This window comes from Ammodytes marinus, assembly GCF_949987685.1.
Source record: "Ammodytes marinus genome assembly, chromosome: 8".
Classification (NCBI taxonomy): domain Eukaryota; kingdom Metazoa; phylum Chordata; class Actinopteri; order Uranoscopiformes; family Ammodytidae; genus Ammodytes; species Ammodytes marinus.
The window spans coordinates 22,708,516-22,825,838 of record NC_137212.1 but is presented as its reverse complement, the minus strand read 5'-3'; the positions used below and the strand labels follow the sequence as shown (position 1 = coordinate 22,825,838).

The 117,323-nt window shown below is 42.0% G+C and overlaps 6 protein-coding genes across 12 annotated transcripts in view; all 6 read left to right on the top strand.

Annotated features, from left to right (window-relative positions):
* pias4a (protein inhibitor of activated STAT, 4a) overlaps positions 1 to 9,086 on the top strand; it is a 16,828-nt gene extending 7,742 nt beyond the window's left edge. The window contains exons 6-11 of the mRNA XM_080032972.1: positions 1,645 to 1,773; positions 2,104 to 2,209; positions 2,413 to 2,486; positions 2,653 to 2,813; positions 4,867 to 5,018; positions 5,548 to 9,086. Of these exons, the coding sequence (XP_079889098.1) occupies positions 1,645 to 1,773; positions 2,104 to 2,209; positions 2,413 to 2,486; positions 2,653 to 2,813; positions 4,867 to 5,018; positions 5,548 to 5,819 (894 nt within the window). The 3' untranslated portion in view covers positions 5,820 to 9,086. The remainder of the gene's footprint in view (positions 1 to 1,644; positions 1,774 to 2,103; positions 2,210 to 2,412; positions 2,487 to 2,652; positions 2,814 to 4,866; positions 5,019 to 5,547) is intronic.
* Positions 9,087 to 12,003: 2,917 nt separating this feature from the next.
* map2k2a (mitogen-activated protein kinase kinase 2a) lies at positions 12,004 to 21,284 on the top strand. Its single transcript, XM_080033135.1, has 11 exons — positions 12,004 to 12,700; positions 12,899 to 13,109; positions 15,736 to 15,882; positions 16,043 to 16,120; positions 16,515 to 16,566; positions 17,789 to 17,913; positions 18,555 to 18,768; positions 18,898 to 18,962; positions 19,095 to 19,156; positions 19,470 to 19,515; positions 19,611 to 21,284. Exons 1-11 carry the CDS (start codon positions 12,609 to 12,611, stop codon positions 19,719 to 19,721), a joined length of 1,203 nt encoding a protein of 400 aa, XP_079889261.1. The 5' UTR covers positions 12,004 to 12,608; the 3' UTR covers positions 19,722 to 21,284.
* A 2,290-nt stretch (positions 21,285 to 23,574) lies between these two features.
* Positions 23,575 to 41,990, top strand: zbtb7a (zinc finger and BTB domain containing 7a). The gene is made up of 4 exons (XM_080033217.1): positions 23,575 to 23,652; positions 34,896 to 35,489; positions 37,232 to 38,112; positions 39,918 to 41,990. The coding sequence occupies exons 2-4, from the start codon at positions 34,974 to 34,976 to the stop codon at positions 40,351 to 40,353; spliced, it is 1,833 nt and encodes a 610-aa protein (XP_079889343.1). The 5' UTR covers positions 23,575 to 23,652; positions 34,896 to 34,973; the 3' UTR covers positions 40,354 to 41,990.
* Positions 41,991 to 57,795: 15,805 nt separating this feature from the next.
* tcf3b (transcription factor 3b) lies at positions 57,796 to 89,899 on the top strand. 6 transcript variants are annotated; one of them, XM_080032898.1, is made up of 21 exons: positions 57,796 to 58,220; positions 61,205 to 61,301; positions 64,048 to 64,120; positions 71,282 to 71,355; positions 72,057 to 72,129; positions 72,629 to 72,669; positions 72,914 to 73,046; positions 73,589 to 73,635; positions 79,461 to 79,560; positions 79,658 to 79,755; positions 80,108 to 80,201; positions 80,339 to 80,397; positions 80,843 to 80,918; positions 82,833 to 82,894; positions 83,058 to 83,255; positions 83,678 to 83,789; positions 84,047 to 84,197; positions 84,449 to 84,511; positions 85,101 to 85,336; positions 85,462 to 85,613; positions 86,336 to 89,899. In XM_080032898.1, the coding sequence occupies exons 2-20, from the start codon at positions 61,227 to 61,229 to the stop codon at positions 85,605 to 85,607; spliced, it is 1,911 nt and encodes a 636-aa protein (XP_079889024.1). In that variant the 5' UTR covers positions 57,796 to 58,220; positions 61,205 to 61,226; the 3' UTR covers positions 85,608 to 85,613; positions 86,336 to 89,899. The 6 variants fall into 6 exon arrangements, with proteins under 6 accessions (XP_079889024.1, XP_079889025.1, XP_079889023.1 ...); XM_080032899.1 differs by having other exon boundaries at positions 79,655 to 79,755; positions 83,061 to 83,255; XM_080032897.1 differs by having other exon boundaries at positions 79,655 to 79,755; positions 83,681 to 83,789.
* Positions 89,900 to 93,150: 3,251 nt separating this feature from the next.
* On the top strand, positions 93,151 to 99,739 carry mbd3b (methyl-CpG binding domain protein 3b). Of its 2 annotated transcripts, none has more exons than XM_080032331.1 (7): positions 93,151 to 93,205; positions 95,832 to 95,991; positions 96,360 to 96,497; positions 96,704 to 96,794; positions 96,968 to 97,145; positions 98,075 to 98,227; positions 98,342 to 99,739. In XM_080032331.1, the coding sequence occupies exons 1-6, from the start codon at positions 93,192 to 93,194 to the stop codon at positions 98,220 to 98,222; spliced, it is 729 nt and encodes a 242-aa protein (XP_079888457.1). In that variant the 5' UTR covers positions 93,151 to 93,191; the 3' UTR covers positions 98,223 to 98,227; positions 98,342 to 99,739. The 2 variants fall into 2 exon arrangements, with proteins under 2 accessions (XP_079888457.1, XP_079888456.1); XM_080032330.1 differs by lacking the exon at positions 93,151 to 93,205 and adding an exon at positions 94,496 to 94,767.
* A 374-nt stretch (positions 99,740 to 100,113) lies between these two features.
* LOC307253854 (unconventional myosin-Va) lies at positions 100,114 to 116,421 on the top strand (the record flags this gene model as incomplete). Its single annotated transcript, XM_080032050.1, has 35 exons — positions 100,114 to 100,140; positions 100,782 to 100,892; positions 101,050 to 101,218; positions 101,834 to 101,978; positions 102,157 to 102,313; positions 102,424 to 102,567; positions 102,662 to 102,743; positions 102,891 to 102,998; positions 103,195 to 103,307; positions 103,402 to 103,670; positions 103,848 to 103,929; positions 104,071 to 104,211; positions 104,900 to 105,031; positions 105,178 to 105,261; positions 105,467 to 105,583; positions 105,695 to 105,792; positions 105,908 to 105,994; positions 106,562 to 106,882; positions 107,234 to 107,390; positions 107,993 to 108,232; positions 108,355 to 108,564; positions 108,745 to 108,838; positions 108,962 to 109,110; positions 109,224 to 109,427; positions 110,372 to 110,472; positions 110,604 to 110,718; positions 111,372 to 111,477; positions 111,889 to 112,014; positions 112,883 to 113,034; positions 113,363 to 113,452; positions 113,743 to 113,875; positions 114,541 to 114,823; positions 115,392 to 115,566; positions 115,730 to 115,810; positions 116,260 to 116,421. The coding sequence occupies 35 exons, from the start codon at positions 100,114 to 100,116 to the stop codon at positions 116,419 to 116,421; spliced, it is 4,965 nt and encodes a 1,654-aa protein (XP_079888176.1).
* Positions 116,422 to 117,323: the final 902 nt, after the last annotated feature.

Sequence of the window (117,323 nt, the reverse complement as noted above, 5' to 3'; positions counted from 1 at the left end):
CCTACATTGTTGCACCCACTAAATCAATAATGCACAGACACTGCGGAGAATAAAGTAAGATGTCATCCTACCTTTCATGCGTATTTGCCCGAAGCATCCCATAAACCGTCCATAGAGCCCTCGGCCCCGCCCTTTCCCCTGCTTCTCTCTTTACTTTTCTCCCTTTCACACGTGCGGGCTGTGTATGCAAGCTACAGTGCAGCTTGGTGCAGCTGTGCACCACTTTTGCACCGGGTCAAAGGGCATTATAGAAGTGCGATTAATCTGCGTTCATTTTTTTAATCGCGTTAATTTTTCTGTGATTAATTAATCGAAATTAACGCGTTAATTTGACAGCCCTAGTTATATTATACATACATTTACAGTAGAATTTAACATAACAAAAACAATATAGGCGGGGGTAATTGAACATCATTGTGCAAATTGCTCTGTAATCTTCCTTCAGGTTTACTCTGGAGATTGAGCTGCTCTTCCCATTTTAACTATTTGCCAGCCTCGAAGTTAAGAGTGACTGCACCACTGTCACAGCCCAACAACTAAAAAAGTCTTTTAACCCATTGATGACTATGGCAATCTAGGATGCATGTCCTTAATGCCTGAGGGTTTTCTGAAAAAATAGTATGAATTGTAAAGTCTACCAAAACCTTAATATCTAAGCCTGTGTAGCACATAGAAACATGAAATAAAATACATTTAAAAGTTAAGGTTCACAGGTTTTATTTAAACATGCTCCCTTAGCGCTTACAAACCAACACATTTTTCTAAAAATCGTCAAAATTAGATGGGGGAGAAAAAAAAAGAATAAATAATATAAAATATTTAAAAATAATGTGCTAAACGAGGTTATAATCCTGCTTCCTTTTAGCATGGATAGTAGTGACTGAGTGTGCAGTGGAGGGATAAAGATAGACAGATATAGGAAGGAGAAGATAGCTTTATTTTATTATTTAGTTCAGTTATCACTGGCACCATAAATCTGATTTCCCAGTACAACTGGAACGCAGACTGACTCCTGCTGTCGGGAGCCGATCAGCTGGTCCAAACGGCTGTATACCACGGAGATGAAAACGAAACTGAAACTTAACTATCGCCTGGCTGGGCTGAATTTGAGTTGGAGCAGCAAAATATAGCCTAAATTCATAAATATTGTTAATAAATAGATGCAATGTGTTGTGTGATTTTCGTCAGTAGCCTATAGTAGACCTTGATTCTGCGCTCCGAACGCCACTAACTGTTCTGTAATACACTATCGCTGACACAGCTGGCGTATTTTTATTATTATTATTTATTTATTATTTTTTTGATTGGCGTGATTTTCGGCAAACCACACATTTTTTGGGTGGTCACGTGGTCTTAAAAAATCAACAAAACCCACCTCATGTTTATTTGAACCAATGACGGTGCATTCTATGTTGCGCACGCCATGAACATTAGATAAAGTAACAATGCTGCATGATGCAGCATCAGGCAGGAGATACAATGTGGCATCGTGCAGCAGCCGTCATCAATGGGTTAAATCGTATCCAAGCCCTTCAGGGCAAATGTTGATGCTTGTCATTATAACAAATCACTCGGATACAATTTTATTTGAATACTGTATTTGGTCATTTCCCTCATTGCTGGCTTGTTTTTTGTTTGTTCCAGGGCTATTACCCCTCTAATAAGCCTGGTGTGGAGCCCCGTCGGCCCTGTCGTCCTGTAAACATCACTCCCTGGTTGCATCTCTCCAATGTCACCAACAGAGTCACAGTCACCTGGGGAAACTTTGGCAAGGTCGGAGTCTGATGCTCATCTCATACTGTGGTTTAGCTCAGGGCCATGGGGTTGTCTTTCACCCGGCATATCTGTCCAGCTCTAAATTCCCCTGTGTACCAATGCAAGCTGGAGCATGTAGTTCTTTGATTGTTTCATGAGTCCCCTCAGTTGTGCATGGTATACTGTAACGTAATGCTTTTTGCATGTAGTTTCCCTTGTTTGTTAATATTTTTTCTCTATCCCTGAGTTTTGGGAAAGTCCCAGTCACAATGTGGAACCGGGTCTGTGTTTTAGATTGTTAGCCTATTGAAATAAGTACTCACAACCTGTCAATGTGTGTATTTTCAGCGGTACTCTGTGGCAGTGTATCTAGTGAGGGTTTACGATGCAGCAGACCTCTTCGGCCAACTCAAACTGTGCTCTGTTGAGAGTGCAGACCGCTGTCGTGAGCGCAGTAAGTGTTACTTTTATGCTTTTGACTTTGAAGATTTGCATTAGGAAGCAAAACTCCACACAATGACTTCAATTTGGCCCCTAATAAGTAAATGACTTAAACATTCTGTTTATGCTGTTTTAGAAGGACTAGATTGTGTTTAGTTTCACATATTACAATGTATTATGACACTACATTATATTTTGTCTTCCATATATCTTTAGTCCAAGACAAACTACGTTTTGACCCGGAGAGTGAAATTGCGACCACAGGCCTGCGGGTTTCTCTTATCTGTCCAGTGAGTATACCTGTCATATATAGATGTGGCTAAATCTTGTACTTTCCCACACATTTTCTATTTCAGTTGTTCTGCAGTATCAAAGCCAGGGTTCATAAATGTTTGTCCTACTTTTAACATTGATTGTTGTAACATGCTTCTTTCTCTTCCTCTCTCAATTGTCCAGCTGGTGAAGATGCGGCTGGGTGTGCCGTGTCGAGTTTTAACTTGTGCCCATCTTCAGTGTTTCGACGCAGTCTTCTTCCTCCAGATGAATGAGAAGAAGCCCACATGGACTTGCCCGGTCTGTGATAAGCCCGCTCCCTTTGAGCTGCTCACTATTGATGGGTAAGGAGACAGAAGCGTGCTCTGACTTGTCTCACCCCTGCAGCCCTCACCCTCTTTTTTTTTTTAAATATATATATTCTGGATTTGTACACTTTAGACTTCTTTATGCCTTTGGAGAGCAATTAATGCTTTGTTGAGAAGCATAGAAATGACAGTTTTACCAATGATTCTATGCATGTTGGTTTAAAGTTTGTATTGTGTGAGAAAATGCTTCTGCAGTCAAATAATATTCTTTGTAAAATGCTTTTTTGGGCGTGTAGTGTCCTGCCAATTCTGAGTACCTTTCACAGGCCCTCCCTTATTTTTCACAAAGACTGAAAGCATTGTATTACAGTTTGACTTTGAGGGATATTTGCATTCCTAAAATTAAGCTTGTGTGAAATTCCCTTCTTCGACTGATCAATCTTAAGTTTCGGTTTATCCAACCTAATTACCAAATGTCAAGTTTATAGACTGGTGATTTAAGGCAGTGGAATTGACTTAATGAATGCAATTTTTTTTTGATTTTTGAAGGAACTGTCAAGGATTCAACCTTATGTTGTTGTTTTGCTGAAATAATATCTTGCTTCTTAAAGGTCACATATTATGCTAAATGCACTTTTTAAATGTGTTCCAACATATCCATGGGGCCACGGTGTGCCTAGAGACTGCCAAAATATCCAAAAAAATAACAATCTCTCCTTTTCTCACTCTCCCCCTTTCTGAAACCCCCACCCTCCCCCCCCAATATACTCCGTTCAGATTTCTCGCGGTTTATGACGTCATAAACTGCACAGCCACATCCCCATATTTTCTTTATATGTCCATGCTTCCCCCCCACATTAGCAGTAGTCTATGATAACCCCACCCCCCCCCATTTCTTATTGGTCCACGGCCCGAGATCCTCTGGAAAATTTTCCGAGCGACAGCCATGTTGCTTTCCCCGCTAAGCGACAAGATGCCCATAGTACAGCCTGAATGTTACATACACCAACACAGAATGCTTTTGCTCATACTCCACTAATTTATCTTAAACACAGCAGTCTATTAATGCCTCGTTTTTAATAACACAACGGATAGGAAGCTACCTGTGCTTTTTTTTTTAAACGGTGAAACTAAAATAATAGTTTTTATTGTAGTTTTGCGTGACTGGTGTAGCTATTAGCTTTGGGACAAGCAACCAGCTTTTGCTCATAACACGCTGTTTATATTCCCCACAGCAGTCTGAAAATGACTCGTTTTTAACATGACAAAGGATGGGAAGATATTCCTGTAGAAATCACACTTTGAAGCTACTGTTTTCACTGGTTTAAATCGTCTGAGTCTTATTTTTAGCGTTAGCGCCCATGTAGCTTCGGTTGTAGCACCAAGTTTTGCTCCTAATACACTAACTTTGCTTTCCCCTTGCAGTCTAATAATGACTCGTTTTTAACATGACAAAGGATGGGAAGATATTCATGTAGAAATCAAACTTTGAAGCTACTGTTTTCACTGGTTTTAATCATGTCAGGTCATGTCAAATTGTTAAAAGTATGGCTTAGCTCCGGGTAAACACTGTGTTCGCAGTCACGCAGTGTCTCTCTAGTATCGCGAGAGCACGGCAGAGACGGTGGGAGAGCCCCATGGACATATAAAGAAAGCCCGGCAGAGAGGTGGGAGGGGCCAGCCAGATCGCACAAATATAGGTCATCCTGAGACCAGTGGACAATCGGGGTATAGAGGCTTGCTACAATAAATGATCTGAACGGGTTTTTCAGCAAACATCTAAAAAAATAAGTATTAGGGACTACTTAGACCATATAAAATTGACAGCAAAGTGCATAAAATGTGAGCTTTAATAAAAACAGCCAGGATTATAGAGTCGTGGTCAAAATGTGGCAAGCTAATTTGTGGATGCCGAATTAGATGCAGGAAGAACTGAGAAAAATTACAAAAAAACTAAGCAGATTAACCCATGCAGATGACTGATAGGCTCCTGAAATTGATTTGAGTTTCAGTTGAGATTTCTGTATTATACTTTTCTGGTGTGAAGGCTGCTTTGCGAGGAGACTCTAACCGGCACTGTGTATTTCAGGCAGCTTACTGAGATCCTAAAAGAGACCAGTGAGGACATCGAGGAGATTGAGTACCTAACCGACGGCTCCTGGCGACCCATCAGTGATGAGAAGGAGAGGGACAGGGAAAGAGAACGCAGCAACACACCAGAGTATCCCGTTGTTGATATATGTGAGTGTCAACTTCACCTTTCATTAAAGCCCCTGCAAAACCAAATCCTTCTCACTATGTCATCTGGGGAGTTAGTTGCACAATAGTAAGCCTCTGAAAAGAGTCAGGCATATTTATCAAACCAAATTTAAGATCTGGACAATATTGTCATTTAAGTTAAATACATTTAACTGAAATTCGGTTTCGATGAGGCGGGCTATGCTCTGGTTCTTATGACACAATAGTATTTTGAATCAATCATGTCAGTTTTCTGCCAGGACATTCTAATAAAACAGTAACTGTTGGCACAGAGACTGTTTGACAGTCCTGTCAAAAGGTCTACGCTTATTCTAAGTTTTATATTATTCATGAACATTTATTTTCAAATCAGATTTTTGTAAAAGTTTATTAAGAAACTATTTTGGACCAGGATTCCAGAGGCTTAAATACCTGTGTGTGTATATATTTATTTAATTTCCCATGCCTTAGTTTACTCGGGGTTAATCTATTATGCCATCCATTTCACAAATGGCCTCAATTTGTTCTGCAGGCATTCCTGAGGCAAACGGTCATTCACCAGCCCACAGCAGCACCAGCCAGACGGGTAAATCTGGAAGCAGTTCGGTCGGAGGGACGGGAGGGTCGTCCTTGGCGCCGGGCGGGGGCGCGGTGGTAGATCTGACTCTAGACTCCTCCTCTGAGGAGGAAGAAGGAGGCGGGGGGGCCGTAGGAGACAGCGAGGACACTGAGGACAGCTCCGACAGCCCGGACCCCAAGAGAGGCAGATACAACTACGACAAGGACCTGGTCACTGCCTACTGACCCCACAGCTCTGTCCCCTCATAGACTTACACTCACACACACAGAGACAGAGAGGCAGGGGGCTAAAAGCTTGAGGACCGGAACACAGTAATCCACTAGATGCAACCAACCAACCAACCAACCAACCAACCCTCCCTTATGCCCCCAAAAAGCCAGAGCCTTTTAGCAGCTCTGGTTCGTACCCACCAGACAAAACAAAACACTCAAACATGCACTGTTAAAAGAATCTTCAATCTAAGAGTGATTTTAAGATTCCACTTTGTACTGAACACCACTGGAAGCAACTCTTTAACTCTTTCTGGCCAACCGTCACCTCCGCAGTGAATTCTCTACACAGTCCTGCCTCTGCTTAAGAGACCGAATGGATTGAGCACCCCACCACCACCCCACTCCTCCTTCTTCCTCTCTCTCCAGACGATTCCCTCTCCTCAACCGCATCTCTTTGTATTTGACTTGGAAATACAGGCTCTTTTAGCCATGGGCGTTCAATGTTTGCGTCTCTTGATTTCTGCCAGATTTGTGATGACCAGGCAAGTTGAAAATGAAGGCGCCTCAGTAGTTTTTAGTAAAAAAAAAAATATATAAAAACAAAACAAAAAGTTAAAAGAGCATGAATTATTAAGGGGAGGACATGGCTGAGATACCTGGAGTGTGATGCAAATTTAAACCTCTCCCATTGTGTTATTAATTCTTTGTTTTAGAGAACTAATTCAAAGCTTGAAGGTTTTTCTTTTTTTCAGGAATTTTTCTTTTAATTATGAAAGGGCAGAACACAGTACTGGCCTCTGTGTGATGCTTTCTATTTTTTTATTTTGTCCTTTAGATAAAGAGAACCTACCTCAGTCACAACAAGTTAGCAGACTGACCAGAGACCTTTAGAAAGAAGCGGAGGACAGAAGAATTGATGAGTCTCTCTGAAGCCAATTTTACACTGGAGATTTTGTTTTCCTACATATTTTGTTTCTTTGCTTTTTATTTTTTATTAGTTCCATCGTTTCATACAGCCCTGTTCCCTCTGCAGCATCAAAGTCTTGGTTGAGGGGTTGATTTAATATTTGTGGATAACCAGGCTATATGTAGATGACAGTGATGCAAAAAGCTGTGGGTGGAACTGTGCCACTGTAAAGAAACAAACAAATGTAAAACTCTATCGGCAGTGCATATGGGAGTAACTCGACACAAAGACCGTGTGGCAACTGTAAGAAAGCATATGTTGAGAATTCGTTGACTGGATTTGGTTACAAGATTTTGGTGCCTTTTTTTTTTTTTTTTTGAGGTGATGGTTAGAGCCCGTTGTTTTAAGGCTAGCTGAGCTGGCGTTTTATTTCATGTAGGGGTTTTCTTAGATGTTTCTCCAGTAGGAGAAATGGACAGAGAAGCAGAAACAACCTCTGTGGTAATGGACAGTTATGGAATAGTTTCAGAAGTGCTGTCATCCATTTTTCCCCACACTTTGGTGTCGTCCTCTGAAAGTATCGTATTTATTGAATCGCTTCTCATTCCCTTAACAGTTGTTTGTAATAAATCTCCATAATATCTGGCCATAGTTCTGTACAGATGGGATTTATTAGTTGCAGTAAGCAGCAGTACACCTCTGCTGCTTTGGTTTTGAGTGAGTTCTAATTGGTCTGGGCTCATAGCTGCACTGTTGATGAACACTCCTTTTCTCTTTTCCTTCTGAAATAAATCCAACCTGGGTCAAGGCACCATTCAGAGTACTTTGCAAGGATGGGCTCAACACATCTTGTTGACACCACAAAACTTAATGAAGTGTCAATAAGTGCAACCCCACCAAGCTTAAAGTCATTGATTGGATAACAAATGGTCCTGTCTGGAACAAGTGGAGCTGCTCCAATCAACAATCCCCTTTGGCCTCCTTTCAACGTAGATAAGGTCACATCTATTTGCTGGAATAGAATTGGACTGTAATTGCTAAATGCTGTAGGCTTTAACTAATATTGCTCTGCACCTGCACTAGTATTGTCAGTATGTGACGGCTACTCATCGGGTAAGGATGGTCAGGCTGCGAGTGCAGACTCCGGGTTTTTTCCGCAGGGGCGGCCGTCAGCGTTTGCTTGAGGTTGAGAAATGGTGTCGCTGTGTTGCTAGAGATGTTTGCACTTTCATCTGATTACTTCCCAAGTTTTCTGGCTTATTTATTTTAAAGCAGCCATCATGTAGTAAGTATTAATCAAGGATCCCTGACCATTGTGATCAGTTCTGCTCAACCATGGTGTGCATGGGAATCACACAATGTGAAACAAAAGAGCGCCAGTCCCACTCCACTGTGAGACATTTTGGTGGGGGATGACTCTGCATTGTACGTTTCCCCCTCTCATCGTCCCCTTTTGATGCGGTTTGATCAGGACAGAATCTGGTTTCCTTTTTCGTTGCTCAAATGCACATAAAAAAAATGATATTCAGACATTGATCCAGGGGCCTCACTCAAGTGCATCATCTTGATCTGAAGTCAAATCTGGTCTTCCATTTCTCTCCTCCTCTTGACGTAATTTACAAACTCAATAAATGGATGGAAATGTTTGATAATCCACGCGAAGTTGATTGATGGCACTTTGCCTGCGATACATCAGATCTCCTGTACGAGCTGTTTGAAGTAAAATAATGTAAAGAACTCTAATACCTGTCTGGAACTCGGGAATATGTATTTGTAAGTAACTGCTCTTATACATAATAAATGCCATTTGTTGATAGGTATAGAAGGTCATTATTTGAATGGATCTCCTAAACTTTTCTTTGCCTTACGGTTAAAGATGGGAGGGAGGCAGTGTGTGTTGCTTCTGTGGAACTGAGCCAGATAAGTTAGCAGGTTGTTGGGGATAGAGAGCGAGAGAGAGCTGTGGGTCTGGTCGTTTTGTAGTGGCATCTCTTCTTATAATAATGCATAAGGTAGCATGGGCAGAGGCTTACAATCCATGATGTAAATTGTTTTTTTGTGTGTTTTTTTTATATGTTCATATTAAAAGACAATAAAAATTTAAATAATATTTTATTAAGCCTGGAATCGCCTCCAATTGTTCCTATCGGCAAACAGACAATAAGAAGCTGTTGAGGGCAGCAGCACCTGAAGCTGATGCCACAGAGGATTGGTCAAGGTGGAGATTGTTAATGTCTTGTACCAAATGCTCACATCTGGGGAACATTTTTGAATATGCCTGTTGAGGATAAAACTGTAAAAATTAAAATGATCGTATTCTAACAGCTGTTATTGACGTGTGGAATTAATTAAAGTCAGTTCTTAAAAACCTGTCTGCCTTCACTTTTATTTTGAAATTTCTACAGGGGTAGGCTGCTCTGCCTGCTGTGGCTAAGCAGGTAGAGAGGCCGTCCACTTTTCGCAGGGTTGCTGGTTCAATCCCTGCCACATGTCAAAGTGTGGGCAAAACACTGAACCCCAAATGGTTAGCTTGCACCCTGTGTGGTAGCTGCTGGCCTCTGTGTATGAATGGGTGAATGAGAGGCAAACAATGTAATGCGCTAGGTACAGTCAGTTTAAATATTCAGCCAAACAGCCACTTTTAATGACAGGAGGACCCACAAGGGAAAATGCCCCACATTTTACTTCCGGCACTGATGTCTGCAGGTGCTCCTATAGAAAAACAATCAACTTCAGGTGAAAGGCGCAATCAAGTCTGCCTTGTAGAAATGTTGTCTTCTGTGAAATCAAGTTTTTACACTAAGGTTTTGCTGGGGACATAGTTACATTAAGGCAGTTTTGGGACGTTTATGCCCTTAACTGAGGGGAGGAAAAGATGATTTACATGGAAGCATGGTCCCTTGCTGTAGGGATGCTGCAGGCCTGCGACTGCACTCCTTTGCCACCATATGTTAGCCCTTAATTGTGTTTTTTTTATGTAAAAAGAAAGAAAAATGTGCAGAAGATTCCTCAGTCCAAATGATTCTGGTTCTGGAAGATTCAGCCTCTCCTCTCTTGTCTCTTAGTCTCTCTGTCTGATGAATGGTGTGCTTTACCTATGACTTGTGTATTTGACGCCTTCCTTATCCATATTCTTTATGTTTACAAGTATACATTTGTCATCCTAAATTTCCGGAATGTAATTTTACTAATGTTGATACATCCTGTGCGCACAATGATCTATTCTCTGTTTGTCTATCATGGGATAGGGATCCCTGCTATCTTGCCCTTCCTTAGGTCTCTTGTATTTTTGACCAATTAATTAGGTTCTTAGGTGAATTTTACTAAGACATTTTCAGGCTGTTGAACACTGTACAAATTGTAGGTCCCCTCCGATTCAATTTGTGATTTGTTGTCTGTTTGTAGTACATTTTCTTTAACTTAAAGTGGCAATGCCCCATGGACAAATTAAATATTTAAAGACATTAAAAGTGACTATTTTCTTGCTGGTCGTTGCACATTCAAACTGTCCATTATATTAATGCAAAAAATATGGACAAATAATAATAATGTAAGGTTGATAAGTATTTTTAGTAGTAGTAGTACATACTATATAGTAGAAAGTATGCGATTCGGAACGCAACCTTAGTTTAACCAAATAATAATTTATTTAAACCAAGTTTAAAGTAATCTACTAAATGGTGCGTGAATGTCAGTAATCAGTAATCAGTAATGGGTGCGGTGTCTGTGTGAGTGAAGAGTGTAATGAATGTGCAAAGCAGCACTAACTAAACCAAACCAAAATAAACCATACATCAAGGAAGGGAGGCCTCAAGTGGCATATAGTCCTACAGTTTATATAGCTGAGGAGATCAGCCAGCATGGGTGTTTGTGATTAGTAATCATCTCCTGGAAGCCCACCAATCTGGAGGTGCCAGGAGCTGTCACACTGGACCACATTAGAACTGGTCCTGATTGAAAACCACTGCACCTAGACTCTTCAAATCTGGACTAGATTATCACAGTGAGGCTATACATTATAGAAAACATAGTTTCTGATTTGTGAAACTTTTTTTCTATTTGTGAAAATGCAAAGAATGCACATTTTAATGGTTTTTAGGGGTACAGACCGCATTAGAACTGGTCCTGATTGAAAACCACTGCACCTAGACTCTTCAAATCTGGACTAGAATATCACAGTGAGGCTATAGACAATGGAATACATAGTTTTTGATTTGTGAAACTTTTTTTCTATTTGTGAAAATGAAATAAAGGCACATGTCAACGCTTTTTTGGGGTCCAGACCGCATTAGAACTGGTCCTGATTGAAAACCACTGCACCTAGACTCTTCAAATCTGGACTAGAATATCACAGAGAGGCTATACATTATATAAAACATAGTTTCTGATTTGTGAAACTTTTATTCTATTTGTGAAAATGCAAAGAATGCACATTTTAATGTTTTTTTGTGGTACAGACCGCATTAGAACTGGCCCTGATTGAAAACCACTGCACCTAGACTCTTCAAATCTGGACTAGAATATCACAGTGAGGTTATAGATTGTAGAAAACATAGTTTCTGATTTGTGAAACTTTTTTTCTATTTGTAAAAAAGCAAAGAATGCACATTTTAATGGTTTTTAGGGGTCTAGGCCGCATTAGAACTGGTCCTGATTGAAAACCACTGCACCTAGACTCTTCAAATTGGGACTAGAATATCACAGTGAGGCTATAGATGATAGAAAACATAGTTTCTGATTTGTGAAACTTTTACCCTATCTGTGAAAATGCAATAAAGGCACATGTCAACGCTTTTTTGGGGTCCAGACCGCATTAGAACTGGTCCTGATTGAAAACCACGGCACCTAGACTCTTCAAATCTGGACTAGAATATCACAGTGAGGCGATAGATTATAGAAAACATAGTTTCGGACCCCCAAAAAAACCTTGAAATGTATCTTTATTATAAGAATCCCTTAACTGCCGAATCGGCAGCTGCGAATCAGCTGCCAACTTCAGCGTCGTTCTGTGATCTAGGCCTGTTCAGTTCAGTTCCTTCTTGTGACCACTGGATGCCAGTAATGTACTTCGCACCTCGTTTACGTATTCCCATTAAACACATAAGAAATAAATGGTGAGTGGATAAGATGTGGTTAAACGGGGCTTTTAAAACATTTATTAACTCATCAAAATAATCACAAACTGCAAATGTCATATAACCTCTCTCATGAGATTTCTACACGCCTCTTATGAACTTGTCACACGGCCTCTCCCTGTGGGTGCCACACAGGTTTGATGCTGCTACGGCTGCTGCTGCTTCCTGTATTGAAGCAGCAGCAGACACAGCCGAAGAGCCGTTTCGCTTGAGAGCTCCACACCCCGACAACTGAAACGCGGAAGAGACGGCTGCTCGGACGCTGCCAGAAGGAAGACAACCGAGTCGGTCTCCCGGTGTAGCTGTCGGTTATACCCGTCACTGCCTGTCGTCTTGCGAGAGCTGAGAAGCGAGGAGGTTCACCTTAGGACTGCATGACGGAGGGCACGATTTTTATGGTGCTAGCTAGCAGTGGCTAGGCGGCTAGCTAGTATCAGCAGCAGGTAGACAGCACAGAATAATCAGAATATTAGAAATGCTTTCACTCCGAAGGACATAGCTGCACAGGAAAACCACCTGCCTTTTTAAAAGAGCGCTTCGGCGTGATACGGTTTACCGAAATAACTGACTGACATGCTACCGAAGATTGACTAACTTTGCTAACGTTAGCTAGCGAACTTACTAGTCGTCTAAAGGCTGGTCCTGTTGCTTTTTTCACCCAGACTGAGTTTGGAACCAGGAACAGGCTAACATAGCAGCTTCTCAGCTCACTGCAGGTTAGTGCGTTATTTGAAGAAGTGGTTCGGGGTTGTTATTGAAATGGCTCTCAAAAGAAGACCCGTGCCCCTGAACATAACACCCATTGGGGAGGGACAGGCCATCTCCACACACACCATTGAGGCTGCATCTGAGTGAGTAATGTTAGCCTAATTGTGAGTTCAAACGAACTGTGGATGGTTTGAAAAAACATGTCTATAACTGTGTGTATACTATAGCACCATTTATGAACACCATATAATAACATAAGTCCCATTCACCACTGTTCAAATAGATCTGCTAAATGTTCCTGTCTGATCATGTCTGTGTTCCTCTGTGTCTCCTCCTCACAGAGCCAACCTTGAGGCCTTGCAGAAGAAACTTGGTGAGCTGGACCTAGATGAACAACAGAGGAAGCGACTGGAAGCCTTCCTTACCCAGAAAGCTCAGGTCGGGGAGCTGAAGGATGAGGATTTTGACCCCATATGTGAGTTGGGCGCAGGAAACGGAGGAGTGGTCAACAAGGTCCGCCACAAACCCTTGGGTTTGGTCATGGCTCGGAAGGTGAAAATGAACATTTGTTTGATATTGTCTTGTTTTGCAGGATAAGTGAGACAATTGGAGGGATCTAAAATAACACAGGTGTCACAGGTGTTTTGTTCCTTCTGTATAGAAATTCAAATGCAGTTTAGGTTTTGCCATCGCACCCTGCAGCTAGTTCTGCATGCAGCCACATCAACTTTCTGTGTGGATAAAAAGCATACCATGCACCAGGATTTGAATTAATCGGTGAGGTCTTCTTAACATTATGAATTTGAAGAGCTGGCCGTATGCTAGGATATTTCTCATAATCTACAGTATATCCTTATGGACTGGTGGCAGCAATATACAGTTTGGATAAAACATACACCTTCAAAGTGAGCTTCAAATGGTTTGTTGACTATAACACCAACGGAAAAGAGAATCATTAAATAAAGCCTTCAGCCTATATACGCTTATCACAGATAGCATTAAAAAGTTTATTTTGTGACTTAGTTTTATTTAGTGTCTGGTACAGTCCATATCTGGGTTACTTTAAAAAAAAGTCCTTGATGGATTCTTTTTTTAAATTTTCAAGAAAGATGTGTATCTACCTCAAATAGTGCACTAAAACGTATGCTTGTATTGCAGGGTTCAACATAACTTTTTTTTCCTACTGGCCCGTCGGGCCAGTGGATCCGAGTTTTACTGGCCCCTTGTATATTTTCACTGGCCCTGCACACACTTTTTTTTTCTTCATAATTTAGTGTCAATAATTATAATACCTGTATTAGAAAAATAAAGAAAGATAACCAGATCTAAAGGGAATATCTATTCTGTAACAGTATAGATATTCCCTTTAGATTTGGTTATTTTTCTTTTAGTTAATTATATGAAATGTTGATATTGCTCATACACATAATATAAAACCAGGCAAACATATTGAATTAGAAGCCTACAACTAAAAGTATGTTGATAGAGTGGGCCAGTATTTTAAAGTCCAGTAGTTTGATGGTTGTTTTTATTCTTGAATTTGGGCAGTTTAATGAATAGTTCACTTGCAGAAGTCATGATCAAACATAAAAAAAAAAATAAGAGATGAAGGTCTGATCATTCTTTGTGGTGTGGTAGGCTGTTTTTATTACTTTCTCTATATGCATTAGGGATGTGAATGTGTCGACCGAATGACCGGTTTTCCACTTGCGCTCAAGTTGACTTTAAAAATAGAATAGAAATCCGAAAATCAGTGGGTTATGCCGTTTTTTTAATGGGAGATTTCACCGTGTATGTGAGTTCACGTCTGGTCGTGAGCGCGCTGCAGGAGTGTCACTTCTCCATGAAGTGTCAGCTTCACATAAGAGTCCGGTGTGGGACCATTTTTTCAAACTATTGATAAAAAACAATGCAGTGCAAAATATGCAGCATAAGTTAAACGCTCGTCTAGACTATGACGTTAAATCACCTTAGAAACACACAATGCCTTCGTCCGATCACAGCAGCGTTTCACCTTGTGATCTCGCCAGCGAGTGAGCCGCCGCGCAGATGAACTGTGGTTTGTGGCTAAAATAATAACCGGGGATATTCTCCCCGTTAGCGATTTCAATGGGAAAGACTTCCGCGATCTGATTGAATGTCTCGAGCCTGAAAACACAGTGCCAAACTGCGCGACTATACTGTACAGTGAGCGGAGTCCCTCCGTTCGTTTCTGTCTACAACCGACACAATCACCGGAGACGCATTCACAGCGTTTAAATAACGCCTCTCATTTGTATTACCATTGGGGCTTGGATGCAAATACTGTAACATTACGGCGGCAGATAAAGGAAAAGCGCAGTTATCATTTTCTGCACCTCAACCTCTGCTGTGGGAAGAAAGAAAGGGGGCAAAGCAAGTCGATTGATTTGTCGACTCGCAGGCGGACAGAAGGCAGCTCTGCCAACGGAGCGGGAGTGCACCCGCTTGTTGCCCCGCCTGTCAAAACACCCACGCATCGGTGTCCACTGGCCTTTCATTAAAAAATATATTTTATATTAGGTTTATTATATTGAGTCTTAAATAAACACTGCTTTCATTCCGACTCTCAACGCGCAATTCAATGAACCATGATGTAGTCTACAAAAAGATACTGAACTGTGATTGGCCAGTCACTGGCCCGGGCGGGACAGTGACTGGCCAATCAACTTGCCCTGCATATGATTTTACTGGCCCCGGGCCATCGGGCTATACGTTATGTCGAACCCTGTATTGTGTTGTATACTTACAGACAGTTGGTTAACCTATCTCCCCATATTTTGATCATAACTTGAGGTGTACAGTTTAGGAGAGAGAAAGATGTACAGATACATACTGCAGCTGCAGCGTCAACTCAAGGAGGCACAAGTAGGCTGTCAAGCTTTTAAGTGTGCGTTTTGCCTATTCAATTTCCCCCATAAAGTTTTACAAATCATGAAACAATTATACGGAAGTTTAGGAAATTGATTTAGTTATTGTTATCACAGTTTCAAAATGTACATTCTGAGACATTTTGGATGTTAGTATACTCAATACTCACAAAACTGGATAGTGTTATTGTTATGTCAGCCACCCCATCTGACATTCTGCTAATAGGTTGACACATTTTTTTTTTTTGTGTCAAAACAGCAGTTTATAGTCTTGTCCTTTACCTCCTCAGTTGATCCACCTGGAAATCAAGCCTGCCATCAGAAACCAGATCATCAGAGAGCTGCAGGTGCTGCATGAATGCAACTCTCCCTACATTGTGGGCTTCTATGGGGCCTTTTACAGCGATGGGGAAATCAGCATCTGTATGGAGCATATGGTGAGTAACAAAATCTGTTAATATAAGATTGATGTGATTGGACAGTAGTAGCTAATGAGTATTTTATTCCTGTGCAAAATACGTGTTCCGACACGCATTTTTATTTTTATTTTTTTTAAATGGTATGTCAGATTTTGAATCGTGCAACTTGTCTCTACAGGACGGTGGATCCTTGGACCAAGTCCTAAAGGAAGCCAGAAGAATCCCAGAAGAAATCTTGGGAAAAGTTAGCATAGCTGTATGTATTTGACCAATTCTGTTGCATTTAAAAATATAGTTCCTTCCCTTTTTTAGGTGATATAAAGCGCCTCACCGCTCGCTTGTTGCTAAATATGTATTTGCATATACACTGCTAATTGTGGGTGTGTTCCTTTTGTGGTGTTGTTTAAACTAGATTTGTGTTTTCCAGTATTGCATTAGTCACACAAAACAAGGCCCACACTTTTTTACTCCACTTAAATCGTGCATCAAGTCGTAATCATAACCACGTGTAAAACAGGAATATGTTTTTGAAATGATTATCTACACAGGTAAATGTTATTTGTATGTATGTGTGTGTAGACTCTTGTCTGAGACTTGACTTTTTGTATATTTGGGTTTTATGCTAAATATTGTCCCCTGTTTTTTTCCAGGTTTTGAGGGGATTAGCCTACCTGCGGGAGAAGCACCAAATCATGCACAGAGGTAAGGGTGTGCTCTAGTCACAAGAACAAATTACATTGCACTCATAATTATTGGCTTTTTTCCTGTGACTTGCTTTCAGAATGATTTCTAATAAAAACCTACTGCTAGTTTCAACCTCAAGAGCTTTGGGCTTCAGATATCGTTTTAAACGCTTATTCATATTTTTGATAGGACATTGAAGTTTCTTGACCACAATCTATTATGTATTTGTGCTTTTTTTCCTTCTGGCAACATCCATAACATAGATAGAAATGTTGTTTGGGTAATCCATTTAGGGGTAATATGATTCCCATTCCTTGGACACTAGATATGGCAAAAATGTATCACACCAACGGATTGTTTGGAAATAAGATAATAGACATTTGTAGCATGAAGCAAAAAGGGCTTTTCACTCGAGTACAATCACGAGTCACACCATAGCAACGTTTTCCACAGCACACAGTTCTAGTGAAGGCAGCAGGCAGACCCGTATAGTGAAGTCTTGCAGTGCTACAGGGTCGGTGGTACTCCAGGACAGTTGTCTCTGAGCTCAGGCGGTAATTACAGCCTCTGTACAGATGTGATTATACAGCTGCCGCGCCTTGTTGACCCCTCCCTCTGTGTCTCCCTTCATCCTTCTTCCGCTCTTTCATGCCTCCTCTTCTTCAGTTCCTCCTCACGTGTCCAATAGTCAGTTGGAGGGTGCCACACAGCACAGAGGACAGATTTCACTTACCCCATTATTTTGCAGAATGTTGTCCAGGGATGAGCAGGAAATGTGGAGGACTAGGATGGTTTATTACAGGGGCTCAGATTGAGTTATAGCTATTTTTGCACTTGCTCTGAGAATGCGGCAATACAGACAAAGCTGGGGGGGTGTTGTGCATGTCCCCTGTAGTCCCGGTCTGAATAATTCTTGCAAATGTTTGTTACAAAAATTATATTTTCTGTCAATGGGAAGCAAGGCTTGGGTTATTAGTTAGATGTATAGTTTTAACTGTCCCAGGAGGGGGAAATTCCTTTCCAAAGCCTGAATATGTTAATGTCTCACCAAAAGAAAAAAACATGATATATGCAGGACATATATTGTACTTGCATACACACACACACACACTGGTGTAGCAGTGCACTTATTAGCTTAGTTTAGTTATGATTTACTACTATGAGTACTCTCTTCTTCTCCTGATGTCTACAATTAAACCTTAATGTACATTTGTTTGCTTTTATCCCCTCTGCCACATAGATGTCAAGCCCTCCAACATCCTGGTCAACTCTCGCGGGGAGATCAAGCTGTGCGACTTCGGTGTGAGCGGCCAGCTCATAGATTCCATGGCCAACTCCTTTGTTGGAACACGCTCCTACATGTCGGTGAGTCAGCTCTGCACGCCTGCGCCCCCACCCCTTTTCCTCTGGCCCTATCCCCACTTTCCTTCTCCTCTTTTCTCACATTGCTCTTGTTCACTGGCCTCGCCCTCCGCCTTCTCTCCCTCCCTCCCCTGCCAAGAAGCGAGGGCTGTGCCCAGGAAAGGGCTCTTTGGCAAAAAGGCAAGGCAACTGTGCTCACTCTTTCTCGTCCTCTATTCCCCTTACTCTTGGACACCTGGTGGGTGGCGGTGCAGTGCCGAAAGCTGCTTGTCTGTCCCATCCTATTCCTATCCCTTACCCACAAAGCACCAGTGTTGTGAAGCCACTCGCCCCTTTCATCATAATTCCCAACACACACACACACACACCTTTCCTTGCTCACCCATTCTAACTAAAACAGTCCAAAGCTACTGCTAGTTGCTTCCTGCCAAACCCTCCCATCCTCTGTCCTCTTGCCTTCACCACACCCCAACTCTCCTTTCCATAACACCCCCTTCCTCCTCTCCTCTCCCCCTCCCATCATCCTCTCCTCCGCTTCCTGTTGCCGAACCCACCCAGCCCACTGCCCAACCCTTTCTCTCCTGCCTGCTCGGCTTGGCTCTCTACCTGCTCTCTTCTGACGTAGATTGTGTGTTTGTCAACAGCCGGAGAGACTGCAGGGCACCCACTACTCTGTTCAGTCTGACGTGTGGAGCATGGGTCTGTCCCTGGTGGAGCTGGCCATCGGCCGCTATCCCATCCCCCCACCAGACACCAGAGAGCTGGAGGCCATCTTCGGACGGGCTGTGAAGGACGGGGCCGAAGGAGAACATCACGCCAACATGCCAAGGCCCAGACCCCCCGGCAGACCTGTGAGCGGTGAGGAAACAAAACACATTGAAGATGTACATTAGCATAAACTTTTTAACATTCAAGTTTTTAATATGAGTGAATAATATAACTTATGATATTATCTAAATGAATATATCCTGGATTTTGTCCTTACAGGACATACGATGGACAGTAGACCTGCCATGGCCATCTTTGAACTTTTGGACTACATTGTGAATGAGGTCTGAGAATTATTTGTACACCACCATATTTTCTTAAACCCCACACATTACTGTCTTTCTACACACACATACACAGTGTGTGTTTGCATTAATTGTTCTGTTTTTGACCTGTGTTTCTTGGTTCCCCCTCAGCCGCCTCCTAAACTGCCACTAGGGGTCTTCACCAATGACTTCCAGGACTTTGTGACAAAATGGTGAGCATTGCCAACGATATCTTTTAGAGTGAGCTATCAAGCAAAAGGGCTCCGCTCTTATCTGATTTCATGCAATGAGTCATTATGGAGATAATAGTAGAATACTTTTCTTTAAATGTCTACACTTGCCTTGTGTATTTAATGTGATGTGACATGAAGCAGTTGTGGTTGACTGAAATGCATGAGTTGTGTTGTACATGAAGTTATGGCAGGCTGTTTAGAAAAATAAAATCCAACTTAATCCTTTACTGACACAAGCAGTTTTTTTACTTCCTCGTTTGAGTAATCCTTCTGGTGTCATTTGTGTCTGTAGTTTGATCAAAAATCCAGCTGAGAGGGCAGATCTGAAGATGCTGACGGTGGGTACCTGAATTGCATTACATTGTGGTTATTTTTTTATTTGTTAATTATGCTAGAAGTATTAATAGTGTTTGTGGTGTTTTTTCCCCCCCAGAATCACACATTCATCAAACGATCGGAAGTGGAGGAAGTGGACTTTGCCGGCTGGATGTGCAAAACCATGGGCCTCAACCAGCCCAGCACTCCCACCCGTGGCACTGAGTGAACAGGCCCCTGCTTCCCTGACACCCCTCTGGGTCTTGCTTGCATTCACATAAATATACTGCACACACACACTTGTACACAAGCCATCACACACACACTTTGGCACTTTTTTCATCTTGCTCTTGGGTAAACCGGTTTTGTCCTCCTCTACCCCTCTAATTCCTCACCAGCAGCAGGGCCCCGTTGTGTCATTGTACTGTAAGACAACAGCTTCACCATGCCAGTGTCAAGAGTAGCCACAGCTAATTTTTCCACACTGCTACAGAGGATGTAAAGCACTTAAGGGCTGCAAGTGTGTCATCTGAATTTGCATTGATTGATCAATCAATTATTTTTTATCGTTGAATATTCTGTATTAATCTTTTGTATGGCAAAAGATGAGGGCTTAAGGGACTGTGTTTAAAAAAAAAAAGAAGGTTCCAAACACATCATCTACGTGCAAATTCTAAATAGTTTTTTATGAAGGTGAATTTAGCCATTTTGATTTAAAACATCCTTTAAACTTATTAATGCTAAAATGTTCTTTGCAGAGACCTTGCAATTACCTCGACTAGTATGTTCAAATTTGTGAGTAGAGAGAGCAGGTAAATGAGCGCATAAGGGAGTCATTCTTACATGTTGTTAACTGAGCGATCACGCTAAAGATCACTTTGTGAACAATGTCACAAACCAAAGAGGGTACTCATGATTACTTTAGTTTTTGTATGCACATCCATGAACAGTATATCAAAGTCCTTTTTGAATGTTTAGAGTTTTTGTTTTTTTAAATTTTTATTCAGTGATATACTGCACACTCGATTATGTTGACATCTTTCCTCAACATACATTTCATATCCCATCCTACTCTCTCACACCCGAGGAGTCCATGATCAAAATGTATTCATGGGATGATATAGCATGGTTTATTATCTTTTTAATACTGTATAGGTATTTTATTTCCCAAGATCATGATGGGGATGATGACCTGGTGTTTTTATCAAAAGCTTGAATCTCTGCAATCTCTGTCCAAATGGAATTTCAATCTTTTTCTTGTTGGTCTGTATGGTTATGTTCTCACCGTACTGCTACGTGTGGTGCTCCAAGCTTTCTCTTTGTACACACCCAGCCCAGTGGTGTGTTTTTGGAGTTGAAATACAATTGAAAATATTTCCCTTAACTCAATTAATTTTGGTAAGAGTACCAATCAACTTGTGGTCGGTCAGTGTTGGTCACATAGTGGGGATACCTACTAGCCTGCCTTCTTGCTAGAGTTCTTGTATTCCCTCTGCTTATGGCTGCCCTTTCTTATTTCCTCTTAAAATGTGCATTCATTCAAGAGCAAAATTTGTGCGTTGTCACTTTATGTGTACAAAGCTATATTAATTACAGGAGTACTATTTTGCAGTCTTAATATACAAATTTTTGATTTATGTAAATGACAAAGGGAGAAGAGTCATTTTATTATAATATAAAAATGTGTTGAATATGGTTATAATGTATAAAACAATTCAAATAAAACTTATTTGTGAATGTACAGTACGTTGTTATTGGTGTATGAGACAGCCATTAAAATCGATGTATCACACATCTGTGCCCTTTTATATGCTCTTTAGCCTACATACTAAATCTGGAAGAACACATTTACCAGACATTTTACCATGTTGTAGGCTACATTTATTTATCTCCTATAAAAAAAACACCGGGCATGATTTGATTCATGATTGATTATAGTTAGGCTATATGGTTGTTGTCAGCATAGACATAAAATATGTTTTATTATGTCTATGGTTGTCAGGGCCTAGACACAGGGATGCTCGTTTCTGATTGGCTAGCAGATCTGCGTAAAATCCTGATAGTTCTAGGCATCAGTGCGCAACGTGCATGTCACCATGGCAACAAAATATTGCTAATTGTACCAGCTAATTTTCAAAAAACTGACTGTTTTTTCTGACAAACCACAGTTTGGCAGATGGATGAGCTGAGTGCTTTTTCTAACTTTGAAATGGTAAGTGTTTTTTTTCATTGCATATAATCGGTTTTCACATATCAGCAGCGCTATATGTGTAACCGCTCAATTTCTTCATAGGTCCATTCTTATAATAGGTCCGTGCGCTTCATTAGCTTATTTTCTGGTGATGAGGAAAGAGACTCCGCGGGGTGACACGGTCTGTGCCTCAGCAATAAAATTAAGACGACTTCGGCATAACTGAAACTTAAACTTGACGTAGGCGCCAAATCTAAATTAGGCCTAGCTAAGGCCTACTTTAGAAGTTACAATTAGCCAAACAGTTTCCTACTGACCCCAGGACCTAATAGACTTACACCAGCAGAATTTTCTTTAGAGGCCTACTAACTTGTCTGTAGCCTAGGTCAAGTGGCGATGTGCAGGCTCTCTGGGTATTTTTGTTAACTAGCTAGCATACCTCCTCCTCTTGTTAGATTTAACTTAAACCATTATTCAGACAGTAATGACAAACACAGATGTTATGTGGGGTGTCTGGAGTTGAAGAGGACCAGTTATATTGGACCGAAAGGCGACATTGCCATAAAAATGTCTGACATCATCTCAGACGGGCTGAGAACGTCTACATCTGACTGTGGGTCATCAGAGCAAAACGGAATAGAAGGCAAATTATGTAGCCTAAATATGACGTATTTATATGAAAATGTAAACCCTCATCTTCTCGCTCAGGCTGCAACTTTCCCACCTGCATCCACTTGGCATTGCAAATTATGGCAAGTGATGATGACACTAAACACCCAACTAGCCTACTGGGTTCCACGTGTCTCAGCAGTTTGTAAACTGTGTTGTTTATCCAGAGATAATGCTGAACAGTGCCCTCTATAGCAGAGGGTGCATCACTACCGCTACCTGCCAAATAGCCCTTCGATTCCCCAGGATGGTCTTTGCAGTACCAAAACAAGAATCAAGCCCTGCCACACTGTGGGACACATAGGCCTACCCAGAGGTATGTAGGCCTTACCTGCAGCAAAATTGTAAAAAGTAAAGTCCCCTCAAGCGTGTGCATGAAATATACCTATATGTGGTTTCAGACAGAGGTGTGTTAGGATTGTTTGTGGGGCAACAGAATCATCGAATACATCTTGTGCACGCTCTGGCACAATGGCTGGCTTGCACTCACCGAGGGGGTGTGTGGGAGGGCGGTTGGAAGTGGCGCAACATCAAGTGCAATAGCTGTAGATTTACTCATGGGAACATGCCATTCCCCGTCGTGGATGAGGCACTTTTCGACTTAACAGCATTGTCTTCTTTGATGCCTCACCTGTTGGAGCTTGGCAGGTATTATGTACAGAGACCCGGCAGAGCCAGAAAGTGTATCAAGGCTGGGGGTTGCTGGCAGCCCCTACTGTATGTGCCGGAATGTGCCATGGCTTGCTTTTGGGGTGGGACACTGTGACCTCAGGCAATAGGATGGGTGGGTGCGACTCGCCTTGCATAGAAAAGGAAAGAAGTATTAAGAGATGAGGCGGGTGAGAATTGACAAGACTTACAACTGACATACCCCCATGCTAAACATTGTGAGTGTCCATAGATGGAAACAGTGGCCGACATCCAATGTGAAAGCACGCAGTGGGAAGGCATGGGTTAATGATTTGTGTCATCTCTGATGGGTTTGTGACTTTGTCAACTGTTCACTTTTCAGCGCATAACAAAATTAACACTTTACTTTTGTTCGCAGAGTAGAGGAGACGGAGGGGGAATGCTGTTTCTTTAAGAGAGAGGGAGAGAGTGTGAGAGAGAGAGAAAGAGCGAGAGAGAGAGAGAAAGGGAGGGACCTCTTTGCCCTCCAGAAACCAGGAAGGGAATTGAGTTGATCTGCTGCTGCTTGGTTAGCGCATACGGGGCTTTAAGCTGCACAACAGTGAGAGGGAGAGGAGGAGAGGAGAGGGCTGAGCTAACCCCACAACAAGCTTCACCACGGCCATCGCAGGTGAGCTAAAGGCAACCTGCCACCCACCCTCCCCTACCCCCCCGATACTGTCTGCCCTGGGCCTGTCGACCACAGGGGAGCAGAGCAGAGGAGGAGAGGAGAGAGGGAGGAATGAGGGAGGGGGGGACAGAAAGGAGAGCAGGGTGGGGGGGTTGGCCGGAGAGGAGAGGTGGGTCGCAGGCAGCAGCAGTAGTCCCTATAGTCAAGGTTCCTCTTTTTTATTTATTTTTTAATCCTCCTAAAGTACTTCCTCTGTACTGCTATTTACCTCTGGGGAATCTTGAGATAAAGTTTATGGGATGTGTTCAAGGCATTAACTTTTCAGGCAGGTGGAAGCACTTAGAGAAAGGAGGAGGAGGAGGGGGGGGTCTCGAGGGGGGGGGGCAGGGGGAGGGGGTTTTGTTGGAGTGGAAGGAGGAACCAAAAATAATACTATTGGACAAGGTATAAGTAATATAGCGACAACTTTTTCAGGACAGTGGCGTTTGCAGTGCTCAGTGCGGAGCAAGTTATGTGATGTGTGCACAGTGGACGTTGTGGTGGCGTTGTGGACAGTTTGGAAGAGGAATAAGTCATAATTTAGGTCAGGAGTTTTTCACTGTGTCTGAAATGTCACCAGTTTTAGTTGAGTAAATAATCTACCTCTGGTTGTTTGGCTTCTGCTCTGACAGTTGAGGCTGAAATTAATATTATTATTATTTTATTTTTCATATGAAGCTCGGCCCTGTTTGATGGCTGGTCTGTACTTTAATACCTGGCAGCCTGCTAGCAACATACTGTAGTGTATAATTCAGCCCTGAGTGCTTACGTTTGAGCAGGCTTGGAGATAGTGGGGGTGGTGAGAGCAGAGATTGCTGGGACTCGTAGTCCACGGCAGGGGCTGCAAAGCAGGTCAAATGGGGTCTCGGAACTCTATGTCCCAGAGTGCCTTGCCCTTGGCCATCCAGGAAAGGGAACAGCCGCCAGCCTATCCCGACTAGGAGGTGTGGTGAGTGAGCAGCTGTCGAGCCAATGAGTGCCGGGGATGCAGAGCCGAGTTGTGGGCTGAAAACAGAGGGTGGAGGGTGGTGGTTCAGGGGGGTAGGTGTCTGTTTGTGTGGGATCAGGCAAGGGCTTGCCTGTATGACTAGGGCCACTCGCAAGTTTCCTGTCTGGTAAAGCTCTAGCCCTGCCCAGAGACGGAGGCAGAGGAGCTGGCCGGCAGGCAGATAGGGTCCGGGAAACAATTTCTGCCTATTTGGTAAGCACTCCAAAGACATACACACACACACACACACACACACACACACACACACACACACACACACACTGACACTGTGTGTTTAGACTGTGACTGAGAGGGGAAGAGAGGCGAGCAGAGGAAATAAATACCATAGCATGTTGTGCATGAAGGAGAGTGAGAGAGATGGGGCTGGGTAGAGTTCAGAGTTCTTGACCCACTTGCAGATAAAAGAGGTAATGGCAAATAGGTCAGTGCTGGGTGTAAGGTGCTGCATAGAACACTGCTCAGAGACATAGTTCTTGTCATACAGTTTTCAGTCGCATAACTTTTTTAATGATTGGCATACAAGCGTATTGTGCATCGGTGTTTTCATCTTTTTAAGGCGTAATATTTTTTTTAATGGTTTTATCTACTGTTGTGATTAAATGACACTGCTTCTATTATTAGTAGAGTGAAACGATGAAGACAGTTGCACATCCTGTACTGCTGCTTCTTTAGGTGTGTTAAAGTCATTCCACTACAACCGCCCATTGGCAGAGCAACCATGTTGACAGCTGACAGAGTGCAGGTGGGGCGATGGATAATAGTTTATTTGAGAAACCTTTAGTGACATCTGTTCTTCTTGCAGAGAATATGTGATACATCTTGTGACAACTGGATTTCAGTGGTGGGGCAAGCTAGTACCCCAGCCAAGTCCATGCAATATTAAAGTCAAACTTTAGCTCTGGTAACTTTGTGGTCTACTATGCTGGAGAACTGGTACACTTGCTAATTCAGCTATTCACACCCTTGGTCAATCTCATGGTGACATGTTTTTCTCCCAATCCACTCAACCCCCTTTCTTACCAGCATCTTGTCAAAAGAAGATTCTAATCTTGCCTGTCATGTCCTGCTGCTTGCCTGTGGCTGGCTGGTGGTTTAAAGACTAAACAGGAACTCTGACTGCCTTGCTCGATAACCAGATGCATATTTTTTGGCTTTGCATACCCGTTGAACCCGTTTTTTAAACGTGTGGGCACGGAGAGGGTAAAAGAGGAGCTCAGTTCACGAAGACGCCCAAATGCTGGGAAAGTGTTTGGAATGCTTCTTAGTAGACAGCAACGGACAAGATTGATGACATTTTTTTAGTCAGTTCAAAGACACATAAGATATTATTTACAGTAAATATTGTCCTGATGCTACCCTACATGCCGCTGCCTTGCTACCACTACGGAAGAAAAGTATACTTACTTTAAGTAAATTCCAGCAAGAGGTTAAACTAGGACGCCATATGTCTGTGTGTGCTTGTGTGCACATGCGTGTGTGTCTGTGTTACCAACAATAGACTCAAGGGGAATTGCAGGGGACTTCAGTGGCTGTGGGCAGGTCCAAGACACCACCCATCAATTTGGCGGTGAGGCTGAATACAGTTTGATATTCCTGTATGTTTGTGCCTACACCACTATGGCCCGAAACTAGCAGGTTCATACAGACTGAGAGGACAGGTTGCATGATGTCGCCGTGGCAGTTAGAGGCTTTATTTTAGAGTGAAATGTTGGCTGTTATACAGCGTACTACATGTTACGGTCATTAAGTTTGTTCAAAGTTTTGTTTATGGGGTCAAATGATGAATTGTGTGGCCCATATGTTTTTTATGTAGCAAACAGCACAGCATTTATGTACACTACTCTATCTCCATACATATGAACACCTTTTTTCAAAACTTAGAGGATACTTTCCTCTGCCTCTTCCTTGGTAAATGTGGCTTCACTTCCCCCTAATGTTTGGTTCCCCTCGTCAGCTGCTCAGTATACCATCGCTTGCAGCCTGGCAAGGCAGATATACAGACCCCTCTCTGTTGTTTTTCTGTTGTTGTCCAGGGGGAGAAAAGGGGTTTCTTCTGTTCTCTTCTGGGACATTTATTACAGAGAGGCCAAGACAACCTGATCAAATTAGAGTGGGAGAGGCAGCAGTGTTTTTCAGGGTGGGGGTAAAGCTATGCTTAGATTTTCACACTTTGACGATGTCATTTAGTAATACGTTAATTGAGTATTTTTTTCGCATTTAAAATTTACTTTTTGACTGAACTGAAGACTTTTGTCAACATTAATGTAGTGTTACATGATATTAAACACTTTATTACAGATCTGCCAGTACAGATGTACCACACAACATCCTTTTAATTAAGCAGAGAGGCCAGCTGATCAGCAGGGGGATATGTGACCAATGTGACACCGGATGTTGATTTACTGTATATTGGTTTGGGATGAAACGAGGATAGAAGATGGGTGGGTTGCATGAAAGGACGGCGAGACACAGGACGGTGGGTGGGACCGCGTTTTGCTTTGCCTCCTCAGCAAGTGGAAAGGGGAAGTGGGTGATGTGGTGGGCAATGTGCATTGCAGAGTCTGAGACAGAGATGGAGCAATGATGAGATGAGAGCGACAGATGAGAGGAAGAGAGAGAGAGAGAGAGGGAGGGAGGGAGAGGGTCAGACAGTAGGGACAGAGAGAACGAGCAAGCAGAGAGCTGGTCATCTGATAACAGAGCGTGTTCTGTTACACGCCTGCCACAGACTCACAGGAAGTCCTCTTTTCCCCGTTGGGCTTGCGCATGCACAAAGTGGCGTAGCCAGGGTACGTCGGGCCTGCAGACTGACCAGCGGGGCATGCTTGAGTTCTGCTGTGTCTCAGGGTGTAGTGCTGTTTCTGGAGCCATGCGTTAGACTTCGTAACACTTCCTGGTTGGCAGCATGGCAGTGTCAGGGCATGTTACTCAGTGTAAAAGGAACTGAGACCGTGGATGTGGTTTTATTACACTGCAGTTTGAGCAAGGCTACTGTCCTTACTAGTGTGACATTTAACAATGTAATCGACCAAAATACAAAAGCGTTAGACTTTTGTTTATAGTTTTTTGATGGTATTTAAGTAAATATAGCAGAAACTAACATGAAATGAATGAATGTTTGAATGAAGTATGCTGATTCTCTATACAGAGTAATTACAACAATATAAAAACTTAAACAATTCTGTAAAAGAAAAGTCATATATGAAACAATACTTTTTATTTAAAATCTGCTTTTGTTGACAAAACTACTTTAGCTGTTTTTATGTTGTCTCAACTCTATTGTAGCGTAAATGCTTTGCTTTTCAGTGGAGTGGCATTGAACTGAATTGTATTATCATTCGTTTGTTTGGCTACTTACATGTGGACCACCGTTAGTGATGTAATAAAATCACAACAAACTACACACTCAAATGTAAACTTAGAAAAGTTGTTTATTTTATTTAGCATTTTGTTTTTGTGTTCTCTTTTTTGTGTGTGTGTGAACTTAGAATTGTATCACTGACTATATATGTATTATTATTTAAAACAAATAAGAGTGATTCACAGCTGTTGCACTGTATTGAACTACCCTGTGGTTTCTTTTATTCTTCTTGGCACTCTTTGTAGCTATACGTTGAGCTTGACGGATACAAACGGATCAAGAAAACATAATACAGACACACTTAGAACAGTCTGGGAGCTTATATAAGTAGTAAGCAGCAGCTATGCATTTCTATTTTCCAGGTCCTTTGCTATCTGGCACCAAACTTTAACCTTTATGAGGACACCATAAACCCCCCTGCTAGCTTCCTCATATTCAACTTTGCCCAACTTGTGTGTGGCTGGCTCTCCCCTTATTGAAGCAGGTTACACCAGGTAACCGTATGAGATCCGAGTTTATCATTGACATCTGAGCCGGATTCCTAGGCCACCTTACGCTCAGGAGTTATGAGTGAGCTTTTGAGTTTAACGCCCTGCCTCGCCCACTACCTTTTCACTGGCTTTGTGTCTGTGTCTTGGCAGCGCTTCCTGGTTAGTTTCTAGTAAAAGCTGCCAGGCCTAGACCAGCCCTAGCAACTGCACTTTTATCAGTCGCTTACCCTCTTCCTGCTTCGTTCCCAAATATGACCAATGGGGTTCGCTTCCACTGCTGGTGGCAGTGAGTCATTTGGTTGTGGCACATGCTCAAAATCCACTTTTCCTAGGAACTGTCGCCGCCCCCTCCCCATTCGCTAACCCTAACCTTTGTAATATCTATGAGTGTGGGTGATTCCCTTGCAGCAGGATGGGCTTGGCAGGGTTATTGCCATAAAGGCCAGTTGAAATTGTCAGTGAAATGAGGGACAGGGGAGAAAAAGAGAAATGATAAAGAAAGGATCAAGAAAGCATAGACCAGAGCAAAGGGCTAACCAAATGCTCTGTTATTATCAAGATTTATCAATTTTTCCAAACTAGCCCTTCTGTTGTATTTCTGTTGTGCTCTAATCTTGAAGACACTTGGTGGTGGAAACATAAGAATTATTCTGATGCTACCAAATGCATAAAGACTTGGGTAGCGCCGAGTAAAATGGGGAATGACCCCCCCCCCCCCCCCCCCCCGCTCAATAGAATAAAATCTTCCAAAAGCAGTAAGTCAATATAACAGTTCATAAGGTGTTTGTTAAAAAACTTAACAACTGCTCTGTATGTCAGTACTAAAAGGTGTCCCCTCTGTGCTCCATTAACATTTATGGTTTAAGGGATCAATGATTCAGTTATATTTGCTCTGATTGCTCCCTCTCAAAGTTCGGCGGCTCATTCTTTTTGAGTTGTGCATAATTTTGATGATGAGCTAATCACTTTTTGCATTGCCAACATTAAGGAAATTAGTAACCGATAGTTTTAAATAAAGGGGGACAAGAGCTTTGAATTATATAGAGTCAAACCAATAGGTTGTATAACATGGAAATATGAAGTGCAGTATCCTTTGTTTATTGATATTCTATTGATAATTATAATATTCTAATTCTAATTAGCCTTTGTAAATTCTTTCCCCCGAGGTCAGTAAAACTTTTTTTTTTACAGTAAGTAAGTAAGGTATTTATCTCCTTGTATATCTAAGAAACATCTGAGGTTGCACGGGGTTAACAGTTTGTTCCTTTTGTGTTTAGGAATGACTGGTATGTGTCAGCCAAAGACAGAGATACTCTGAGAATGGAAATTCTGCAGTCTTTTCATAGATCATCCGCATTAGGCGAAGTAAAACCACTTTTACTCACTGCTGCAACCGCAGTTTGATGTCACCGTGTTTGTCAGTGAATGACAGGCCAATTGGGTGTGACCACCTTGGCATGGATATTAGGAACACCTACGCATAGCATGATCAACTGAAGTCATAGAAACTGCCATACAGGAGAGCGTTGTTGGCCCAGTTTTTAAATCTGTCAAGCGTTATTTTGACGTGTGTGTGTGTGTGTGTGTGTGTGTGTGTGTGTGTGTGTGTGTGTGTGTGTGTGTGTGTGTGTGTGTGTGTGTGTGTGTGTGTGTGTGTGTGTGTGTGTGTGTGTGTGTGTGTGTGTGTGTGTGTGTGTGTGTGTGTGTGTGTGTGTGTGTGTGTGTGTGTGTGTGTGTGTGTGTGTGTGTGTGTGTGTGTGTGTGTGTGTGTGTGTGTGGACATATAAGAAGAGTTAGAGAAGGATGATACGGATGAGATGGAGGTGCTGAGGGCGGGGAATGGGATGGGTTGGGTCCTGTGTTAAGGGTGGTTTGTTTGACTTGCAAAGCAGGCCTGGGCGCTCACTTTTCTATGCATTGAGAGAAGGCCCGTCTTCTTCCCTGGAAGTGGAACGGCCCAGGGGACACACACGGACAGAGTTGCTGTGCTGCTTTGTGCTGGGCCGCGTCACCCCGCAGCTATGAATTAGTGATAAGGAATGTTTGAAGCCATGAGGAGGTGTCAGGATCAGGTTTGTTGCCTCTTTCTTAGTTCACTTCCACGGGTTATTCGGGGACAGGTGGCTCCTGCATGCAGAGTAGTCCCTTCATGCTCCATTGGCACGGGATTGAGATTGTGTGCGTGTGTGTGTGTGTGTGTGTGTTTTATCTCCTCTCAGCTCAGCGTCTTTACCCTATAAAGCCGTGACACGGGGTGAACTGTGCATGTAAGGGGGATAACGGGCTATAGAAAAGCCTTGTCCAGTATGCTGTGTGAGAAAGAAAAGCAGGTTAGGGGTAGGGGTCTGGATGGGCTCACAGAGATCTATTTCCACCTGTGAAGGACGTGACCGGTAGCCAAGAGGTTGCCCTCTCTGCATCTCACTCTGCTCTCCCTCTTTCTCCCTCCCTCCCTCCCTCCTGTGCCATCTCTTTTTGACTTTGCAATGCCTCCCTCCACTCATTTAACATATTCAGATGAGGAGTTATGTAATACTTGCATTTTCTCGTGCCATGTCTGACAGTCCTTATTCATCAGTGCTACAAGGAACTTTTAATTGTTCATGAAACAGTCAAATTTTTCCTCCAATGATTATAAATGACCTGTAACAGCAACCGAGACCATCAGCTCGTTGGTTGCTGGTGTTGCAAAAACACTACCACTTCTATCCAAAGGTGCCGCTAGAATGAACAGAAACTGAAAGTTCCTCGTAGCTACTTTAAGGGAGATGCACATTAAAGCTATTGTAACTTCTGTTGCCTCATAAGGAATTCTAAGTAATTACGACAAATCTGTCGGTGCATTTACATTAGGTATGCCTCTGGTGGTAAGGGGGCGCCCTTAGCTCAGTTGGTAGGGCGTCCCCCCCGGGCCGGGCCCAGCAGCAGACCCGGGTTCGATTCCCGCCCGCAGCCGTTCTCTGCATGTCACTCCCCTCTCTGCCCCATTTCACCGCTGTCTCTCTGCACCATCAATAAAGCATAAAAATGCCCCAAAAATATCTTAAAAAAAAATATCTTAAAAAAAGGTATGCCTCTGGTGATTGCGCATTGATTTTATACATTCTGCTGTACGTCCAGGGTTTTTCTTAGCCGTAGAATCAACAACTTAAACCTTTCTTGGGTGCCTGGTGAGCTCCTGAGCCAGTGTCAGGAGCGACACCAGTTTGTAAACGCTGCCATATGAGAATACAGAGAGTTTTGTGGAGCTGATAGGCTTAATCAACTTTGGGTCAACTCAGTTAGCAATGGCTTGAATGTAACCGATATTCATTTATATGAAAAAGTTACACACTATAGCTTTTAGAATAAAAAAATGATAAAACTCAGCCGTAGCCGTCAAATGATATCATCATTTAAACAAAACAATACCAATGAAATGTTTGTGTTATTTAAACGTAAACCTTTATTTGAGGGTTCATCAATGTATCCAGAGAGGTCTTATTTTTTCTTCTACTTCTTTTACTTAACTGACCTAAGAGCTGAGTTGATATGTTGCCAGATCTAAAGGTGTGGAGACAGATAGGCGTTTGCTCTTCACTGGGTAGAACAGAACATGGCATAGGAGAGGAACGGGGAGGCGAGCTGCAGGTTGGAAAGAGGAGAGGCATCCAGGTTAGGCAGGTTTGATAGTGGGGTGTAGCATACAAACATACCAGGAGCAGGAGGGCTCGTCTGAAGGAATGTTATTTGAATGCCTCGGTCTGGTAGAGAGCAACAAACTCAACGCATCCTCTATCCCCTCCCCGCCCTCGGCCTCACCCCCTGCTGGGTCTCCCTGGCAGATGGAGAGGGGGGGAGGAGGGGCTAGAGAGGTTGGATGCCCTATATGTGTATTTATTTGCGTGTGTGTTTTGTGCGGCGTTATTGACGTCTCTGTGATGTTACTGTACTTGCTTCCGTGTGTGTGTGTGTTTGTGTGTGTGTAATACAGAAATCGAGAATGGCTTGTTCTGCCGAACCCGCCCCCCCCTCCCTCCCACTGTGCAGGCTTCAGTCGATCATTTTAATCTCCCCCCACACGTAAGCGAGGGGACAGCCTTTCCTGAAACTTGGCACACAGTACAGGGTGGGGTAACCAGCTCAGACCGGATTGACAACCTCCCTTTTTAATACGTTTCCCTCGCAGCTTGTTGCTTGTGCTCTTCCTCCTCCTGTCCTGTGCAGTGTTTTCCACAGGGTCTGCTCTGGCTGGCCCCCCACCCCTCCTCCCTCCTTTTCCTCCGTCTCCCTCGCTCTCTCCTTCCAAGCTCTCGACTGGCACAGAGTGCCCAAGCTGCGCAGCCCAGCTCCCAGCATGCACTCTGATCCCCACTGCCCTCTGCCTATCTGTCCTCCGCGACCTCTTACTGGGTTTCTTGCATGAGTGCATGCGTGCACTCCCGTAGATAAATGTAACAAGGAAACAGGCACCCAGCCACCTGCACACATACAGTATATCACTTCAACATCTTCACTCTGTCATGTGATAGCAGGCAAATGCATTCAAAACTGTTGTGAGCGCCTGTTCGTTTAACTAATTCACGTGACATACAGTATTATATTTATTTTTGAAATGGATTTCCTTGAGGTACATTTTTGTGATTTCTTCCTTCAAAAAAAGTGCATCTTTAGTATTCAACTTGTGGAAAATGTTAAACTATTCGCTGTGAAGTCAAGTTTCATAAAGTGACTCTAAGTACCGTAGTAAATTTGGGTAAAAAACAAAACACTTAATGATATGGCAAGCTTCCGAAATATGTGTTTATGAAAAAAAAAAAAAAAATCCATAGCTTAGTTTTTGCATTGCCAAGATGTGAATGAATGAAGATCATAGAGGAACAGTTTCTAGGATAGAGACGAATGATATTATGTTATGGATAAACTGTGTACACATTTATACTACTATTGATACCTTGGTATCCTCATGGGTCTTAAAGTAGGGCAATTATCGTACCTTCACCTCCAATAGGCCTTCTTTGTATATCCTATCAGAGTGGCTCCGTGTTTAGATCCTCCAGTCCGACTTAATAAGGATAAGAGGAGAAGGATACTAAGACTAAAATGGACTGCATTTTCATATACTGTTCTGCTTCCTGTCCGGGACAATACAATCTGGAAAAGTGGATTCACTGTTCTTTGTCTTATAATAAGCATAATCACAATAGTACTACATTTTACAGGTTCACCAATTTTTTAATGGGTCAAATTAGGAATGCAGACAAATGATCAAGATTCCCCAACCAACCACCTTTAGCTGTTTCTCATTGTTGTTGCAGTATGCCCATGCCCAGATACTTCCGTGATTTTTAAGACATATTTTTATCTCATAGAATCAGTCTGTTTTTCAATCTGAGTTGTCATATCTCGCTTTGAAAGCTTATATCACAAGGGTGATTAGCAAACCGTTTTTTTTTTTTTTTTACAGCTGATAACAATGCTAATTGGTATGCAACCTGATATGACCCCAACTTGCTAAGATACTTCAGAGTCTTTGTAGTTGTATATTTTTACCTTTGTGTTATGAACTGTGGTTTAACTAAGTAAGATTTTATATTTCTACTCTGTGAGCTCCATGAACTTTATTTACTAGGTTTGTGTTCTCAGCATTCTGGTGTACATATTTCTGACTGAGGTCAATCGGTTCAAGGTGGAGTCGGCGATTTTGGAGAATGCTTGTTGTCAAAATCACCTTTTGTCAATATCAGTGATGTATCAAGATCAACTACCTGTTAGTACTATGCACTGAAAAATAATCCAGGGTGGCAATACATATAGGCTCTGTAAACAGGCATGTTGCTAGCTGCAGTGGGCCCCCTTTGTTTACATACCCTTTGGTAATATACCTGTTTACAGAGCCTAGGCTGTGTATAAACACCAGATTTTTTTGTCAGTGCACACACACACACACACACAACATACAGGTAGAGCGGATCATGAGTAGATATTCACAGATTTTTAAGAAAAAGTGATTTTTTTTATTGGGTTTTTAATTTTTTGGAACAACAAAAACACATATACAGGGAACAGGTGTCTCCGGGTTTAAATACAATCAAAATACGTCACACAAAACATAATAAGCTTTCATACAAGAATATGTACAAATACACATGAAAAAAAAACAAGTAAACAACTTAATAAAGTTAGGGAGGGAGGGGGGGTTTAAAAAGTGATTTTGAAGAAAAAGTGATTTTGAATCATTCTCTAGAATCGCTGACCCCCACCTTTTTTAAGTATTATTCCTCTCTCCTTCTTGATGACCACGATACATGTCAAACAAAATGATCTATTCATTTTTCTCCATATCTATCTATCTCCTCCACAGACAGGCAGACGGACAGACGGCAGGACGGATACACGGGCGGGGGCTGTGCTAGGCGGCTCGGCGGCAGGCTGGTGGAAGATGTCGTCAGGAGCCGGTGGGAGGGGCGGGAGGCGGCTCAGGGGGATGGCCAGCAGCAACGGGAGCAGCGGCGGCGGTGGAGGTGGAGGTGGAGGGTGCAGAGGAGGAGGGTCCGGGGAGGCTGAGGAAGGGCCCGTGGGGATCCCCTTCCCCGAGCACAGTGCAGACATCCTGGGCGGCCTCAACAAGCAGCGGCTCAGCGGGCTGCTCTGCGACGTCCTCCTGGTGAGCCACGACCGGGAGTATCCGGCCCACCGCTCCGTGCTGGCCTCCTGCAGCTCATACTTCCACCAGCTCTTCACGTCGGGCGCCGCCGCCGACCAGCAGAACGTCTACACGGTGGACTTTGTGGCGGCGGAGGCCCTGGGCGCGCTGCTGGACTACGCCTACACCGCCACGCTGACCGTCAGTCACGCCACCGTTGCCGACATCCTGGCAGCCGCACGCCTCCTGGACATCCCACCAGTCCAGGACGTCTGTACACACCTGCTGGACACCAAAGTTCTCTCCCCGCCGGTACGAAACACACCACTATGAATGAATGAATGAATAACTGCTCTCTTAAGCTCTCACTGTATTGTTTGAATGCTGATAAGATGTTTTGTGGAAACTGGTATCACGTAGTCAAAATCCAGTTCTGTAAGGGGGAACTGGGTGTCCGGTCACTGTACCATCCCCTTCGTTAAATAGCCAGCATAGTCAAGCTTACATCATGGCCTTTATCGGTCTCTCTCACTATGCCAAACGCACGCCCACAGCCTTGGGGTTAGTTCAACACTTACTCATTCTGAGCCAATAGCGTGTGTGGAAGGACAGCGTGCTCTTTCGCAGACTACAGACACAGCATATTACAGCTACACTTCAACACCATCAAGTGTAGCTGTGATATGCTGGGTCTGGATGCATAATGCTTTACATCATGTGATAATCGCAGCTACGCTACACTGTGATGATTACTTCAAGCAGGGCATGACAAAGACCTCAATGGGCTCCTGGGTGTTTCATTTAAAGGGGTCCTAGTGTGTTACACTGCAGTTTTTGGCACACAACACAAGTCTTTTAACTTCATATATGTGCTGTTTTATAGCCTGCCTCTTTAACCCATTAATACCGGCTGCTGTGCAACGCAACATTGCATCCCCTGCCGGCTGCTGCGTGGCACAGCATTGTTGTTTTATCTAATTTTCATGGTCATTGGTTCAAATACACATGAGGTGGGTTTTGTTGATTTTTTTAAAACCACGTGACCACCCAAATGTTGTGTGGTTTGCAGAAAATCACGTCAATCAAAAAAAAACTGTAGGCTACTGACGAAAATCACACAACACATTACTTCTGTTTAGTAACAATATTTATTAATTTAGGCTATATTTGGCTGCTCCAACTCAAGTCAGCCCAGCCAGGCGATAGTTAAGTTTCAGTTTCGTTTTCATCTCCGTATCAAACAACTGTTTGGACCAGCTGAGTCAGTCTGCGTTCCAGTTGTGCTGGGAATGGGAAGTCGGATTTATGGTGCCCGTGAAAACTGAACCAAATTATAAATTAAAGATATTCCTTCCTCCCTCTATCTGTCTATCTTTCTCTCTCCACTGCACACTCAGTCACTACTATCCATGCTTAAAGGAAGCAGGAGTATAACCTCATTTAGCACATTATTTTAAATATTTTATAAAAAAATGTATTATTATTTTTTTATCTAATTTTGATGATTTTTAGAAAGATGTGTTGGTATGTAAATGCTAAGGGAGCATGTTTTAGTAAAACCTGTGACCCTTACCTTTTTAAATGTGCTACACAGGCTTAGATATTAAGGTTTTGGTAGACGTTGACAATTCGTAGTATTTCTTCAGAAAACCCTCAGGAGAGGACATGTATCCTAGGAGGCCATAGTCATCAATGGGTTAAGCTCCGCCTTCCAAAAGGCCCAGTCTGATTGGCTCTGAATCTAACTGCTGGTTTGAATCTTACTGCCAGTAACATTCAGGGGTATCTGGGGGTGTGCTTATGACAAGCGAACATAGTGCTAAGTTAGGTTGGTAATGAAGGGGGTTGGCGAAATCTGACTACTTTAAAACACAGATTTTCAGAGGTGAAGGCAAAAAAGTGAGGGTGGTTTATCTCATACTTTGAGAGTCTCTACGTAGACACACGGGGGACCCGTATTAATGTTAAAAAAAAACATGTTAAAGGGAATTTTGCATAATAGGTGTCCCTTTTAAATGTCTCCTTTGCTCAATCTATTTGTCATGTTTCACTAGGCGGGCAGCGAGCAAAGAGATGAAGACGAAGATGAAGAGGGGAAGGGCAGAGGAGGCAGGGAGCAGGGGAACCGCATGCTGGCCCGGGAGTACCTGGAGTACTTCCAGAGGGGGGCACACTGGAGCAGCAGCTGCAGCACGCCAGAGCTCAGGGACATGCCCACACACCTGCACTTTAACCACAGCAACGGGGCAGTCCCTAGCAACGGGGCCCCCCCAGGCCCCGGAGAGTACCTCTCCCCCCTGGCCCTGGCCTTGGCCCAGGCCCCTACGCAGGAGCCAGAGGAAGAGGACGAGGATGAAGAGGAAGAGGAGGACGGGGAGGCGCTGCAGGGGAATGGAGCCAGCCTGGGCTCGTCTTACTACCCTCCATCCCAAAATGGCCACTTCTACCTCCCCTCTGAGTGTAGACTGGGCCAGGAGACGGAGGTGGAGGGCGAGGGTCGGGAGGGGATGGTGAGGGAGAGGGGCTCGGCCAGTGCCCTCCTGCAGCAAATGATGGAGCGCGCAGCAACCGGGGAGGAACACGGAGATGGGGATGACCCCGATATGGAATTTTACTTGAATTATTTTAACAGCGCGCAGCACGAGGATGCAGCTAGCGTGGCAGGGGCACAAGGAGCGTCGCCGCTCTGGTTATCACGGGGCAGAGCAGGCCAAGAGAGAGTGGCAGGAGGAGGAGGGGAGAGGGGGGTCACCGAGAGAGGCAGTGGGGGCGGAGGAGGAGGAGGAGGAGAGAGGAAGATGCGCTCTAAGGCCTTCCAGAAATGCCCCATATGCTCCAAGGTCATCCAAGGAGCAGGCAAGCTACCCCGTCACATCCGAACGCACACGGGAGAGAAACCCTATGAATGCGCCATCTGCAAAGTGCGCTTTACCAGGTAAGCCCAATTAATGAAGTGACTACCTCCATGTCACATGTACTAATGATTGGACCTGGCACTGTAAACACCACACATCCAATTCCATTAGCACTAACCAACTTAGCTTTGCATTAAGGAGGCAGCACAGTTTGGGAATTTAAACGTTTACCTGCATCACAGGCTGACTTGAGTATCCCTAACCAGGTTGTTTTTTTCAGTGTCCCATTGTAGCCAAATGCTAATCAAAATTGCATGTGGAATAATCTACTAACCCTACTCTTGAGAGAGGGGGCCAGGTGGTTATAAAGGTCTGTTTTATTGTGACAGCCTTCATAGCAAAGTCCTGCACTTTTAACATAGGGGTCCTATAAAAGAAGGCTGTGCCATGGTAGTGTTATCTAGTGCAGAGCTGCTATAAAGTGCTGTGTTCTGATACAGAGGGGGATTACAGGCCCTGGATGGTGCTCTATGTGCTCCAATACAGTCATTTGAACTTTTGATCTTTGGTTATGTTGATTATTGCCCACAGCAGAGTAGTCACCCCCCCCTTCCTCCCCCTCCCCTCTCTCTGTCACTTCTTCACCTCTGGAATGAATCTTGCCATGTGCTACTCAGATATATGTGGCTGGTCTACAGCAAGTGAGCTGGGAGCACATGGTTTCACCCTATGTAGGAGTCCTGGCCTTTTCCTTGGTACCATTCCTTTAATTAATTAATCAGTTGACTTGTGCTTGAAATAGATGCAGTAGGCTAGAAATATCCAGAATCTCTGCTGGCATGGCAGGTAGCGAAGACCAACCTGAATTTGCCTCCAAGCTAAATTTGACCGGCAGTGGGAAGGGGGTATTGTAATCTTAATCCTGTTTGATCAGGGTTAAGAGTGTGCCTCGCACGGTAATAAATCACTCTGTCCTTTAAATAATTCACCTCTGTCAGTGAGCCACTTTGTTCCGAGGCTTTGGCTTGTGTGTTTGTGTGCACGCAAGTGTGTATTTCCCCTCACATATGTCCTTGTTTCTTTGTTAATTCTCATATGTTGGGCACAGTTGTACAGACCTGTAATGGTTGTGGGGAGTTTATTTTGTTTGCTTATATGGCAGCCAGCTAATCCAATAACATGGCATGTGTGTGCTTGTTTATGTGTGTGCGTGCGTGTGTCTATGTGTGTTCTAATAGAGTTGTCTTAACTACGCTTGTTTGTTTGGAAGCCCTCTGCCCTGGGTGCAGAAGTGTTGGATGATTAAAGAGCTTGGGAGCTAGAGAGATAGTAAGGGCTACAGAGGGGAGGTAGGGACACGAGTCAGATGAAGGCCAAGGCAGCCTGATAAAGTTTAGTGGGCACTGGGCGGTGTATTGTCGCAGAGTAAAACAATGTTCAGGATGTAATGAGATGACTTAGATTTACAGAAATCAATTCATCAGATTTTTTTAAATAAAATTACGTGCCACCTAACCTTATACAAAATTCAATAAAATGGTGTGGTTGTGTGCCTTTAAACATGTAAAGATTGACAGTTTGTTGCTTCTGTTTAGTTGGCCCAGCTGCTCTGACAGAGTTATCAATGTTTCCAGAGATTACATAAGATTGACTGTTCAATCAAAAATGAAACCATCCAAGCAGATAAAGCTGATCACTTCAAATGTCAGAATTAAAACATGTGACATAATGATGTATTTGTCCATTATGTTACATAGCCTTATTAGTAACCTAGTATGCTAGCCCTCTAGCATGCTTATATTTAAATGCGAGCTGATCCTCTTGTGCATTTAAATGTAATGTCTGTGTATTGTGACGAGAAATTGTTTATTTATCTCCCTCCCAGGCAGGACAAGCTCAAGGTTCATATGCGGAAGCATACAGGAGAGAAGCCTTACCTGTGTACGCAATGTGGAGCCGCCTTTGCTCACAACTACGACCTGAAGAACCACATGCGTGTACACACCGGCCTGCGCCCCTATCAATGCTCAAGCTGCTTTAAGACTTTTGTGCGCTCAGATCACCTGCATCGCCACCTCAAGAAGGACGGCTGCAACGGGATTCCCTCTCGTCGAGGCCGCAAGCCTCGAGTGAGAGAGCCCGGGCTGGTTGAGGCCCCTCTGGGTCTGCAGAGCCCCAGTCGCGACACGGGCCCCGGGCCCCGTACCATCAGGGGCCGACGGCGCTCTGAGGCCTCTTCAGCTGCAGAGGTGGAGGGGGCCGCTGAAGCACACGCACACAGTCCTCAGCTGCAGGAGATGGTAGGGGAGGAAGGGCCCTGAGACTGCAGGGGAGACAAGGACACTGCTGGATACCATATTCACTCTGCACCGCCTGTGAGACAGGCCGGTGAACAGAGAGGAGCAAAAACATGCAAAGGCAAAGTTTAAAAAGAAAGAAAAAAATAACAAAACAACTAACTATTCCTCTATAAACCAAATCAGGGTGTCACAAAAATCTAATCTTTATATTTCTTTCTCCTTTTGCTTTAGAAAACGGAGTAGACTTGTAAGCACTTGAGTCGGTTTTGTCTGTTAAAGAGCAAAGAACGCTTCAAATCATACACCCATGACGTCCACTTTCTGAGGCATTTTTCTTTATAATATTATTAGGGGTTTTGTACATTGGCAAATGTGCTTAAGCAGTTGTATGATAGCTACAAAGGAACTCTGAGCAACTATGCAGTTAATTTTCAATTCTATTGGTTTTGTCCTCACAGCCTTGGAGCTCTAAGCAAGGTGTCTCTCAAGCACCTTCTGGCTGATGTACGGGTGAAGCGAGGACAAATCCTCCCAGTGAAAACAACTCTTTTTCTATTCTTTTGCAGGTCTGAAATGTACAGTTACCATAGAAACAACATTGCCACAGTATGGCATATGCAAAGAAAAACTCACCACAATTTTGATGCAACAGTTTTTCCTCCCTAAATGTTCCAGAAAGAATCAGACAAGGGTTTGATTGAAGTGTTACTTTCTCTATAAAAATGCATTTTAAGAATCTATGTTTTGTCTTATTGAAAAACAAAGTGATGTTGAGTCAAATCCACGCTAATGGGGACTCGTCAATTGCAGGACTAGGGAATATGAGGGGTGGAGGGTTGGTGTCCTTAAAGCACTACCATCGTCAATGTATCGGTTGGCTTGACTACGCTGCCTCTTATCCCTCACAACCCTGCAATTTCAGCATTTCTCTTTTTCCTTTTGATTTCATCTTAATTTTTTTGTCTGGCGTTCCTTTTTTTTTGTTGACTGCTTCGGGTACTTGACACTTTATAATTGTATACATGTATATACAGCAGGTGGTGATGTATGACATTGGTCCCCTCTTAATGCTGAGGTGTACTTATCGGGTTTTTTCCTCTTAGGCTTGATGTCATATTTCTCACAGAGTGAAGCTTGTGGGTGAACGAAACAAAACTGTATGAATGTTTGGTGAGAAAAAAAAAGAAAATAATTGAGTCACCCATTTGTCCTAAACTTAACTTAACACTTGACATGTACAGTTCCTGCCCAAAGGATGAGGAGGTCGAACGAATGAATGTGCTTAACTTTGTGCAGTTTTTCGGAATCTGTCCTTGTGTGACAAGGCGCGGGTAGCATTTAACCAACCGCAGGTTAAAGGTATGGCAGGGAGCCCGAGTGAGAGAGTGACAAAGAGAAGAAGAGATGGATGAGCACCTTTTTTTTCTATGTTTGCACAGCTTTACTTAAAGATATCCAACAGAGAGAGAGAAAGAGAGAGAGAAAAGGTATATTTAAAGAAAGTGGGCTGCTGGTGGGGGAGGTGGGGAGGGAGTGAGAGGAGGTTTATGTATTGTGCTTATTCCAATCTTTTTGCCCTAGGGACCACACAACCATGAGGCAACCTGTATGATGAAGAGAGCAATAAATACCTGTCCAAGTTGGGAGGCCAAATAGGAGCGCAGCTGCAGCTGGTTGATGGGGGAGGGGAACAGGGGGAGGGGAGGGGGATCTCACAATGTCTGTTGCATTCCAAAAAATAATCTCCCCCAGCTCAGCCACGTTTTCCAAGCGGGAGGGGATCAAATCAGGCCCGTTCTCTCCCTCTCGCTCTGCCTCTGTAGTCCTCTAATGCCCCCGAACCAGCCTGGAGGGGATATTATTATATTAGAATCTGGTGTTTCTGTGGGTGGGACGCCTGGTGCTGGCAGTGTAGTGTGCGAGTGTGTTTACATGTTGGTGTGTTTGGGTACGTGTGTGTGTGTGTGTGTGTGTGTGCGCGGCAGCCGGGGTCGCTCTGGCCACATCATCACTGTGTGAGTCAGCCACAGCCTGTTCAAACATGCACCCTGAGCTGCCAGCCCAAATGCACTTTCTCTGTCTCTCACACATACACACGCACACGCACATGCACACAAACCCACTCACTGGGTCCAGGTATCCTGTAGAGAAAGGGGAAAACACCGGGGCTGACAAATCACTTTGAATATTGTCAGTGGCTCCATACATCTGGATTGGTTAGTCTTAAAATAACCCAATTGCGTTATTATTATTCAAATCCAATGTGATTTTTTTCCAAACGAGCACATGGAGCCTTTGAGTCAAGAAGAGAACATGCGTGTCCCCCCACCCCACACTGTGATTTCTGCAGTAGTTCGACTATCAGTCCTCCCAAATGCACTTTGTTACTGTGTGGTGGGAACTTTTGTCAACGAAACGGGTACTTTATAACAAACCAGTGGCAAATGAGATCGGTCCTTTCATCAGTCCGCGGTGACGAGGTTGAACCCCTTCGCTGGTTTTGTTCAGGTTTTGATGACAAGCTGCCAAGAGACCGGAAATATATATACGAGCTCACGTCTCTTTAAGAGACGCCGGGCAAGTTGAGATACAAACATGTTGGGTTTTGTGACCTTAAAAAAAGAGACAAAATGAATCCATGTAACTGATTGCACTTGAAGTAAGAAAGTGAGTCGTCTTTATGTCTTAATGTGAAGGAAGGAGATAGAAAGAGGAGGCGGGCGCAGATGAAAGGGCACCGTGTGTGTGTGTGTGTGTGTGTGTGTGTACGTGCGTGTTTTTATTTTTTTATTCCGTGCACGTGCGCAAGCATGTTTTGCTGGCTGGTAGGCTGGAGGGTCTCAGGACAAGCTTGGATAAACAAACTTCGTGTCTACCCCATCTGTTCACCAGCTACTCTCATAACTACAACGTGCTCTCTGAGGAACCTCAGTGATAATAGATCCACGGCACCACAGAAGCCAAAATACCATATTGTAAAACGACTCATCGGACAGTTGCTTGTTTACTTCATGGCTCTCACGGTGCAGATTTGCATCGCGATCTGTTTTCCCCGTGTCGGTCATTGTCAGGAGTTGGCTGGGTCTTGAGAGTTTTAGTTTCTATTTTTGCTCCTCTGTTATGATAACGATGGGGATTATTAACGCACAGTTTGATTACCACAGGCAGACCAATGTAAGCTTGATTTGTCTCCCTTCTTTGTGTTCTATATGTAGTGGTACTTGATATGGACTGCTCAAAGCCATTTTGTCGTGATGTGGTGGACTTTGAGACCTGTGAGCCACCTTAAACACATGTTTCTTTGGACCTTAATATTTCCCCTAAAGTCTTATGTTGTTTGCTTAACCAAAGCTTTTTTTTGCCCTCAATTGTAGTCTAATGTAGACTAGAGACTTTGAAAGTATGTCTGTAATATATATCCAGACTGGGCCTCCCTCACTAAGCCTCACACAGATGCCCTCCTCTTCAATACATACGCAGAAAAGTGTGTGGAATCGTACAGATATATTAACTTGAGTTTGCTTTCTCTCGCTTTTTGTCTCCTTGTGGACAATAGAATCAGAGTCTTAAGGATGTATAGTTTTTTTCTGTCTGTCTACACTTGTTTTTATTAAAATGACGTGTTGTGCTACAGCTATTTTTTCTAACAATATGACATGGCTGTGTGTGTGTGTGTGTGTGTGTGCGCGTGTGAGTGTGTTTGGGGGTGGGGGAGTCGGGGTCATGGTTCTGGGTTGCTGTGCCAGGAGGGTGGGGTACATGGGTGCTTGGGTGGGGTTACGGATATAAAGCCTGATAGCACTGGAAATGGTGCTTTAGCTGAGAGAGCAACAGTTTGCACTAATGTTCAATGTCCTTGTCCTGCTTATAGGAGAAGGGCAGGAGACCTCAGAAAGGCCTGCGAGTTTCCATTAGCACAGAGCAGTGTGGTTAATACTCAATGGTCTCATAAAGAGTCCATCCAACCCCTCCATAGAAATAATCATGTACAGTGTATACTGAGAAGTATACAGACGTCCAACAACAACAACAAATACCAAAGGAGAAAAAAATGGCTTTCATTTCAAGTCATTGGACATTTTAAGCTACCAATCTAATGATGGATTAATATTATTGTTTAGTTAAACCTGAAGGCTCTTGAAAAGAGATTCTGGATGTAACTTTAGATGCAATCTAGAAATGGCGTGACAACAGCAAATTGTATTTGCTCTTTAAATTAAGAAATATTCCAAATATACAACATTAAGGCACTTACAAAACATCCGAAAACATTTGAGTTTGTCCTGGTCTGATGGGTCTGAGACGCCCTGTGTTTAGATACTGTATATTGAATCAAATTCTTTTAAAACATTTTGGAGATGGGATTTTATCAACATGTGTCTCACGTTCAGTGAACTGATGAATAATGAAATTAAATGATAATGAAAAATGTTGTTACTGTTAAACACTGTTATTTTGATCATTGAATGAATTGGATGATTTCAGTTTACTTTCTGAAAGGTTTGAATTGAATTGAATTGAAATGTTTTTCTAGTTGAAGCAGACTGCGACTCTGTGGCCTTGTCTGAGCAGCACTAAGCTCGTTTGTTTTTATGTTTCCAGACAGTTTGTCTGTATTGTACAGTGTGGGGCTGAGGCTCACTCCCACCACGTGGACATTTAACAAACAGCAAGAGGCCACAGTGTGCCTTATGTGGACAGGGACTGACGACAAAACTCCTAACTTTTCTTTCTTTTTTTTAACCATAACATACAATTTTAGTTCCCATGTTTTAAAACCAAATTGTAGGAGCAAATTGGCTTTGTACTGAAATTTACAATTCAGCTGTTAAAGCTTCACTTAGATGAGAGCTGTGTCTGTCATAAAGTCTATGGATCCACTACTGGTGTGTCCCCAGCCTCAGCCCCAAACCAAGGTTACTCTGACACAGGCTACACTGATACAGTCTCAGAACAATTGCAAGTGTTTTTTTTTCAAATTGACCTTGATATGTCTTTTTTCTTTTCTTCCTATGCTGTTATCAAAGATTTTTGGTGAATCTATCTGAGAAGGCCATAAAACAATGACGACCAACAACTATGATAATAATTCTAACTGTAAATAATCAAAGGAAGCAGGACGGGGTGACTGTTAATATCGAGATTGGTGACGGCGACAGGACTATTTGCTTTGCTACGTCATTTTCCTGCACACCTGATTCTTCTTCTCTTTTTTTTTTTTTTTTGCATTTTCCATCAAGCTCTTGATGCACAACAAGCTGAGTGCAGCATATGCAGTACGACACTATGCGCAGCGTGGCTCTGGCACTTCCACACACAGCCCTGGGTCCTTCAGAGAGAGGCAGGCTGCTGTCTGTTGGCTGCTCTCAGCCAAGTGGGGACAGTTTGCACTTGGAGTCTTTCTCAGTCTCTGGGGGGGGGATACAATGGTTGCCATACAGGGAGGAGGATTAACTACAGGTGGGCAAGGAGATCAGGGCTGGATGTTGTTTTCAGGGATGAGGTAAAAGAAAGCCCAGGTGACGGACCTAATTTGCTGAGCTACGGTTCAGTGTTGGTTGGCCCTCCTGAGCTGGTAGGAATTGAATGGCCACAATAATGATAAGAATTGTTATACAGTGGAGGTCACCACAGATTTTACATTTGGGGTGGGTGGGTGGGGGGAGTGCAACAAGGAGAATGTTGCTAATCTCTTTTGTCTCTATGTGAGTACTACTCAGGTGGAAAATACACTGCTATGCATTGGGTTTTAATGTCTGCTAAGTCTATGGTATGTCTAATCGCTCTCTTCAAGTAACTTCTCTGCTTTTGCCTTTCTTGTTCATTCCATAATTTGAAACATAATGGTTCCCAGAAAGAGAAAAGCAGGACCAGTTCCCTGGTTATAATGTAGCTGTGACCAGCCTATGTCTCCGTCTAATATTGATCCAGTGAATTGTTTATTTGGATGGGGAGGAAGCCACTGGAGATTCCGTCTTAATAGTCAGACTGTAACATTTTTGAAAGGCGATGGGGTTGGTAATTCATGCGGGGGGGTGGGGGGGGTGTATATGTTTTCTCCTACTTTCTTCTCCCATGGCTCTCCCTCTGGCCGGACTCAGAGTATACAGTACATCTCTGCTGCCGACCGGCCTTTGATCAAAGATCACACAACCTCAGCAAGGGGGCAATCGACAGGAGAGAAAAAGAGGGAGAGGGAGACGGTTTCATTTTTTCCAGTCACCTACAACCAATTTAGGATACATTCCATAACTTCATACTGTGATTCCCACTTTGGAGTTTTTGGGCAGGTGGAGAGGATGTGATGCGGCAAGGAGGAAATGGTCAACATTTTGCAGTTGGCCGTATCAGTCTAGCCTATAACTTATCCCTCTACTAGTGTGACAGACAGACAAGTAGACAGACAGTTCAAAAGGCCCCCTGGCGTACCGCTATCCAACTGCCTTTTTTTTCAGCTTCTGCGATTGTAAACGAAAGCACTTTGCGAAAGGCCATCCTGAATTTTGTGTGCTTTTTATTTTTAGGGTTATCACTATTGTTATTGTTTTGTTTGTTCCTGTTGATGCTTTTTTTCTCTCAGTGCAGATGATTATTTAAATGTATACAGAAAATACGACAACAATAAGATGAAAATAAAAAAAGCTAAAAAAAAAAATTAATATTTGGTATCTGGATTGAAGGTGGTTGGAGCAGCTACCTTGTCTGGACATAGAAAACACATCTCTGTTATGACACCACCATACATGTTATATGCAGCTTATTGCATAGTCACACAAAGGTAGGGGGTGACGAGACAGATCTCCCCCTCTACCTGCTCTCTGCTTACTGTCTCAGTTCTTGTTGGGAGAAAGGTCCTTTTGATCTAATTTTGGGAGACTCCTTTTTTTTCTTGAAAAAAGAAAAACCTGTACAACAGTTGCAAAGCTTTCTGAGAAGGCTGGATGTGCTGAATGTTAATCATGCAGTGTTGTACTGCAGAATCTCTGTGTCTGCAATAACGCCCTGTCTGTGTAGTTAAAGGCTGGATCTGGTATCCATATAGAGCTTAAGGAATTATGAAAGACAGATGAAATGGCCAAACGACCATCATGCACTTTTTTTTCGCAAATCAGTTCAGACATTTTTTTTTTTGGCCTTTTTTACATCTATGTAAAATCAAGATTATTGCAGAGTAGAATGCAAAGAGTAAATATTGATCATAATACATTCAATAAATCTATACTTCGGTAAATGGTTTAACGTGGGAGATAAAGAAATAGGCTACTATTTATAATAAATTGATTTGTAACTGATTATTATGGTAATCCTTTACAGAGTGTTTTCTGATGTATATTTAAAATGGCAGAATATGTCCCTATAGTTCTCAAACGGAGTCAGATTAGGCAAAAAAAAAACCAAAAAAAAACAGCTTCACTTTTTCACTGGGTGTTAAAACTTTCATTGTTGTTGTCACACATCTGACGACACACGTCTCTGTCTATCACAGCAAGTGTATCCTGAAGTCAGAATGCCTGCTGCGACATCACTAATTGAATGGAGTGTTGGCTAGAAGGAGAGCAACATCCTGAAACTCTTTAACCTGTATAGTGTAGCAGCCATTTTCTTCCCAAAGCGATTCAGTGTGAATCTACCTTTTTAAATAACGCCCTTTCTCCTTCTAAAAGTTTGTTTTTCCTTCTTTAGACTAGCAGTATGTCGGTCCATATCTGTTTAAAGCTGCAAAGAAGGGGAAAATATACGCTTTTTCTTTTCTTTTCTGAGGGGGGGAATTTGCACTTTTTGGCGATGAATAGAAATTGTATTGTATATGAGACCACTAAATCCACACAGTCTAAACCATATAATTCCATTTTGTGTCATTTTTTTGTTCTTTTTTTTTAATGTATCCAAAAATGTCTCGCATCTGGTTGTCTGGTTTCAAGAATATAAAGTCTTTCTATTAAAAACAATGGTTGCAAACGTTTTGCGTGGATAATTGTGTCACTCATTCTAACTCCTCAAACAGAATACATTAGTTTGTTGCAGTGATACATTAAAATTGGTCTCTGGGGGCATCTGTAATTAACAATGGTTACAACACAGTATTTTACCATTTTGCATTATTATTTTTGCTGTTATCCTTTCATATGTAATTTGCAAGAGTTTTAACAAAAATCAAACATGATTAAAGGTGAAGTGAGCGATATATTTATGTTAATATACATGTTAAATCACTCTAAATCATTCCCACTGTCTGTTTTGATGGTTTTTATCATGTTGTATTGCACTTACGGATCTGAGATGTTGCTAGATAACTCGCTGCTTGAAGACCACAGTGCATTAATATGGTGACGTAGGGACGAGAGAGGGGACTGCTCAATGCAGTCACTGGAAGTATGCTAAAAGAACCATTTCGCTCACAGCACCTTTAACTTTACAAGGGTATGCAATATTCTGCCCACATATACATAGTGTATCTCTATTTACACTTGCATAAATATGCATATACACACATTGGGCACACATTTCGATGTGTGTAGATTGACATGTTTGTTATTTTGCTTTCTACTGTGTATGCACTGTTCATGCAACCAACTAGGATAAGTCAGTTCTCTACTTCAACCACAAGGTGGCAGTAATATCACTATTATTAGCTTTTCAGGTTTGAGAACACAGTGCTCCTTATAGTGCAGCAACACATCACTGCTATTCTTTCTTTCTCTCTCTCTCTCTCTCTCTCTCTCTCTCTCTATCTCTCTCTCGCATTAATTCTTGTGCTTACTCCCTCACCCTCTTTACTGACCATCACAGCAGAGGTCAGATTCGTAACAACATTTGGATTGGAATAAGCACAATACATAAACCTCCTCTCACTCCCTCCCCACCTCCCCCACCAGCAGCCCACTTTCTTTAAATATACCTCTCTCTCTCTCTCTTGCATTAATTCTTGTGCTTGCTCCCTCACCCTCTTTACTGACCATCACAGCAGAGGTCAGATTCGTAACAACATTTGGTACAGCCACGGACACACATACAGCCATGCTTACACTCAAATCATTCACTACAAATTAGGCGCAGTAGTGCAGACATGGTGTGTTTTGACCTGACATACATCACATACACTGTATCTAACTAGTTTGGCTCTAAAGGATATATTTCTTAATAGGGGAGATGTATAAGTGCTGTGGAAGACTGCAGCCATGGGCTTGTTGTCACCCTGTCTTCCTGTTTGTCTCGGCCTGTCTCCCTGAGGCGATCCTGTGGGGTGACAGAGGTCATAGAACAGCTCATTAACCCCACCCCAACAGCCCACACATTGCTGCAGTCCTCAGGCCCTGGCTACACACTAACATACACACACACACACACATTTTATAATGCCCCACTAATAGCAGTTAAGTCGAGTTAAGCCCAGTCCGTAAGCTTACGGACTGGGCTTGTTTCAGGGATGCACCATGAGACATGAATGTATCTTTAATGTTGTATGTAGTATAATTGCACCTTAACATGATTCTACAACTCATGTAGAATGGGGCATTCTCACATCTTCCTTATCAAAAATTGGAAAACTAAACAAAAACACCCTTTTCACACTTTAATATAATACAAAAATCCACAGATTGATATATCAGGATGAGATGTTTTATCAACTCCAGTTGAACCTGTTGGCCAGATGTCTTGGGGCTACAAGTCATTAATTGTTATGTTTGTAAGGTATCTAAAAACACAGCGGGATATGGTGTTATTTTCCATGTTCAGACATTATTGTTGCAGTCAGAACATATTGAATAAAAGGAACAGCAGCACTTGAGGGGCTAGGAGATGCCTTGGAGCTGTAGTCTGGCGTCTTACAGTATTCCCTCACTCATGTGAATGTGAATGCATGTGTGTATTCATGTGCCTGCAACTGTTTCTGTTTACATGTTTGCCTATATGCTCTTTCCGCGCAAAAGGTGTGGTTTTATAATCACACATGCATGTGCGTATGTGCACGCACGCCGTTGTCATTAAGGCTCCCAGATGTTGAGCCTCTTATTTGCCCCTGACAATGAACACTTGGAGACGGACTGGAACGCAAAGGAAAAAAGCGAGACACATACACACACACACACACAGTAGCCTCATTTACACCAGTACACCTTTCTCCTGGGATATAAAATGCCCCTGCCTCGGCGCACTGTGGGACATGAGTTTCATCCAAACTAGCTGCCGTCCTCAATAAAACCCACGTGAGCAGTCTCTGCAGTATAGATTTCCAGTTTCTCTCAGGGTATATTTTGTTCAGATCAGGTGTTTAAACGGCTCAATATGACAATAATTAGGCAGCGCTGAAGACATGTGTTCTTTCTTATGTTGATGAGGGACATTGACCTTTAACCTGTGCACCCCTGTAGTCCCCCCCCCACCACCACCACCGTACACACCCATCCCATATGCCCCCAGCCAACCCCCCCCTGCTCGCTATGTCCAGCTCCCATCAGGAAGGATAGGCGGGGGGGTTTGGACAGGCTTGGAGCCTTGCCTCTGGCCATCTCTCCTCCTCCCCGGAGAACAGAGAACTGAGGTGCCTTTAAACCACTGCGGCAAAAACCCTACCAAAACCCTGCAGTCATTAATATGCAAAAATGCAAATGAGTAGGTAATTAAGAGCTGGAGCTCTCTGGAGGCTCTTTGATTGCTAATGAATTCTAATCTGCAAAGAAAGGGGGGAGGGGAGGAGAAAAAGAGATGAAAGAAATTGAGGAAACAACGAAAGAGAGAGGCGTCAAAGCCTAAATTTGTCACATCCATAAGTTTTCCTAACCTGTTTTTTTTTTTTTTTTTACCTGGAAGCTGTAATCTAAATTATTAATTCACTTGTTATCTGAGACAATTACTTGATGATACGTAGGCAAGCTGAGAGTGTTTGGGCGAATATAAATGTGTAATGAGCAGCCCTTCAAAACACATTTGTGTCAAGTTAGGAGACGGAAATATAGTAGTTTTTCTCATAATATAAGACATTGTGTTTCACCATTGCGGAGCATACTAATTACATCAGAGTATCAATGGGGTTGAAATCTGTCCGTTATGGACACAGAGTGGTCTTTGTGTAGATGTAGCTAATTAGGGGAGAACATGACAGGCAGGCAGACACTTCTGACCAGCGGCTACCAAAGAAAAATAGAAGGTCAGATATCTCAACGGTGCGCTCTCTGCTGCAGTAGCAGCAGCTGTGTGCTGAAGTAAAGGAGATGTCATTTCATCACTTTTGTGAGCCATAACACATCCCCACTTCCACTCTCTAACTCATTCACTGTGTCACTCACTCACACAAACACACAAACGCACACACTGCTGTTATTGTTGTTGCAGTGCTCCCACGACACCAACAATCTCTCTCTGCTTCCCTCCCCCACACAAGCTCACATCTATCTCCCTTTCACTCCCTCTCTTCCCCCTCCATGTCCTGGGCAGCCCTGACATGCCTACTTCAATTGATTTAGAGTCAATTCAGCTTCTGATCTGATTGTTATCATGTGACTTTTCGCACACCCTACCCCCCCCCTCCCCTCGATGTATGACTACTGTATTATTTTCAGATTGGGTTGGAGATTAGTTTGGCTTGGGTAGGGTTACTCCTCTCGACTTTGTACTTTAACTGTCCGTCTGCTCCTCTCTCTGCTTCTTCATTCTATCTCCCACCTTTCCATTCTTCACCTCTCAAAAACAAAGTCTATCCTATCTGCAGCACCATGTCTAGTGGTGGGACTCTCTCAATTGCCCGGCTTTGTAAACAGGAAGCTGGTGTTCTGTTCACTGTACCTGAAGCGTGGGTGGCAGAACAGGGGCACCCATACAACTGCACAATAATGGGAATCCAAGATGGCAGGGAGCGGTCCCATAAAATCAGCAGAGAGAACAGAGAAAGGCGGCATCCAGAGGGAAAGTCATTGTCAAAAGGGAACAGGCAGAAGTCAAAGGGGGTTGTTGATTTAGTTTTTTCCTTTGGTGAATAGATTTGTTGACTTGCTTTGTGTTTGTCTGTCTATATTGGATCTAGAACTGTAGTGTGTTTGGGAGGATTAATGTCATGGACAATCCCTCAAACTCATTTTCTTTCTCACTGTGGGAATTACAGTTTCAGGATAAGGGAGAGAGAGAGAGAGAGAGAGAGAGAGAGAGAGAGAGAGAGAGAGAGAGGCATCGCATTTTCTGCTGGCGGCGGTCCCATTTGTGATGAAGTGAAAGCTGGGTTTGTTGTGTCCTTTTGAGTTTGGCTGATGTTTTGAATACTTGTTTGAGTTCAAGAAGCTACGCCGTCCTCGCCTGTTCCAAAAACAATTGCTCTGCTCCCGCATACGTCTCCAAACTATCGCTGAAAGGGGATAGCATAACCTTGTGGATTATTGCCCCCTGTTTAAATCACTCGCTCCACACACTCGCCACACATTTATATTGTTGTTTAACATGTTAGAAGTGGGTGCGAGTTTGGGTGTTTTCTGCCAGGCGAGCTGTAATAGGGCGAAGGAGCTTGACGGCAGTCAGTTTATCATGAGCAACGTAGAGCACAACAGATAGATTCCCCCCTGTCTCCTCCCCTTCAGCACAGATAGACTCAGAGCATGGGCACTCAGCCAACACTATCAATCTATCCGCTCCTACCCCCAGCCTCTAACTCTTATTGGAGGACAGCTTCCAAAGGGGCAAGGAAGCATGAATCATAGCCCGGCTATGAGAAAGCTGTTATGCCTCTAAATACACGTGTTGTGGCTCAAAATCAGTATGTTGCCTCGCCATTGAATGACAATCTCGCAAGTGATTGTCACAAGCCTGTACCAAAGTTTTTGCATTTAGGAGGGGGCTGATGCTGTTCCAAGGAGAAGGGGATTGTTGGTCTTGGCCTAGTTTTCTTGTCTGATCAGAAACCTGTGCACCTCTGCCCTTCCCCCACCCAAACCTAAGCCTCTACTATTACAGGCTGTGAGGGGCTCAGTATGAAACGAGGTGAGCAGCTTGCCTCACCGCCGAGCTCTGTGTGCGTTTACGTGTGCTGCCTATACTGTATGTTTACGGGGCTTATCGTTGTGTGCGATATATAACTCCGGCAAGATGTGGCTTGGCTTGCCTGACTGGCTTCCTATGAGCGGAGCAGGATGGCAAGAAGGGCTCAAGGTTTATAACATAGTGCTTGAGGCAGGTATGGCTAGCACTGAACCTAGGCTGTCTGGCTGTGGTAACAATACATAGGGTAACACTTTACAATAAGGGTACCTTAATTAACTGTTAGTTAATGCTTTATTTAGGCTTAATAAGCATTTACTAAGCATTACCTAACTGTTAATAAATGCTAAGTAAATGCTTAATAAACATAAACTAAGCATTAACTCATTGTTAAGCTTAGTTTATGCTTAACTAAGCATCAGTTAACAAAGCTTAACTAACCATTAATAACTAAGCATTAACACTTATTTAATGCTTAATAGACCTTAACTACACATTAACTAACCATTAGTAGCATTAACTATCCCTTAATAGCATTAACTTAGCATTAACTAACAGTTCATTAATGTACCCCTATTGTAAAGTGTTACCATACATAGATGTTTTGATTGTAAGTTAAAGCAGCAAAAACGAAAGGGGACATATTAGACAGGGATTGTCCTCTTTATTTGTGCTCTACACAGCGTAATTGATTTGTAAAACAATCCAAAGAGGAGTAGGCCTAAGTAGCTAGTGCACTTTATTACATGCTGTTTTTCCTTGTGTGAATTTACGTTATTCAAAATATGTGACCAGAGATAGATGAGCCATTCATATGCACAAATATATGACCGATTAGCACCAATGTGCCAAACATATGCAAATTTTCCATGTGCATCTGTTGTTAATTACACATATGAAGCAGCGAATGGCTGGAAGGAATCAACGAGGGCACGTGTGACAGCATCCCTCCCCTTGACTGTCCATTGTACTGTGATCGTATTTTTAAGATGGTAGATGACATGTTTGTGTTTTTGTTTGGCCCTATGCGTATAATGATGCTTTACGCTTTTAGGTTACGACACCGCAGATTACCCATGGTTACTGCGGATATGAAAAACAATTTTAGCATAAAAATGTTAGCTTTTAATGGTCCCTGTGTTATTTTAGGTCTGTGTCCATTGTGAAAGAAAGCGGCCTAGTGGACAGCACCAATATAATGTTCAAATAAAAAAAGCACTTACATGTAGCACTTTGGAGTTGGGGTTATATATGTACTTATATGAATCTTCCTATTATGGGGTTGTTCCCTAATGATGGTTGAATTAGGTGATTGGAGTAAAATGTAAAGTAAAGTTATGTAACATATGGCTGTACTTATTATTTTGTAAAAGACAAACGTAAAGTTGCATTGCTTACTATCAGGAACATCATGTTTAACCAGCTATTATCTCTCTCTTCAACAATAAAATAACTAACTCACTTGTAAAAAAAAATAAAAATAAAGATACAATGGCAATTTAATCTTGGAGAGGATAATGCTTTAAAACTCATTTAATCTGCATCATGTTTTATAACTGATTTCTGTTTTCACCTTGTTTCACCATTTGATGCACTGTGTTCATTAAGGTGAAGATCCTCGCTATATATTTTTTTTCATTCTTTTTCTACCACCCCCTCCCTCTCTTCAGCCTGGCTGCCCTTGTACATGCTCTCCATGTCAGACCCAGCTGTTACTACAAACTACTTGGAGGGCTTACAAGCCTCATTGCTAATACTGACAACAGCACTATTCTTACTCAAGGCCTAACGTCTACTGGAGAAAGAAAAAAAAGCGAGAATATGAGAGATTTTCTCTTCCTCCATTAGAAATTCATCTCCCCAAACAGATGTTTCCATCTGTTCAAATCTAATCTTTTGATTAATGCATTGAATGAAAGGATTCCAAATAGGTGTTGGATAAATAACTCAAGATGCCCTCTCTTTGATAGCTGTGATTATTTTGTAATGCCACGGCCGTCTTTTCTTGTGTGCGTATGTGACCAAATGTGAACGTGTGCACGGTATGTTTGTAAAGGTATTTATGGCCCATATGTGCGTTTGTTCTGAGCAGTAACCCCATTACATTCCTAAGACGGGTCCATGAGACTAATTAATGTTCTGTGCTGAGGCTTTTTCTTTACCCAGGGGACACCCAATGGATTATTTACCTATATGTCCTATTGACAGCGAATCCCCCGCACCATCGGAAACCCCTGTGCAAATAGACAGTTGGAGGCATTAGGGTGTATAATAACACCAAGCAATGTAGAATTTGCATTTGCCATGTCTTCATTTTGTTTTGGAGCTCACACCCAAGACATGGGCACTGTGCCCACATAGTGACTCTGAGAGATACTTGAGTCACTTGGGGCTTTGTGGTGGTCAATAGTAATAACTGCGTGCTTAGATGTTGAAGAAACCTTTCTGTAAGTCAAATGTTTCGGTGGTTTTTGTTTTCTGCCTTTCTGAAATATTATACGCCTGAGTTTCATGTGAATACTAAGTGGTGATGTTGTAGGTTGTAGACTGGAAACAAAGGGGGGTTAACTTCCCTCTTTTTTTGACAAGGCTTGCCCCCAGGTTAAAAACAGCAGCTGCCTCACACTAACATACACTTTTCAAAAGAATGGTTATTGTGTGTTTTCGTGTGAAGGATGTTGTGTGCATATTGAATAAAGGCAGGAAACACATTAGTTACATATCAGGGTCATCCAATCTTATTCCATTGAAAATAGTTCATCATCATCATCATGGGGACTGAGTGGTAGTCCCCTAGTTGAACTATAGTTTGTATATCTATTTTTTTGGTTGGGTTTTTTTTTACATTGCAGACACATTTGCGTTAATGATCCAGTGTGCCCTCCTTGTTTGAACTGTTTTCTCTGAACTAAACCCCCAACCCCGCACACTGTGATCCTATACTCTCTGCTCTCCCTCCTCTCTACTCTGCTCTGGAGAAGGCAGTTACTAAGGGTGTGTTGGTCTCATGTTTATCGGCTCATTCACAAAAAGACTGACAACATAAAAGTTTGGAACAGAAACGATTAATCTGTCAGCCAATTAATTGACAAAAAACGAATTAGCAATTTATTTAGATAATCTATTTATTGTTTCAGTCAATTTTCAGGCAAAAGTGCCAGACATGGTTTCAGCTCCTGTATTGTACGACTGTGATGCTTCTCTGAATTGTAGTGGTTGGATAAAAACAAACAATTTTTATACATCCTCTTGGGCGTAGGAACATTGTAATAAGCATTTTTTGGCACTCTTTCACATATTGTTGACAAATCAATGAATAGATTAGTTGATAAAAACAATACAAATAGGCCAATTCATTCGATTAATTGAGGGAAAACAGCTTAATTAATCAACATTACAAATAGCCTATAGTTAGTTGCAGCCATGGTGGAAATAAAATGAATAATAATGTTAAAATGAGCTGGATCTAGCATCATATCAGATCTATAAGTGCGATAAAACATGATAAAAACCATCTCAACAGACATTGGGAAGGATTTCGACCTGCTCCGCCATTGTAGGCGCATAAACATTCATCCTCTGTCGTTTTCTGTGCGTGCACCGGCAGAGAGCCTTATCCGTTTTTAGTGTTCTCTCTTCTGATTGGATATCAGGTTGTAGGATCCCAGAAAAGTTTATTACCCGATTAAATGCAGAGTGGAGTTATGAATCGCGCACATTATGTTGCCAAAGTGATCACTGTATGCATGAATATAGAGCGATTTAACACGTGGGCCTATATTAACATAAATATATCGTTCACTTCACCTTAAATTTGGAAACATGCTTGTTTGAACTAGAAAAGGACAACATACTATTTTCCCTTCATACGAACCCATAAGCTACATAAGGAACTCAAAATAAAAACAGCTTATGTCATTCAGTCGATTTCACAGAGAAAATAATAGTTTGAAGTAGCCTACTAGAAGCCTATTAAGTATTTAAAAGCAAAAACATATAGCCTACCGTAACGAGTGAAATGATAGCCTAATAAATTGTAGCCTACCGTTGCTGTTGCTATTTAAATGAAAACTAAATAATTTAAGCCATAGGTTCAAGATAGGCTATTGTTAATTTTTATGAAAAGAGAAAAGAGGACACACCAACCAGAGTAATAAAATGATGTCAGCGGGCATGTTGGAGCCCCCCTCAGCCAGCCTCCCTGAGCATACAGGGAAAGTGAGCGTCAAGAAGAAGGCGGGTATTACTGGATTTCCAGCCGTTCGCTGGCCGCTGTTGCTGTCAATCAAGCGACCAGGCGTAACCATTGGCTGAGCTCTCTCGCATTTATCGTGCCATCTCGTCAAGCTGCTGCTGTGTAATCGCAGGTAACTTTCTTACGATAGCCTTCCGCTGGACGACATAGTGCTAACAGCGGTCCTGCATTTTGAGGACTGCCGATACAACACACAAAACTGATCCTCGGACTTTGGCATTTCCGTTTTTTTGTTCTTCGGGCAACGTTAGAGCTGTATTTTTTATTCCGCTAAAATACCCCCTCTCTCAAAGGCGTTTGAAATCGGACACCACTGGCATTGAGGCCCTCACTTTTCTGCGGAGGGATACGGTGTTGCGTCTGACAATGTGGACGGAGGTGGTGAAGATGTCTACGAGAAGAATGAAATCATCTCAGTTGTAACAACAAAAAAGGAAGACGCGAGATTAGTTACTATAATAGATTTGTTTGCACACAGACTTGTTACATTGAAGCAAACACGTGGGCGCGGTGTGAAAAACAGGCTTAGCGGGACAAAAGGAAGACATCTACGCTGCTCCAATGCGTTTCATGCACTGAGGTCGAAATTCTCTTGAAGTTTTATGTTTTTCCCCTTGCGAGTCTCCGCTTTTCTTTTTACTGTTGGATATCAGACACTTGGAGAGGAGAGGTAAAAACACCTTCTTTCACTTCATGTTTCGGGGGAAGTTGCATGAATTCGGTGGGGTTCACTGACACCTATTTTGACGCCTGCAATTTTCGAAAAGTTTTTGGGAATGTGTGGTTAAAGCGGGGGATGTAAGTTTTTGTCTGGTTTGAGGTGGCGAGCCAAGTGTGTGATGGTCTCCGCATCGACCACGGAGAGGAGGAAATTACTCCTTTGTTCTGCAAAAAAGACTCGGCTAACGTTAAAATGTTGGTCCTGCCCGAGAAGCCTCGTTTTGTTTTTCGCCGTGAGCCTCCGACACCAGCTCTAGCCTGTGTGTGGAAATATGAAATGTTTTACGTTGTGTAAATGTTGACCATTTTAGTTCAACTTTGTGTTGTGGGCCTACGTGTATTTTCCATACGAGCTAGAAACAAACTTTCCATAAAAGCCCTCTGGTAGCCTTTTAAGCATTCCTTTGTGAAAGTGTCTGGCCACCAGCTAGACTTTATTTTATTGCACATTTGGCAGGAAATTCCTCATGCTCCCACCCCCACCGTCTCCTCCACTCAACTCCCTCATAATGCACGACTTGAACCCTAATATTCGAAAGGCACAGCTCTGTGTTTGTTGCATGAAGTTTGGAGCATTACTGTTGTTTCTAAATGTTTATGGCCGACACACTTTTGTTTTTACGCAACATTTGTTTTTAATAGCAAAGACACAACTGGGGATAACGTTTTTTGTTTGCCTTGCGGATGATGTCAACATAGTTGAAAATAAATGGTGAATGGACTAGTTGTCAGCAGTAGCTTATTGGCCCTGGATGTGGCCTAGCGGTGATGATCAAATAATGTACAGCCTACATCCTGTGTTGCCCTAGACGTTTTACTGCCATTGTTAGAAACTATGTGTGCCAGTCTGGTTATTAATTATAAAAATGTGTTTCTGGCTCAAGGCATTTTTTACATCCGTTTCTTTCGGACAGTAGCCTATTTTGAATCAACAGTTGAATGTGCCTGTCTTTTCAGCACGGCGGCCTTTGGTGATCCCGTAGTAATAGCATTGACATAAGCACATGTTATTGTTAGGCTACTTATTTTGTTCTGATTAACATCTGAAGGGACTGATGTCGGCAAAGCATGTGCACATATGCGGTCAGAATTATGCTCCTAAATTACAACATCCTCAACTAATAATATGTGTATTAGACGGAGAGAGGGAACTTAATTTGGCCCATTATTATGTTTTGAAAGCCACCGCCACATGCATGTAAGCCGTGTTGGCTGTTTATTTATGTAAAGAGTAGACACCGTTTTTTTGTGTAAGGCATCTATTTAGCTCAGTGGTTTGTTTCACTGGAAGTACTGGGCTCTTTTGTGGAGGATGGCCTGCCTTCTCTGCCTTGTGTGTGGGGTGACAAAGACCCCTAATCTGCTGGCTTCTAATATTGATCCAGCAGTAGCTGAAGATGCCATTTTGTTACAATAAGCCCCTCCATGTGCACTGACCCATTGAACTCAGTGGTTAAATAATATTTGAAAATGTTAAGTTTAATTTAGAAATGTGTGTGTGTGAGCCCTTTTTTTTGTCCTTGATTGGCCAAATATTCCAAAAGTTTTGAAAAGCAATCACAGCAATGTTCCTATCCTATTTACACTTGGGGCGATGTGTGTTTGTGTGTGTGTGTGTGTGTGTGTGTGTTCACTTCCTTTCCTTGTCTCAAGGTTACATTAGTTCTGCTCGCATGAGGTCATAAACGTGGACTGCACTGTCTCCCCTCAAATTACTTGTTATCATCTTATGTATAGTATATGAATAATTTTTTACACGTGACTTAATACATTTGTTTCTTTTGCTTTTCAAGTGGTTTCCAATTCATACTTAATTTTTCACATAAATTTAATATTCGGTGATCCCCTTTTACAACTTACATTTCGTCTCAAACATCCATTTTTTTGTTTGCTTTTGTTTTGCATCAATTCATACTAGGACTATATCCAAAAACTGGGCTGTAAAAGCACACCACCTGTTGGTGTCCAAGTGCCTCTATCCCTCCACTCGCTCCCCTTACCACTAGTTCCCTGTGAGGCTTCAGAACCACCGCTCAGCATCAGAGAGCGGCCTCGGGCTTGCGTTGGAATGCAAAACACAGGGTAAATCCAGTATTCGTTCTCCCTGTGTTATTTGACACGGTTCTTTCTGAGTTGACATAATGATAATTTGGTAATGACGTGTTTGCATACAGTCATTAGCTCTGCCTTTCACCCCTATTTCCTAGGGCTAACAATAGTACCAATTATGTCTGTAATTGTAAATGTATTACATTCTCTTTTATGTAGCAATGATCGACATATGGTTGTGTTATTTGCCAGGGTTGCGTAAATTGAAAGACATTTTTTTCCCCTTGAATTTGCTACTTGGTAGTGATTCCGCTGAGGGCAGAGTATTCATCATTTCATGGAAGTGTCTGTTCTATTTGGATTAGAAGGTAGTGTCTGGCTGAAATTAGCATTTTTAAGTAGACCTGGCTACAGTGTATTTTGTTAAGTAGCCCAGCGTTTTCCCTCATTGGTCAGTATTCCAGTGAGTGTATTTTGTTAAGTAGTCCAGTGCTTCCCCTCATCGGTCTGTTTTTCAGTGAGGTAGTCATTTCAGCTGTGTGTTTTGGCCAGCTGAGACTATATAGGCTATCATTGATTTTCATATTGTTACTGCTCTGATGCACAATATTTTAGCTTCTCACCTTTTTATGAATATTTTATTTAGTAAGGAAAATTTGAAATTCAACCCAAAATTGATGTGTTTGGGCCCTGCATGCATCTTATGGGGAGACTTACAACTTATATACCAATATCAATCATCTCTAGGGTTGGGATATTATAGCAAAGGTAGAGTAGTTTGAATCATTCATTACCATCATCCTCTGTTTTTTAAGAGCTACATGTAACTTCTCTTTGTGCTTGCTAGTGCCATTAAAATCCTGTATCTGCAAATTTCTCTCATAGGGTTTATTAGAGACTGAAGGGTATGAACGAACAGCAGCAAAGAATGGCTGCAGTGGGAACTGACAAGGAACTCAACGACCTCCTGGATTTCAGTGCGGTAAGAGAGTGGGAGAGCAGACTGGGTGGTTCTGGGTGGCATTGGGAGGAAGAGCTAAAGACAGTGCGATACAGGTCTGGGTATATATGGGCAAAGGAGAGCTGGAGGTCTGATTGAGAGAAGGTGGGAAAGGGCCTAGGAAACAAATCTTAATTTCTCAAACTGCAATGGTTTTTCTCTTTTTTTTATATATATATATATTTATTTTTTTAATTTTTACAATAGGTTGTGTTGGCTCAAGATATTTCACTCTTGGCACGTAGCTGTGACTTGCATCAAAGTAAAATACTGCTATACCTAAGGGTGACTGGTGGGAATGAATTGAGGTTTTAAATATAGGTTTTTCAATAATGTAGGTGATGCAGAGATACAGCAACACCAAAGTGGATCCTAACTACAAAGAACTGGTATCCATTGTAAAATGTAAATAGTAAATCTTGGCCGTCTGCAGGCAACTGGAAATATGTTCACCCCTGTTTGTCATGTTAACAGAATCTGACGGGGAACATTGTTATATACGAACCAGTCGAGCAGACAGCGTCTGCATTTGTCATTTTTAGTCTTTAGGAAGACATTTTCACAGCAATGCTTTCAGAGGTATCCTCCAGAGACTACCTACGAAGTGGATAGAGGTATTATGTTCAGCATTTATTTACCTCCGTTTCATCTTATTTTGAAGCCTTTGTTGGGCTTTACGCTGACATAAACATATCATAGACCCAATGGAGCTGTGTTAGTGTTCCCCTAAATAAATTGAATTGCTGGTGATGCTAAATTGCAAGCTCAGGATAATTATTTTTTATATTCGGAACACTACAGGTAATTTAGAAATGGAAACTCTTAATGAACATTTGTGAGTAGACAGTGTTCATTTAATGTCCAATGAGATTTTTGTTGACAAAGCACAGTTGATTAATTCAAAGTGCTTATACCATTGCATAGACCATTGACAATGTATCTGTAACAATGGGGAACAGCAGGACTAGCTTTATTTTTTAAGTTGTATAAAAAAAAATAAAAAAAAACATTGTTGTGCATGAATATCATAGGTGGTGCTCAGTTGTAGTGACTTGCGATTCAGTCAGCTGCTATGGTAATGTGCTCCTGCTCTCTACCACACCATCGGTATTTAAAGGAAACCTTACCCAACCAAAGAAAAACACCCCTTGTTGTGAATGGGGTCTGTGGGAGGTTCTCGTTACACAGTTGAGTTTGTGTTAGAAAATCCCAGATTGATCAGCTGCCAATTTGTGTCAACAGTGATCCATCTAAATATGACTTTGATAACTGGGTGAGAAACTGAATTCAAAAGGAATGCACAAGCAAATTTCCTCCTGTTTATTTGCTGGATAGTATGAGAATGCATGTTACATTGGATGTGTACTAGGGATTTCCTTTTTGATTTTTTTCTGACCAATACCCTACGTTCATTTACCTATAATTAACCGTTAACCAATCAGATTAAATATACCCTGTTCATAGTGAAATTAAGGATGTGCTGAATGGCGATGGAATCGACGGGTTCCATGAGGCTCGTTTTAAGGGCGTAAACGCGACCTAAGGTAGATGTGATACCTAGCTAACCTGACCTCAAGGAGGTCTGTATTATCTCAAGCAGCTATTAATTCATTAATAAATATAAACAAATATTGTTACTAAACACTATGAATCATCGGGATCATGAACGCTGATTTTTAACGTGACACTGCGTTATTCTGTTTTACCCTTTAATCAAGTCCGGTTATTTTTGAGAGGAAAGTGCGGATCAGTAAAAATAAAAAACCTGCATATTTTCCCCCAACTCTGCATCTAGTTTGCAGAATCTGTCTGCCCCGCTGTGTGACACACATAGGGCGTCAGAGCGAGGCAGTGAAAGATAACCTGAAGATTACCGTTACCCGAGTTGATGTGAACTACGCCTGTAGTTACTGTAAGTAATCGCAATAAAACCTTTGCAGGTAAAAAGCCAAAACTTGATCAATACCCCTGTTCAATGCACATGTGGTTGGTTGTAAGTGTTGACATGCCCACATGAGTTAATTGACACATCGTTTTTTTGTTTTTCTTAACTGTTTAACTGATAGTATTAATCGGTTAAAAGTCTCCTTATCTGATAATGTTGAAAAAGATAAACATGAACATCCCTAATGCAGAATAAGGCAAAGCTAAAACTGCGTGAGATATCTGCAACTAAATGTAAACCGAAACATAGATGGAGTCCAAATCGGTTGTAGGACTCTGTCGACCTTTCCTGTTAAATACTGTGAGAGAGAGAGAGAGAGATCATATATGGTATCGGCAGATTGTGTTATTGTGTCCTAGTTACAGAAAGGTTTGGTTTGTACTGTAGTGTTTGGTCACGTCACTGAAAGATGCCACATAGCAGATATTGAGACCACACCACAGCTTCATGGTAAAGTCCACAGCGACGCGGTGACAAAACCCATGACCTTATCAGAATGTTTCGGTACTTAAAGTTTGAAAAGAAGATATTTCTAATGCTGTGGGAGAAAGTTAACTTTTATAATATAAAATGGAGATTACTTATTTTTGTGGAATTTTTAACTTGATTGTTTTTAACAGCAACATGTTTTATAGTTATGCTGGACACACAGTCAGATAAAATGTAAGAGAAAAAAACTGAAGGACGTGTTTATGATGTCATTTATTAGTGGAAATGGGGTGTGTGAAGTGTGCCATCCTCTGCTTTTGTTAGTTACGGTATCTTTCCTCTTTTGTCTTGTAGATGTTCGCGCCTCCAGTTGCAAACGGGAAGAACAGAACAATGACACTCGCCAGCAGTCAGTTTGGTGGATCAGGTAAGCTCTTAAACTTGATAAGGAAACTTAAGCTACCTTTCAAAGCACTGTGACAGCTTTGTACATAGTGAATGTCAGATGCAAATGTTTTATTTAGATTTTTTTTGGGATTTTTGAATGTTTTTATTCCATGTAACTTCCTCTTCAAACAACAAAAAACGTTGTTTAAACAAACATTACTGTTGCTGCATCTACGTTTTGGCAAAACAACGTTAGGTTTATTTCATGTTGAATCTATGATCGTTACCAGTAATATTTAAAGGCCTACTTCACCAGTTTGAATATGAAGGTGTATTGAATTCTGAGATCCTATGTAGTATAAATGTGCGAAAAAAATTAAAATCGGTTCATCCTAGCCTGAGAAAAGGCAGAAAGAGTGTTTTTTTTAACCCTATATTTCTGTTTCTCGTGACATCACATAAAGAGAAATATAGGGTTAAAGAAAAACGTACTTTGTAAGTATTACTGTGATGTCACAGTAAAAGACATCACAGTAATATTTACAAATTTCGTCTCAATTTACACCAAATGGCAAGTGGGCTGAAAAGTCAGCTCTACAAATTCAGAGGTATTTTTCCCACATAACCCTTGTGGTTCCTAGCGTGTGGACAGTTTTCAGTTAGATTTGTCCAGGCGTTACGATCTCTGCTTCTTCATCAGTGGGTACAACTGAGGTGATTTTATTTGTGGTGCTCCTAGGTTTGCAAAATAACATTTGAGAAAACTCAAAAACATCCACTCAAATGTTCAGGAATAAGTCTTGGTTCATTCATAGATGTAGCAGATAACATACTGTAACTGGAATACTTTTCTACCAAAGAAATTGGTTGTGCTTGTATTTGTTTTTCTACTATTTGTTTTAAGTAGTGTAATACATTTAAGAAGAAATTCCTTTTTTAGTGCCGTAGCACAGCTCAGTCTATGCCTGTTAATGTTGCCCTTTTAAATGTTGCACTGACACTTCGTTAAACTGAAAAATAAATCTGACCAGACACAGGATATTCTTTGTATGACGAATTGGAACTCTGCAGGTTTATCAACATATCTAGTTTTATTTTAACATCCGTCTGATCATTTAAGATAGACTATTAAACTATTTTAAAGTGCGGCTTAGCTGCTGCGAACCCCCTTGAATCACCTGAAGCTTTTTAGTGGGCTTTTCTCTCTTCCTGAATGTTATTAGTAAGTCGTGTTACTTTGGTCCCTCTGTCACCCTGCCAACCTGGCGTGTGAAATCGAGTCACACTCCCCAGTGTTCCCCAGAGTGAGAACTTGGCCACTGAGGAACAAAGGCAAAAGAAGGGGCTTATGGACTTGAAACGACTCCCCCACCCTGAAGTGTAAAACACTCCTCCCCCAACACGGCACAGGGCTCTTACTCCCACTGATCTGCAGGAAATGGCTTGAGTCCGAGACAATGTCCCTCACCCCCGGCTCACAGCCTCTTAAACTGGCCCAGCATGCAGCGAGTGGCCAGAGTGGAAGAGGGAGCTTGTTGAATAGAGGGATCAGCCCAGGATTCTGTTTGTTTCTATTACAGCAGGCAATTACTAAGCAGTAAAGAGTTAATTCCCCCTCACCCCCCTTATTTCCTAAAGTGTGGCCCTCGGTCATTGACACTTATTTTAATGCAATGCTTCAAGCTGTTGCATTTAACTTTGGGGAAATCTGCGGGTACCTTTTCAATAGCACTTTGGAGTCAAAATGCTAACATCTGCCAATGCCAGGTTCTCGTGGATCACTTTCTAACACACACATACCGTGTATGTATGAGGGAGAAAACCCCCCCACCCGTGTAGATGTAATGGCTGAATATGTAACCATCTTTTCAAACTCTGTCAAAAAGATTGCCTATTATTTCAAACTACGATATGGCTGTGAGCCTGTAACCTATTTATTATAGAATGATGACCATTAAAGAGCAATGTCCATCTATGACGTCACGAAGGCGGCTTGTATATTCAGGGACCCTGCAGCGCGGGAACGGCAGCGAGCAGCCTAGTGGCACACCAGACCACCTCTATTCATCAACACAAAAGTGCTCAGAGGGGTGCTAATTGCATTAGGCGTCCTTGTCCCTTCCTCAGTGGCCAGAGCGTGTGTGTGTGTGTGTGTGTGTGTGTGTGTGTGTGTGTGTGTGTGGGGAAGGGTGTGTCGAGTAGAGAAGAGTGGAGGAAAGTGGAGAGGATTGGCAAGAAGTGTAGGATGTTGGGAAGTAGGGGAGGCAGAGTGTGACGGTGTGTGGAGCTGGCCAAGCCCACAAGCCTTTAGGCAGGCGTCCCCTCTGTCACCTCTGCAGCTGCTGGCAACGTCTCCAGCCCCCTTCACACACAAACACGCACTAATACATGGGACACGGCGGGCTCGCTTCCCTTAGAGCACAACAAACAACATTGTGAATTTACACATGTGGTCTCTCTTGGTAGCTAGTTTACTAGCCATGTGTTTGAGTTTTACACTCTGACGTTTACCTGTTCACGCCTGCAGTGTTGTCGTGTATTTCACTGTTTTAGTTGGAGAATCTAAGCCTTCAGAAAGGAAATCTCAAATGGCCCTTTCACACTGCCGAAAAATCGGAGCTAGTTCCGAGCTAGAGCCAGTGTTTGTTTCACACCGCCAGAGAGCCGGCTCTGGGCTGTAAAAACCGGTTCTACTCCAGCCCCAGTATTGAGCTGGGCTAGAGATGAGAACTGCCTGCGCCAGTGGCCGGGGGAGGGATTATCCTGACCAACCAGACCAACTCAAACCCCATGCCCGCCATATTTAAAAACACCGCTAGTAGGAGACGTAAACATAACATAATTACCGAACGTAGCGATCAAATTGACCATCGAAAATACGCTGTATGGGTTAACAGAGCAAAGCGAAAGGCAACACGTGTAAAAATAAGACGTTTCCGCTGCTGTTGTTGTGTAAAGCTAGCGCTAGCTTTAGCGTTAGCCACGAGAGCAGCGGCGTCGTGCGACGTACACAGATGTTTACAGTGACGTCATGACGTTGCTCTCTTGCCGGCTCCATGGCTGGCTCTGGTCGGTGTGAAACCAACCGGCTCATAACTGGGATAAGGCTGTAACCAGTTTTGAACTGGCCCCAGCACCAGCCCGGAACTGGCTCTTGGTTCTTTTTGGTGTGAAAGGGGTACAAGTAGAGTGGCTTCCTTCACCAAATAAATTGTTTTCAGAGCCTGCAGTTGTGAGAAGACTTTGTTGCTCAGAAAACAACTGTTTGTTGAACTGTTTTCCTGAGTTCACTGAATGTACATTCACACTAGCCATGCCAAAATCTGGATGGCTGTGATATGTTCGGAGAACCTGTTGTTTTCATGCCAATGTCATGTCTTTTGACATTTCACATGTCATCAAAAGTCAGTCAAGTGTGACTTCACATTGTCAGTGGTCTATTAAAAAAGGAAAACGAAAAAAACTATTTTTTTTTTAAACAAACACTTACTGGGTGTGCAGTTGTTTTCTTTTCTGCAGATTATTTTGTTAGTTTATAGTGGGATGCATGTGTGTGTGTGACTGCGCCATATACTCCCACATTCCCTCTTCAATAATGTAGATGCAGACCTTTCTCAGAAGTAAAATTGTTCTTGTAACTTGCATGAGGAGGGACCGGCCAACATCGAGTTTATTTACTTTATTAATAAAAAAAAAAAGCTTTTTGTTGCATGTGCTGTGAAACTGCATGAAAAACGTTCTGCACCCTTTCTTCCTGTTAACAATCATTGGCACAATGCCGCAGGAAAATAACAATGGTAACCGACAAAAAAGGTAATGCTAACCTTAAACATATTATGGGGTTCAACTGAAGTTTTTGTTGGTTCATCTAAATGAAAAGTTAGGCACACCAATGTAAAATATTGTCTGTTTTATACTTAGTCGTATTAGGTAATTCAGGCTATTTTCAATATTGATCATGTTGTCTAAGTTTGGTCATCATTTACTTCACTTTAAGCTTTGCATGCTACATGTAGATCAAGTTCAATTGTCCATTTAATGAAGATAATTTGGATTTTGTAAGAATGAGTTACAGTCCTCAAGTACTATAATCTTGGTTACTGTGGATTAATTTGTTTTATTGTATAAGACTTCTTAGGTGGTACAATACTTGCTTATGTCAACGACTAACAAATGGTTCTGCCATTGAAAGCTTCCTGTACTTCTACCAATATGATGTAGACTCAGAATGCTGTAGGCCAGGGGTCACCAACACAGTGCCCGCGGGCACCAGGTAGCCCGCAAGGACCATATGAGGCGCCCGCAGGCCTGTTCTAAAAGTAGCATAATAATCTGTTTCCCACCTTTTTTAAGTCATTGTTGATACTCATTGTGAGAAATCTTTAACATGATCAGTGTCTTCACATAGATGAGTATCACTAATCATTAATAATAAGATATAACTAAAGGCAAACTGAGCAAATTTGTTATTTCAGAAGAGTGTATCAAACTGGGTGCCCTTCGTATGACTCAGTACCCATGAAGTAGCCCTCAAGTTCAACAAGGTTGGTGACCCCTGCTGTAGGCTATCTAAGAACATTTAAGGAGGTGTGCTATGCAAGAATCACATTGACTCTTGTAGGAGGATTTAAATCAATCCCAGCTATTGAAAATGCATCTACAGGATCTGACAACTGTGGCACGAGTGCCATGGTTTTGTTTATTAAGTATGTGTTGGACCCCAACCCTACAAGGCATCGAGAAAGCTCACATCACGAGTAAGGTAAATGATGAAATGAGGATGAAACAAAGCCCAGGTCTGCATTTTTTCTTAGATTTACCTGAGACTGCAGACTCTTAAAGTGTTCAGAGCATTTTTTTAGGTCACAGGCAAAGGGTTGTTTTAAAACAAAGTACTAAAAATAATTTTACTGGCCAAAATAATTGATATCGTATATCGTTGACCTACTTTTAATTGTACATCTTTTTTTTTACAATTAGACTTTAAAAACGTGCTTGTACAAGAGAAACATAGCAATAGTAACCAGGATATAAATATTATGTCAAATGTAATTCCCCATATCATTTTATATATATTTCTTTTTAAATTAATATGACAGTGTACGTTTTTGAGAGTAATTTATAAAAACTTTATTTTGCATTATTTAATCATTTGGTTGTCTGTGGTGACACTGAGTTTGTGTTCAATATTCCAATTGACATGAGATTAACAACAATAGAAAGATCTCTCTTCTGGCATAGCTGGGCTCTCCTGGGCTGGCTGAGTGTCAGTGTCACCTCAGCAGCTCTCCACCTTGTTTTAATTGCCTCTGAGTTAATTACTCCAGTAAGTGTGAAACAATGTTGTCAGACTTCTCCTGCACAGCCGTGCTTTCACTCTTTCCCCTACACCCCCGCTGGCCAAATAGAGGATTTATAGGCAGATGAGTTGTTTATTGAAAATAGCATAGCTGTAAAGATAAGAAAGTTGCACTCATAAGTAGTCGGCTTTGTGGGCCTGCTCAGTGCAGGGTATTGTTGACGGTGATGATGGGAAATTGTGTGGGTTACCTGTTACATTCAAAAGCCTGTTGGACATGTGATAATGCTAGAGATGAACCAATCCACTATTTTTCAGTATGATCCGATTTGGATATCTGGGTTTTGGATACCTTTCCTGTTGGTGGTGATGTTATGTGTAAGGTTAGGAAGCATCAAATATATAAAAATGTATCTTACTGGTTTTGAATGGTTTGAATACAGAAGAACATAAGAACTCAACTTTTTAATTGCACAATTATTTATGATGAGTGCTATATCACATAGCTATGGTCTTTAAAATTTAAGTTTCTTTCATAGTTAAATAATTTATAAAATAACATATATATATATATATATATATATATATATATATATATATATATATCCAAAAAATAGATTGCAGCCCTATCGGACCCGATACTGATATCGGATTGGTCCCATCTCTAGAAAAAACATTGTTGTCTACCAGCAAATTTGGCTGAAGTGAGCGCTCTGAGGGTCTGGAAGTAGGAAACAAGATGTTTGAGTTAAGACACATTTCTCTAATACTAGTAGAAGAGCTCATTGTTGATGTCGCTCCTCTAAAGCTGATTTTTATCCTGGTAATTTGATATAACTTTTCATGGCAATGTTTTGGCCGAAGCATCGTCAAACATAGTCTGTCACCTTTTATTAAGCAGCAAGCCCGTTGCATTGGACATGGTTGACAGTGGTGCAGTTCTTTATTAGTACTGTGGCCTTTCAACAGGGCCGATCTGATAGGGAGTGAGGCTGATCTTTTGAGGTCCCCTCTCCTCCTTTCTTGCCTGATTCTCCATGCCACTGGCATCAGCTCCATAGATCACGGCTGTCGCAGCATGTGTAGGTGCTTGCACTGCTCTGTTAGTCTCATCACTCATTCTCGCTCGTCAGCCAGGCTGCTGATCTCGCCCAGACCTCTCTCTCCTTGCCTTCTCCTTCCACCGCTCACTCTCTTTTGCTTTCTCACACACATTTTTTTAATTAGGCAAAACTCAAAGGCGAAATATGAATATTCATAAGGAAACAGCATTAATATGCACAATTATGCAAATGAGCATGCAATTAAGGCTTGTGTCTCCAGAGAGCCTGGATAGCATTAGTGCATAAGACAAGGAGAAGGGGATGATGGGGGTATTTTGGAGTTTTCTGCTCCACCAGTCTTTTGGCTGCGTTTTTCCTTTGTGCTTCACATTGGTTCTTTCTTTACCTAAAACATTGTGGTTCATGTTTCAGCTTTACACATTTTGTTTTGTATTAATTTTTATGTGTGAAATTGACTGAATGGATGTCAATGTATTTTAAACTACATTCCATCCTCTCGGATTAAATTAGGGATGTGAATGGTTAATTTTCTGCTATTCAGTGACCGTAATAAACAGTAATGGGTACACTGAGCAGCTTTTCCTAATGTTTTTTTTCTTTTTTCTTCCTTTTTTTCTGCCAGAAATGGTATAACCTTGCAATGCATCTCAAATTTGACGGCAGCGGCTGTGATCAATAGCAATTCTCTCATTTGGATTGTGTTGGCCTGTTGTGGCCACTTAAAGACATTGAGCGTTTAGTAAAGGAAATTATTCCTTTTATTATTAGTCCCTCCTGCTTTCAGATTCTTTCATCTCTACTTCAATGTTTTCAATATTAACAATATGTCTTTTTACAGCCATAGATGAGCGCAGCGGCTCTGGGTCTTGGGGCCCGGCAGAACAGAACAGCCCCTCTTTCAGCCAAGGACGGGTAAGATCTGAATACACACTCAATCTCATAAATTGCACAGGATCTTAAATTTGGAGATTAAATTTCAAAATGTCTTTATTAGGATAACCCCTTGAGATGAAACCATCTTGTTTTCGAGGGGGTCCTTGAGATCTAAGCATTAACACCAGATGCCATGATTTTGTCACACACTCGCACATGCTCAGTAAATCCCTCTGCTGTAGATGAACCCCTCTCCCCCCACCACCACAACAGCTTAGTTATTCTTCATGCTGTGTGCCATGTTTGATTTGAAGTGGTAGTTTTACTTTCTACCTCATAACCTTGGCTCAGGATCCTGCATTGGCAAGCTCTACGGTAGCCCAGAACCTCTGTGGTAGCCCACCGGTAATTGCAGCTTCACATCCGCTATAACTGTCTTGGCACAGCTCCGCGTAAATACAAGGAACTGGGGGTGAAATAGATGCAGCAGGCTTTGATTACCACAAGTTGATAATTAAGAAAGTCAGTTTGAATCCCCCGAGCTGATGCAGATTTGTTTGGCATGGATCCTGTTAGTTAAAAAGAAAAGCTGAGGGAGGGTAACCACTAAGCCATATTCAGTTGGTGTGCTAACAAGATATAGGTGGCCTTAAATAGTGGTAATCATTCAGGTCTGTGGGTGTGTTAGTTTTTTTTTTCCTGTTTTTAAATTAACTAATTTTGCACGTGTGTTCCCACAGGGCTATACCGAAGGATCCCACTACAGCGAACATGAAGGCTTGTCCTCACCCTTCATCAGTCCAGGGATTCCAGGTATGTTTTTCTTTGGCTTTTTACAAGCCACTTGTACGTGGTAAAAATAGCTCAATGACAACTTTTAGCACTTAAGGGCAAGGAGTGTAAACAATTACACATCGATGCCAGAGGAAATCTTGCCTCGTCACACTGCAGTTTTAAAATAATCATGTCAATAATTGTGGAATTTGACTATTGTACGTACTTTATGACCAATTGTTTTTCTGGGTGGCAAAATGTGTATGCGTCTCCATGCATATGTGTGCCTGTGTTCATTGGTTGAGTGTTGGGGACGTTAGGGCACTGAAGCAGAAATCTTCCCCAGGGTTTTGTCTGGCAGGCGGCTTTATGCAGCTGAGCGTACTGAAAAAGGGGAGGGCATATCTGGACTTTTTGTACTTTAGAAAACCTACTTTTTTTCACATGTTGTAGCACACACCGTTGCTTTTTAATGTGTGTAGACATCACATCGTTTCACTTGCATTAACATTATACCATATTCACTTTTAACTTGCAGGTAAAAATGAGAGGCCACCTTACCCTCCCTTTGGAAGCCAGGTATGTTGCTATTTAGCCGATTACTTGCATTTCACTGAAAGGGTTTATATGAGTGTGAGAGCTGGATTTTTGTAATGTTTCAGTACAAAGATAGCCCTGTTTTTCTCACTTCTCTTTTCATGGTAAACATTTTGAATAAACTGTTTTCATTTCCTAGAAGAGAAGCTCCTTTTGCTCTCCCACGCCCCTGTAAGTTACAAGTATTATTAGTAAAACCTTGTTTCCCTACTTTCATTTATTTTAGCCTGGCTTTCTTCCTACCGACATATCCATGCCTAGCCCAGATGCCATGTCCCCCTCTGGCCTAAAATCTGGCTCCCAGTTTTACCCATCATACCCCAACAACCCCAGGAGAAGGCCGCCTGATGGAAACATAGGTATGATAACTGTACTAGACCTTTGTTCTTTCTTTCTTTCTTTCTTTCTTTCTTTCTTTCTTTCTTTCTTTCTTTCTTTCTTTCTTTCTTTCTTTCTTTCTTTCTTTCTTTCTTTCTTTCTTTCTTTCTTTCTTTCTTTCTTTCTTTCTTTCTTTCTTTCTTTGAAGTGTTTGGTCTATTACTTGTCAGAAATTGTCTAAAGAAAATGTCAATCATATTTTCCCAGAGCCCAAAGTGAAAATTAATATTTGGCATTTGCTTAAAAGATTAATTGATTTTCTTATTTTGTTATCAAAATAGTTGTCATTCATTTATTGTAGGTGCTGTTTACTTATAAATGCACAGCAAATTCCATTCCCACTGACAGACATACATGAACTGGCACTCAAACCTGCCAGTGTGCTCAGTGTTGTCTGTTTTCTGCAGTTGGAATTGGAGCGCACAAGGGAACAGCACCTGAACTGATATAACATTGACAAATGTGTCCTTATTTGTGGTTTTGTCTCTTAACACTTTCTCTGTCTCTGCCTGTCTTCATGTAGACACCCAGCCAAAGAAGATTCGGAAACCCCCTGGCTTGCCTTCCTCGGTGAGAGCTTATTTCTGCTCGCCTTAACTGCTCACAGCCAGGCTTCTCTCTCTCTGTGTCTCTTTCTCTCTGTGTCTCTTTCTCTCTCTCTCTCTCTCTCTCTCTCTCTCTCTCTCTCTCTGTGTCTCTATCTCTCTCTGTCTCTCTCTCTCTCTCTCTGTCTCTATCTCTCTCTCTCTCTCTCTGTGTCTGTTTCTCTCTCTCTCTGTGTCTCTATCTCTCTCTCTCTCTCTGTGTCTGTTTCTCTCTCTCTGTGTCTCTATCTCTCTCTCTCTCTCTCTCTCTCTCTCTCTCTCTCTCTCTCTCTCTGTCTATCTCTCTCTGTGTGGGTGTGTGTATCTCCACACACTTTCTTCATAGGCACACAAAGATACACATGCGACCCTGCTTTCCCCTCTCTGCTTGAGCAGTTCTGTGACAGACAGGGGTAAAGACCCTCTGCTAAGTCAGACTCTGAGTCTGCTGGCAGTGAGGCAACAAACATCATCACTGTGGTTGTTTCATGTGCTGTTTAAAGGTGAAGTAAGCGGGTGAATATATGTTAATGTAAGTGTTAAATCGCTCTCTATTCATACAGTGATCACTTGCATAATGTGCGCGTTTAATGTGCGCGTTTAATAAAGCCGATCTCTCAGTCAGCTGCTCTGCATGTAATCGGCAAATAAGCTTATTGGAGAATCCCGACATTTTTATCCAATCACAAGAGAGAACGCTACAAACCGAGACCCGTCTCACTGCCGGTGCACGCCAGAGCAACAAATGGGTGAATGTTTATGCGCCTACAATGGCGTAGCAGGTAAAAATCCTTCCCAATGTCTGTTTTGATGGTTTTTATCATGTGTTGTCACACTTATGGATCTGAGATGATGCTAGATAACTCGCAGCTTGAAGACCGCAGTGCATTAATGTGGTGACATAGGGACGAGCGAGGGGACTGCTAACTGCAGTAATTGACAGGAAGTTAGCTAAAAGAACCATTCCGCTTACAGCACCTTTAAGGTCTGGTTGGCATGTAGATTAACTTATTTCTGAGATCCTTATCAAGTTTGGTAACCTGCCTTCTTCAGTGTCCCAATATGTGTTTTGCATTTTGTTAGAACAAAAAGATTATGCATTTGGGTAACAGAGGTACATCTGTTTAACGAAGCCAATGGAAGAGAGATATTAGTTGGTTGTTTTCTGATGCCTGGATAGATTTTGGATCTAGTTTACAAATAGCATATACCGTTTGGAATTTTGAGTTCCTATATAGTAGGAAAAATATACCCAACTTTGGTTCCTTAACATCATTAAAGACTGAAGTTGGATTTCAGTTTGTAGAATCCAGTATACAGTCCACTTCATATTGTGCTATTGAACCCCAATGCTAGGTCCAAGCAGTTTGAATCATCACTGCCATAAAGTGCTTTGATTCACTGTACCAAGTGTCACATTTTGTCAGTGGGCCCAGAATTCCCAGCAGCTGATGGTGTGTGTGTGTAACCACACATAGCTGGAAACACAAGTCACGTTACATTTTTGAATATATACTGAATGAATCTCTGTGTTAATTTAGTGTGGCTCGATAAAGAATTTAATCGGGCTGCAGTAGCCCACTTCATTCCCGTTTTATGTATTATTTTCATAGGCTAAATTTAAGTCTTGTGTACTGATTACCAGCTGGTCTTTCTTAAACAGTCTCGGCTACTGTAAATCTTCGATGATTCAGAGGCCATTTGCTCAATTTTAATACCACATAACGTTCTCAACACAACACTGACTCCTTAATATCTCCCTCTGCAGATACATGAAGGTCCTGAACCAACAGATGAATTGCTTTGTAGAATAGCAAACATGATATTTCAAGTTTTAAGGACCCTCATTGTCAGTTGCTGTTGGAGTCGAGTCTTGTTGCTTGAGCTGCCGGTAGATCATTACTATGAAATACTGCCATTGTACAAACATTTTCTGTAACCCAGTCCCCTCGTTACTGCAGTTCTCAGATGACAAGTGTGACCTAAAAGATCAACTGTGTATGGAACCTTTGCATCTCACTTGTGGCATCTGATTTTTGGAACGGCACTTTATAGTAGTACACCAGCAACATAGGGATAGAACGAGTGAGACAAGTTATTTACCAGTTGTTGTTAATATTGGATGTGCATGTGGATTTTATTTTTGTAAGACAGAATGATTTTTGGGTCAAATAGCGACACATTGTCCCAGTATTTGCCCCCACGATACCATCTGGGTAAATATTGCACAAACTTTGACAACAAAATTAAAATGTATTTATGACTTTGCTGAGATCAAAGAATTTAGACAGCTGACTTGAACTTGCTGCTAAGCTCAGTCTTGACCCCTTGTCTCTTTTTTCTAAATGACACCGGCCCTTTCCTCCACCTGTGGGTGTTGTCGTGTTGAAGTGGCTGCTGCAACCTCTGGGTGTACAGACACTTGGCCACGGTGACAACATCACAGAGATTTAGTGTGAACACTGTCTGGCCGAGGCCCCCTCTTTTTCACTGTCTGAACCGCAGTCATTCCCCGCAGTGTGAACGATGTGATGCGTGGTTTTAGTGCGAATGATGAGATGTCTGTGTGTGAACCCCCCTCCCCCACCTCACCCAGCCCCTCCGCCTATGCTTCACCACATGATGGCCTGGGTGGGCCTCCCCCTGTGAGTGACCCAGTTGTTAGGCGCGGTGCTTGCGAGGCCTCTTAGCCCCGTGTCTGAGCCCAGATTAATGACTGCCGATGATGATGATCCTGTGGTCTTTTCTCCCTTCTTGCTTCTCTTCACCACCTCTTAAATTTACAATTCCATTTGTTACTCAAACCGTGCTGCTGTTGTTTATCAAATAATAGCCGTGCTGTAAAGGCCATTGGTCATTTCCCCTCAAGCTCACTGACTTCTTAAGCCAACCAATGCCTTAACAGGAGAGCCCTGCCCTAAACCTGTAAACCTTCATCTCCTTTTACCTTTCATTTCATTTTCCTTTATTTAACCTCGAAAGATCAATTGAGGGGTGACCCTCTTTTACAATGACGTCGAGTTTGTACAGATACACAATATACAATGAGAATACATAACAAGTTTACACACACACACACACACAGACAACAATTTAAAACATTCAGATCAATTGAATGAAAGAGACAATAGCCTAATTAAAACAGTTACAAGTGTAGAGGGGCTGATTCAAAATAATAATTTTAAATTGGTTAACAGTTATGAGTGTATTTATTTTAATTGTATGTTGTAGGCTGTTCCAGGAGTCAGGGGCACTATGGCTAAAAGCGGTTTTACCAAGCTCAGACCGGGCATAGGGGACATATAACATGAGCATGTCAGTTGAGCGGGTTTGATAAAGCCCATCTGAAATAAGCAGCATTTCTGTCAAATAGAGTGGTAGCTTTCCAGTCAGAGCTTTATATATAAAAATATGCCAATGTGCATCACGTCTCTCCTTAAGGGAGGACCACCCAACCTTTTCATATAAAACACAATGGTGTGTATCATAAGCATCTCCTGTAATGAATCTCAAAGCAGAGTGAAATACAGAGTCTAGGAGTTTAAGGCATGAACGAGATGCATGCCGATAAACCACATCACCGTAATCAAGGACAGACATAAAAACTGCCTCAATAATCCTTTTCCTACTGAACAACGGGAAGGTGGCTTTATTCCTATAAAAATATCCAATCTTTTGTCGCAGACGACAGACAAGATTTTTTATGTGAAATGTAAAAGAGAGTTTTTCATCTATCCAGATGCCAAGATATTTATATTCAGTGACTCTTTCAATATGATATCCATTATTTGTGTGAATAATAAGATCATTAAAATGTGTAATTCTTGCTCTGGAAAAACACATATATTTTGTTTTTTCTGTATTAAGGACAAGCCTGAGATCCACTAGACAGTTCTGCAGGGTGTTAAACGAGCTCTGTAGGTTCTGAACAGATTGTTGCACTGAATCAGAAATGCAATACAGTACAGTGTCGTCCGCATACAAATGGGCATGGCAGTTTTGTAGTGATAAACAATGTTATTGATGTAAATTGTGAATAGGACTGGACCTAAAATTGAGCCCTGCGGAACACCATTTGTAACTGTTAAAAACTCAGTTTGGTAGCTTCCCAGTTTTACTGACTGCTGTCTATCAGAGAGATAGTCCCTAAACCAGCTACATGTAGAATAATCAAAACCAATTTCATGCAGCCTCTCTAAAAGCAAATGGTGATCTAAAGTATCAAAAGCTTTTGACAGATCAACAAAAAGTGCTGCACACCTGAATGGACTTTTCCTCCGCCCCCTAGTTGCCCAGTAGACCGATTCAAAGTGGTTTGATGTTCATCTTCATGTACTCCCGCCCCTCACGACAACCCATGTTTTCCTACTGTAGAGACCTTTACACGGTCATAACCTGAATTACATTCAATCCCTATTAGTTGAGGATTTTACCCTAGAAATCCCCTTTCTTCCTGAGAATACAATTATCCAGCAGCAGCAGTCATTGTGTAGTTCTCTGTTCCCATTTAGAGCAGCAGGATTCACTCGACATTGTTCCCTGTGAAAGAACAACTCAAAGCCTATTGTTAAATGAAGCCATCTCCGTCATGTTTTCCCCTGAATTAACCGTGATCATTTTAAATCCCCTGTTTCCTTCACACTCCCCTGGCCATATCAAGCTTTGTTTAAGTAATTTAGATTACCTTCTCCTGTCCCCCCTGAACACCCCTTATCTCTCTACCCATTTCATAAATCATCAGGGCCTTAATTTTTTCCTCTCAATCCCCCCCTTTGCCCCTTTACCACCCCTACCCACTGCAATATCTCTCTTTTGCGCTCTCTCTCTCTCTTGCTTACTGGATCCCAGCCCCCATCTCTCTCTCTCTTTCCCTCTCTTCGCTCCCTCTCCTCAGCCCAGCTGCCTGTGGAGTTGGATGTGGTCCAGGAACAGGCAGATGGCTCTGTAATTAGAAGTGCATCTCTCCATTCCCTTTCCACTTCTCCCTGTTAAATCAAATTACAGAAAAAAATTCGTTCTCTGGATTAGCATTCTTTGCAGCATAGCCTCCATTCTCTTCCTATATCTGCCCTGTACTACAGTGGAGGAGAGGAAAAGACAGACCAAGTGTTGGCTAAAGGTTTTGGGGAAACTGAGGGGCTTCTTATGTCTGTCTATTGTATGTAGCTTTTGGAGTGCAGACATGTAATGTGGCGTAAGGGCCCAGCATCCATTTTTGTTAGCCCTATGTAGAAAGGATGTGTGATTGGACTCTTTAAGGTGCCAATATAACATGTCTTCGGAGCCGTCTGATTTCATGTTTATAGTAATCCAACCTTGTGTTGATGCCCTGAATGTGGCAGTGCTAGTGGGTATTGTAAGTGGAGTGTTCATGGTTGTGTGTGTTGGCTCACTGAATGCATGGTATGTGTGCGAGTGGACACTGAGTGTGTTATAGGGAGGGGCTGCAGGCCAGGCAGTGCGATGTCACTGGGGTCCTGGGAGTAAGAGGAAGTGTGCACTGGGATTCAAGCCGTCGCTGTGCCCAGCATGGCATGGCCGCTGTGTTCTCCTCCACAGGCCAGGAGCCGGCCTGCCTCAACAGCCGGCAGACTCCCTCTTGCCATCTTGTGGCCATATGAAGCTAGTGTAATCAAATGGGATCTCACAATCAAGGCTAGAGTTAATTACCTAATACTTTGTCTATAATTATGTCCAAGGTTCTTATCTTTTTTCTTTTAAATACCAGAAAAATGGAATTGTAGCGTTTTAAGTATATGGTAGCAATTGTACAAATCCCATATTGCTCACTGTGTCTGCACGTTTGTTTAGGTGTATGCTTCCACATCTGGTGACGAGTATGCCAGAGACAATGGAGGATATCCCGGTGCTAAGCCTGGAGCTGTCTACCCCGGCTCTTTTTATATGCAAGGTAACCTTTCCAGTAGTCTCCCTGGAGTAACTTTGTTCTGTAATTTTATTTGTGAAGGCGTTTCTAATTTACAAACGTGTTCTGCTTTCCTCAGAAGACCCCTGGTCGTCTTCTGGTTACTCTGCCATGCTGGGCAACTCTCCTCACATTGGACAAGCAGGCTCCTTTTCTGCAATTAACCCACAGGACAGGATGGTGGGTAGAAATGGCCTAAACCCCATTCTAGCCTTTCTGGTCATCATGTTTGTTTATTTTTATTTTCTTTTCTGTTGCTTTCTTCATTATGGCACACATCTTCTAATGTTGTTTGTATGGAAATGATATGATACATTTGAAAATACATTTTTTTATTCAAAAGTGTCATCTGCATTAATCTATTTAGTAACATTTTAGATAATACAGAGTTGAATAATGTTGCATTAATCTTCGTTCATTAAGCTAAATGCAATTGTCTCATTGTTTTATTTTTCTGTGAGGGTCGTTGAGCCTTACGAAGCTACTTGTATCTTTTCTCTAGAAGCGTCATCCCCTGCCTCTGTCCCCACAGAACTATCCTCTGCACGGCAGCGAAGTCAACGGCTTCCATTCAGCCCCCACCACCTACAACCACACACCCACCATTAATGGAGAAGGAATCATGGGTAGGAAACTAACTTATCACACCAAGTATCTTGGTAGTGTCTATCAGATTTACCTCCTATGGTCATTTGATATGTTTCGTTCTTCCAAAAACTAATGAATAGGTCACTGATTCACATTATTTATTTTGCCTCTGCAGCCAACCGAGGCACCACAGCTGGCAGTTCAGGAGATGAAATTGGGAAGGCTCTTGCCTCAGTGAGTTTCTTTTCTGTTTGTTGTTGGTTTTTTAAAATAGTGTTGTGAAATAAATAACAATTTTCCAAAAGTCAAAATCTTTGATGCTGGATAATACATTTGAAGAAATAACAAATAATTGCAAATTCAACTGAGGATTGTGAAACTGACGATTTTCCATCAGTTGTTTTGTATTATTTTAATCAAAAACAGATGAATGTTCATTCTAAAATATGCTGAATACCCATCCTATCAAGGAAAAAACAGTGAAGTGTAAGGACCTAATATGTATACTGAAATAACATGTATAATGCATTAAATAAGGTTATATGACGGATATATAACACTTTACAGACAATTGTGCAATCCATAGTACTAGTTTGAACTATGCTGTTCGAATAAACTCAAAATCAATGTCATACATTGTGAAGGTGTGCTATATGGTCTTTTTGGTTAATTCTTTCAGATTTACCCGTCGGACCACACCAGTAATAACTTCCCCTCCGCTCCATCTACTCCTGGATCTCCTCAGGCTATTGCAGGTACAGTTTAATTTTCCCATGGAGATAATGGCCCTCATTTATCAACCTTGCATAGACCAGAAAAGTGGGTGTACGCACATTTCCACGCAAACCTCGGCATTTATCAATATGGACGTGAGCGTAGGATACGCTCAAATCCCACGCCAGCTCTCAGCTCGTGTACGCAAGTTTGTAAACAGCATGGACTGGCAGTGCAGGCTGTGCCGGGTAGCCGATGACTTTGTTGGACAATTATTAGAAGATAATACAAATGCAGTGTTTGCTCAGACCGAAATAAAGATATTAATCACTTAAACATGTGCAGCTTATGGTGTGCAACTGAGTAGGAGAGCTGATTCAATAGTGCGCACAACGGCCACTTAGGAGCGCTGCATGGGACTGCGTAAGGGCAGTTGTCTCCGACTTGGATCAGCTAGGGGGGACACTGAGGCACAGGGGCTGCATTCATTCAAAATGTTAGCATAAGTATTAAATATGTAGTAGGCCTACACTGCTCTTTATGATAAAAAAAATACACGGCACAACATTCAGCTTAATATTTTATTTATTTGATGCACTTTTTAGATGTTAGTTCCTCTTTTAATGTGTCATTGATCGCTTAAGCGAGCGATTTATTTCCACCGGCACGTTTTTCCGATCTGCTGGTGGAGCAGGACAGTGGGCGCTCTCACAGCTGATCGTTGCCGGGTCGGCTTGTGCAGCTGACGGCCGGGCTGACCACTCGTGCCAAGCGCATGCTGTCATGCAGTAAAACGCAAAATGTGTTATTTTTAGTTTTTAAACCCCTTTTGAGTAGTGCTATCTAAAAGAGCCAATACATTCTAATAATTCAAATCTCTGCAGATGTGTATTTCTTTTATGGGGACCATTATCGGACAGTTAGTGCGTCTTTTTCTCCTCTACCACTTATAATATACATGCTGTTTTATAGCATTTGAGCGATAGCCTATGATGTAAACCTAAAATGCAACATCCTCAGCTGGAGATCGTTTGTTGTCAACACCAACGCTGTTGACCGCAGCAGTTATTTCCTTGCTAACTGCTGCCTTCTGTCGTTCTTTGATGCCGCTTGTAATTCTCCGAAATGAAACTCTTTTTTTGTTCTACTTTCGCTGTTATTCTGTCAATTTCTACTTCAGAGAAGTTCCTCTTCTGTGCCGTAATGCGCATATCCATGTCGTAAAACCTCTGGGCGAGGCCTCTAAACTGAGAAAATATAGGGGCGTGATACGATTGTTTTCAGCCGCCGCATTTATCAATAATGGCCTGGCGTACGCTGAGATTGGCGAGATACGACTGTTGGATAAATCCCACGCGATACCTGACGTAGGGAGCTATTTGCGCCAGAATCTGCACCAGTTTCCACGCAAGTTTGATAAATGAGGGCCAATAAGTGTAAAGTTGTTAGTACTTGACTTTTTTAGTTTTTTTGTTGAGGGTCTCAAGCCACTAAATACATTATTTTCCAATTACCCTATAATGTCATCTTAAACACCAATAAAAAGAGATTTGCACTTTCAAGAACAAGTTTTTTAATTGAGAATACAGTAGCTTGATTTTACTGACATCAGTTGGTAACAACCTTGCTTTGATGTACGATTCATGTCGACCTAAAAGCTGAGTAAATTTTGCTAATCAGAAGGTTGTTAAACTGAGTTTGGGTGGTTTTACCGTAGGCTTTATTCTAACTTGTGAAACCAAAAAATTGGTAGTTATGTCAATTTTAAGCACATAATACCTACATCAGTTACATGTATTTAACTTGTTCAGTTTGATTGCACGCTTGTTTTTGGTACAGAAAAATGAATGAGTCGTATCCTCTGTATGTTAAATGTTCAGCAGAGAAATTAGTCTGTAGCTCCATCTGCTGTAAAGTTCAGAATAACCATTAAACGCCAATATTTCCCTCCGCAGGAGCTCAGTCTCAGTGGCAGAGACCAACCACACCTAGCTATGAAGGGCAACCACATGCACTGGTATGTTCTACTAGACTATATATAAAGCAAGAGGTTGCGATATATTCTTGCAGCCTTGTTTGGCTTATTATGATCGAGTGAACTGTAACATACTTATGTACTGTCTAAATCATTACATTTGTTGTTTCTCAAAAACATTTAAGCATTTCTACTTTTAATATAGCAGAGTAAACTGGAGGACCGGTTGGAGGAGGCCATCCATGTCCTGCGTAGCCATGCTGTGGGCCAGGGCCCCGGCTTAGAGGGCGCACACTCCGACATGCACAGCCTGCTGTCCTCGGTACACAACGGGGGCCTCGGGGGCCTCTCTCCAGCTTTCCCCAATGCTAGCCTTGCCCTTAGCAACAGACATCCTGCTATGGTGAGGCACCTACTCTGCTCACATTGTTTCATGTGTGCGTCTGACAGACTATTGATAGTCTATGACAACAACAAAATTGCATTACTACTGAGGAACAAAACATGTCAAAATGGTAAAATGTGTGCCCTCTGCTGGTAAAAAGTAAAATAGCAAGCCTTAGAGAGTAAATAGTATTTTATGCATAATGTTGAGGGAGTTAAATAAAATACACATTTGTGTTATTACAGTAACATCATGTATTTGTTCATAACATTGGCCACATGATTGGGTGAACATTTGCTCTCAGACACTTGTAGACAAGTCTTAGTCTTCAAGCTGGACCAGAGCGTTTCGGTTTGAGGAACCTTTTGAGTCCGTTTTGTTGGGCTGTAGTTGTGCTACGTCCTTGTGAGTTTCACATCATGGTTCTCCACCTTCATCAGCAGGGAGGGAAACATGAGGAGCCCACAGGCCTTCCTCCCAGCAGCACTCTTCTGCATGGCAATCATGCTTCTGGACCCACACCTTCAGTTGGCCAACCGGAGGGCTTTACCAGTAAGTGGCCATCAGCTGTTGTTCAGTTTGAAGTGCATTATAATAGCATGTGTTGTATTTTGAGGAACCATGGCTGTGTATTGTAATCAGTATATATTTTTTTTGCTGCAATGGTTGTGTAAATATACATTTAAATGTATTTGAACATCCTTCTTTGATGCTTTTATATAATTAGCTTTCTTCACTCTTCAGCTTATTACATCCCGTTCTCAGAAAGGTGTGTTATGGTGATCTAATCCTCCCATCTGTGTCCCTAGGTCTCCCTGGTTTGGCCCGCTCCACACACTCCTCCAGCAGCTCAGACATCAAAAGAGAAGACAAAGAGGATGATGAAAACTCATCTGTTGCAGATAAGTCTGATGATGAAAAGAGGGAGTCGCGAAAAGAAGCAGCACGCCTTAGATCAAGGTAAGGAAGTCTTTTAGTTTGACTAGTTTTTGCGCTGTTACATTTTAGCGCAAACAATTTTTACCCCTAGCGGTGGAGATTTTCTTGTCACAATTGCAAAGTATGAGAAAATAACGGATCCCATTTAGTATTAGAAATGTCTGCTGCAAGGTTCCACATCTCGGCTGTCCTGTGTGTCCCCCCGATTGCCCAGACTACGATAGGTATTTAACAATGTTGAAATCCCCCTTCCCTTCATGTTACGTTTTCAGAAAGGAGGCGTTGACCCTCCAGATGCTCTCTAGCCTTACAGACCTTACAGAGAGAGATGATGAGTAAGTTTCTCCAATAGAGGATACATTTATTGTGCTTTGTGGGCTCTTGCCAGACATTATTCAAAGCACATGTTCATGAAGCTTGTTAAAAAAACTGATTTTTCTTTGGCAGAATCATGGTAATCGGATGTTATGACATTCTCAACTTTATTATCACTGTTTTTAAGTATTTCTGTAATTTTACTCAATTAGTTTTGAGATTTTAAAATGGAACAGCAAAACAATAGAAAAAACATGTACTCAACAAAACAGTACAATTGGAAACTATACAAACAACAATCATCAAAGATGTTTTGATGACAAACACTCAAGGAAACCATACATACACAGCTTAGTATATTAATTCAAGTGAACATATCCAACTTTTTTGGAATCAACATTTTGATCAGATAATCATCAGTGGGATATGCTGATTCTTGGGTAATGTTTTTCCAGTATTCACTTTTTTAATGTTTGCATTTAACTTCTCAAATGGTCAACTGTGTGGGTGTGCATTCCTCAAGCTAAATGCCACACTGAAGACTATGGTATATTTTTTAAACATCCTCCTGCCTGTGGCTTCATCATTTCGTGTCCCATTTGTTTCTAGTCTAGATGAAGAGGATGACGAAGACCTTCCCCCTGAGGTGAAGTTGGAGCGTGAGAAGGAGCGGCGAGTGGCTAACAATGCCCGCGAGCGTCTCAGAGTACGGGACATCAACGAGGCATTCAAGGAGCTTGGGAGGATGTGCCAGTTACACCTAAGCCATGACAAACCTCAGACCAAACTTCTCATCCTGCACCAGGCCGTCAATGTCATCCTCAATTTAGAACAACAAGTCAGAGGTCAGTCTGAAAGCAGCAAATCATGGATGGAAAGCACATGTTATGTACATATACAGTATGTTGCTATACAGTTTGTTGCTCTTTTGTACTGAGAAAGCCTCTTCCTGTTGTTGTTACTCCATCAGAGCGCAACCTTAACCCCAAGGCAGCATGTTTAAAACGCCGTGAGGAGGAGAAGGTGTCTGGGGTGGTGGGTGAAGCAGCCATGCAGCTCTCAGGAGGCCATCCAAGTATGGGAGGAGATGGTCACAACCCAGTTGGCCACATGTAACACCAGGTAAGCCTTGAAGATTGGCTACTTAAGGTTAAATACTTTAATAATTACTTAAATTCTAAGTATTTTATCTGAATGTTACTTTCTGTTGTATTCAATTTATAATCCTGTAGAGGTCTGGTTTTGTGAACACCCATGGTTACTGGTGGTAACAGCAAGTGCAATTTATCATTATAGTTGTAGTTATCGACACTTTGGCAAGACACCCTAAAGTTGGTTACCTTGATACAGAGTTGGAGGTGAGCAGTTCCCTGTTCACAGTTCACTGTGGCTACATCTCCTTATTTCATTACTTCCTGCAATATCTTGAAGAAAAAAATGGTGTTGGAAAAAAAACGACCATTGTCTTGTTTTTGTAGATGCATCTTGGTGAATACTTACTGTCTGCACTAACTGCAGTGACAGATGCATTTTATTTAATGTGACTTCTTTACAATAAAAGCCACTCTTGAGTAGCAGAATTAGAACATGTTTGGTTTGCTATAGAGCTGATTTCTCGTAAGGGCAACTTGAATCCAGTACAGAATGGTATACTTTCACAGTGAAAACCACTAAATAAAACATCACAAAATAAAAATTCATCAATTAGCTGCCTGTTGCTGTAGAATCTTAAGGATTATGGCTTAAAATAAGAAGGGTTGGAGGAATATTAACCCGTATGATTTGTTGATTTCTTTGTTACAAAGGAATACTATAACTTTGTTTGTGGTCCTTCCTTTTTGCAGATCTGGTGGTGTTTCCTTGGCTGTCAGAGGATGTGGCCTTAACAGATTTCTTCCACCCATTATTCTCAGTGTGTGTGTGTATATGTGGACATGTCTGTGTATTGTCCGTTCAAGTTTCAAGATGCACATTCACACTCGTACACACATGCATACTGCCAAAACTGACACAGCCTGTTTGTCGCACTCCCAACCATGACTACAAGCTCAAATGTGAAGAACTTTTTTTAGTTTTGCTTTGTTTTATACATGTAAGATTTTTTTTTTCTTCTTGGTTTCCACGAGATGATGGAACACCGGAGTACTTTTTGTCCTGCCACAATTTGGGACTTCACACACTGCCGAGAGGTGCTCTTGTGAAAGAAAGGAGACCTAAACAAACACAAATTGAATCAAGGATTTGTGCCTAATTGTTACATGTTTTCTATTTGACATTTAAGCAAATTGCTTTACATGCGAGGAACATTTATTGTGAGGGATTGCTTATGTGTATGAGCAATTATTTTTAATGTATGTCATTCCCAGCGTGATGGTACAGTCTTACATATGTTATGTAACCAAGCCCACAGATGAAGTTGAATTGTCTAAACACAGTGACCTATCCTTGAGCTTGTCAGCAAATGTTTAAGGGGGGAAGCCATGGTAAGGTCACAAGGGAAAGGTCAAGGTTTTGACTGTCCAAAAGCAGCTTATAAAAGACGGGAACTCTGACCTAGGAGCGGTCTCTGACTGAAGCCTGGTCTCACCCTACAAGGCATCTGGAGACCTGGAATAGAAGACTCCTTCCCTAGAGGGTTATGAATTATCCAAGTGGTAGAGTCTGTCAGCTACAAAACTGTTCTTCCTATTGACCACGAATCAGAAACTAGAATTATTCCAGTAATCCCTTGTCATAGTTCAGGTGTTTGTACTGCTTTGTGTACTAAAGCATACATAGACACGACTAAGCACAGTTGTAAAAGGTTTAGGCTGGAAATTAAGTGTCGACCTGTTGTGCATTTCAGTCCCTGAAAGTCTAAAAGCCATTTGAGACACTTGCTAAGTGATCAGCACCACTTAGTGCTCTTACTTAATTGAAATGGTTTTCTGACAATGCCAGCAGACTTTATCAGCTCAAGTTTTCCCCTTAATTGATTTTCTTTAAAACATTTGTAAGAAATCCGGGTTCCTTGTGATGAAAGGATCCAATCAGTCCACAGTTGTTTGAAGCAGACAAGCCTTTTTTGTAATGGAGGCTTTCTTTTCCTAAATGAGCATTCCCACTGAATTACTGCCCCTCACCTTCCTCCTGAGTAAGTTTGCTCTCACGTTTCTTACTGAGAGAAGTGTGACGTGTAAATTCACTTCATACATTACTCTGATACGTTTCATTTTTCAAAATTTAAATATATATAAAAATATATATTTTTTGTTAGTCTATACATTGTAGATTTTTTTACATAAATGGCAATATTAGTTTGAAGTTTAGAGTGTATTGTAGATGAGCTGAATAAGGGGATATGTGACATCTAAATGAAATTGTTCATAAATTAATTCAAAATTGAACAGAGATGGCAGAAAATGAGGGTCAACGGATGAAACATGTTGAAAGCGTTTGGTGTATCCTTTATTCCTGTTGAAGTTGGAAGGCCTATCGGCTACCCAGATGAATTTCTTTCTTTCCATTTGGGGGTATGTGGACAGCGTTAATGCCACGGTCCCGTTGAAGTGTTCTTACTTTAGCAGTGAGGCACAGAGGAAAAATGTGGGAAGGGATTTTTGTCTCTAACAGTACTTATGCAATTGGTTTTTGAATGTAGCTACCATACAAATGTGGATCACCTTCATTTTCAAAGTCGTGTTCCTGGGTTGTCGTTTTTTTTTTTTTTTTTTCCTCTTCTCCCCTCCCAGTACAGTGTAGTAGTTTTCATTTCACCTTTTTCTAATGTCTGCCCTCAAGCAAGTGGCTCTCGGTGTGCTGCTCACTTTTTAGTAGCCTGCACATTTATTTTGAAGGCAGACGTCGGTATTTGGGTGTAAGGTAATGGATAATATGGAGAACAAAACAGTGTTATTGTGATTTTATTCTCATGTCATGTTGTGAATGGTTTTTACCAACATGTAATCACAAATGGGAGGTAAAGCATTTTGTGTGTTTAATTTCTACAAAAAAAAAGAGATGAAGAAAAAGACCTATACAAATCAATAGTGTGGCCTTTTCATTCTCAATACTTCAAATGACATGATGGGAGAGTGATACCTTATCAGTGCCTGAACTTGTATTTTTCATTTAAGACAGTTTTATCTTGTGAACCATATCATTTCATTTAACATGGAGATTAAAGAGGTACTTGTTCATTCCCCAAACCCTCCCTTCTCCTAATGCTTTTTTCAATTTTCAGGAAGAAGTTTAAATGGTATAAAGAGATTTTCTTTCAGTGTATCTAGTTAAAAATAAATAAATGTTACGTAGATCTTGTTTAGTTTTTATTCATTTTTTTTTCTAATTCAACTGGATTATATTGTCCAATCTGCTGTTTTAGTTAAGGTCATGGGTCCAGGTCATGAATTTTCTTTCTATCTGCCCTATATTGTTTAATCAGTTGACATTACGGGGTTAAGAGATGCTGCTTTTGGCTCTGACTGTCTGTTTTTGATGCACATTAACATGTTTCAGTGTGTGTGTTGCTTCAATTTCAATGTAGGGAGGGAGTGAGTTTTCTTTTCCGTATAGTAGCTGAAGCCTATAACAACATGGAGCATTTTAGATTTCTGTATATCAGAGTGCAAGCCCTTTGCTGCAGTGACTTTCAGTATATTTAGTCTCCATTGACAATTCTCACCTCTGACCTTTTACTCTTCCAGCTCTTTGATGGCATTGACATAACTGTTTGTGAGAAGTTCTTATCACTTCTTTCAAAGAGTTGTATTTGAAGTTTTGCTTTTTTTTTATTATTATTATTACAAGATCAATAAGTGTACTGAATATTTCCAGTTTGTCCCAAGGTAAAATCTGACTTGATGTCATTTAGTATTCTGTCAACATCCCATTAGCCTTCAAGCGCAATACTCGGATTATTTGTTTTGGGGGACACCTTATTTCTCAACACAAGTATTGACATATAGCCTACAGTTTGAAATCTGCAGACAAGCAATGTGAGCACTGCAGGAGCACATACAATTACAATAGTATGAATGAAAATGTTCAGTTGACGGGCTTCAAGTTGTTTTGGTATAGGGAAGCGGTAATAAAACACTTGCTTTCAACAATTTTGAATCATTGTTGAACTTAAAAAAACGGGGAGGACTATTGAGTGTTGCATACATTCACAGGTACAGAGCCTGACATCTTGGGGAGTGAGGACACTGTTGACTCATGCAGGGTCCCCTGAGTGCCTCACTCAATCTGTTTCTTTTTTTTTCTTTTTATATATATAAATATATATAGTTAAGAACTGTCCTGTATATAACAGTAATGTAGCAATAAATGTGCCATTTTTAATAACAGATTATACCTTTTCCAATGTCTGGCTTTTGAATATTGTATACATAAAAGGAAAATAAAGGAAAACATTGTAATAAAGGGTTTATTGTAGTTCGGAAAATGAATTTGTTCATATTTTCCATTGCCAATAGCCGGTGAGGAAACAAATCCTTCAAATGTGACGTCTTCATGATTATGCAACCAAGGCACCACATTGACAGCACCACATACAAGTTAATACAGTTGTGTTCATAAAGTCAAACGTCTATGGACGTCTGTGGAGAGGGTTATACTGGATGGTTGACCACGGCAGACGACACTGATTTTTTTTTTTTTTTTTTATTAGATCTCGGTGTTGTAAAAATAGACCTTTGGAAATGGTGTCCTGAAACGACCCTGAGCTTTTGCACGCAGCCCGTTGGTTATTAACAGGCATAAGAAGAGGCAACACGGGGTCCTTATCAGCCATCAGCGAGAAAAACATTGCAAGGAGTAACGAACTACAACTGGGAGAAGGTCACAATGGTCCAGAAAATACTAAATAAATTCGTCGGTGCCAAATACATTGGCATCTTAAGGACATGGTAAGTTAAACCAGTAACCGAAGTAGAGTGCTGTACTTGGATTTTTGTTGTTGTATTTTCGTCACGTTTAAAACGATAATATCAAAACACGTCCCTCTTCGTGACTCGTTTAGCATAATAGCTAACTTCAGGTTTACCTGCTAGTATAGCTTACTGGGCTAATAAGCATAATATTGGTTACCCAGACATTTTAACAGCTTGGTTAGTGAATGACGCATATGAAGGTGACTACAGTACACTGGCACTGTTTATCTGTGTGAGTAGCCTATCATGTTCAATTACATGTGTCAGAGATTTAAGTGCATTTTTAAACATGTAGGCCTAAATAAGATTATTTTTTTTTTTAAATGTCAAATTCAATGCCTTCAGTTTTAGGTAGGCATACAAAACTGCTATATTCCTTTGCCATCATGTAGGTCCTAGTGGAGCTTATCTCAGTAAGGAAATGACATATTTTGTGTGTTAATGTGGTTAACATAATGGGCGTCACATTTTAACATTAGAATTCCATAGGTGTGTCAATGGCATAAAGATGGGTTTCTGTGGAAACATATTGAGTGCACAGCTACTGTATGTAATAGACCTTACAACATACACACAAGACAGCTGAAAAGTGAGCTATAAAGATTATTTGTCAAAAGTGCATCCGCTGTTTAGCTAATGAATACAAATGTAAATTAAAACAAATATATTTAAAACTTTTTTCCCCTCCTGGTGATTCATTTAGGCTTTTTTCAATCACTAACCATGTTTGATCATTCACAAGGACTTCAACCGGTAATAAAGATACATAATTTGATTAATCATCAGTAGGCTTAGTCAAAGAAATGGTTCAGACTGCTGCAAATTGTTCAGACTGCTGCAGTCTACATATCTTAAGAATATTAATTTAGCACTAGCCTTTTAGAAATAAGTGAGTCACAACCATGTCCATATGGGCATAGACCTATGGAAGTATGCATGCAAAAGTATCTCTTGCCATTAATTAAGGAGTACACTTATCCAAGTGGCACATGATATCTGTATTGCAGCTGACTGTGTGTGGTTCCGTCTCATTTACGAATCCCTTTGGTTTCTTCCACTCAGGGTGCCGAACTTGGCCGCCTGGGGAGCAGTTGGCGGAGTCGCACTCATTCACTTCACGGACTGGCGGTTATTCCTAGACTTTGTGCCGTACATTAACGGAAAGTTCAAGAGTGATGATGAGCAAAGTTCCAAATAACTTAATTGTGAGTGTATTGTCATTTCAACCAACAATGGTGTAACTGAGCTTCCGTTCACTTATCTGTTTGCAATGTGCAGGTTTGAATTGTTAAATGGCTTTAGCCCCCCCTCTCCTCCTCCCCATGCACTCATGATAAGGTGCAGACAGGTGTATACCGTGCCAGGTGTCAGTTCGGAACCTTCAAATAAACACTCCTTGTATTGGTTAAAGTTGCTTACACCAGTCAGTCAGTTTGTAGGAACTTTAGTCGTGTGTCTGAACAGGGAACCCCAAAGCTGAGGTAAGAAATGTCTCTTTATTCTAACCCAAGATTTCTCTAGGCTGGGAATAATTGGTGACAAGCATTACCTGCTCTTTAAAGGAATGCTTCACCCATATGGAACATATCATTATAAAATCGCTATTATAATATAATGAATCGCTATTATAATATAATGAATCCTTCCGATTCCCACCAGGTGAAATAGGTCTTTAAGTTTGTTAGATGACAGGCGTGCAAGCATAAAGGCGCTTTCCAAAGGGGCGAGACAAGTTTTAAAAATAGAAACTAGGTCAATAATTGATCAAATAAAGGTTTGGAAAATTGTATTAATAAAAACAGCAATATCACATATTCAGTGTTTATCAGTTACACTTGTTCAAATGTTGTTATTGGTATCCATACTTTCCAGTCTATATGACATACTAAGTATACTATTATCTTTTCCTAGCCCTGTTTAAGTGTTTGGCGTTCTCCTAACCATCTCAACTCCTCTGCCACACCCATCATAGTCCCCTAAACCCCTACTTGGATGCATTATTGTCAAAAGTCAAAACTCATGAGACAGGAAGGATGTACTTTCTACACTTCAAAACCAATGTGTTTCTGTACATTTTGCTAATGTGTCTGCTTACAGGACCAGAGCAAGGGAATGGGCACATAGGTTGATTGCTTCCACAACGCAAGCGTAAGGGGGATGCTCGATTGTCGCTGAGGGCTTGTTAGCCGTTTGGACAACAAGATGCACTCTGTATTAATACTGTTCTTTATCCATTGTTATTTAATGTGAATAAATCTTAAATATACCCCAACGTGTCAAATTATTCTGCATACATTGAAACATTATAACTGTTCTGTTTAAACTTCTAGGAGAGATGTCTTAAAATCTGTTATAAATTTATTTGTTTTTCAGTATTTATATGTGAGTTCAGTATGATTCCAAATTACACTTTTTTCCCTTTAAAAAAATGAATGTAGCCTACTTACTGTTTTGCACGGGGCTGTTGTACAATAGTGGCTTTGTAGACCCTGTTCTTTGCCAACTGATGATGACTTTGTACTGTAAAGTTTGAAATAAAAAAACTGATTTGTATTGAAGAAAGCGCACACGTAAACTAGGCCTATCTGATAATAAAGTGGTAATTCAAGCTGAAAGGAGATAATATTCGTTCTGACATTGGGCTAATTTTTATCGTCCAGACTGGGAAATTTGCGTGGATTATGTCTTTCATTTCTCCCATCGAAAGGGGGAGGGGACTGACTGAGAGAGGAGAGGGGAGAAGGGATTTAACATAGCGACAGGGAGAAAACGAGATAGTGTCTTCAAGATGGATAAAAACGAGTAAGTACATCATGTTTATGTTTATGAAACAATCAAGGCAGGCATTAATTCTTTTCGCAGCGTTTGATGCGCGATGTGTCTTTTGCAAAATATATTGGGAAAGTGTGTGTATCATCGATAAGGTAGACACTCGGTGGTCTCGCGTTTGCAAATAGCAATGCTCTGGTTGTTCAGCTAAGGTGTCGGGGCTTCTTTAGCATCACTGTAATGCGGTTCAATTTTCCAGACATTTGCAGCTTATGTTGAATTAAGCATGGAGTCGGTGTACTGCGTCGACAGTATACCGTTTCGACATAGCCTAGATGTTAATCGCGCAAGGCAGATCCAATGTCCGCATTATTGTTACAAACAAAAAGCCTCCATATATGCACGATATGCGTTTAAAATGGTGTCCGTGTTAAAGATTAGATCTACTTGTCTCATTCATAAAAACCGGCTGCAAGTCTGAATGACAACGGTGGACATAGTTGTGGTGAAACCTCTCTCCAGGATCACGTAACATGAAACTTTCATAGCCTATTTAGTAGGACAACTGAGCAGACGGCAAGTGAATTGACGTTATTTTACTTCATTTGACAAATAGTATGCGGCGTTCATGATTGTTGTCTCTGCATTTGCGTGATTACTATTCACGGTCTATTTGTAGCAATAGCCTAATTTATTTTCCCCATAGGTTTACGTCGATGTTTTGGTGACCCGCGTCAAGCTACACCAAGTTATGCCTACGTACAATAGAAAAAAATGTCTTCCGCTACAACTTTTCAATACAAAATAGGCCTACTAAACGTAGACTATTTTTGGGGATTAGCTCTATGTTCGTGTTCTTAATTGGGAATTTCTTGCTGTCATCTAGCCCACATTTTTGAGAAAACAAAAGATAGGCTAGATAGAATATTAAAACTAAAAGATAATTATGTAGCCTAGTGGAGAACATGCAATTTTATCCTTTCTCAAACTATCATAGGTCTACACCCTTGGACCATGGTCAAGAATGAACTTTCTCTCTCTCACATAGGCCTAGTCTAAATTCAGAGAGGTAGTAGGCAACAGAACTTCATGTGCGCCATCGCATGTTCGAGGAGTGCTTTTATTCTGAAGTCAGAACCTGTCACGTTCCTGTCTCGTCCTTGCTGCCTAGCGGAGTTTTGGACCGCGGCCGCTCTGTCCTATGTTTTCCTTGCGGATGTAGCCCTTGTGCCCCGGTGAGACGGGCAGGTAGTGATGTGGCTGATGTCCGGGGCGGAGCGATCTGCGCGACGACAAAGAGATGAGATGTTGTTAGCAGGGAGATCCCATTACTGAGTACGCACGTTGTAATATGGTCGAAACAAAAGCGTAAGAAGCGATAGGCCTGCCGTCCAAAAAAATATCGACACGGTTCCCTTAAAAAAAAATCCATTCTGGCTATTTCGCAGTAACTTTTAGTGGATTTTTAAGATACTCGCTTGGGAAATGGAGAAGAAAAGGTGGGATTGCACTGCTCTCCCCAAGGGCTGGAAAATGGAAGAAGTGACCAGAAAGTCGGGTTTGTCAGCTGGAAAAAGCGATGTCTATTATTTTAGGTACTAAACGCACGAGGGCTTGAACAACTTATAGGTCCACGAGACACCCAGTTCGTGGACTTAAACAGACAGGAATATGCTAAAGAGGGGACATTATAAAGTTTTTTTTTTTTTTTTTTTTTTTTGGTTGTTTTCTGCCGGGTAGCTAACGAGGCCAACCAGGCCAACTCTCCTCCTCACTAATGTTGGGATAATAAGGAAGCGGTCCAACCGGGCAGGCTAGTAGTGGTAGCAACAGCAGCAGCTCACGCCTGACGGGGCCCTGTGATGAATAAAACCCGCTGTCATATCAGTTAATGCTCTTTATTTCCCAGTCAACAAGTAAATCAACAACGCCAGATTTGTTTTCATTTATCATTTAGCAGAGGAGAAGAGCAAGATGAGGAACAGAGGCAAGAGAGGGGGGAGGCGGGTCGGTTGTATAGCTTGTGGTAGGCTAACTATATACACTCCTACTGGTGTTTTACTGTGGTGTGTGATGTAAGATACATTTTGCATGAGTTAGCCTACTAGCACGTATCCACACACAGTTTATTTTGTCATTGCCAGGCTAAAGAGTGGTGTTACAATGTTTCCACTCTGAAACATTTGGTCAACTGTTACACATTTTTTGCCATGTTTACATTGTGCCCACTGGTTCTTAGAGATAGGCTACTATCTCTATACAATGTAGGCTCATTGAATGTGTGTTATATAAAGTCATATCTAGTCCATATACTAAGATGTTTGCACCCTGTAAGAGATGACAGGGATTTAGGTTAAGTAGCCTATTCATTTCCAAACTGCATCCATTTCACAGAGTGATTTGATTTCAGTGCCATTGGTCAGTTGAATGTTGCTCTGCTTCTGTTTGCTTCTGACTTGTTGCATGTTGTGTTGGACCTTGTCTGTAATTTTTCCTGTCTGCCCTTTTTAAGTGTTGTTGAAGTTTGACCTGTCTGTTTAGCTTCATCTGCCCTTTACCTACGTTTTGGCATGTCAGTCTTGATGTCTCTGATTTGTTAGAGCTGATATCACTATAGTGGTTTTCCTCACGTCTCTTTCTTCCTCCTCCTCCTCACCAGTCCATCTGGGAAGAAGTTTCGGAGCAAGCCTCAGCTGGCCCGTTACCTTGGTAACCAGATGGACCTCAGCTCCTTTGATTTCCGCACGGGGAAGATGCTGATGAGCAAGCTGAACAAGAACCGTCAGAGACTGCGCTATGACAACAACAACCAGAACAAGGTGAGGCAAAAGGCCAGCCACTGGACGCTGTGTTTAGCACCTGAAAAATAACAAATTAAACTGTATTGGGCTATATGGTTCACAGCCTGTGAAACATCCTTGCATAAATAAGAATTTAATATACATTAAAGCTAAACTAAACTACTACTTAGCTTTAATGTAGTTGGGAGTTTGCATGCTTTGTCCTTCGGTCTCATTTTCAGATAAATAAGACGCAACTAAAAGCTGGATGAATTAGAAGGAAATAAAACACTCTTCTTGCGATGTGGAAATCTTCAGTTCTGTGAACTAACAATGGTTCTGTTCCTTTTCTAATACTCCTGTGCGTCCTCTGCTCACCCTTCCTCTGCGTTTTCATATATGTTCAGGGCAAACCGGACTTGAACACATCGCTCCCGGTCAGACAGACGGCCTCTATCTTTAAGCAGCCTGTTACCAAGGTTACCAACCACCCGAACAACAAAGTGAAGACGGATCCTCAGAAAGCTGTGGACCAGCCCAGACAGGTGAACTGCCTCATTCTGTTACTGTTAACATCCTCCCAAATGTGAAACACATGTTTATCTGATACTGTATGTCTGTCCATTCTAATGCTGCACGCTCTGGAACCAAATGTGCAACTAGGAAGCTTTGAGTTTGAATATGATGATGCTGGACTTAATTATATTGTATTCTTTTTTCTTTTTTTTTCAATTGTTACTATTTTCTGCAGCTATTTTGGGAGAAGAAACTTGGTGGTCTCAATGCCTATGACATCGCAGAGGAGCTGGTAAAAACAATGGAGCTACCCAAAGGCTTGCAAGGTTAGATACACAAGTTAATCATTGATTCTTCAGAAAAAAATAAACTGATATTCTGAAATGACATGCATCATTGCTCAACAACAGTCCATTTCTTATATTTATTAAATGAAACCAATTCTCAGCAGCGGTTACATGTTCCTTCAAAATGTCTTCTAACTGCCCTTTTCCCTCAGGCGTGGGCCCTGGCTGCACAGACAAGACTCTTCTCTCTGCTATCGCGAGCGCTCTGCACACCAGCGCGGCGCCCATCACCGGCCAGCTGTCTGCGGCCGTGGAGAAGAACCCAGGAGTCTGGCTCAACACCACTCAGCCGCTGTGCAAGGCCTTCATCGTCACAGATGAGGACATCAGGTGGGCAATGGCGGGGGGAGGGAACACCTCCACGCACGGATCCCCTTTTAAATGTATCGGCAGTGATTCTGGACAATGGCTGTTGTTAAAATATTTTTTTTTCAAAATCAGTGAATATCTCCTCACTGTCCGTACAGAGTGCAGAAAAAAAATCCAGTGTTACTACACAGCCTAGGCTCTGTTAACTGGTATGTAAACAGGCAAAGGGGCCCACCGTAGCTTGCAACATGCCCATTTACAGAGCCTAGGCTGTGTTTTAACTCTTTCATCTCACACACACACACACACACACACACACACACACACACACACACACACACACACACACACACACACACACACACACACACACACACAGACAGGTAGTGACAACATCATTCGCCAGAATTGCTCACTCCACCTTTTTTAAAGATATTTTAATTTTTTATTGATAGTGTAGAGACAGAGTTGAAATGGGGCAGAGAGGGGAGTGACATGCAGAGAACGACCGCGGGCTGGAATCGAACCCGGGTTCGCTGCTGGCCGAGGCCCATGGGGGGGACGCCCTACCAACTGAGCTAAGGGCGCCCCAACACTCCACCTTTTTAAACTTGTTTCACTTTGAGAAAAACCTTGTCAGCATGTATCTGTGCCTGTGAAACATGTCATATAATATCTGTTTTTCCAGTGCGCGAGAGACTGGCTTTCCATTTCATATGCTCAAACACAACAGCTACTCGCTGCAATGAAAAACTGGGGGAATCTTCCAAATTATAAATGACCATGAAGAGGTTTTCTTTGTCACTCTTTCATCCACTGGACGTTGAGGGAGTCGAGTGTGTGAAGTGACTGTGGAATCAATACACCATCTGTTCTGTGTTGGGTTCAGTAGCTTTCACAGGCAGCTGTAACTGCCAACTGTAACTGTTTCCTGTTGTGTTGCTGTGTAGGAAACAGGAGGAGCTGGTGTACAGTGTGAGGAAAAGGCTGGAGGAGGCTCTGATGGCGGACATGTTGGCTCACGTTGAGGAAGCTGGCAGTGACGGAGAGGCTCAGAAGGAGGAGGGCAACGGCAGTGACGATATGGACAGCGTATAGCACAGGTTTGTTGAGGGACAATTATAATGAATTACTACGCAATTTAAAAGATCTCCCTTGGCAATAAAAACAACTAGAAATGATGTTTCTTTTAATTGCCACTCTTTTTCCTCTTGTAGGGTACGGTGAATTCAGGTTTTTTTTCAACGCTCACGCAGGAAACCACATACAGTAGTATCCCTACAGCAATCCTTCTCCGATGACCTGTCCCCTAGTGTCTGAGTCCCACTGGAACCCTAACCTGACTTACACCAGTTCCTGTACAGCCTAGAGAGAACTGTCTTCCCCATGGGAATTATTGGGGTCTCAAATGCGTCTATTCCTGATTAACTCCACTAGATGGGGCTCCTGGACTTCCAACACACATTAAATTATTCGATGCACTTCTGAGATCAGTTGAATATTCTATACACCTCTCTAAGAAATTCCCAAATGAACTGTCGAATATTAATAATAGCTCATCCACGGTGTGTCAAATTCAGTGTTGGACGATAAGCGTATGTTTTTACTCAAAGGCTTAGAATGGGGTTTGTATTTTTTTGCGAACAATCATGTGAAATCCAAACATTTTAGGTCGGCAAAAAGTCAATCTGGGTGCTTTTTTTTCTGTTTGTTTTTCTGTTTGTTTTGGGTAGATTGGAAATGAATGTTTTGTATTTTTGACATGACTCGTTCTTCAATTATTGTGATGCGCTCCATGAGTAGTCTGACACAAAAAAAAAAACACACGGAGGGTCTTTTCCAGTGGAACCAGTTCAGACGCAACTATACCGAGTTGAGCTCATTAGGTCTCAGCTCTCAACTGCAGGTGGCTGATGATACTGTTGCAGATGGTGTTGGTTCAAGGCACTTGTACAGCCATTGGAGGGGAAGGAGTCATGTTCTTCTGGCTGTAACTTAAAAGAAATATCGTCTTTCAGCTGTGGTATAGTATTTACCGAAGAGGAGATCAGTCATTTTGGAAATTTGACTTGTTTGACTTGTATATAACTAACATCTGCTTTGTATTTTACTGCAAGCAATCATGTTGGCTCTGCTGTTGTACAACTTAACATAAGGAAAGTCAAAGGTACACATGATTGGTCTGCGCACCATGGGAAAGAAATGACTTGAAACCTCTTTGTAGTGTACAGTTACTACTGGTTTTTAACCCATTATCATGATCGGTGCTTACTGGTGTTGTGAAACATTGCTGTTCAGTGCCAAGGCGTTGTTTCTGTCACAGCTTCAGGTCCCTTTTCTTTCTCTGAAATGTGTCAATGTTACCACACACACATGCTGCCTCCTTGTAAAACCACGCACCAAATTGGTAGCACAGCAAATAACTGTTAGTTTTTAATGTCTTTTTGTCTATTATCTGAGGAGCAATGACTTTGTATTTTTTATCCCTGTTTGTCAAGGTTTGATGTTGAATAATGTATCCAGCTGAAATAATGAAATCCCCTTCTCAATATCAGGAGAATAATTGCTGAAATGAATTTGATTGTATTAATAAAAATGAGTCGGTATGTCAATAAGCTTATGCTAGTGTTTCTTTTTTTCTTTTCTTTTAAAATAAATTAACGTATTTGCATTTTGTAACTGTGCTTTCACCTGCATTTCGGACCATCTGACCCCCTTGAAAAAGGATGTTTTTGAAGGGGCCACCCTGCCTTGCGGTATATGATTCAAACACTGCACATTCACAAGAAGAAACCCCCACTCCATCCAATCACTGCGTCCTCCCACAGATTAACAGTTAACTTGACAGTCCTCATGCCTTTGTGTGACACTGGACAAAGTGCAAAATACTGTCACACGCAAAGTGTCTCTCCTGCAGAAGTGTGGAGAATACAGACTCGTCAGAGGGACGTTTAGGTGATGTCTCCAAGCCTGCTTTAAAACAGTTATGATGGCTTCACTGGAGCTATACAGCAAGGTAAGGCTGATCTGACCTGATTGTTTTTTATTTATTTATTTAGTGTGCTCCTTCATGTGCCAATAGGGCCTAACGTTTGTGGATCATGGCAAGAAGAGTTATAATTCCTATATTAAAAACAACGTTGCTAATGATGTGACAATTGTTGTGTTTTTATGACGTATCTGGTATTAGATTCTTAGTCTTTCCATGTGTAAAATTTCCATAAAATCAGTTTTTGTTTGTGTTCTGGAGTTACAGTAAAAACTGGTTTTGCTGATTCCAAAATCTGCAAATAGGTTGTCATTGTTTTATATTTTTCTAATTTTTCTGGTCTGTGTAAAATTGTAATTAAGTGTGAATTATAAAGTAATATCAAAAGTTGATACAAATGAATAAGATGGGTTTCCAAGCAGATAATGGATAATCCAATGCCGGTTTAGAGTAGGATGACCAGTGTTAATCTTTAACAACGTTTAGTAGCTTTTTGTGCTGATGGGTGACAAATGGTTTGTCTGGGATGGGCCAGGAAGTCTTACGTGCACCAGACAGAATATGAAATATTGTGTCATGAAAAATCTCAACATCATTTATTTCCCCCCTTCCTTAAATCATCAGATTTTTATATAGTTTGTGCCTTAAACAGTCTGTTCTTTTGCTAGGGGGCGACTGTGTGGATTCCTGACCCAGATGCGGTTTGGGTGTCAGCCCTTCTGCTTCAGGACTACAGTCCTGGAGAGAAACAACTACTGCTACAGCTCTCTAATGGAGAGGTGAGACAGGCAGTAATGTTACCTTAGCCCCCAACATATCCATGTGAATGCTCAATTGTCATGGTCCTCATAGAACAACATCATGCATAGCTCTATTGTTGGAAAATATGCTTAACTTCCCACAACAAGAACTTCTAATGTCCTTCTCCATTGGTAGGATGTGGGTTACCCAGTGGGGTCCCCCTCTGATCTGCCACCCCTGGGGAACCCCGACATCCTGGAGGGGGAAAATGATCTAACGGCTCTCAGCTTTCTCCACGAACCTGCCGTCTTGCACAACCTCCGGGTTCGATTCCTGGATTATAACAGCATCTACACGTACTGTGGTGAGCACTGAGAAGGGACAGCCAATGGTTGAGGGGGGTCATTTAAGGAAATGTTGTTGAGAGGAGGGGATGGTTTAAACTAAAAGTGGGACAACATGAGGAACATCATTTGTTTCAGATGTGTACTGGCACAGTGCCAGCAGCAGTGTGCTTCTGTCTGCATGATTGTAGCTCATAATGTCAATTATATTGCAGTTAGGTCAAAGGTTGAGCCGCAGAGGCAACTCCCTCACAGCAGCTGGTTTAAGATGTATTTAGACATTTTCTTTATGTTTTATAATGTGTTTTATGTATTCTAATCTTGCCCCTGTAAAGCACTTTGAGTGGCCTTGTGTCTGAATTGTGCTATATAAATAAACTTGCCTTGCCTTTACTATTATTATGGCATTATTTAGTTGTTTAAATTATGCATTTTTTGGGGGAACATATTTTTTCTATCTAAATGTACCTCTTCTCACACTAAAGACGACATTAGCCATTCCAAAACGTTTGAAAAAAATTAAATTTTAAAGTGCATTTCATATACAGACAAAAACCATACAGCTATTTCAAACTATCTTATTTCTATTATCTTCCTATGAACTCCTTATGATGGCACTTCTCTGGTCCCTCCAGGTATTGTGTTGGTGGCCATCAATCCCTATGACCAGCTCCCCATATACGGAGAGGAGGTGATCGATGCTTACAGCGGTCAGGACATGGCTGACATGGAACCTCACATCTTCTCTGTGGCCGAGGAAGCCTACCGCACCATGACCAGGTCAGAGTTCAAAGTCTACATCAACTAAGTGTTTGCTGACCTTTCAAACTGTAGTCAAGTGTACATCAGTCAGATCCCAATCTCTTGCCTAATACACAACCTTTGACAACATACATGAATTCATAACTTTGCTATATTATGATGGTTTGATAGTCGAGTGTTGACTGTGCGTGTGTAGGGAGGACAAAAACCAGTCCATCATCATCAGTGGAGAGTCTGGTGCGGGGAAAACAGTCTCAGCCAAATTCACCATGCGATACTTTGCGGTAGTTGGTGGAGCAGCGCAGCAGACCAGCGTGGAGGAGAGGGTTCTGGCCTCCAACCCGATAATGGAGGTGATGCATGCGTTGAATAGATTTCTTACTTAGAAATGAGGATTTTTTCCTGTCAATTATGTTTGTGTCTGTTACAAAAGATACCAATAGCACACTCTTTGTGTCGCCAGTCTATCGGGAATGCTAAAACCACACGAAATGACAACAGTAGTCGTTTTGGGAAGTACATCGAGATCGGCTTTGGCAAGAAAGGGGACATCATTGCGGCCAACATGAGGACCTATCTACTGGAGAAGTCCAGGGTTGTCTTCCAAGTAAGCTGCTGATAAAAAAAAAAGATACACTCATTGTATTAATTGGTTAATCAGATGTGTATGAACAGTGTTGGTATGTTTGTGTGTATGAAAGGCATCCGCAGAGAGGAACTACCATATCTTCTACCAGCTGTGTGCCTCCAGAGAGTTGCCTGAAATGAGATCCCTTAAATTGGGTGAGACTTAATCACAGGCTGACCTACATAGCTTGTTCTCAAGATAACACTTTTATTTTTTTTACATTCACTGTGTCCATTACTTGTTGTGTATTATGATGTCCATGTTGCATGCAGTCTGACTGTGTTTTGTCTTATTTCTTCCAGAGGCACCTGACTATTTCTACTATACCAGCCAGGGAGGAGAGATGCAGATTCCTGGCACTGATGATGTGTCAGACCTGGAGCGCACTCGCAATGCTTTCACCATTCTGGGTTAGAGTATTTGCATTCACACACACACATGCACGCACACACGCACGCACACACACACACACACACACACACACACAATGAATATCCTCAGATTTACAAGGATGTAACTGCTCTGACTCAGTCAACATTTCGATACAATTCAATCATGTCCTTGGACCTTGGTAATGAAGCTAAAACCATGTTGTTTAAATTGCAGGTGTGCAGCCCGACCAACAGATGGAGCTCTTCAGGATCCTGTCAGCTGTTCTGCACCTGGGAAACGTCAACATCCAAGCCAGTGGGAGAAGTTCTGAGCGGAGTTACATTGATGTGAGAAGAAATGTATTTCTATTATAGGCTACGTCTATACTCTCCCTCTCTCCGTAGTGCTTCTATCCATCTAATGTCCATTGTTTTCCCTCAGGCAGACGAGCGCTCTCTGGCCGTTTTCTCCAAGCTGTTAGGAGTGGAATGCACTCAGATGGCCCACTGGCTGTGTCACCGCAGACTGGCCGTCGGGGGAGAGATGCTGATCAAACCTACATCTGGCCAGCAGGCTTTAGAGGCCAGAGATGCACTGGCCAAACACATCTATGGCCAGCTGTTTACATGGACCGTCCAGAGGCTCAACTCAGCTCTGCGCACCCAGAGGGCACAGCCCAAATCCTTTATAGGGGTGCTAGACATCTACGGGTGAGCCACGTGCCTCTGTGACACGAGAGGCAAATTCCTTTTGAAACTATGTACACTCTTAATGGGAATCTGCGTGACAAAATTGGACTGACAAATCTTCTCTCTCTTTCTCTCTCTCTCTCTCTCTCTCTCTCTCTCTCTCTCTCTCTCTCTCTCTCTCTCTCTCTCTCTGAACAGGTTTGAGACCTTTGACCGGAACAGTTTTGAGCAGTTCTGCATAAATTACGCGAACGAAAAGCTGCAACAGCAATTTAACAGGGTAAGTCATTGTGATGATCTGTTTTATAGCCAAGGTGGCCTCACTGTGTTGTGTGTGAACCCTCTGCTTGGAGCTGTTACAATTCTTTTCATTGTGTCTAATTATTTAAGTCATGTATTCATTTATTTATTTCCCCCGCAGCATGTGTTCCACTTGGAGCAGGAGGAGTATGTCCGGGAAGAGCTGGCCTGGAGCAGGATTGAGTTCAGTGATAATCAGCAGTGCATCAATCTAATAGAGGGACAACTGGGCCTGTTTGATCTCCTAGATGAGGAGTGCAGGGTCTGTTTCTCAGTCTTCTCTTGTCATTTTGTACTATCTGCTCTTTCACCTCTCTTTTGTCTCACATACATTTGGCTCAATCTAGGCATGCACTAGCCTGGCATTCCCAGACCTGCCACTAGGCGCTGGCAAATTAAATTTGCTGCCTCTATCGTTCAAGATATCCGGGTATGGATTTCCAGGCTAGGCATGCACTCTAATTTACTTGAAACTTAAAACATGTCAGGCGCTATTTAAAGCTATAGTGCGTAACTTCTGTTGCCCCCCGTGAGGAATTCTGAGTAATTACAACAACACTGTCGGCACCCTTCGGGGTTTGTCGGTCTCTTTCTTTTTGGGGATTGTATTCCTTCTGCTGAACGTCCAGGTTTTTTTTCTTAGCAGTAGAATCAAAAACTGAAACACTTTTTTGGGCGCTTCTTGAGTTCTTACACCAGTGTCAGGGGGTTGACACCAGTTTGTAAACGCTGCAATACTGAGAAATACAGAGAGTGTTTTGTGGAGCTGATAAGGCTTAGTCAACTTTGTGTCAGCCCATTCGGCAATAACTTGAAGGTAAGCGGCTGTCTTTTATATGATATGAAAAAGTTACGCACTCTAGCTTTAAAGCCCTGGATCTTTCTTTTCTTTTCTTTCGAAACTAATGAGGTTTTTTAGTAAGCTGTATATTCCGTGATCTTATGACCAGATGCCCAAAGGTTCAGATGAGAGCTGGGTGCGGAAGCTGTATGACCAACACCTGACCAGCAGGCCCCATCCACACTTCAGGAAACCTCGCATGTCAAACAGCGCATTCATCGTACTGCACTTTGCTGACACGGTGAGTGATGAAGATCCACACAGTGATTCTGGGAAAACTATAGCCAAATATAGCTTTTGGAATGTAGTACTCTCTTACACGTCACGTACACGTCTGATATACTCCACAGTCAATATCTATCAACACCATTTCTTTGTCCCCATCAGGTGCAATATGAATGTGATGGCTTCTTAAACAAGAATCGAGATACAGTCTTTGAGGAGCTCATTAACATTCTCAAAGCGAGTCAGGTAGACATTATGCTATGTAATCAATTTCATGAGTTTGTTTACATTTCTATGTGTCTAGAGGATGACTAAATTGCTTGTGTGTGTGTGTGTGTGTGTGTGTGTGTGTGTGTGTGCGTGCCTGTGTGTGCGTGCGTGCCTGTGTGCTTGTGTGTGTGTGTGTGTGTGTGTGTGTGCGCGTGTGTGTGTGTGTGTGTGTGTGTGTCAGTCTGAGTTGGTGGCTGAGTTGTTCCAGCAGCAGGGGAATGCATCGTCTGTAGCTAATGGAAGTGTTCGCTCTGGGAAGAGAGCCACCAGAGAGCACAGGCTGACAGTGGGCTTCCAGGTGTGCTCTATTGACTTTGTTCTTCTTCTTCAGCTGCATTTTCCTTTTATCCATCTTTGTCTGAACACGGATTGAGTAGTGAATTTGTCTTTGTTATTTTCTTCCCGTCAGTTCCGTCAGTCCTTACAGATGCTAATGGACACTCTCAACAGCACCACTCCTCACTATGTCCGCTGTATCAAACCCAACGATCTCAAGGAACCTTTTGTGTATGTATTTGTTTGACTTGTCTACACAAAATTGTATTTGTGTGACAAGTGTTTTTTTTTCCATGATGCTAGTCGCTTGTGCACCCAGTAACCTAACAGCCTTGCTTTTCTTAAGGTTTGACCCCAGGAGGACAGTTCAGCAGTTGAGAGCCTGTGGAGTGCTGGAGACAATTCGCATCAGTGCTGCAGGATATCCATCAAGGTACTACTGGGTACCTTCTAGACAGTCTCTGCAAAGCTCTCATTCTGTAGGAGTACTTTGCTTTTAAGAAATGTAAAAGAATGTCGCATAAAAGAGGATTTTGGAAGTTATTGTTCTACCTCTAAGACATGAATTAAGTTATGTATGGGCAAGAGTTGAGTTTTCCAAAAGTATTTTACTGGCCTTTACCAGGGGTATGGATAAGAACTATTTGTAGTTTATGTACTATTCATTTTTCTACTTCGTTTCTGGTCAATGTTTCCAGAAATAAAGAAATCAACCAATAGAAAAAAAAACAAAAAGAAAAACAAGGGACGCTCGTTATGTGGTAGAGCAGCCCCCTAGAGGCTCAGCTCCCCATGGTCGGTTCTCTGCATACCCTCCCTTCTTTACCCCTTTTCAACTTTGTCTCTCCAAATCTGTCTGATAAAAGAAAAGAAAAACGTAAAAAAAAAAAAATCTTTAAAATAATAAAGAAATAGACAAAACAAAGACAAACCATCTTAACAGAACTATCAAACTGAACTGTTTTCTCTAAGTTTTATTTTCTAAACCTCTTGTTTCCAGATGGACGTACGAGGACTTCTTCAGCAGGTACCGTCTTCTGCTGCGGGGTCCTCAGAGCCAGGAGCAGCCTCAGGCCTCGTGCAGACACACTCTGCCTCAGCTCATCCCAGACACGGACCAGTACTGCTTTGGGAAGACCAAAGTCTTCTTCCGGGCCGGTCAGGTGGCTGTTCTGGAAAGGCTGAGAGCTGAGAGGCTGCGTGTTGCTGCCGTGATCATCCAGAGTCGCGTCAGAGGATGGCTGGCACGTGTGAGATACTCCAGGATGGGCTGGGCCATTCTCACTATACAAAGATACTGCAGAGGAGCTCTGGCCAGACGGTGAGGAAAGAAAAAAAAGAGAGAGAGAGAGAGAATATATTTATCCTGATGCATATTTCTTGTATAATATAGATAGATAGATAGATAGATAGACAGACAGACAGACAGACAGACAGACAGACAGACAGACAGACAGACAGACAGACAGACAGACAGACAGACAGACAGACAGACAGACAGACAGACAGACAGACAGACAGACAGACAGATAGATACATAGATAGATAGATAGATAGATAGATAGATAGATAGATAGATAGATATTTTGTGTAAACTTGATCAATCACCCCAAAATGTCTAACTTCTCAACGATCTGCAGTAAAATTTTCCTCTTTGTCATTTTGGCCTTAGACTGGCTATGACCATGCGCTACACTAAGGCAGCTTTGGTCATCCAGAAGACCTACCGCATGGTGGCGGTCAGGCAGCTGTTCCTCATGATCCGACAGGCCACCACCACCATCCAGGCCTTCACCAGGGGCACGCTGCAGCGCCGCACATACAGACTGGTCAGCATTTAATAACCACTTCATTAGCCTCTTGAGTAGAAGTTTAAAAAAAACTTAGAAAAAAACTCCATCCGACCATTTTAAATTTTTTGTTGTTGTTTTTTTGTCTTTGAAATTGCAATTCTGATCTGTTAAGAATAGGGTTGCAAATGAGGTCAAAAATGTCTAAATGCCTAAATATTCCAGGGTTCTAGAAATCTTCTGTGCATGTGATGGAGTAATGCACAGTGCATGTAATGGGCCTGGCCTCAATATCCCTGCAGTAACCAGTTTGCTATGTGCATGTGATTGAGGAATACCATTTATTCTCAAATGTACTTGCATGAAATCTGGTTGTTTAAGTCAAGATTATGCTAAAATATATTTCCTCCAACTATATTTAAAATCAATGTTAAGGGCAAACCTTTAATTTAGTTAGTTTCTGGTTAATTCCTGTTTATTCCCAAAATTCCTGTTTATTCCCATAATTTCCCATGGAAAGTTTCCAAATTCCCAGAATGTTGCATCCCTGGTTAAGAAGTTAACCTTCAATACTTAGTTAGGTTATGAAGTCATAAGCTGAATTGATGAAAAAAATTGGCAAAATTATTTTTTCTTCTCAGTTGGTGACGGAGCGTGCTGCCGTGTTGCTCCAGGCGAGAGTGCGTGGGTGGTTGGCGAGGCGGGCGTACAGGCGGGTGCATGCGGCCGTGGTGTTCATGCAGTGCTGCGCGCGCCGCAGGGCTGCCAGGAGAGAGCTGCTAAAACTGAAGTCTGAGGCACGCTCGGTGGAGAAGTTCAGAGAGCTCAACAAGGGCATGGAAGTCAAGCTGATGCAGCTGCAGCTGAAAGCAGACCATGAGGTGGGTGAAGGAGGGAGCATGATCTTTGGAGAGCTACTGATAACTTCTCCGTCAAGAAGTCATTTGTTGTTTTTATATTTAAATTTTTTAATTTGTATAAGCTTTGTTTGTATTGGTTTTAGGCCAGGGAGAGTGCAGTGTTGAGAGAAACCCTGCATGCACAGCGAGATTCCTCTAGTGCCGAGCTGGAGGCTTTAAGGGCAACCATACAGAAACTAGAGGGCCAGAAGCAGGAGAAACCTCAACCCTGCCCCGTCATCAGCCAGACAGAGGTGGAGGAAAGGAGGAGAGCAGAGGAGAAGGCCGCCCAGGAGATCCTTCAACTCACACATGTGGGTCTACTACCAATTCAAATGAACCTCACACCGTTCAATACTGTGCTGGAAGAATAAGACTTTCATATATTTTCATAATATACATTTCCTTTTCCTTACCTGTTGCAAGCTTAGTTCATTTAGATTTTCTGAATGTTTTTCTATTGTTTCTTCTCGTTCTCTCTATGTTTTTCTAAGGAGTTGCAAGTCCTGCAGAGAGAAAGGGACAGTTTTTGCAAAGAGAGAGAAGATCTCTCTGCTCGCTTGCTCGAACAAGAAAAAGCACAAGAAGGTGGGTTCTCGCTCTGCAGCATCATACAGTCTGCATTGCATCACGTCACAGATACACCCTTATTCTCCCTCCTCTCTGTGTTTTTCTATATTTGTGTGTGTGTGTGCGCGCGTGTGCGTGCAGAGGGTGTTCTTGAGGCTGTGTCTGATGCTAATGTGGCCCTGAGGGCAGAGCTGGAGGAGGAGAGGAGAAAGTATCAGGGTCTCCTGAGAGAGTTCACCAGACTGGAGCAGAGATACGACAACCTGAGGGACATGAGCCTGCTCTCAGAGGTTCATGACTGCACCCCTGGACACAGTGAAATACTTCAAGGAGAAAAAAATACATATTGGTCTAAAAATACACCTTGGTTGCTGAGAGTGTTTATTTGTTCTCCTCACAACAGCGCACCCTGGGACACAGAAGGACAGACTCCACCCAGAGTCTCAACCTGGAGCCTCTCTCTCCTTCCTCCCCTCAGTCTCTCACCCCGCTCTCTGTCTCGCCCTTCCCGTCTGCCTTCCCTTCCCCGGAGGAGGTGCGCAGAGTCAGCATCATGTCCCCCTCCTTTGAGAGAAGAGTGTCAGTGTGGAGCTCCGAGACACCAATGGTGAGTGAACATAGGAGAAGGAAAAACAAAACGCAAAGAGGAAAAAGAAGTTTGCTGATCCACAATGGGCACTAACTGTCCTAACGTTCAACACTATCATCATAAGGGGAGGAAATAACAACAACCCCCTTTCATTCATATGCCTCCGTGAGGCATAGCCTATTTATTTTATTTTATTTAGAAGTTTATTGAGCATTGTACATTGTTTTCATATGAAATATAAAATAGATGTCATGCATACAGGTTTCTAGTTGAGCCTAATTTGCAACCCCTGTCCCTGGTTAGGCCTTTACTAAAAAGTACACATGAATAAAAATACAGAAGACATCATATACAGAAACATAAAAAACAAAACAAAAACAAGGACAATGATTAATGTGTGAATGTGCGCGCACGCCCATGTCGTGCGTGTCAATGTTCACAGGGTTTATTCAGTTTCAACCATTGTTTTACTTGTATGTTAAAAACTTGACCTCTGTCAATGTTTTGATTTCTGAAGGTAGTGTATTCCACAGTTTAGTGCCTATTGCTACAAAGGATGATTGTCCGAATGTGGTTTTGCCCTTCGCGGTTCTACAATTTCCGCTCGTTGCACCCCTAGATCTAATTCTACTGTCCAGTTTGTTTATCATTTGGCAGAGTATTTCTGGAGCAAGGTTGTTCACACACTTGAAAATTAGTTTTAAAAATGAAAAGTTCACTAAGCTGTCAAATTGCGTCCTGACAATATGTAAGGTCGCAGTGACCTTTGACCTCCAAAATCTAAACAGCTCACCATCGAGTGGAAGTTTGTGATGAATTTGACAAAAATCCCAAAATGCTTCATTAAAGTATTGACTTTGGCCTCAGAAATCTGAGTCGACATTTGTGCAAACTTTGGCTATTGCTGGCGCGGAGGCATAAGAATGTCACATACTGTATTTATGTTTGCACTGGAACAACAGGAGCAGTTGATGGATAGGATGGATGTGGCCAAGGACCCAGCGGTGAAGATGAAAGGAGAGGACCTGGCACACGCTTACGATGCTGTACGAGTTGCCAACAGGTCAGTCTGTCACTACCTGCTCATTCATTCCCTTTATTAGTGTATCATCAACTTGCTTCCTCCTCAGTTTTTACGTTATGGTTAACATTAGGTTGATGATCCTGTGTTCTCTCTCCCCTGGTCTGTGGCAGGTTGCTGGAGAGCCAGCTGCGTGGCCAGCGCGGTCAGCAGCAGGTGGAGCTGGAGACTCTGAGGTGCCAGCTTACTCAAGCAATCTCTGGTTCCTCCAATGCAGAACACCCACAGGTATGGGCTCACTTTGTACCTTTTTGAATGAATCAGCCTGCCATTAAAAAAATACAGTCGATGGCCAACAACATACATTGACCCCAACCATGTTCGAAACATTCAAACTGGAGCAATAGACTCCAAATTTGGTAAGGTTAGCATGAAGTACTCTTTAATGCACTAGTCACCGTATTGTGTCATTTGTATTCTATCGTTTGGTATCATATCGTATTGTATCGCATTAAGGCAGTCATCCGTGGTGCACAAAGGATACCGTTGAAACAAACATTTGTCCTAATGTTCTGACCCTATTATGCTCACATCTTCCCAAAAATGGCTTTCTACACCCCCTCCCCCAGTCCCTCACATGATCTTATCGCTTGATGGTGTTTCGTGCCCCCAACCAAGCCTTCAAGGCAGCCCTACTTGGAAGGCCCTATCCCCTAACCTTAACCCTAACCCTTACCCTAACCTTAACCAGTGCTGCCTTGTAGGCTCCGTTGGGGGCACAAAACACCAAACACCGACCTAATGACTCCATTGCCCGGCAGATTCCAGCTGCTTGTAATTTCATTCACTTAACACTGTTTCTACTGAAAGTCATCTTGGCTGTGAGCATTGGCTATAGGCCAGACACTTAACATACGTGTTCATTTGCTTGTGTGTTAAAGGAACTGCAGGAACTACTAGAGGCCAGAGAGCAAGAGTGTGTCAGACTGAGGAGAGAGCTGAAGGAACTGAAAAACACAGTGTCACTTCGACGGCTCCTGACACAAGGTGCGATTTCATCAGACTCACTCTGTTTCTGTCACTTCTATGTCTTAAAGGGTTGAGTCAAACCTGGAGCTTCTTGTTTGCACTTTCAGAATTGTGTGGTGTGTGTCTCTCTGTTTATTATTCTGCACTATGAAATATGAATTTCACTTGACATCACAGTATGTAGCTACGTTTGGAACATGAACATGTATTGCTCCTAAAAATATGGATGTTAAAAAATGTATATTGAGTACATCACATAGGTAAACGCTTATGATTAGAGGAATGTCATCATTGAATAACTTTGGTTCCACTCATTAGATTGTTCTATGAACTTGTATACAACATGCAGTATAAAGCTCCAACCTCCACTAACATTTTTGCTGGTGCTGCTGTTTCAGTTATGTGTGTTGTGTTGTTTTCTCTTTGTAGTTCTCCCATCAGCTTTCCCCCCGCAGCCCTCTCCGAGTCTATCCAGACCAAAGCCAGCGACAGTCACTGGTTTGCTGGAATGTAGGAAAAAAGATGAAGCCAAGCTCATAAAGAACCTCATCACAGGTGAGATTGATCCGTCTTCCATATAGAACACTCACAAAAGTAATTTAAATCAGGGCCAATAAACTGTAACATAAAGCCCAGTTCAGACCAAAGATTTGCCTTGCAACTGCTTGCGACGAGACGGTTTTAGAACGTCGCGGGGGAGAAATCGCAGCAGTGTGAACTGCTCGTTGCAGCGCGTTGCAAGCCGTTGCAGAAGATTCAACATGTCAAATCGCAAGGTCCAGTTTTAGAACGTCTCAACCGTCTCGTCGCAAGGAGTTGCAAGCAGTTGCAAGGCGAATCTTTGGTCTGAACTGGGCTTAAGACAACAAAAAGAAGCACATCCTCGGAAGTTGAAAAGGGGGAACTAGGAAACTGTTGTTGTTTTTTTCCCCTGTAAATGTATTTTAAAAATGAATCCTTTTATTAAACAGTTGCATTTTCTGTCTAACGATTAAACTGCTGATAGTTTCACTGATTTCTTTTTTGTATGTTGTTGTGGATATGTGGGGCTGCATCAGAGTTATTCATTAAGAGTCATTTTGCTATTTTCCCTTGCTTATTGGAAACATCCATAAAACAAAAAAAATATTATTATATTCTTCACTGTTACGACATGATGTCTCCTATGACAGTTGTAGTTGTAGAATCAAAGTTTGATTCTTCAAACTTTAGAAATCTATCTATGGTATGGAGACACCAGTATTGCCTCAGAGTATGATTTGACTCACAAGAACAAACTTTTACTGCAACTAACTCTTGACCTGGCCCTGTTCGCTCTTCCATTGCTGCTATGTGTGTGTGTGTGTGTGTGTGTGTGTGTGTGTGTGTGTGTGTGTGTGTGTGTGTGTGTGTGTGTGTGTGTGTGCGTGTGTGTGTTGTCCAGATATCCGTGTTGACTGCGCCCTGTCCCTGCCTCCCGGTCTGGCAGCCGGTGTGCTCTTCCTGTGTGTTCGTCAGGCCGACTGCAGCGGAGACGCAGCAAATGCTCGCTCGCTCTGTAGCGCGGCCGTCACTGCTATGAAGGCCGCTCTGAAGGTAAACCTGAGCTCTAAAACCTGCTCGGTGCACCATATGGTTGAGGTTTTTCATATAAGGGCAGATGGCCTCATGTCAGGTAGGCTGTCACTCACTCACAGCGCATCGACAACTGACTTTGAAAGACTTTTCGTGAGATTGTTTTTGTCCAACCCCAACCATCTGGTCTCTAAGGAGAGAGTGGACCATGGAAAAAACCCATTGATCTCTCTCACACATTGGTATACAGTATATCATATACTGTACATGTTATAGCACTGAGATATTTTCATTTTTATCATATCAGAAATGATTTCCCAGTGACAATGTAACTTATGTGTCCATACAGAAACATAGTAGCCGTGTTGACATGACAGCTCTGTGGCTGAAAAACGCCTGTCTGTTGCACGACCTGTTGACCCAGCACTCTCCAAAGAAGGTAGGTTAACATGTATTTATTATTCTTTTTACATTTCATCAATTGAGACAAACTAAACTGTCACAAAATGAATGAATAAAATCCCAGTAAAAAAACAAAAAATCCCAGTGCTATGATTTATCATCTCTCGAGAGTTTTTGCTCATCCTGAACACATTCCTAGTTTCTGATAAAAAAAGTAATGAATAGAGCATAATGTGTTGTAGCAGTTGGTGGTTCAATGGTAACTGATATAGATAGAATGAAAACATCTTACATTGTGAAGTTATGACCGGATGGATTACTTTGCAGACCCTTGACTCGGACGAAGTGGTGCCACTGAGCGCTGATCTGAGTGACTTGATCCGCGCCCTGAGTGACCTCTGCATCCAGGCCTATCAGCAGCTGCTCTCCATCACTGAGAAACGTCTACAGAACATCATAGGTAGCAACACAATGAAGATGCTTACATTGCAAGTCATTAAGCACAAGTTTTTATTTACAATGGCTGCCTGACCAGCGACAAAAGCCACTTAGGGGAAGGGGAGGAGGGCTAGGAATTCAAATATATTACACATAAAATACTATTTAAAAATGACATAAAATACAACTTAAACACCAAACTTACAGGTGCTCAAAGGAGCTTTCAGGTTTACTACCCCAGCTCTTGTTGCTGGGTGAGCTTACCCATGAGTCATGACAAAGGCATTAAGAAAAAATATATAAAAATAGCATACTTTGCATTGATGGTCTCGTTTGCTGTTACATGTAATTTATGATCATCAGAGGAAAAATTAGACTGTTTCAGAAATATTTCAAAGTTCCCTGTAGCACCTTTTAAATTGGCAATGAGAACACAGTCTGCAGTCAACAAGTATAACATGAGAACTGAATAGGTATAGGGATGAATATGAATGGGAACACCTTACAAATGTGTCGTCGGGGAACTGGGATGGAGAAAAGCTGCTGCATGGATCAGTGAACATGGTTCAGATGGCGATTTTGAAGGATGACATGGAAATGATTTTTTCCAGTTTGAGTGTCTTTTGCAGAGCTTTTCAGTCGCAGAAGTTTATCTTACTCCCTTTTGCATCTCCTCTCCCCCCACAGTCCCCGCTCTGTTAGAGAGTGAGACCATCCCCGGTCTGTCTGGTTCCACGTCCCGTAAGCGAGCTGGTTCTGACCCGCGGATGGTAGGAGGAGAGGCCCCCACTATGGTGCTGGTGATGAGGGAGCTGTCAGCCCTTCACACTGCTCTGTCCCAACAGGCTCTGCCCCACACACAGATGGAGCAGGTCTTCCACCAGCTCACCTACCTCATCGCTGCCTCCGCCTTCAACAGCCTGCTGCTGAGGAAAGACATGTGCTGCTGGAGCCGTGGCATGCAAATACGGTAGAAATACACACTGATAAACAGTATATACTGTATATATATATATATATATATATATATATATATATATATATATATATATATATATATATATATATATATATATATATATATATATATATATATATATATAATGTTAATAGATTTTTTAAATTTGAATTTATTTAATAGAATCTAATTATGTTGCATTGAACTGCAGTTTATGTTATTGAAGGATATTTACATTTTCATTTTAAGACTTTAACAATATATTTTTTTGTTTGTTTTTGTTTTATAAACGTGTTATAGAATTTTCTTTATTGAACTTAACTCTAAACAAAAATTAAGTAACACCGTTTTTTAGTTTTGTTTTCTTATTAGTTTCAGCTCTTTCACCAATTGAGGATCTTATTAGGTGGACAAAATAAGAGATACTAATCCTAATGCAATACAAAACCACAAAGTACAGCTTTAGCAATTAAAATAAAGATGCCTGAAAATGTATTAACAATGTAAAAGTATTGTCTCATTGGAAAGCTCATGCATTTATTGCATTTTAGTGTTAATGCATTCATATTATTTCGTGCAGGTATAATGTGAGTCTGCTGGAGGAGTGGCTGCGGAGTCGAGGTCTACAGGCAGGGGGCGCTGTGGCCACACTGGAGCCCCTCATTCAGGCGGTTCAGCTGCTACAGGCTGGGAAGAAGAGCGAGGCGGACGCACAAGCGCTAGTACAGACCTGCACCGCCCTGTCCAGCCAGCAGGTGGGTCTCTCTCTCTCTCTCTCTCTCTCTCTCTCTCTCTCTCTCTCTCTCTCTCTCTCTCTCTCTCTCTCTCTCTCTCTCCATGTCCATGTCCATCTGGCCTGAGGAGAGAAAAAACATTGTTGTGTGTGTAATGGCCTGCTGGTATGTTTTTATTCAACAGATTGTGAAGATTCTGACCCACTACAGTCCCAACAGTGACCTTGATGAAAGAGTCACACTGAATTTCATCCGTCAAGTCCAGGTATGGTCAACACCTGCAAGGTTTTTTATATGCTCATCCAGTTAAAGGTGGAGTCAGCCATTCTGGAGTATATTTCTAAGACAAAATCTATTTTTGTCAAAATAAGTGAAGATCTCCTCACGTTCTGCTACTGTGTGTGTGCGCGCTGAAAAGAAATCTGGAGTTAATACACAGCCTAGGCTTTGTAAACGGGCATGTTGCGAGCTACGGTGGGCTACATATGTTGACATATACCCTTTGTTTACATACCCGTCTACAGAGCCTAGACTGTGTTTTACCTATTAAATATTTTTCAGTCAGCACACGGTAAGGACAGGTAGTGGATCATGAGGAAATATTCACTGATTTGGACAAAAAGTGATTTTGTCAACAAGCTTTCTCCAGAATGGCTGACTCTACCTTTAAAGCAGTGTGTCTAATGTGAATGGTGTGTGTCTGTACTCCTCCAGGGGCTTCTCAAAGGCCGCACTGACGGTCAGCCTCCCCAGCTCTTGATGGACGTGCGGCGAGTGTTTCCTGTCACGTTCCCCTACTCGCCCTCCCCCGTCCTCCGTGCTGAGCAGTTAGTCATCCCAGACTCCCTCAAAATCTCCTTCCTACGCAGAGTCTGAAAAAGAAGGATGCCTCGCCTCTTCAGTTTTTGGAGCAAATATATTAATGTTTTTCAAAAATTTAAATAACTTAGAATGTTTTTTTTACACATTTGATTATTCTGTTAATTATCAGTGGATTGGAAGCGGGTGAGTTAAGGTGCATGCATGCTGTTGCAGGGCAGGAATATAAAGTACGTGTAGAATTGTGTGTTCGTACAGTCAACAATAGCAAGGTTGCAACTGTCTCTCAGAACCGTTTAACAAACCAGGAATACAAAAAAATGTTTTCTTCATATTTTATTGGAAGCAGAAACACCATCAGACTGCAGTCCCAGTAACCTCAACCCCCAATAAGAACAACCAGAATAAAAAAAAGCAAAAAATTAGAAACATCTCATGTATAAAAAAAAACTCTCATGCGAGTACTTTGTACCACTACACATCATCCGTAATACATATTTATATATTCACAAACATTTGAAAAATAGAAAAAACAATAGAAAGGAGACAACCATTGGCAATTAACATCAAATAATTATGCGTGCTGGCACAATAATATATATTGTTTTCTCTTTTTGTGTCATTGATCCCATCATGCACCACATCTGGAAGTACAGGAACTGCCTGTCTGTGTGGCCTGGTCAGCTAGACAGACACAGATCATGCACGTCTGTCAGCTCTGTGTGCTTTTCGTTGTGCTTCTTCATTTATCCTTAGTCCCTTAACCTTTGTGTTCATACACGTTTCAACATGCCATGCCCAACAGCCCACTGAGCATCTGGCTAAAGCATCATTGTCGACAGCAAGAAATAAAGGTTTTTTTTGTTCGTGGCATTTCCAGTTCTGTTGTGTAAACCTGTTATTCAAAGTAAGTAAAAGACTGTGCAGATGTCCCCTTGAATAAAATACCTTGTACACAC

Bases quoted from the DNA above. Each gene is read 5' to 3' on its own strand.
- zbtb7a (XM_080033217.1), top strand. From the start codon at position 34,974: ATGTCGTCAGGAGCCGGTGGGAGGGGCGGGAGGCGGCTCAGGGGGATG. The intron at 35,490-37,231 runs GTACGAAACACA...ATGTTTCACTAG, and splicing joins CCAAAGTTCTCTCCCCGCCG to GCGGGCAGCGAGCAAAGAGA. The intron at 38,113-39,917 runs GTAAGCCCAATT...TCTCCCTCCCAG, and splicing joins TGCAAAGTGCGCTTTACCAG to GCAGGACAAGCTCAAGGTTC.
- mbd3b (XM_080032330.1), top strand. From the start codon at position 94,658: ATGGAGAAGAAAAGGTGGGATTGCACTGCTCTCCCCAAGGGCTGGAAA. The intron at 94,768-95,831 runs GTACTAAACGCA...CCTCCTCACCAG, and splicing joins AGCGATGTCTATTATTTTAG to TCCATCTGGGAAGAAGTTTC. The intron at 96,795-96,967 runs GTTAGATACACA...CTTTTCCCTCAG, and splicing joins GCTACCCAAAGGCTTGCAAG to GCGTGGGCCCTGGCTGCACA.
- tcf3b (XM_080032896.1), top strand. From the start codon at position 61,227: ATGAACGAACAGCAGCAAAGAATGGCTGCAGTGGGAACTGACAAGGAA. The intron at 64,121-71,281 runs GTAAGCTCTTAA...GTCTTTTTACAG, and splicing joins CAGTCAGTTTGGTGGATCAG to CCATAGATGAGCGCAGCGGC. The intron at 82,895-83,057 runs GTATGTTCTACT...CTTTTAATATAG, and splicing joins AAGGGCAACCACATGCACTG to CAGAGTAAACTGGAGGACCG.
- map2k2a (XM_080033135.1), top strand. From the start codon at position 12,609: ATGGCTCTCAAAAGAAGACCCGTGCCCCTGAACATAACACCCATTGGG. The intron at 16,121-16,514 runs GTATGTATTTGA...GTTTTTTTCCAG, and splicing joins TGGGAAAAGTTAGCATAGCT to GTTTTGAGGGGATTAGCCTA. The intron at 18,963-19,094 runs GTCTGAGAATTA...GTTCCCCCTCAG, and splicing joins TGGACTACATTGTGAATGAG to CCGCCTCCTAAACTGCCACT.